Source organism: Barbatula barbatula (genome assembly GCF_947034865.1).
Source record: "Barbatula barbatula genome assembly, chromosome: 18".
Lineage (NCBI taxonomy): Eukaryota > Metazoa > Chordata > Actinopteri > Cypriniformes > Nemacheilidae > Barbatula > Barbatula barbatula.
The window spans coordinates 14,485,272-14,616,708 of record NC_136781.1 but is presented as its reverse complement, the minus strand read 5'-3'; the positions used below and the strand labels follow the sequence as shown (position 1 = coordinate 14,616,708).

At 40.2% G+C, this 131,437-nt stretch overlaps 9 protein-coding genes across 14 annotated transcripts; 3 read left to right on the top strand and 6 right to left on the bottom strand.

The window, feature by feature from the left end:
- Positions 1 to 10,065: 10,065 nt before the first annotated feature.
- Positions 10,066 to 24,618, bottom strand: kctd16a (potassium channel tetramerization domain containing 16a; the record flags this gene model as incomplete). The annotated part of the gene is made up of 2 exons (XM_079480609.1): positions 10,066 to 11,173; positions 23,808 to 24,618. The coding sequence occupies 2 exons, from the start codon at positions 24,616 to 24,618 to the stop codon at positions 10,740 to 10,742; spliced, it is 1,245 nt and encodes a 414-aa protein (XP_079336735.1). The 3' UTR covers positions 10,066 to 10,739.
- A 3,468-nt stretch (positions 24,619 to 28,086) lies between these two features.
- On the top strand, positions 28,087 to 42,298 carry nr3c1 (nuclear receptor subfamily 3, group C, member 1 (glucocorticoid receptor)). Its single transcript, XM_079479964.1, has 9 exons — positions 28,087 to 28,394; positions 29,542 to 30,608; positions 38,225 to 38,379; positions 39,225 to 39,341; positions 39,446 to 39,736; positions 39,897 to 40,041; positions 40,146 to 40,276; positions 40,393 to 40,550; positions 40,712 to 42,298. Exons 2-9 carry the CDS (start codon positions 29,551 to 29,553, stop codon positions 40,862 to 40,864), a joined length of 2,208 nt encoding a protein of 735 aa, XP_079336090.1. The 5' UTR covers positions 28,087 to 28,394; positions 29,542 to 29,550; the 3' UTR covers positions 40,865 to 42,298.
- Positions 42,299 to 43,265: 967 nt separating this feature from the next.
- On the top strand, positions 43,266 to 46,649 carry fgf1a (fibroblast growth factor 1a). The gene is made up of 3 exons (XM_079480129.1): positions 43,266 to 43,576; positions 45,026 to 45,129; positions 45,206 to 46,649. The coding sequence occupies exons 1-3, from the start codon at positions 43,420 to 43,422 to the stop codon at positions 45,401 to 45,403; spliced, it is 459 nt and encodes a 152-aa protein (XP_079336255.1). The 5' UTR covers positions 43,266 to 43,419; the 3' UTR covers positions 45,404 to 46,649.
- A 233-nt stretch (positions 46,650 to 46,882) lies between these two features.
- Positions 46,883 to 50,254, bottom strand: ndfip1 (Nedd4 family interacting protein 1). Its single transcript, XM_079480128.1, has 8 exons — positions 50,004 to 50,254; positions 49,422 to 49,503; positions 48,999 to 49,129; positions 48,838 to 48,925; positions 48,288 to 48,412; positions 48,105 to 48,171; positions 47,892 to 47,998; positions 46,883 to 47,723 (listed from the first exon to the last, which is right to left on the bottom strand). The coding sequence occupies exons 1-7, from the start codon at positions 50,031 to 50,033 to the stop codon at positions 47,892 to 47,894; spliced, it is 630 nt and encodes a 209-aa protein (XP_079336254.1). The 5' UTR covers positions 50,034 to 50,254; the 3' UTR covers positions 46,883 to 47,723.
- A 1,365-nt stretch (positions 50,255 to 51,619) lies between these two features.
- On the bottom strand, positions 51,620 to 54,094 carry gnpda1 (glucosamine-6-phosphate deaminase 1). The gene is made up of 7 exons (XM_079480127.1): positions 53,843 to 54,094; positions 53,351 to 53,506; positions 53,170 to 53,271; positions 52,911 to 53,093; positions 52,601 to 52,785; positions 52,080 to 52,254; positions 51,620 to 51,933 (listed from the first exon to the last, which is right to left on the bottom strand). Exons 2-7 carry the CDS (start codon positions 53,472 to 53,474, stop codon positions 51,893 to 51,895), a joined length of 810 nt encoding a protein of 269 aa, XP_079336253.1. The 5' UTR covers positions 53,475 to 53,506; positions 53,843 to 54,094; the 3' UTR covers positions 51,620 to 51,892.
- Positions 54,095 to 55,055: 961 nt separating this feature from the next.
- On the bottom strand, positions 55,056 to 62,078 carry hspa4b (heat shock protein 4b). Its single transcript, XM_079480126.1, has 19 exons — positions 61,784 to 62,078; positions 60,243 to 60,300; positions 59,995 to 60,135; positions 59,669 to 59,791; positions 59,469 to 59,568; positions 59,258 to 59,391; positions 58,851 to 59,095; positions 58,675 to 58,751; positions 58,376 to 58,527; positions 58,175 to 58,281; positions 57,943 to 58,076; positions 57,539 to 57,723; positions 57,344 to 57,433; positions 57,099 to 57,254; positions 56,884 to 57,009; positions 56,174 to 56,281; positions 55,925 to 56,044; positions 55,681 to 55,842; positions 55,056 to 55,583 (listed from the first exon to the last, which is right to left on the bottom strand). The coding sequence occupies exons 1-19, from the start codon at positions 61,888 to 61,890 to the stop codon at positions 55,398 to 55,400; spliced, it is 2,511 nt and encodes an 836-aa protein (XP_079336252.1). The 5' UTR covers positions 61,891 to 62,078; the 3' UTR covers positions 55,056 to 55,397.
- Positions 62,079 to 62,694: 616 nt separating this feature from the next.
- On the top strand, positions 62,695 to 70,127 carry mars2 (methionyl-tRNA synthetase 2, mitochondrial). Its single transcript, XM_079479937.1, has 3 exons — positions 62,695 to 63,050; positions 63,147 to 63,481; positions 68,516 to 70,127. Exons 1-3 carry the CDS (start codon positions 62,747 to 62,749, stop codon positions 69,695 to 69,697), a joined length of 1,821 nt encoding a protein of 606 aa, XP_079336063.1. The 5' UTR covers positions 62,695 to 62,746; the 3' UTR covers positions 69,698 to 70,127.
- On the bottom strand, positions 70,041 to 93,658 carry med12 (mediator complex subunit 12). 4 transcript variants are annotated; one of them, XM_079479934.1, is made up of 44 exons: positions 93,455 to 93,658; positions 92,589 to 92,693; positions 92,320 to 92,511; positions 91,996 to 92,155; positions 91,677 to 91,852; positions 89,034 to 89,144; positions 88,510 to 88,782; positions 88,273 to 88,419; positions 88,080 to 88,179; positions 87,855 to 87,991; positions 86,691 to 86,822; positions 86,481 to 86,607; positions 86,161 to 86,390; positions 86,013 to 86,072; positions 85,747 to 85,920; positions 84,222 to 84,366; positions 82,800 to 82,918; positions 82,479 to 82,622; positions 81,275 to 81,438; positions 81,049 to 81,180; positions 80,737 to 80,964; positions 80,461 to 80,605; positions 80,210 to 80,330; positions 78,178 to 78,288; positions 77,925 to 78,038; positions 77,543 to 77,706; positions 76,939 to 77,118; positions 76,464 to 76,535; positions 76,210 to 76,388; positions 75,907 to 76,068; positions 75,341 to 75,452; positions 75,091 to 75,180; positions 74,852 to 74,961; positions 74,613 to 74,748; positions 74,391 to 74,540; positions 73,943 to 74,302; positions 73,719 to 73,860; positions 73,406 to 73,626; positions 72,831 to 72,902; positions 72,494 to 72,714; positions 72,212 to 72,398; positions 71,858 to 72,091; positions 70,424 to 70,505; positions 70,041 to 70,342 (listed from the first exon to the last, which is right to left on the bottom strand). In XM_079479934.1, exons 1-44 carry the CDS (start codon positions 93,554 to 93,556, stop codon positions 70,305 to 70,307), a joined length of 6,561 nt encoding a protein of 2,186 aa, XP_079336060.1. In that variant the 5' UTR covers positions 93,557 to 93,658; the 3' UTR covers positions 70,041 to 70,304. The 4 variants fall into 4 exon arrangements, with proteins under 4 accessions (XP_079336060.1, XP_079336059.1, XP_079336061.1 ...); XM_079479933.1 differs by having other exon boundaries at positions 85,747 to 85,923; positions 93,455 to 93,611; XM_079479935.1 differs by having other exon boundaries at positions 70,042 to 70,342; positions 73,415 to 73,626; positions 85,747 to 85,923; positions 93,455 to 93,611.
- Positions 93,659 to 93,970: 312 nt separating this feature from the next.
- On the bottom strand, positions 93,971 to 130,911 carry LOC306907740 (ATP-binding cassette sub-family C member 5). 3 transcript variants are annotated; one of them, XM_079480089.1, is made up of 29 exons: positions 130,616 to 130,911; positions 129,381 to 129,558; positions 126,092 to 126,247; positions 119,340 to 119,487; positions 117,183 to 117,416; positions 116,671 to 116,844; positions 114,286 to 114,433; positions 110,457 to 110,605; positions 110,267 to 110,374; positions 109,394 to 109,747; positions 109,015 to 109,086; positions 108,023 to 108,147; positions 107,843 to 107,915; positions 107,514 to 107,717; positions 106,648 to 106,773; positions 106,258 to 106,369; positions 105,690 to 105,874; positions 105,263 to 105,409; positions 100,665 to 100,794; positions 100,403 to 100,556; positions 99,219 to 99,347; positions 98,851 to 99,037; positions 97,648 to 97,737; positions 97,109 to 97,301; positions 96,853 to 97,012; positions 96,156 to 96,234; positions 95,923 to 96,036; positions 95,267 to 95,431; positions 93,971 to 95,127 (listed from the first exon to the last, which is right to left on the bottom strand). In XM_079480089.1, exons 2-29 carry the CDS (start codon positions 129,548 to 129,550, stop codon positions 95,026 to 95,028), a joined length of 4,188 nt encoding a protein of 1,395 aa, XP_079336215.1. In that variant the 5' UTR covers positions 129,551 to 129,558; positions 130,616 to 130,911; the 3' UTR covers positions 93,971 to 95,025. The 3 variants fall into 3 exon arrangements, with proteins under 3 accessions (XP_079336215.1, XP_079336216.1, XP_079336217.1); XM_079480090.1 differs by lacking the exons at positions 114,286 to 114,433; positions 130,616 to 130,911 and having other exon boundaries at positions 116,751 to 116,844; positions 129,381 to 129,659; XM_079480091.1 differs by lacking the exons at positions 119,340 to 119,487; positions 126,092 to 126,247; positions 129,381 to 129,558; positions 130,616 to 130,911 and having other exon boundaries at positions 116,751 to 116,844; positions 117,183 to 117,324.
- Between the last annotated feature and the right edge of the window lie 526 nt (positions 130,912 to 131,437).

Below are 131,437 nucleotides of genomic sequence, written 5' to 3'. Positions count from 1 at the left end.
TGGCCCGCTTTATGACAAACGATCTCCCTCCGCCCCCCACCACACCATCAGGAAGTAAACATCATCTGTTCTGGGCCTGTTTTCTGATGGGCAGATAATAACTCACATCACAAGACTAAATGAAACTCAATGGGAGAAGGAGGAGCAAATTACTCTGCTTTCAGCCTCTGACACTCATTCCAATAGAGATAAATGCCAGCGTGCTTATGAACCTGAAATATTTTCACCTGCTTACGTGCCACCCACAGCGAATTCCTCACGATAACCCCAAAACATCAGATTTAACAGTTTGCCTTTCTGCCTATATTAATGCATCTGAATGTAAATGATTGTGTTTCTTCACACGTAGGTATGTTAATGTCGAAAGCGACATCAAATGATCGATAAAAACAGTTTGGTCATTTTAGATGACATAAGAATCTTTTCAATCTGAATGTGTTTCATTGTCTGTAAGTCTGAAAGTTTTACAGCAAATAAACAATAACAAATGATTTTTTGTTTGACAAGTTCGCCCAAATAGGGATTTAGGAGCCGCTCAATATTCTCAAGGCCAAATGAAGTGGTCAATATCCAGACATGAAGAACTTTTGTTTCACAGGAGTAGATTTAGGAGTGCTTCAGCTATATCGACAAACCATTGTTTCCTTTAAAAAGCGTGGATAAATTTACCTCCAAACCCAACGTTTATCTTCACACACATTGAAAGGGTGAAATTGGGTAAATTCTCCAGTGCTTAAACAATATGTTCAGCTTTAGAATTGCAACATTAATGTTTTGGCACAGCGGGGGAACCGCTCACATAGTGAAATATCTGATGTCGTAATCTAAAGACGTAATTAAACCAAATAAACAAAACAGATAAATAAACATCCATGAAAATGCATGCCCCATAAGGGGAAGATCACAGATGACAACTCTTTGATTTCTGCATCTCCTATATGGTATTTCTCCAGAGAAAAAGAGCAACACTGAGAAAAAGAGCAACACTGTAGAAATTCAATGCTAAAATATTGTTATTACTTGAATTTGATGCAAAATTGTTTTTGTACATTTGTAGTTAATTTAACAAAAAAGTCAGCCGGGTAACTATAAAACCATTTAACGTAGATATTTAAAAGAACAGATAATAACACGATAAATGAATTAATTCGACTGTGTTCTGCACAGGGACAGTTAGAGAAATGTGTTCTTAAAGCGAGTAAGAGAGCATACGGGTCACATTACAAAAAAACACGTATATATATATACTACTCCAACTCACAATATATAGAACTGTTTTAACGTAGATAGGTAGGTACTCATTTAAATTCAGTATGTACTGTCACAGTATGCTATTTTGGACGCAGCTAAGGCTTTGTTCACATTGCAAAGGGTGGTTGCGATACACAAAATCGTTGGGTGAAGCGGTTATAGCTGTGCTTTATCGTGAATAAATCTAGCACAGCTTGACCAATCTGAATCAATGACTGGAACTAATCGTTTTATAACTAAAAATAAAGGTAACTGTAAATCCAGAGCCATTGACCTGCAGAGTTATGACAATTGATTTTGCAGCCGGGTGGTCACGTGGTCCATGGAGAGCTCAATAGTTCAAAACAAATCCTTGCTGTCAACCTATTTGAATGGATTTTGGCAGGACAGACAACAGCAGCAAACTATATTTGCATGAATTTAGCTAAATGTATTAGCACATTGTGTACAATGATTACTACGTTGAATACATTTATAGCAGCATTTTGTCTGGGAAGTACCCCCTAAAAAATGTTGGGTTATTTAAACCCATCATTGGGTCACAAATGCACAAACTCGACCGTTGAATTTGTGACATTCATTTCACACTTAAAATGTGACAGATTAATCATAGATTAAATGAATAGCGCAACTACCTCACTGGCAGTCTTTAAAGCCAGATGACCGCCTTGATAATGATGCCACCAACACTAGATTGCGAACACTATTTCTGACTCACTGTAGCTACTGATTCATTTGACTGACTCCTGTGTTTACTTAAGCAAACGAAAGGCAATGACGCATTCATTCATTCATTAATTACAAGTAAAGACCACATACAGTACATCAACAAACAGGGAGGCTGATACAGTACACACATCCATCTCCTCCCACATACAGATCATCATCCGAGCAAAGCAGAGAAAAGATCAAAATTGCTATGATTCTTAAATTCAATTCCTGGGTGCTGATACAGGCGAAGATGGCGGGGCACAGATAACGTTCACCTCTATCCATGAAATCAGTCTTTCAGGAGGAAACTGATGAATGTGTCACACATGGGCTGGTCCTGATGAGAGCTTCTGTGCCGCTCCAAGAATACATATTAACCCTCAGAGAGACAGAAAAAGGCAAGGAGATACATTTTAGGCTTCAGGTATCTCAATAAGAGCTCTTTGTCTCCTGAATTTCTGTAATGGGATTTTTGGTATGATTTAGCAGTGCTTGCTAAGGTGTTATCAGTTCAGAGACTGTGACACTATTAATGGCAAGATCATAGGTTTGACCCACCAAATGAAACGTTAAATGCATTCATATAAAAGTGCAAATGTATACTGTACCTCAAAGTCACAAAGTTCGTCTTCCATTGCTCATGTTTTGGGTTAGACATAATCCTGAATATTGCAATGACTTGTTTGAACAATGGATGACTCTTGAGGAAAGGTTATGCGTTATCTTTTCGACAGACTTGACTTTTATATTAAGACAATAAAGCAGGTGACAAAATCTCACAGACCTTTATTATAGATGGGACCAGAGGGACCTACAAATGGGTTGGAGGAAAGAAAGCAACAACCCATAAACGTTTATAATTTTATTAATGTTTTGGTAATATTTTATCCGTTTTCTTAATGTTTTATATTAGCTGGTATTTTTATGTTTAGTTTTAATTTAGTTTGTATTATTTATGTAATTGTATTATTTATTTGTTTATTTGTCATAATCCTGTCCTCCTTGTCGGGTCTTTTTTAGGGTTTGACAGTACCATGTCTTTCTGCTTGCTGTGTGGAAGCACATGGCCTTTGTTTTGTTTGCCTTGCGCCATGTGCTCTCTGGTTGTGAGGACATTCGTCGTAACGCTTATAGTACACCTGTGTGGCTTTATAGGTTGTTTTGTAAAATGGTACAGTTCATTTTTACATTATTTGTCACGTTTATTGTATTCGTTTTTTACAAAGAGAACAAAACAAATGTTTGATACCTTAAGTTGCTATTACATGTATTACCTTTAATAAAACTACTTAATATATTTGAAATAAAACACTGCTATATAACATTCATTTAATCTGTTTATTCTCAAAAAGTAGAAAATAACTGTCAACCAGAAGCTATTAAGTGTTAAGTGTATAAATGTAGATTTGTGGCATAACTGTGCTCCTCCAGCTGATTCTAATCAGATGGTTGATTCGCATTGTATCATGGGAAATAGGAGGAAGCGAGTGTACATATTATGTGTAGATGCAGAATCAGAATGCATTGTGGGTAAAAAGTAGTGAAAAAATGTAGGGAATGAGTTGTTTACTCAGAATTCAGACAACACTACAAAATGGCGGACACCCAGTGCACTGTATAGGACATATACTGGTAGTTGTTGCCCCGTGTCTCAGTCTGCCCTGTTCCTGCCTTGCCAGTTTTGTGGGAAGTGAACTAATTTGGTTGTCTTGTTTTTTTCATGTTTTTTCCACCTCGTGGGAAGTGTTTTGTTTAGAGTCATTTATTATTTGCTGTTTGCCCCCATTGTGGGGCTTTTTTGTTTAATTAAAAGTCTTTGGTTTCTGCTGCTGTCTGGGTTCTCTGTCAATTACATGACAATATTGCTTTATACATTTATAAATGTATTTTTTCAGTTTAATTATTTATATTTATTTTCATTTAATAATTGTAAAGCCTCAGCTGAGACATTTCTAGGTTTAGTTTAGGTTTCCTTAATAATATGAAGTATTCTTTTGCGATTTCAAGTAAATGGAATGTTTGAGGCTCAGTAAACTAGCTTCAGTAAATTATAATAACCTTGCACCCAGAATGCCACAGGCAGGGCTGGCCTGTCATGATTCTGCCACATCATGTCAGATTTCTTTTGGTCTAGTTGCAGGATCATGACAGAACCTCATGTTTAATGTGGATAGAGGCAATTATTGTTGATTTGGCTTGCCATACGCTCTCTCCGGTCTCGTCTCTGTTCCCGCCCTCTCGTCTCCCCGTTATTGATTTCATGCCCAATACCTGTTCCCCTCTTGATTTGATCCCTTATTTAATGCCCTCGTGTCTTCTGTCTTGTGCTGGTTCATTTGTTTGGTGAGTTCCTTTGTCGTGTTAGTTCGTGCTAGTCTTAGTCTCGAAGTTCATGCTAGTCTTAGTATCGAAGTTCATGCTAGTCTTAGTCTCGAAGTTCATGCTAGTCTTAGTCCTGTCCTATTATTTTGCCCTGTTTTGTTGTTACCTCGTGTGTTTTTTGTCTTTTTATTAAAGTCTTGTGTTAACCCCTTACCCGCTGTCTGGTGCGAAATGTAAAGCAGAACCTACCTTTATATTGAGTTTGCTTTTCTTCCATTGAACTTGGCTCCTGAAAAGAACAGTTTTGATGCCATGGTTTGCTTAAGCCAACCACCGGAACCTCACTAAAATAAGTAATTTGTTCTTTATCCTTAATCAATGAATAAGACTTGCATTTATTGATGTAAGGCAAACATGACATTATGAGATACTACATTTCCCATAATCCTAAAAACTCCAAGCATGCGCAATAAGACATCAACTGACGCATCACCGCAATCGCTGCAGGTTAGCCCACTCTACTCCTACTTTTGGTTTTTGTCTTAATTTTTGCAGAGGTTATGGGTTTATTGTCATTTCGCTGTCAATTGCTGTGCAGATAGTTTATTCTGGTATTAAATCTCATTGGGGTTTTCACTGTGCGGTTGGTGTAATGGCAATTTTTACTTTGAGGCCCCCGCGTGCCTGTTGGACGGGCCGGAACCACCAAGAACCACCTTAGCAACCCCCAGAACACCCTAACAACACAACTAAAACACTGCTCACCACCCACAACCTTAGCATTGTGCCATCTACATTTCCCTCAGAAATTTAAAAAACTTATGGTAAAAAAAACATACTACATTCGGTAAAAGTGTTGAATACTGTATTGTGGTGAGGAAGGCGGGACGAGAGCCGTGACGCGGGGCCGGTGGCGTGAGTGATAAGTGGAAGCAGCTGTGCGCGCACTGGTCCCGCATCTTATCACGGAGGAGATTGGGAGCTTAAAAGGATGTTCGGCAGGACTGTTGACGAGAGAGGACCGGGCCCGAAACCGTGTTTAGTTTGTGTATGTTTTATGGCCGGCAGTCTACCGTGAGGTGGCTGTCAGCTACTTCCGTGTTTATTGTTTGTTTATGTTTAATTAAAAGTTTTATTTGAATGTTCGCCGGTTCCCGCCTCCTTCCTTCCCATCTAACGAACTTTATTACACTGGTGCCGAAACCCGGGAGGAAGGAGGGACATGCTGTCAGAGAGCCCTCGCTGCCGAGGGTGATCGCGGTGCTGAGGAGTTCGGGCAGCGCGGACGGGGGAAGTCCGCGAGTGGCTGCCCGAGGCGGTGGTGCTGGATCAAGAAGTCGGATGGGACGAGGACCTCGCTGCCGTGCTCCTGGGTCGAGGTGGGGTGGCTGCCGTCCAGGAGGGAGCCAAGGCCCGTTCGCCGTGGGCCGAGCCTGCTGCCAGCCGCCATGATGGGGAGGAGCAGGGAACGGAGGACCAGCTGCCCTCAGCTGGAGGGCCATCGCCGGCCGCCAGGGGGCGGAGGAGGATCGAGCCGTCCACCGAGCGTCCAGTACCATCGCATGGCACCGCGAGGAAGAGTTTCTCGGCTGGCTGAGGACCGAGCGACAGCTTGTCAGGGAACCGGACAATTTTTTTCTTCTTTTCCTCTCTCCCCTCTCTCGTCCCTGTCGCTCCGGGGGCTCCCGTCTCCGTTCTTTCGTCTCGCCGGTGCATACCCCCAGGGGCCGCGGACTGCCCCCCGGCCTGTAAGTTGTGATGGGGGTATGTGGTGAGGAAGGCGGGACGAGAGCCGTGACGCGGGGCCGGTGGCGTGAGTGATAAGTGGAAGCAGCTGTGCGCGCACCGGTCCCGCATCTTATCACGGAGGAGATTGGGAGCTTAAAAGGATGTTCGGCAGGACTGTTGACGAGAGAGGACCGGGCCCGAAACCGTGTTTAGTTTGTGTATGTTTTATGGCCGGCAGTCTACCGTGAGGTGGCTGTCGGCTACTTCCGTGTTTATTGTTTGTTTATGTTTAATTAAAAGTTTTATTTGAATGTTCGCCGGTTCCCGCCTCCTTCCTTCCCATCTAACGAACTTTATTACATGTATGTTCACCTTTATTGAGCAAATCCATCCATGTCATGTGCTTATATACTTTTTTTCATTAATCCGGACCAAATACACATTTCTCAATGTTTAACCACCTCCCAAAACACAAGCAGGATAATTTGTCAGTTTAGGTGTCATTGTTTGTATTACAAGGCACCAGGGCCTGAGGGATCCCTGGTTATATCCAAACATATGGTGTGTTGTTTCACTGCATCAACATATTTCATTTGTCTTAGTAATGCAACGTAAATTCAGCTGTAGCCTGTACCTATGAGCTGAACGCAGGCTCTGTTTGTCTGAAATGATTAATAGCCACTGGGATCACTGGTCCGAATGGCTTAATTGACTTCCTGTAAATGAGAAGGCAGTCCTTGAGACAGGATTAGGTAATGAGGGGCAAAGTGACGACAGCCTGCAGTAAATCACTCCTACTCCACGGTAACAGCATGGATGAAAGCACTCCTACTCCACGGTAACAGCATGGATGAAAGCACCTTTGTAATCATGTTTGCAAATAGCCACGCTCGCTGACTCCAGGGCGGTCTGTTTTATAGGCATCTTTTCATTTATCTGCCCCTCTCAGCATTAATCTTTAGGTGGAGTCACACAGATGAGCACAGTCCTGCATCCCCCATGTTTTTATAAGAGCCAAAGGCACCTCTCTCATTAGAAGCTGCTCACCTGCAGCGCTGGCTCCTGGCTCTGCTGAGGGCGGGTCTCTGGGGAGGATGCTGACAGTCATGGATAAGAGTCAGAATCGGCACTGCTGAGCACAGAGAAAATTTTAACCACAGAAGAGAGGGGATGCTCACTCAGGGTTGAAAAATAGTCGGAGCTCTGTCCTAACATGAAGGAAGGACATTTTGGCTGTGCCTGAAAATGTATGCAGCTGCCTTGCTGCCCACTCGATCAATGACTTCAGTGGGTTTTGTGTGAAGGTACATCCTAGCATCATGTTTTAGGAGCCCAGTGCAGTGTTGGGTGTAACTAGTTACTAAGTAATTACTTACTGTAATTTAATTACTTTTCCCTTAACAAAAGTAAAGTAAGGGATTACTCATACTTTTTCGGTTATTTAATTAGTTACTTCTGATGTAATTGAACAAATACTGTGTAATGCATGTAATGTCTAACTTTAAAATGCATGCATTAATGTATCTTTCTCACATTTGTAATACTTAAGTCAGTTAACAAGAGTACTTTAGTTTTATATTATTTATTTGAATGAATTAAGAGCCGTTACATGTCTATCCTTAAATCACTTAACTAATACAGAAAGTAATAAGTAATTAAATACTTTTTGGAGAGAGTAATTTGTACAGTAATCTAATTACACTATTGGATATGAAATTTGAAATGAATTACCTTTTCAGAGTAACTTACCTAACACAGAGACCGGCGGATTAAAGAGATTTTGTCTTATGATCTCATTACCAACTCACTCTCGCTCTCACACACATTCCTACGGATAAATGCATGTTCAGGGACATAAGAAACAATTGTAGGTCATGACAGAAACCTTTTAACCTGTTCTTAAAAGCTTTCTCTGTGTTTAAAAATAAGTCCGGAATCCAGTGATTCACTCTTAGCAAAAAAGATACTGTTTTTCAATTGAGACTTGATGGGGAGATCACAATAGCTCCACTCAGATGGAGAAAATATCCCAACCTTGAATCTCAATAGAACCGAGCCCGAAAGACCTCGAAGGGCAATTTTTTTGTACAACATATAATTTATTCCGTTTCTCTGAGAGAGTTGCTGTAAGGCACGATCTTCTTCTGCACTTCAGATCGAGATGGTTCTGCTGCTAAAATAAATGTATTACATAACACACGTTTTTCATGCTAGAATAGAACTTGACATCGTAACTCATCATTCTAGACGGCACATCATTACGGATCCTGAGAAAAAAAATCACACTATAAGAGTATATAAATTGTTCAATATTTTTTTACTTTCAATGGGTAAACGTTCCGTCTTGCTTCTTTTTTACATAAGCACTGCTATATTGCATAAATTGGATGAGCTCCTTCCCTGCCATTGACAAGATTTTTCGTTGTGTACTGTAAAGAAAAATAACAGAAAATGTACCGAGAGTACTTTATCAGAAATTTTCCGTTAATGCGCAAACACAATGCAATCCCTTACAGGGGGTATATAAATATTAACTGCACAGTTAAGGATATACTGTAGAATAACAATAGCTTGCAAGTATTTCACCATAAAACAGTGTGGATTGCATTAAGGCCCAGTCCGCTCATGAAAAGTGATGAAAACCAGTTATGGGTGCTGAATTATATTATCTTATGTGCAGTATTCACACAATATCAACATTTACAACTACTGATATTGCAATTATTATCAATACTGATACTTTGTCCCAGCAGTGTAACTACAGGTAGTTCATTGAAATAAATTTGAAAAGTATTGCTTATAATTATAAACCTATTCCGTAAAATGTTTTTCTTTTTTTTAATATCAAGTAAATAAGAGTCGTGTTTTTTAAGCGTGCCTCAAATGTTGGTAGCAGTGTGATATATATATAATAGTATATTGCTTTATTGCAATAGTTCAAAAAGACTAAATCTGATTACAGAGTAAATGTTTTTGAGCATTTCACCACTTTTGTATGATAAATTCAAATGAGGGTTGATTCAGATTTAGTGTGAGAGCTACTGGTCTTATTCTTACCTGACGATAGCGTACGTTATTCCTTCTGAACTTTCCTTAAGAGCTCCTGCTATTGATTCTCAAAGAGAGTAGTGTGTCAGTACACAGACCAAATTCTGGATCCTTCCCATGCTCTGTATATCGATCTGTTTGAGAGTATATTATAGACACAGGGAATGGATAGAGGGGCCATTTGGTTTGAGGGAATAAAGTACAAGCAGACATAACAGAAGCTGCATCAAAAAGAGGATGATGAAAACAGTGACATTGATGCTGCGTGAAAAATCTTAACGACAAAATCTATTAAAGGCTCTGAAAGTTAGTTAGCATTAATAAGCATGCCGGGCTTGAAACAAGGGTGGATGGACATGAAATTATGCCGAAGGAGAAATGTCCCATTCACATTAGTAAATGACCTGGAGAACATTAAATGAAATAATATTTCAACAAATTTCCTTGTCAGAAGTCAATGTCTAACAGAGCATCACTTTTATAAGTAAAATATCTCCACACAGAGTTGTGATTTTTCTGTACTATCAATATATGCATGTCTATCAAGCTAACTACATCTCAGCGTCTCCTGCATTCCCAAAGCCACTTATGAAACCAAGCAACGCTGCAGAATTTTAAAGCTAAAAATACTCCTTTTAGGAGTACTGCTGATATTCATCGACAATTTCATTCACCGACAAACAAAACTAATGTAATAGAAAGAAGATTAAAACCATCTTGCATCTAAAATCGACCAAAAATTGAAAGCGGTGTGGGAAAGAGATTTGTTTGACGGTTGAGAATTAGATTCAGCAAATCTTATAATCTGTAAAAGAGAAGGTTATGGTCACATGACACATTGTTCATGAGGAGACAATTTATTTTCTCACATCTTCTATCTGATTTGCATACCTATATATTTATACTCATTTGCCACAAGCAAAAAACAACCAGCCTGTTCTAATACGAAAGTGCGCTTTGTGATGTGTCTGGATTATAACCACTCGGATGAACAAATGGTATTTTCAACTCCACTCATTTAATGACGAATTGCACATTCAACAAAAAAATCTCATATGCCCACAATACGCATAACAACAGTCTCAGCACAAAGGATAAACAAAAAAGCGAATATTTCCGATTCGATTCTCTCTGATGTGTTTCAGATTTGTGAATAATGTTTGGTGAATAATGTAGATCACACCATCAATATGAGTTCAAGAACATGCATTTTCGTCTGTTTACCGTCTTTAGTTCTGTAAAGGGTATTTTTGTGTTAATACTGTCCGATACAGACCAATGATGATGCAAAACATGTTTACACAGGAATCTTGTATGTGCAGAGTGTTGCATGCACAGTTTGGATATTATACAAAAGTACTGTGCTTGTGCCAACTCAGGGTAATACGCTATTGTGAATATTTTGCATACAGTATATATACACAATCTAATTGAGAGGTTTGCTTTGTCTAGACACTGTGAAATTGGTTTAGAGCTTGATGCCATTGTGCTTTGTGGCAAAACAGAACGGGTCCCTTCAGGAGTCACTTAAGGTTCACTGAATGATTTGTGCTTCCTGTTGGATGATTACACCCACAACCCAATTAAGCCCGAGAACTAGAAGAATTATAAAGTCATCTTATGCGCCGAGGCTTTGTTGCCTCATCCTAATAGGCTCAGTGAGTCTGCAGGAAATCATTTTAGAGCTGATATTTCTTCAGGAGCTCCGATTGCCACATGTACTTCCTCTCCGGAAAGCGCACAGGAATTTTAATCCGTCTGAATTCCTGGATGCATTTATCAAGCTCCTGCTCCGGAGTGAGCTTCTCTTTGGCCGGTTTCCTCTTCCCCGCCATGACGTCACGTGGTCCGGTGTTTCGGACGCGAAGCAGGTCAGTTCTCCTGGGGATCGGGGTTGGACCCTTTTTCACCGGACGGTCCAAAGTCTGGATGTTGGGTTGGCGGGTGACTGGACGGACGATAACCGTCTCCTGGGGGGAGCTGGCTTCTGATTGGGTTTCGGAACAGGAAGTTGAGAGCTCGTTGAGGGACGTGCCGCTCTCGCCCTCATGTTCACTCTTGTGACTCTTGCAGCAGCAGTCGCAGTGAGAGGAAGACCACACGGACGGACCACCTTTAAACACAAAACCACACATCACATATATCCATACCAAAACTGCTGAGCATCATAGACTGAAAGCAGAAGTTCATTAAAGACAAACTGTAAGTCAGCGTGGAAGTAATTTGCGATTTCGTGGGCTTTCAGATAGCAGTGGAATCAGTATCATCGTGAGAAGCTGAGAAGATGGATGCAACCTGATAACAAAGGTGAACGAGTTGAGTTTAACAAATACATCCTCCATTTCCTCTTATATTACTGTAGCTCAATAATATGTGTGCTTTTCCAATGATATGGGTGTTTCTAATTTTACCCAGTCAATACTTGTGCCACCTTCTAACTAATAAGAAAGAAGAACAGATGAAAGTGTGTCTCCATCGTGGAAACGTTTAAAAAGGTTGCCCCAAGATGTGTGTCGAAATATACCTGTATTGACAATAATCATATTATTAAAAATGATTATTGATATTACGTTAATTCTTCACATATAATAATATTGTAAACAATTTGGGATCAGTATGATAATGCAAAATAGTAGGTTTGCACCTGTTCGCCCAAACATTTACTCACACTCTTGTCATTTCAAACGATGTGAATTATTTTTGCTTTAATAATTATGTAGTGAAAATCTGATGTTGTGACAGTCTTAGTTGCTGGCTGCATCTCAGAACTGCCACATATGTCTCCACTAGAATTTCAGAAGAGATATCACAAACTGCAATCAAGTCAGGATTTCCTCTGAAAGTACCCATTTAACATGCACCATTTATTCAAATGCAAATGAAACTCACAAACTTGGTAAAAGATTTATCATGAACATTGCACAGTAAATCACATTAATATGTTCGACTGCGAGCCGGCAGCTTGACATTGAACATTGTGACCTTATCAATTTGACCTTATCAAAGACATAAAGAATCCACATTTAAATTGCTGTTTGAACCATATGTATTGATCTGTTTTGTGTGTTGAACAAAGAGCTTTGCTAAAACCACAAAGGTCCGAGTCCTTGTCTCAAATAGATATCAGTGCACATCAAGCCCCTTTGTTATCTGATGGACACGTGTACACATCAAAACTATAAGTATGACTACACATAAATTTCCAAGCATCATTGTATTATCAATGGATAACAAAATGTGAGTAAATACTGTATCTTCAAGCACTTTGAAAAGGGTTGACATCCTTTTCACCATCACAGACCACAAACCAACCTCTTGCTAGCACAAGCAGTATCGGCTCACATGCATTACCTGTCCGAGATCCCATGTTTCTCCTTGAGTTCGTAGAAAGAGCTGACCTCCCTTTCTTGGGACACCGAACTTCATAAATATCACTATCACTACTTCAAAGCAGCATCCAGACGAATCCCTTAAAATCTTTTAAGAACATTTCCAAGTCATATTTCACCAAAACATTTTCAAAAGTACATAAAAGCCATTGTATTACAAAATGCACAAAATTATGCATATTTAAGCACCATTATAAGTTAATAAAATTAATTCTTTATACGGTAATGCAAACATATACACTTACCTAAAGAATTATTAGGAACACCTTATCTAATCAACCAATCACATGGCAGTTGCTTCAATGCATTTAGGGGTGTGGTCCTGGTCAAGACAATCTCCTGAACTCCAAACTGAATTTCAGAATGGGAAAGAACGGTGATTTAAGCAATTTTGAGCGTGGCATGGTTGTTGGTGCCAGACGGGCCGGTCTGAGTATTTCACAATCTGCTCAGTTACTGGGATTTTCACGCACAACCATTTCTAGGGTTTACAAAGAATGGTGTGAAAAGGGAAAAACATCCAGTATGTGGCAGTCCTGTGGGCGAAAATGCCTTGTTAATGCTAGAGGTCAGAGGAGAATGGGCCGACTGATTCAAGCTGATAGATGAGCAACTTTGACTGAAATATCCACTCGTTACAACCGAGGTATGCAGCAAAGCATATGTGAAGCCACAACACGCACAACCTTGAGGCGGATGGGCTACAACAGCAGAAGACCCCACCGGGTACCACTCATCTCCACTACAAATAGGAAAAAGAGGCTACAATTTGCACGAGCTCACCAAATTGGACAGTTGAAGACTGGAAAAATGTTGCCTGGTCTGATGAGTCTCGATTTCTGTTGAGACATTCAGATGGTAGAGTCAGAATTTGGCGTAAACAGAATGAGAACATGGATCCATCATGCCTTGTTACCACTGTCCAGGCTGGTGGTGGTGTGATGGTGTGGGGGATGTTTTCTTGGCACACTTTAGGCCCCTTAGTGCCAATTGGGCATCGTTTAAATGCCACAGCCTACCTGAGCATTGTTTCTGATCATGTCTATCCCTTTATGACCACCATGTACCCATCCTCTGATGGCTACTTCCAGCAGGATAATGCACCATGTCACAAAGCTCGAATCATTTCAAATTGGTCACTGTACTAAAATGGCCCCCACAGTCACCAGATCTCAACCCAATAGAGCATCTTTGAGATGTGGTGGAACGGGAGCTTCGTGCCCTGGATTTGCATCCCACAAATCTTCATCAACTGCAAGATGCTATCCTATCAATATGGGCCAACATTTCTAAAGAATGCTTTCAGCACCTTGTTGAATCAATGCCACGTAGAATTAAGGCAGTTCTGAAGGCGACAGGGGGTCAAACACAGTATTAGTATGGTGTTCCTAATAATCCTTTAGGTGAGTGAATGTAATTATAATGTTAAAGAACATGTGTTACTATACTACTTGTTCTGTACAGTCAAGATGATTTTCAGCGCTTTATTAATGAGAAACAAATGAGAATCATCATTTACAATATTGACTCAAATTGGATGAAAAGGGAATTTGGATGTAATGCAGTAAGGGACATTGTTCTTGCTTTAAAGTAATGAGAATTTGTAGGAAACATGTACTTAATTGCTATGTCACGATAGAAAACACAGGTCCCGGTTCTGTTTGAAAACATATTCTGGATTTTCTATTGTGTTAGAATATGACCCAGACATTCATATCAAAGCCAGTGTGAGAGAGAACGAGCACATTTTACAATATATAATCATTTAAATATCTCATTTCAGCCATTATGAATTTCCAATGTGGCTTTAAGAACATAAACATCAGTACCCATAGCTTGACAGAGGTTCGATAAAATAAGTCAGGCTTTTTCTCCACAGGGATCATGATATCTCCATCTTCCTGTTATTGGTGTTCCTTTCTCTCGTGTATTGAATTTCAACTATTTTCCCGACATACTATTCAAGATAATCATCACCTATGAGACATCTGCATTGAGGGATAGTTTTTACGTATGACTATTAGTTAATGAAAACATAGTTGTAACGTTATGATACATGTTCCTCATGCATCCTATTTAAACAGACACATACAGCAAATCATTAAACTGAGCTGCGGCTACTCTCCGCCGAATGTAATAACAACCTTATTGGAGGCAGAGTGGTTGCATTGAGCTGGCAAAACAAAAAAGGTTTAGTGGCTTTCTGATGGGAAACCATGAATCTGACACCAGAGGCAGCAAAACATTTCGCTGTGTGAAAATTCAATCAGGTTCTTCTTTTCCCGTCGTACCCACTTTCCTCTCTGTCCATCTTAATTCCATTCTCCTGATCTCCTTTTCTTTTTGCATAGCATAAAGAGGGTCAAAGGAGAGGCTTTTTATTGAAGGAGAGGCTCAGAGATTAGAAAGCAGGATTCGATCACAGCAGGGCCGGACCAAGCCATTACGTGGCCCTAAGCAGAATTTTATTTGGGGTCCGCCTGTGCCCCCAATACAGTCGACTATTGTCAATGTTTGATTATTTGCATGCACGCTTTAAACCTAACACACCCAATTCTATTAGTTGTAGTTGTGTTTGGAATGTAGAAATGTCATAAAAACAAAAACACATAAACCTTACATTACAAGTGGATTGTGATCGTCAAAACATTTGATTCCAATTTTAGGTGATCTGTCCCTTTAAATTTCGAGCACAGACCTTAAAATCTTGTGGGATTTAATGTTCAATGCATTTAACTATTTGCAAAGATTCTATTTTAAAAATATTTTTAATCTTTATTTTATTTTAACCACAACCCATAAAACGCCCTTTTAAAGCCACACAGCCCTTGATTCATTAAACTAATTTACAATATGCACACAACTATTCTTAACCTTATCCCAAATAAAACGCTGGATAAACTGATATTTATAAAATACACGAATCACGTAAATCACATATTTTCCATCTTAATCAGCATTTTGTCATTTACATCAGTGAATACTGTCAGACTATCAATATTTCTTTCGTTAAATACTAAACAGTTGTCGAATATTGAATGTTTTTTGTCACTTATGTCGTGTGTTTCATAGCACTATCAACTTTAAAACTGAAGCGTGTTGCTGAACAGCTGAAGATGTGACAGTAGCTCCGTCTTCTTTGATTTGATTGGTCACTGCTCGGCTTTGTAACTAGTCACTCCCACTCCTTTCATTTGATTGGGAAGCTCACTTATTTTGATATTGCAATGTTGCATTTAGTCAGTAATTTCACAAATCTTGACACACACCACAGAAAGAATTGTGTGTACGGCCCTACGTGAGAAAATGGATGTGTGTCGTGAATATATCAAAAACTTTATAACTGTTAAGTTTATATCGACTAACAAGTATATTTTAGCTCACGGTATTGTCATTATTACGGTAAGATGAAAATATCAAATGGCCTCGGTCAGCAAGACATTAGGCTAATCGTGTCCTGTTTACCATATTAATCAACAAGCTTATTGCAACATCAGTCAGACAAGAAATTGATTGCATTTGGCTTCATCCAGCCGTTCTCTGTTGTCTTCTGATCTCCAACAGGCTACAGAGCAGCATGGAGCTGCCCGGATCATATTGCAAGCCCATTATGGCCGGGGCTCGTCTGCCGAGCTAAATCAGTTACCGTACGTGAGTGCATCCTCATGAATTACACCAGCTTGAGAGATGCATTTGGCAGCGTGTTCGAGCATAGACGAGCTCATCACGGGGGCAACCACCCACCTAAGCCGTATATACCCACAATGCATTGTGTCGAAATGCTTGGGAGTGCTTCGGATCTGTGTTCTCCTGAACAGTAGGTTTTATGTAATGTGTTTTCCCTCTACAGTAGAGATGGACAGAAGTCCTTTTCAAATCCTAAAAATAGCATGACATTGTTGCGTGCATTTTTAATGTCAGCAGTCAATCTTGAAACGCTCACATTAAGCAATGGATGCTAATGTGAGTGAATCAAATGGGCAGCATGTATAATGTATTTTTGTTTGTGAGCTGCAGAGAGATGGTGCCAATAATGAGTGCTTCCTGTGTATATGGGCATTATAAGTTGGAGAGATGTTCAATTGTTACAAACTAGTGAGAAACAAAAGTCTGCAAACAAAAGTTGGAGCAATGAAACACTTCTCATATTTTTCAAAGACCTAATAAAGCCCTGTTCGCACAAAACCAGCGACATGATCGAATTCATTTCGATAGTATACACTGGAAAAAAAATCTTCGCTGCCAAAGGGGAGGTAACAATCTCATCTTGATCTTGAGTACCAATTGCATACTTCGTATCTTCGAAGAGTATCTAGTTTACGACAGTCGTGCAGGGGCAAGTTAAATCAACTCAACACTGGCAAAACATAAAATAGTAAATTGAAAGGACTTGTAAAGTCAAGTTGATCACACTTAAAAATGTAAGGCAGCAAATAATGTGTAGCTTAGCAAGTTTCAGCGAGATGAGCAATAATGACCGTTGGCAGCAGGAAGTGGGCGTGTCTAGCAACGCGACAAAGTTGAGAATTAATGCAAATAATGAACGACTTTCGGAAGAACCAACCAATGGGACTGAAGCAGTGGAGCCCACATCATCTGTCTCTCATCAGTTACTGCAGTGTTTCATAACTGTTACTACGGAAACCAAAACAAGGGATGCCATCCATCAACCTCATAGCAAGAGACTGGCGACACACAGCTGGCAGTGTGAACGCAAAAGTATGGCTGTCATGCAATCAGATTTTCACAACACAATTGTTGCTGTGTCAATAATGTTATCGGGTTATCAATTGATTTTTATAAAATCAAAAGTCTGTCAAATTAATATTTTGTTTCTTTTGGTCAATGAATCGAAACATTTTATATAATGCTGTGTTCACACCAAATGTGAAAAATTCCATTCCTCGCTCTTTATTACGCGCAGGAAAAGTTCGTTATTTTTGTGTAAGTGGCGCGAAAAACAAAGGACCCATCAAACAGTAGGTGTCAATGACCAAATTTCTTTCTCGAGTTAAAATTTGTGTAAATCACGCTACCGAAATTGAGTCATTTGCATCGCCGTAATGATTTCACATCTATTTGCGTCTTTGCATTGACTTTGTATGTAATTTACATTAAATCGCTTAATTCACGTTTGGTGTAAACACAGGATAACTGTAGGAAGGCAGAAATAGAGAGTTTGTAACCATTGACTCTTAAGGTCAGATGTTAAACAGCTGCTTAATAACTTATGATATTAACACAATATTGATAATAACGGTTTTTAATGACTGTTATTGTCAATTCCTGTATATTGTGACACCCCTAGCTAAACAAAAAAGTTCCTTCAAGCCATACGGCAGAGGATCCCAACTATCCGCCTCCAAATTTAAGGTCTATCTACAAACAGCAAATGGAAAGAATAAATATTCCCCGTTCTTGAAAAATGAGCCAAGCCTTCTATTTTAGCATGCCAGGAAAGTCGACCAATCACACTCACCACAGCCCCGCAGGCATTTCTCGATTGAAGCTATTTTCACCAAGCAGGGTTACACGCACGCATCTGGGTCTCCGCCCTGGTTTGTGCTCTACAATGCCGACCATCAATTTCACTGAGGGACAAAAACAATTCCCTCTGCAGGTATATAGTCACTGTCCGCTTCGAGATGTAAAAAGGATGAATGAATCTCTTAATTTCTAACAGATTCGCAAATTAGGAATCTGTGCACGATAAAGCAGTTAATGTGGGATGACGCTGTGGTCTACGATCTGGCAGTCCGAGCTTTCCCGGTATAAAAACAACAAGGCAACAAGATCAGCATCAAATCAACTCCACATGTTTGCTGTATAAACTGTTCTTGCTCACAGGCTTTGTGATAAAATGTCTGCGTAAAAACGCAGTGTGTCAGTGTGGGATTATGATCTAAATAAAGCCATAAGACGACCAATGACTCCACTATGGCACTGCCTACGGTTTAGTCATGTTTATCTGCTTGTTAATGAGAAAAATAGGCCAGTTTTGTCCTTGCGGGGCAACAGTTATACAGATGAATAAAGCTGGAATTTAAAATACAGTACAAAGAATACATTGCACATAATGTTGAGTTTGCGTAGTGTATGTGATATTTCTACATTTACTTAAAGCGCTCCAGATGCAACCACAGGGGTCTTGGATAAGCCCTGAAAATCCACTGACCCTAGGGTCAATTCACCATACGAGACGTAAGAAACTGTGTCAGACCCTTCAAGCAAAGAGCTGACCAATCACAGACAAGCTGATATGAAATGAGGCGTGATGACAGAAGGGTTTGGACGAGTTTTATATTATAAAGCACTCATTGGCATAATCCAAGAACAAACCAATACAAGTCTCACACCGTTATCCAGATGCTTTCTCCTGGAAGATTATGCTTAACGTGACAATTTCATCCCCTGTCTGATATTGACATGAGCCACAATCTCCTTCCTTTGTTAAAGGCAGCCGTGTGCGTCAATGGCAAAGAAGAGCCCGATGTAGTCATGACCCCTCTTTAACAGCTCATGGGGTGTAATAAAACCACCAGAATAGGATGACAAAGCCCTTGTCATCACTCCAGGGCTCTACGTTCAGATATAGAGAAGATTTTGTGGCATGCTGAAGAAAAGCAGCAGTCTACAGACTGAGTTGTCTTCTAAAAGAGTCTTAAAGTATTCGGACAGCATTTATTTAGTGTCAGATTTAACATCTGTACTGTATATGACTCTGTCATAAGATATTTGCAGAAATGTCTCTGTGGTTTTGCGTCCATACAATGGAAGTCAACGAGGTCCAATGTTGTTTGGTTACCAGTATCTTTTGCCGCAGAAAGAAAATCGTACTGGTTTATAATGACATTATGGTGACTGAAAACATAAACGGCTTCTTTGAGGCCTGAACAGTAGATTATCTACTGGAAATGGAATTCAAGAGTTTATCGGGATGTTTTGCAGGGGAAGGTGAAGCCATCTGTCTACCAATTTAAGCTCAACAGAAGTTGGGTGATGCAACTGAACAGTGACCCAAATCACAGAAGTCAATCCACAGCAGAATGGTCTCGACAGAAGAAAATACGCCTTCAGCAGTGGCCCACTTCTGACCTCAACACAACTGAGATGCTTTGGCATGACCTCAACAGAGAGATGTATTCCAGACAGACCACGAATATTGCTGAATAGTTTTGTAAAAGTAATGCTGCACAATTCCTCCCGATTGATTATAGGAAACCTTTGCTGAAGGTTATTGATGCCAAAGGAGGGTTAACCAATCATTAAATGTAAGATTTCCCATGTTTTTAGACCCTTCCTTGTGCGTTTAATGAAAGCATAAAAAATGCAACTGTGAACATCGTTTAAACAGACTGTATATTTATTATTTGTCGGATCAGATCAAATATCATGATCAATTTGTGCATTTTAATTCGGTCAAACCTGTGTAAAACTTATTATTCAGTCATCATTTACTCTGTATACATTTCTTTGTTCAGGTGAACACAAAGGAAGATATTTGGAAGAATGTCAGATCTCATGCCCCATTGACTCGCAAAGTACTTATTTTCCCTACTAAGGGAGTAAATGGGGGATGAGGTCTGTTTGGTTACAAGCTTTCCTTCAATGAATGAGTAAATGAATATTCATTTTTGGGTCAGCTGTCGCTTTAACTGTAGTGTGTAAAAGTATAGAGTCAAATAAAACCCTAAAGTTATTTTCATATGTAATCCATATCAAAGCACCTGAAAAGAACAACATCTCTTACATAAATAAGAGATAAATAAACAAATTGTTGGGGGCAAATGAAAGTAATTAACCAAAAGATCTTCACAGCATCTCTTGCTGTATGTTTATTTGTAAAAACAATCCCATTAAAAAGCTGAGAAAATAAATGCTTATCACAGCAGGATTTCTGTTACGCAGGCAAAGCAATAAGGCCCTTAAGTTAATGTTTTCTGAAGAGTAGAAACATTAACACCCTGGATAAGAGGAATCACATAGACTGCCTTCCCTGATTTGCTTTGGAAAATATCTGTGTCTGGACTGATTTCGATAATGACTGTAAATCACAAGCATTTGCAGGCATAATAGAAATTGCATACATTACATGGGATTCTAGGAGAGATCTCTCTTTTTCTTAACAAGGGTGTATTTTGACAAGTATAGTTGCAACCTTGGAAACTCAGAGTAGGCCTTAGACACAACATGAACAACACTTCACTCCCTCGCTAACAGCTACACTTTTTCCAGCTGCATTGGACTGTAAACAATGTGACAAGCCATGCCATGATGTTGAGTTAATCGAAACGCTAAATCATATAGCGTGAGACTGAATACAAACAAGAATTTTAAGGTGCTAATGCATGCAACGTCAGCTCCTTTTGATGGTCCTCCTTTCTGACTCAACGCATCATACTTATATTATCAGCATTCTTAGGCAGCACTGAAAGTGACCTTAGACACACTTGATAGGATTTTAATTGGAAAGCCTTCAATTGGGTATATGATGTAAAGGATTAGCTAAATTATTTTGTGCCGTAATGATCAAAAGAATAAGGAAAGATAAGGACGGCGGTTGTTACCCAAACTTTTTCCTCAAAACTTTTCCTCATAAAAATGTATAACATTTACGTTTTGAATGGAATTTACATCTGCCTGCATAAGAAAAGGGCAAGTGTTTTATAGCTTGTTGTGTTAAGAAGTAAAAATGTCATCATTACGTGTCTAGAATTTAAAACGTTGCTTTGCAACGCAGGCATGATTCAGGGTCTCCGTGGATTGCTTGCAATAAATAAAAATAAGGCGAAAAGTCAGTGAATGATCGAATGCAGTGCTGAAATCTGTGTATTTCTGAATCTGAATTCTACTTACCAGAGATCACCGTAGCTGAGATTTTTGGCCATTAATCACAACTATTAATTGACGCAGAGACAGAACTGAGCAGTTGGTACAAATAATAACAAAAATGTCGGGGACAACCTGCAAACACATTTTTCAACTATAAGAATGGGCTGAGCAGGCATGTTGAAGTAAATAAGCACAGAAGGGAGTTGGCGAGAAAGAAAAAGATGTGAGTGAGAGAGACAGAATGAGCGAGAAGCTGCATGAAAGTGTAAAAGAGAGAGAGAGAGAGAGAGAGAGAGAGAGGCCCCTTTGACCACAAATGATATATTACCAATCTCTTGGGCCATCTAAATTGGTAAATGTGTCATGTGGGTGATGGGAGGTAACAACACAAGAGAAAGCAGCGAGGCCTGGAAAAAGCAACTGGTTCAGTTCACCAGGGGATTCAAAAGCTAACAAACTGAAGAAATCAGGAATTTACCTCGTGCTTTAAAGCAGAATGTTCAAGGTAAACGAAAATAATAACTACGCATACATAATGAAATACAAATTGTTACATTGATACGGCGTGTACATTTTATGACAATATCATATCGTGATGATGTTATTTGTGAAGTAGAGGACTAAATAGAACTGGTTAGCCCCCCCCCCCCAAAACAAATGTACGATGCATGTAAATTGTATACTTCCACGGGGATGAATAGCTCTCTTCAGGTATTATTAACCTCCTCAGCACAGACTGTCTTCATGAGAAACTAAGCAGTAGTGCTAAAAGAAATGTTAGGCCAATTTTATATGGAGCGGTTTTAGTCTCATTCCTTATTTACACATAAAACACGATGTACAATGCGAATTGCGTTTGTGAAATGTATTTGATATAATAAAGAATTGTATTGTATTTCACGTGAATTAGGTTTTACGCATGTGAAACTAGCTACGCAAGTGAACATGTTTAATGTGTGAGTAATTCACGAGATCGAAATCGCTCAATAATTTTACGCTTTCAAAGAGATCACCCAAAAATAAAAATTCTGCCATTATTTATGAACCCGTGTTTTGTTCAAAACCAGTATTCTTTCCTCACAAAAATGAGAATTCCTTCCTTTACTCGCCCTCATGAAACTCCAAATCTGTAGGCTATGAGCCTTTCTTCAGCGGAACACAAAAGAAGATATTTTGAGAAATGTCTCAGTTATGTCCATACAGTAGAAGTCAATGGGGTACCGACATTCTTCAAAATATCTTCTTTTGTGTTCCGCTGAAGAAAGGCTCATAGCCTACAGATTTGGAGTTTCATGAGGGCGAGTAAAGGAAAGAATTCTCATTTTTGGTGAACTGTGCCTTTAAGAACATCAATCACTGGTTAAAGATCAATTATAACATAACAAAATGGAATAAGTATAAATTGCTTGCACAGCTCTGTTCTTGTAATCGTATTGTTATAGCATATAACTGGACCATGCAAATTTGCCAAACCAGGATGTCTTTTTACACATCATTATCGTACAAAATACAACGCTAGCTATAAATGCTGTGTGGTTACATTAACAGGCTAGCTTCCTGGATGATGTTACATCTAGTGCTATTGGATTACTACTGTTAGTAGTGATTCTCCTCTATATTTAAATATGAATCGATCTGTGTCAGAAACGGCAGGAAACACTGAAGTCAAATTCCAGTAATATTTGATATGGTGAAAGATACGTTTGTTTGTGAACGTTCTAGGAATACTTTATGATTTCTGAGTTTAATGACAAACGCTTGAGCCTGTCAATCAAATGCTATTAAAATACATTGCAGTATAAGACACTCTTTTTACGTGTCATACGTTTCCACATCATGTGTAGGATATGGGAGGGACCCAAACGCTGCAGTAATTAGACAGTGAACAAATCATTAAGCAGCCATATGTCCTTTAGCCCCAAATCTCCTGCACTCCAGAAGCTATACCTCGTCCCGCCCGCCTAGTCTTTTTAGGTTTTCCAATGGGACACATTTGGGTTTAAGAACAAAGTGATTTTTAATTGGCCATATGCTGTAGCATCTCTCTCATTTAAGACAATGGCGAGTCACATGAACAGGAGGAAAAATATATCCAGAACATGAGGGCGAGGGTGAGAGAGAGAAAGGGAATGACACGGCCATCACTGTGAGAGATTACTGAAATATGCATACCGCGGCGGCTCTGCTCATCTGAGATCTATACTTGAGGGAAATCTCAACATCTGCATTGGCTCAAAAGTCTGGATTCCTCTGAACCCCCTATGGCACAAGGCAAACCCTTATGTTATACTTTATGTACATTTGAGAGCTAGGGAAAGTAGTGCAATTTACTCAGACATACTAGCTTATTTTTGTGAGGGGGTAATTGAGCAATTATAGATTAGTATCGTGTAGAAATTGAGCTGCGCCCCCTGTCGGCACTCATTCGTAACGCGTTAATGACGTTGACAAACATGCCATGAGGATCTTAAATCAATGATAATTATCTAAGATAAAATGACAAATGTGTAAATGAAGTCCACTTACGATAGAAGACATACTCTGTGTTGTTTGACCAGCATCTGTCTTCCGTATTTCTATTATAAGGGGGTGCGGTGAGTGAGGAATTGCACGCGACGATGTGAAATCCGCTCTCCGCCAGCATATCAAACGCTCGCTCCAGGTGGCGAAACTTAAGGTAAAACTGAGACGTGTATCTATCTAGCGGCCTGTTAGGATCCCTACTTTCATTTAACGTGTCGCCGAAAACTTCTTTAGCAAGACCGACCCTTCCGCAGATGAATATTTTGGGAATATACACGGCTCGAGCTTTCGGGTCGTTGTCCCGCCCGAAGGCGCACGAGCTCTTGCATCCCACCGTAATGAATCCATAGCGCCTATCGCGCGCGTCCAGGTAGGATGCCGGGTACAGCCTCTGGTCGCTTCCCTGGGACGCATCGTCAAAATCGCTTTGGGCGATTTCATCTGGTGTCAGGATCTTCACGAGCTCGGGCAGCTGGAAGAACTCGGCTTCCCGTTTGAGACGCGCTTTCTCCGGAAAGTAATCAGGCAGGACGACGCTCTTATCTCGCAGATAGTCCAAGACGTATCGAAAAAGAAACCCGTCTCTGTCGATGAAGTAGCGTCCCTTGATGTCCTGGGCCAAGTCGTTGGAGATGTCATTTTTGTTGGAGAAGATTTTCCCCAGCAGTGAGTTTGGCACGCTGGTCAGGGTGGCATGGCGCGTGTAGTACACCTGTCCACCTACATTAAGCTCAACCACATCGGAAGAGCAACTCTGGGCACATCCAGTGTCCTTGGGCGATTGATAGGTCCTGCAGTTTTCGGTCAGTGCCATTTTTGGTGTCAATGACAAAGTCAATCTATAAAAGTTTTTGATTCAGTAGCCGAAAAGTAAAAAGACATAACCCGCCCGTTCTTTAACACGCCGGCGATGTCGCGCGTGCAATGTATCTAGAAACCTGCTTGGTTTTCGCCACAAAAATGACAAGTCCCATTATGCATCTATTACCACAGCGTGATGATGCGCAAACCAACATCGCATCCCTGTTATGAGAAAATGTCAAACAATTCTCACCCAGAAGTACATTTAAATCGCGTAGCTCATGTACCCTCCACTTTCTCGAAAACCCCAAAATAACCCGGGACAGCTTCAACTTCCGAGGAGTCCCTTTCAGTCTCCGGTAACTTGAAATCTTGTCCAGCAGCGTGAACTGTTTGTCTACATGTGCCTGGCACCCAACCAACACTTAAAAGATCATTTCAGCAAAAGGATCTCTCCAGAAGGAAATGAGTGTGCATTAGGAAGTTTGTGCATCCTGACTCTCCAGAGCATCAGCAGCATAGTGCGAACGAATGCAACGTGCCGAGAGAGGCTTAGACGGGGGAGGGAGACCATTCTTAGGGAGATGAGCCTTACATCATCTTAAAGGAAAATGACAGCTGGAAACGTAGTATGGTACTTCTGGTGGGATGAATGTGCTGGTTGATTAGGTTCAAATTGATTTGTATCTAAAATGTATTCATTGTTATTATTAATACTAGTTATTTTACTAGTCAGAATCCATCATGACTTCCCAGAAATGAGATTTGGTCAGTTTTGGGGACCTCGTGACACATTTCAGCACCATGGACAGATCCTCATGAACTTGGCTCCGGTTAGGATGTAGCGTTCCCATGGATTTCGTTTTCCAATGTTAATATGCGATGATGTTCGAGAATCATATGATATTATATGACTTATTTTCTATTGCTTCTCTGCACAGATTGTAACTTTCCATCACAGATTTTACCGATGCTCACGAAATTGTGTGCACGTAGAGGAATCTCTGAATAAGTACAGAGATTGTGTAACGATTCAATCCTTTAACATTGTGTGCTGATCTTGTTTCAAGGAATTTGTGTGCTCAGCTCCAGCGCTCCAGCGATGGCTTTGAGGCGACGGTCACGCTTACCCTGCTAATTTTGTGTATTCTGCTGTAAAAGTGTTGCTAGGCACCGGCAGGAGAAACTGTGAGTGGGATTCAAACAGCAAATGTTCTGCTGTTTCCATTTCATCTGCAACATTTCATTAAAGGAATCACAATTTGTTGCATTGATAAATTCAATACAAGACGTAATAAAAACATTGTTTGTGTTGCATGCTACCTTGTGAATTCAAGCTGAAGTCTATTCCCTCTCAGGGACAGCTAAAAATACAAAATTCTCTGCAGGTATGAATCATTTGACGATACACTTAGAACACTCCGACTCTCAGAGAAGTGATGCCAACATGGACCTTGTCTATTCTGATTATATGCAGGCTTCATTTTGGAGCAGGACAGACGTCTGAGAAATAGTTTATGACAGGCAAAGCTGGGGTAATGCCTGCAGCCACTGCCATTAAAACGCTTAAATAATGCAGGAGAACTTTATAGGTCCACGTCAACGGCTGTTGCAGTTTCAGCCCAGTGTGCATATGAGTATTTATAATCACTGCAATGCATGCAGAATTGATAAATGTAACATCAATTCACATCATTAAATTCATCCAGATTGAAGTTCAGTGCTTGGGTATCTGGTCAGACTGTGTATTTTATTTCCATCCATTCGCATAGTGCAGACTCTTTAGAGGAGAGAGCCATCATAGCTGTGCAGCAATCCATTGACCTAGATTTTTAATGTTTTCTGGATTTCAGCCACCTCTGCCTACGAGAGGAGCCGTTTATGTGCATTTAGATGTTTCTGTATATGAACAACTATAAGGTTGCATTTCTAAAATGCAATTTAATTTATTCGTCTTCTGCTCTAGAACTGTCTGTTTTTATTTCAGAGGATTTTTATCAAGTTCATGGTAGTAAACATAGGCTACCTAACATTTTCTACCAGTTTCAATTACGATTAATAAAATCAAGCAATTACACGGTAATAGGTTTACATGCATCTGCAACCTTGGGAAAAAAGCAGACCACCTCAAACATTCTTCTCCTCCAGATCATTTGCCTCACGCCAGAGCTATCAGTCTCGCATCTACAAAGCTGAGCCTCAAGAAGGTAAAAAGAAAACCTCAGTAATCTTTCAGATATGTCACCTTGTGGAGAGAAAATATGATTTATTATAATGGCTTCTAATGTTTCTGTTGAGTCGCCTTGGCTTCGTTCAACATCATACAGCATAAAGTATGGTCGGCTGTGTCATTTTTGACACATTAACATTAGTGCACCTGTTGAGTAGATTGCTAAATTTGTAATAGATTCAGAGGCAGATCTGTAAAAAATAACATTGCCATCATATTTTAAATACAAGATCTCACAAGAACAAATGTGGAGATACAGTATATACAACTTGAATGCATTTGGATGGTGCCGGTTTACTAACACTAGACACAAAATACCATAGATCCACTAGGTGGAAGTATTTAGTTGTCACTTTGTTTATAATGTGAGAATAAATTTTAATTCTTCCTGGTGTATCAGCAAGTCAGTTAAAATAAAATGTAGCTGATAAAAGTTCAATATTTTTGGTTTTAATATTCATTTGTTCTAATTAAATTGCAAAACTGTCAAAAACAAAAAAATGAAGTGTTATCTTTAACACATGAAAACAGTCCAGTTTTCTAAAATGTAATGTGTTCCTGTAATCATGTAATCTCTCAATTACAAGCTGAAATGTTCAAAAGGTAAAGTCCATTGCTACAATCTATTAATGTATATTTTTTATACTATATATTATGTTAAACTTCTACTGACCTATCAAACCAATGTCTTTTTTAAGTTACAGTATTTTTCTACACCTTTTTTATGCTATTGCTCAGGATACAAAGGGATTTCTGTTATGTTATTACACTGTACAGTGCATGACAACAAATATCCTAACAAAAGAAATGCTACTGTGGAATAAAAGGTTACACAAAAATAGATCTCACAGTGTTAGGTGTGTTCACGACCTGCCACCCAGTAGGCCCACAAAAGTAATTCACGTGCTAAATTTAGCTACCCGGGACATAAATAAACAGACTTTACATAGTATAGTTATTATTATGCTATGGTTGATAGATTGTAAAGCTTGTAGATTTTAAAGTAAAGTGAAAACAATGAATGAATGAAACGGGAATTTCCTTATAATTCCTCAATGCTTAGAAATATAGTAAATCGACGCTTTAATCGTGCTGCTAAAGAGAAAGGAAAGATACAGAGACAGAAACAGAGCCGTCCTGAAGGTTACTCGGACCCACAACACTGTCACCCACTGGCGAGCTGTAATAACTCTGTACTGCCAACAGGCTGCACTGCATGTTATAAACAGGGTCACCGCGGGTCTTTCTACTGTAATCTCCATTTTGAATGTTTTTATGGTTTCGGATTGTATGGCACGCCTCTTTTCTCATGGCCGAAAGCGAGTGAACTGCCTGGATTATCCATATGGTGTTATGAATTCTACCAAAACGCTGGACGGCATCCAATGCGCCGTATTTTCCACGCGCCTCGCGATTTTTCCTGCATTTCTGAAGCGACCTCGGACTTGTGTCTACGGTGAAGGATTTCATGTTGTTGCTAATCGCTAACGTTAGCAGAACACCGAGGAAACAATGTCAAATGAAGCGACGAATCACAACAGGAACGTAAACACACAACGGTACGTGTTTCACCAGCCTTTGCGCTCATTTTGCCAAAGCTGTGCGCGTGAATACAAATATAGGGTCGTAACGTTGACAGTTACTTGATCTGATAATGTCGTATGTTTCGTCACTCGTGACTGTGCGGTTTTGAGCTTTAGACTGTTGTGGGGAACTATATGTTGTTTGAGGTTTCAGCGTAAACTGTGAAGATGATTTGTTCGTGTGTGCGTGGATTAGCGCGCGACTGTTAGGCCTGTGCCACACTGATCCACGTTCAGCCTGCTCCCGCGAGCGCGCGACTTTGCGCAGGGCAAGAGCGCGAGATCAGTAGGAGTCGCACAGCTAGATTTGTGTGTGTTTGTGCTTTAATAGTTGACAGATGTTTTGCAAACACACGTTTTTTTCTATAAGTTGTGCGTCTTATGTCGGTAATTGTTTAAAAAACGCGAGAAGTTAACGTAAGTTATACATTAGCAAGCACAGTGCTGTTATTGTAGTGTTTTTTTACTTTAAAATACATGTTGTACAACTTTTCTAACGAGTTTAAAACGTGACGTTTGCGATCCACTCCTGAAATCCCTCTGCATTTGCGTCGTTATTAGGCACGGGACGGTATGACAGTTTCACGGTATGATAACCGCAAGCAAAGCGGTTCACGGTATCGCCATTACAACACTAAAATGTGTTATTTTCAAATACACGAACAATATTTCAACTGGACACATTTTATTTTAACCAACATTCATCGAACGTATAAGTCAGGTCAAAATAAAGCCTTCGAATTATAATACTCTTTCAAGAAAAAGTATTTTTGTCATAGCCCGTGTATTAATTTATTTACATGACTTAATTATTAATTTTTGTGTAACACGGCTCATACCTTAGAAACGGTATCACAGAAAATGTTAGTGGTTATGAAATCTTAACTCTTTCAAACCTCGGTATACCTTGAAACCGGTATTCGGCCCATGCCTGTTCGTAATTATTGCCTGTCCCATCATGTCTCGCATCAGTTGTACTTAAATCTTAATATGGAATATAATTGTCTTTTGTAGTAATACAGTTTTGTAACATAATTTTGACCAGGTTTCCTGTTACCGTAAATAAACCGTGTGTTGACATTTTTCAGAAATGCTGAAGTAGTGTTTTTGTGCTTTACCACAGTAATGCAAAATGGATCAAGGAGGTCTAAGGAACGGCGCCAAGAGAGATGAGCGTTTGAATACTTTGGGTTACGATAACAGCGGAATACAAAGCGCCATGTCTGTCGCCCCCGCCTCTGCGGTTCCTCAGGCCAGTCCACTGATGCAGCCTGTTTCTGGGGACCTTCCCAATGGCGTGAGCAGTTCTCCAACTCTGGAGGAACACGGCACCTCTGTATCCTCCACGCTAGGTCTCTTTGCGGAGGATTCAGAGCTCAAAATGCCTGGGAAAGACCAGAGGTCCAATCAACACCAGCCTTTGGGCTCATTTACTCTGGGAGACAACTTCTCATGTCTGGAGGCCAGCATCGCAGACCTCAACAGCACCTCCCTTTCAATGGACTCGCTGATTGGTGGAGTGGATCCCAATCTCTTTCCTTTAAAAACAGAGGACTTTTCTCCCATGGATAAGGGCGATATGGACCTTGACCAAGATTCTTTCGGGGCCATGGGGAAGGACGTTGATGTTGGTAATCATAAGCTATTTAGTGACAACACATTGGACCTTCTTCAGGATTTTGAGTTGGAAGGCTCGCCCTCGGATTTCTACGTGGGAGATGACGCTTTCCTCTCCAACATAGGCGAGGATGCTCTGTTAGACCTGCCGACAAGTTCAGAGAGGGACTTCAAGCCTGCGGTGTCTACGAACAGCACAGTCAACGGTGCGGCCAGTTCAAGTGCCAACACAGTGAACACCACCACCACGGTTACCGTGAAGGTGGAAAAGGACTCCTTAATCCAGCTGTGTACTCCAGGGGTCATCAAACAGGAGAACTCCAGTGGGACAAGCTACTGTCAGGCAAGTCTCCATAGCGCGCCCATTTCCATTTGTGGCGTCACCACTTCAAGTGGACAGAGCTTCCTCTTTGGAACAGGATCTTCTTCCGGGAGAGAGCAGAAGCCTGTCATCAATGTGTACACCCCCCTGTCCTCATCTGAAGGTGGATGGAACAGGGGTCAGGGCTTTGGAAATGCAAGTGGACTACAACAAAGGGCCAGTGAAAGCTTTTCCACAACCACCTATGCCAGGTAAGCCATGGTGAAAACCAATGAGATTTTCACGGACCAGTGTTTCCATGGGTATGAGAAAACTGGGAGTATATATATCATGAAAAATATACGTAATATAAATATATATTAACATTGATTGCGGTTTCTAAGTTAAGTAATACATATTTCCGTAGGTAATACAAATCTGTCTAGTTTGCTTAGCACTGAATGAAATATTTCATATGCTAGAAATAGTATTTTGTAAAAGAGCAGTCTTTATAAAAATAATCTGTAAATTGTTAATTAGGCATTACCTCAAGTATCAATTATCACCATTACCCATATTATGGAATGCAGCACAAGTCTAGTAGCAATGTAATCACTCACTCAAACTTACATTTTCGCAAGCCTTTGAAACCACCAAGCGTACAATTGGTTAAGCTAACATTAAACTAATTTAAGATGCTTTCAAGTCAGTTAAACAAGACAAGGTAATGCCCTGAACCTTCACACAATATCACGCATCATCTATTTTTACACATTCATGTTCAATCTTGTTTTGCTGCTATCTCTCCGCGCCTGTTTGAAATCGCAACTGTGAATTACGTGAAAGTGGAAAACTACAGCGTAAATATGTAGGTCAATATTAGCACAATATCCTGTGCCATTTAATGTGCATCCAGGCGTCTTTTGTTAATACACAACCTTTTTAATGTTTACTGTAAGTCTTACAACAGGGAAGAGCCTTAGGATGCCAGCACTTATGAGGGAGTTATATAACCGACACACATAGCCATATCATCTCACATCGTAGGGCTCTGCAGTTCAGCTCAAAACCTGCTCGAAGACAGCCTGCAGCATTTTGATTGATTGTTAAAGACATGGCGAGCACACAGGCTTTAAGGAAGTGTCTGCTATTTTTTTCATGTGAACGAGCCATTAGCGACACGCCTCCCCGGTCAAACTTTTGCTAGATGCTTAAAATAAACACAACAAGTGTTTTTTCTGTAATGACGAGGGGTTGATTCAGACGCAGTGTCAGTGTCCTCTATACATTCTTGGTGTTATTGACTCAGCTACTATTCATCGGCACACGTTATTCCAAAAAAAGGATTGTCTTTGTTATCCTTTATAAATATGTAGTAACACGCTCCTCCTCTAAAAACAACTTTTGGATGTCACCTAGGTTGTGCAAGCTGGTAAGTGTTAACCAAGAGGAAATGTTAAGCAATCGCTAGGCCTAGATGCAGTCTAAAACTATTTTTGTAGTGATTTGGTTGAGGGAATGGTACACTAAAAAATGTTGGGTTCTTTGAACCCATAACAGTTATATTTGACCATAGGTTGGCTTTGTCCATTTTTGACCCAACACTGGGTTGAAATAACCCAACATTTTTTATGGAGTAAAAACGAGGAAGTAACCTTAAAGGAAAAAAGAGAATTCTTTCATCATTTTCTCATCCTCATGACACTCCAAACCTGTATGACTTTCGTTTTTCTCCAAAACTCAGAAGAAAATATTTAGAAAATGTTGGTAACCAAACAACATTGAATTCCATTGATTCCCATTATATTGACATAAAACCACTTCTCGAAATATCTTCTTTTGTGTTCCCCAGGAGATTTGGGGGAACTGTCCCTTTAAAGTGCACCATACAATTGTCTGAATAGTTGGATATGGGTAGAAAAACAGATCAGTTAGCAGCCCGGTCATAGAGAGGAGTACAGAACAACAGAACCGAAACCAAAACCAAGTTTAATTTTCAATTTAAATGTGGGCTCAGTTATCAGGCTTTTGTGGTCTGCAGGTTGTGGGTGGAAGTATGGTCTGTTTACAAGTTCATCCTAACCTGTGTGACATTTAGCGGCTTGCAGTCAGCTTAGACAGGAGCTGTGTCTCTTGATCACTCTCTCTCGGTCTCTTGTGGGCAAGCTCCATGACGAACACCATTGCCATCAGGGCCGCGGCGCCACTTGTTTCTCACGCAACATGGAATCGGTTCACACCCATTTAATTTTTTTGTGCTCTTCTTCAATACGGCTGTGAATGAAGCCTCTAATTGAACCAAACCCTCTGATTTACACGACTGACTCACACATTCTTCCTGAAAGCTTTGCTGAAATCATTCTTGGCCCTGGTGTGACTCAAGATGGACGGCTCTCGCAGGCAGCTGTGAATAAGTAGCTTGTTTTCTCTTTCTCCCCCTTGTCTCTCTCTCTCTCCGCCCTCCAGCACTCGCCCACTGAGTATTTTTAACTCTGCATAACCAGTCCCACAATGAAGACATTTGGGACGTTTTAAACTATAGGTTTTCTCGAAAAAGAAAAAAATGTAACCCCAACATCTTCTAAATATATGGATACTGCCAGTATTCTGGACACATTGTAATAATTGTAAATAATTTGGACAGATTTTTGCGGTTATTTAGAGGAGTAATTATACTCAGAAATACACTGAAGGAAAGCAGACTTGTATTACTACAGTGCAAACACAAAGCTCATTTCAACTGCGTTGGCCAGATGCTTGCAGTAAAGGATGATGGCCTAGACCATATAACCCATTTACACAAACTGTAAGAGAATATAAACTGGACATGAAATGCCATCTGGCTTTTGTTTTTATTTACTGTATCGCCACAGCTCTGTAGACAGAGCCGAAAGAGGATACAATTATCAGTTTTTGTTATTTGCATTGTAATAAAAAAGGGAAACACACACACACACACACTCACACACAAGGATAACCTTTTCACCAAATAATTGACATCATTAATAGCAGTTCACTCCCACGTTGTGGTACAATTGCGTTCATATCAGCAGCGAAGTGTACTGGAGTTCACATGAACTGCCTTTTAAAGCATACTCGGGTACAGTTCGAGGGTTCGCACCCGGGTTTGGAAGACGGCGTTCACATCATCCAAAAGAACCCGAATTCTGACGTTAATTGAACCTGTGTGCGCACCAAAAGGCATAATGTGAAACCGCCCTTAGAAACTTTAAGGGAGACCTCACATCAGTATTCAAACCAACAAATGTTGACATCTGTGCTTTCAGTATGGTGAAAACCTTTGGTAAAATCTTTTTCATAGACATAGGTTGACAGTTGCCTGGAATTGCCCAGCAACATTTTTTACGGTACCAATACAAGCATTACATTCCAACTGTATTATAAAGCATGTTCGTACTTCTATACTAAAATATTTCAATGTAATATTCAGCTTTTACACGTAACCTAATGTTTATTTATTATATAAATACTATACAAAAGCTTTTGATCTTTTTATATCTATACCTATTGGTTAATTATAGTTGCAAATAACAAAAAATAACACGTACTAAATTGAAAAAACAGATAAGTTTTTACGCAGTAGCTTCACTTTGGGTTTTCCACACCAGGAAGCTTTTTTTTATAGCATCTCTGTATTAGGAATGTCATTCTGGGGTTACTCCTCGCAGTTATATGACACGGCAGCCAACCCAAGTTTAACTACAGTCATTAAAGAGATCTGTTTTATTTTTCTTCTCACTATCACTCGCTTTTTATCTCGCCCTTTTTCTTGCTTACTCAATGTCTCATTTTCTCAGCGCAAAAATCTTGATTTGTTTATTATGGATGTGGATCATGGATGTAAATCACATCTGTGATAAAGGTCCTTCTGCACACACTGAGCGCCATTGGCTTGACCTACTTTAACGTCTGCATCACGGCTGGGCTTCGCAGCGCTATCATATGTGCGTCTATGATTGGTGTTTGAATGACTGCTGATTTACATTAAAGAATGCAGAAAACCAATGTGGATAAACTGGTTGCAGAGTAAATGTGACCTACATTTCAGTCTTGGTACCATGTCCATGAACCATGAGTCATGGAAAGAAAGAGTTTCGATTTTCATGGAACAATTTATCGTGCGCTAGATGTTTATTTTAAGTATCTGTGATTCTGCGTGTTTAAAATGCAAAATGTTTGTCTGGGCAGTCTGATTCGTGAATGCATGTATCTTATCTAAAATGTCTTTGAGGCATTTATAAAGAACATCAGAAGCTGCGATGGCATTGTTAGCTTCCTCTTTCTGTTTTCATGAGTTTCTCTGCAGGGCAAGAGCCATTTCCTTTTTTCAAGTGCTGCTTTTGCATTGATTTTTCTGCACAGATCCTGAGAAACAAAAGACTTCAGCCTTTAGAATGTGCATTTCTGTGATCATATTAAACTTCTGCAAAATGATATTGTGACATTGGCCACAATAGCCCCTAAATCAAATGCCCTGTGAGATTTGTAGCCTTCATTAGGTGTTTTAAAGTCTTTTTTTTTTGGTCAGGCAGTAGGATGAAGTCGGTGAGATTAGAGATCGATACAGATGGTTATTTAATGCGAGAGAATCCATATGGATTTTTAAAAAATTCCTCTATAAAGTCCAAGCCATTAAACCAGCCTACCAGCTGCAAGATGACTACACAACATTTGATATTAAAATAATGATATTAGGGCTGAAACGATTCATCGAGTAACTTTTTTTGATGCCTCGAAGCTTTGTTTAATCTATTTAAATACAGTACACACGGACCACTGCGTTTCCCTTTACTTTCACTCTAGTTTTAGTCTATTTTGCTAGTGAAACTAGATGCAGACTAGTGGATGCCGAATCCTGTTATTACACATGCCATCGGGCTGTTCTGCATGTCTGAGTTTAACGTGCTACACGCGTGATGCTCATGACTTTGTCTGCATCCCATGTATGAGGACATGAACACATGAACTTCATCTCCAGAGTTCCTCTGAGAGTTTATTTCACGAAAATGTATTGTTTGAGTGAAGAAACAGACATACTTAAAAACAGTCATCCGACAAACTGCCAATTTAAAAGTCTGGTTATCTCAGTAATATATTTGTTCACATAAATATACAATTTAATAGTAAAAAAAGTAAGTAAAACTAATTTAGATAAACTAAATGCATCATGCATAAGCTGAAGTTAGTTGTTTACCTTTGAAATTATTCTTCCTATTTTTATTAATGTTTCTTATACATTTGTAGTATATTACATTTTGAATGTCATATGACAATGGAATGTACTAAATGGGTTTAGTTTTCACAGATATTAATGTATGCAAAAATATTTTTTTCGAAAAGGAAACACATTAGTTGTTAATTTTAAGACACCCGTCTTACATTTATTCATTTTGGCGGACGTCTTATTTTCCCTTGTGTATTTAGTATGGCTCTTTAATAAAGGAAAGGACTTATTATCAGAATACCCGATTAATCGATGGAAAATCAGTAGAATACTCGATTACTAAAATAATCGATAGCTGCACCCCTAAAAGAAATATGTCTTTTAAAAGTAAAATACAACAGACATATAGGACACATAGTGTGTACTTACTGACACTGACCTCAGTGTACATTGCATAGAGAAAAACTTGCAATAATACCATGTACCGAATATACTTTTTCCCCTAGTTTTATGTTTGTTAAATATTTTATTATGATGTATGTTAAGCTGCTTTGCAGCATTGAAATTTGTGAAAAGCGCTATATAATTGATTCTTTTTACTCATTCCAAGATTGTTGACGTTTATTGGAAAACCTATAATATATACTTAATGTATATACATTTTTAGTGTGTATATTTAATACATATATAGAATAGATATATAATATTAAATATTTAATATAATAAATATGTAGTAAATATAATATATAGTTTCATTAAAGATTTATCACATACATGTACAATATGAAGGTTGTTTGAGAGTGAAGAATTCCACAGATTTCATTAACATTACTTACATTAGGTATAAAAATATCAACGTAATATTCTTCGATTAACAATGATAACGGAAGGACGATGTCACAACAAGACTTTGTGATGAAGGTTTAATAAAAATGCAAAAAGGTAATATCCACAAGGGTAGGTGATCCACAAGACAAACAGGTAACATGCAGAAAGTAACTATATGAGCAAAAACCAGGAAACCACGGGAGAACAAGGGGGTGGGAACTAGACCGGTAACAAAGTACAACTAGATCTGACAACAAATTAATCACAAGCAAAGGTACGTATGGTGTCCATGGGATGAGTATCAGTTGAGGGTGCAAAGGGTGATGGGAAATGTAGTATGTGAGAGTCAATAGTCCGGGGAAAGTAAACGGGTGAATCTGGGAGAAGGTGCTGATGGAGGGGGTGTGGTTGACCGTTGAGAAGTGCTTGTTACATTTGTATTTTTCCATCTTTCAAGATTAAAGAACCTATATACAGGACATCACATTTATGCATTATGAATATTTAATGATAATTATAAGCTTGATGTGAAATTGTGACTAAATAAATGTAAAAAATTACATCATAATTAACTTAATTTTAATAATGAATATTTGTTTTTTACGAGCTGAAATATTTGAATATGAAATGATTGAAAAATGCCCATCCCTAATAGGGAGACTGACTCGATGATGTCATTGACAATGCTTCGGTGGGGTGGGCAGACACTTTTGAGCTCTTTTAGCATGGTTTCCAAGGACTTTTAACATTGCATTGTGAACAAAGAAAAGGATTCTCTATAGGAATATGGGTAGTGTCGTTTTTCTTGAGGAATACTTTCCCAAAAGTACATTTTGTTCAGTTAAACAGAAAAAGCTGTCACTGACTTGATCCATCCATCAAACAAGGACTCCAAGCAACTCCAGTGGATTAATGTTTTGTTTAATATCAAATGACATGTACAGTATGTTTATCGCTCTGGTTCTGCCGTCATGCTTAAACTGGTACTGGAAACAACTTTTGTGTATCTACTGAACAGACAATATGTGTAACTTCTTTTTTTGGAGACATGCGTAGAGGACCGATTTAAAGGCATCATTTTATAGCATTAAATTCAACAGCATGTATGCACAGGTCGTTTGGATTATAGGTCTCCAGTTTAATAAACTGTCAATAAACTGAGTATGTTCTTTTAAAACAGCAATAAAGTGCATTCCAGAGAACAGTCAAAACAAGGCCTAGTTATGAGGCTCTAACCCTAAGTATTATTTTTGAACTTATTTATTTCCAACACACGTTTTAAACAGTTATCCATTCATCACGACGGTTAAAGTACTTTAGCAGAACTCTGTAGAGCTTTCCATGCGAGCCTGCAGTTAAATATGTGCGCATGAAGTGAATGCGTGTATCATTTTCTCTGCACACTTATTTCGTCTGGTTACTGACAGACAAATGGCATTCATACTCCAGCTGTTTTTTATTGCCGTTGTGTTTGATGATAAAGCCACACTGCTGCTCACGGAGTGATCGTTTGGATTGTAGATCTGATCTGTTTGGTTGGTGTCGTCTAAAGAGGATGTGCAACTGTTCGTTCCTCCTTACTGCTCTGCTCCACTTGATGCATTTGCATGCAAGCCATTGTTTATTTATTCGGTTATGCAGTATAATACAGTACCCACTTACGGCCTCCTCTCTTTCTCTGTCTCTCTCAAGCGTAGTGCACGTGGTGCGATTGTGGCTTTTTGCAGCCAGTGTGGAGGTGGGGTGGTGCTAAACACTATGTCTGCATTCTACAGTCGCCCCCTGGTGGCCAGTCTTGACATCCTTGATTATCTGTAGAAGAGGGTCATTGTTAACGTCTGTTGAACTATAAACCCTCTGTTCTGTGTGTTTTAGACCTGAAGATAGCACTGCCACAACCTCAGCCGTGGGAAAGTCCGGTGCTGCCACACACAAGATCTGTCTGGTGTGTTCAGATGAAGCTTCGGGCTGCCATTATGGTGTCCTCACCTGCGGAAGCTGCAAGGTCTTTTTTAAGAGAGCGGTGGAAGGTGAGTTGTATTATCTTACTGTATGGCCTTTATTTAGTGTGTGCTTCAGCGTCACATTGTAGGCTTATGCCTTGCTTTACCTGGTTGGGTAGAGTTTACTGAACCATCTGACTTTTCACTGCCTGTACTCTCATGACTCGAACTGTGAGTCATTCGTCTGTCAGAACGCCTTTTTTCATGTGTTTGCTGAAATGTGTCCCTGCCTGAAAACGGATTCTGATAATATGACTGTACTTCAGACAGAACAATTGAAAATGATGTTAAAATAACTGCAAACAAGGGCATATTTTTGAATGCCTCCCAGAGAGATATGAAAACGAGAGCTGAAGAATCACCACTGAGCTCCAGAAGATTTCTTGCCGTGGATTACTCAGAGTTAGGTTTATCTACTAGCCTAAGCTGTTTAGGTATAGACAGCCCACTTTTTTAACTCTTGATGACTATAGTAGAACTCCCTCCCCTCCTTCATATTTTTCTCATTGAATAAATATGTACAATTAGGGATGATTCACCCAAAAGGAAAATTCCTTCTTCATTTGCTCCTTCATCTCCTGTATGAACACACAAAGATATTTTGAAGAATGTTGGTAACCAAAGCACATTGGCCCACATTGACTTCCATTTTATGGACACAAAACCATACACTTCTCAAAATATCTTCTTTTGTGTTTGAAATGACATTAGATGACAGAATCTTTATTTTCGGGTTATTCTATCCTTTTAAGGAAGTAAAATGGGTTGCTAATGTAATATCATGTTCAAATGTATAAATCGAAGTAGAACTAGTGCTTGATAGCGCGTGCGGAGCAGTTTTTTCTGATTCCTACTGAACTTTGTTCTCACAGGACAACACAATTACCTTTGTGCCGGACGCAATGATTGCATCATCGACAAAATCCGCCGGAAGAACTGTCCCGCCTGTCGCTTCCGCAAATGTCTCATGGCAGGCATGAACCTGGAGGGTAAGATGCTGCATTTGTTACATAGCTGTGCCAGCGTGCTCTCAAATGTCTCTTCAAATTCGAGAAATGCTAAACTGCTTATTTTAAACTTTCTTCATCTGCAGCTCGTAAGACCAAGAAGCGTCAACCAGTAGCCGGAGGCAGATTAATCCAACAGCAGACGATTCCCGAGCGAAATCTTCCTCCGCTCCCTGAGGCTCGGGCACTGGTGCCTAAACCCATGCCTCAGCTGGTGCCCACCATGTTATCTCTGCTGAAGGCCATTGAGCCTGACACCATCTTTGCTGGCTACGACAGCACCATACCGGACACTTCCACCCGCCTTATGACCACTCTAAACAAACTGGGTGGCCGACAAGTCATCTCTGCGGTCAAGTGGGCCAAAGCCCTTCCAGGTACAACATGAAACGTGGTTTCATAGCATGTTTTCCTCTAGATTAACTGACTGCTGATAAAGAGCTAATATTTGTCAAAAATGTTCTTGTCGGTTCTTGTATTGAGTGATCAGATGAGCTGTTGTGTCATTGCCACATCTCTGTTGTTCTTCACTTCTAGGCTTCCGAAACCTTCACCTTGATGATCAGATGACTCTCCTACAATGTTCCTGGCTCTTCCTCATGTCCTTCGGGCTCGGCTGGAGATCTTACCAGCAGTGTAACGGAAACATGCTGTGCTTCGCACCAGATCTTGTTATTAATGAGTATGTGTCTCTTTTGACAGTCCATCGGTTTTACTTGTAACCTTTAAATAAATGAAAAGAGTTTTAAGGACAACAAATAACAAGCAAACTAAACGTGTGTGCAGAGAGCGGATGAAGTTGCCGTACATGATGGATCAGTGCGAACAGATGCTGAAGATCTCGAATGAGTTTGTGAGGCTGCAAGTGTCGAATGAGGAGTACCTGTGCATGAAAGTTTTGCTGCTGCTGAGCACAGGTGAGCTTCAGGATTTAAAGACAAAATAAATAATAGTGTCAAATAAGTATAGAAACAAAGCAATATAATTGTTTATCTTAAGCAGGGATTACCAAACTATTTTTGTGGTTTCTCAGTGCCTAAGGATGGATTGAAGAGCCAGTCAGTGTTCGACGAGCTGCGGATGTCTTACATTAAGGAATTGGGAAAGGCTATCGTGAAGAGAGAGGAGAATTCCAGCCAAAACTGGCAGAGATTTTATCAGCTCACTAAGCTACTGGACTCCATGCACGATGTAATGAACCTCACGCTTTGAACTTGCATAAATGATTTTATTACAATAGCAAATCAAATCCATCTCCATTATTTCTTTTTGTACATCATTTAATGGATTGCGAAGACTTTATTATTTATTCATTTAATTGTAATATTTTCATTTCATATACTTCTCTTCAGATGGTGGGTGGACTCCTGAACTTCTGTTTCTACACTTTCGTGAATAAAACCCTCAGCGTGGAGTTTCCCGAAATGCTCGCAGAGATCATCAGCAACCAGTTACCCAAATTTAAAGCCGGAAGTGTCAAACCGCTGCTCTTTCACCAGAAGTGAAGCTCCTCCCAGCAGGACACGATGCCTTAATTGCCCGCCCCTTACCCCAAATCCCCTGCACCTGAGACGGGACGGACCGCGTGAGGGGGTGGGATGGGTGGCTGTATGCAACCCAGCACAGATCTCCATTTATGAAACAAAGTGGAGTTAAAGGAAGAGACGGGTAAATTCAAAGTTCTAAAAAGCTAACAAACGGCTAAACTGTTGAAATTATAATACCATGGACAGTCACAGATTATCCCAGATATACGCGGTTCACGTCTTTTATTTGTTGGAGCAGATACAGCAGCACAGCACTTACAGATCAGTATGCGCAGATTCTATATTTACTTTTACGTCAATCAGATTATTGAGTTTTAACATGAACTGATAATGGTTTGAAATAATCATTTGAATAATATGTAGACTACAAACAGCTTCAGGGTAGTTTGGAAAAAAATATGTTTTGTATAGCAACATATCTTTACAGTTTTAAAAGTCGTGTCGATAACTGCTAACATATACAGAAAAAGGGAAAATATGTGCCTTTTTTAAGCTTTTTTCGGTTTTAACCGTTTTCTTTACCTGTCTGCACCATCCGACTTTTTCATAGTTGATTGTACTTATATACCCACCTGCACTTGCGATTTTAGAAATGGCCATGTTTATTTTTGGCAGCAGAGTTGTCTGTAATGTGAACTGAAGTGATGCGGGGATGGACGAGTGTGACGATCGGCATTCTTTTTATGTTCTTCCGGACTTCAGTGGAGGAATGCAATTTGAGCACTTTCACTCCATATAAATGCTTTAAAGAGGCTCGGTCAAGGTCTGTTCGGCATACATATGCGTGTTTGCATCTAAAACAGCCATCTATATTCATTCTTACCTGTTCATTCATGTAGGAATTATGCAATGTGAATGATTCGTCAGAATTTTCATTGTTGTTGTTTTTGTGTTGTATTTGTTCCTTGCATAGTAATGTCACATTACACAACCAAAACAAAGGATGCAGGCTTCATTACCAGTCACAAATGAAAAGAAACATAAGAAAACATAACACAGTCACAGCTACACCAAACATCTTGTGATGTCACAACTCAGGCCCGCTTCAATTGCATTTGTTGGACCTCTCAAACTCTAGTTCCTTGTATGGCAGCGTACATGATTTTTTTGATCAGGGTCAGACTAATCCGTCAGACTAACCTGTGCTTAAGATATTTTTGTTTAATCACTCAAACTGTGGTGCAGGAGCAGGGTTAACTCTGGGAATTTCTACACACCTGTATCGTTGCGGTCTGTTATTTCTGTGCCAAACGTATATTGATTTCAATTTGTACAATCTGAAACTGTGCTCGTCTTAACCGTTGTAAAAGGTATATATTCAAGACGAGGAAAAAGAGATATTTTGGATTTACGTTTGTTTAATACGTAAATAAAAGTCAGACGTTATCTTCAGCTTCATTCTGCTCAGCATCGCATTGTGTGGTACAGATTTAGCCATCGACATTTACTCTCAAATTCTAATGAATATCTGAGCGGCACTTCCAATCCTACAGATATATATGATACAAATAAACAGATGTATTTACATGAACTTTTATAATGTGTCTAATAAAATGATTTCTTATATTCTATAGTGTCAACAGTGGCCTGTCATGAGATGCCGTTATCCGAGTTCACATGAATGGGAATTTGGGTGGCTTTAAACTCGCTGAAGGGGAATTGTAATGCAGTTATTCAGGCTTTCCTATCATCAGCACTTTGAACATATGCTGTTTTGTCATAGACAATCTCAGCTGGGGTGGAGAAAGCAAAGAAATGCTAATCATTTGTTAAAATGCTAGTACATATATGACTAAAACCTGATACAAAGTGAAAGTTGTGCAACTAAGAGGTATTAAGAAGAAATCCTTTTAAAATTTTAAAGGTTTAAAAATCGGTCAAAGGTTAAAATAGTTTAAGCCAGAAAAACATGTCAATCGTTGCGTCGTTTGTACAAATCAAGGGACAGTTCGAGCAAACGTGAAAAGTCTTTCAGCATTTATTCCCCCTCGTGTCAATTTAAACCTGTTTGACTTTCTTCTGCAGAACATGGAACAAGACATTTGAAAGAACATTGGCACCCATTGACTTCCATGGCATGGACACAAAACCACCAAGACATTTCTCAAAATATCTCCTTTTGTGTGGCACATAAGAAAGAGTCATACACACGTTTTGATAAATGATAACAGGATATAAGTTGAACGTTCCCTTTAAGATGAACCTGTATTTGCTACACATTAATATAGAACATCCAAAATAAGAACATTTCTTCCAACGAAGATGTAGTTATCAATAAGCTATACAAAATAAACAACACACACTGTCGTTTTGTACACTTCCTAAACACAATGGCGTATTTATGAAAGTGCGCATCTCAGTCTCGGGTGAGTGAACACAAACACTCGTCATCAAATATCGGCTGCGCTTCAAACCGCAGAAAGCTGACCAGCGCGTCTCGATAGTTCGCTTGCTGGGTCGTGACACGACCGGTCATCTGTTGTCAGATCATTGATTTCGGGCTGCACGGCGGTATGACAGAGGCCGATGATGTTACAGCGTTTTCACCGGAGACATTCGAGCTGCCCGACTACACGAAGCTCAAGCGCCTGTACTGTGTGAATGGAGGCTTTCACCTTCAGATCCTGCGGGACGGGACCGCGTCTGGGACACGAGAGGAAAATATCTACAGTGAGTTCAACATGCTTCATACAGGCCTACGCATTTTCACCTAGAACGTTATGTGGCTTTCAATATGTAACTTATGTACACATGGAGGTCAAATGGTGATGCGGTTGGGGTAGTGAGGGGTGGATGTGATATAGGTTCTCATTATGGAGACACAAGTATGCCAAACACTTGAATATACTGTGCTTTTCAAAAACCATCTTTTTTGCTTTTGCATAAATGTTTAAAATGAGTTATGTAAACAAATTGCATGTGTTTAACAAAAAATACATAGAATTGATAATGTATATCATGAGCAAAATATATTTACTTTTATATATATATATATATATATATATATATATATATGGAGCGAGAGAAAGAGAGAGAGAGAGAGAGAGATACACACATTGGTGAAGACTAAATGTACTTATTTCATGCTAAATATACTGCAAATCCATACACGCTTTATGTACTTTGTAAAATACCATGCGATTGTACTTTTAAACTAAAGTGGTATAAAAGCGTAAAAGTCTGCTAAATTTCAACTCATTTGTACTTATTGGACTATAATTGTGCAGAAGTAGTGCTAAAGTACAACTAAAGATATACTGACGTATATTAGATTGTGCTAAAGTGGAACTTCAGGTACACTTTAAATATATTTTATTGATATTAAAGTGACATAACAACACATTAAGCGTAGTATTAAGAAATGTGCATTGCGTACTCCAAAGTGGTACTCCAAATAATGTTTACTTATAATTTGATATCAGTTAACTCTTAAAGGGATACTCCACCCAAAAATGAAGAAGAAATTCTGTCATGAATTGCTCACTCTCTAGTTGTTTCAAACATGTTTACATTTCTTTGTTCGGTTGAACACAAAGACAGATATTTTGGAATAATGTTAGTAAACAACTGTTCTGAAGCACCACTGCCATAGTAAGAAAACATTTTTAGTCATTTTTTGGTTCTGTTGAACACAAAAGACGATATTTTGAGGAATAGGGGAGACAAACAGTTCTGGGGCACTTTTGACTACCATTTTATTTGGTTCCTACTATGGCAGTCAGTGGTGCTTCAGAACTGTTGGTTGCAAACATTATTCCAAAAAATCTCTCTTGGTGTTCAACCGAACAAAGACATTTATACATGTTTGAAACAACTAGAGGATGAGTAATTCATTACAGAATTTCTTCTTCATTTTTGGGTGGAGTATCCCTTTAAGCGATATGTCGGTAAATAAAATGCAATACATTTGAACTATACCTAGTATGAAAGAAATGTATATTAAATGTATTGCTTTTTTACTAACAATCATGTTAATTGTGAAACTAACCTCTGTAGCTATACATATATGCAGGTATGTATTGGTAATAGAATTTAAAAAAAAATCATTCAGACATAATGTCTGTTGATCACCTTAAAATCAAAAATGTTACAAAGATTTCTTTGTGTCTGATTTTATAGGTATGCTGCGAATTAAAGCCACAAGTCCAGGAGTTGTGGTTATTGAAGGAACGGAGACAGGACAATACCTCGCCATGAATGAAGATGGCAAGCTGTATGGCTCAGTAAGTCTTAAAACTAAAATAACTGTTAGCACACTGCATTAGTTTTACATCTATTACTTGTGTCTTGTCCCCACAGACGTCAGTAACCGATGAAAGTTACTTTTTGGAGAGAATGGAGGAAAACCACTACAATACATATAAGTCTCACACGCGGGGCAGGGACTGGTATGTTGGAATTAAAAAGAATGGCAAAACGAAACTGGGCCCAAGAACACACATCGGACAAAAGGCTGTTCTTTTCCTCCCTCGACAAGTGGAACAGGTACAGGACTGAAGCCCATTACCCGCTACTCAAACCAATGTAAACAAATGTGAATTGACAACCTGCAACCAACTTAAACTTGAAACTAACACTAATATGATATTTCCTTAAAATAATACACACAACGGCCACTTTTTAAGATATAGTTTGCTAGGACAGCCTTCAATTCCCTTTCAAGCCTTCCCAAATTCAATTCCCAAATGCTTTAAGATTAATGAATCGTTCAGAATAGTTCTTTAAGACTGCAGGTTATATATCCTCTGTGGTGCCTTTCTATCAGCTTTAACCAGTCCGGTCATCCTCCTCTGACCTCTGCCATTAACAAGCCATTTTTATCTCAGAATACTGCTGTTCACTGGATATTTTTCCTTTTACGGACCATTCTCTGTAAACCCTAGAGACAGCTGTAAAAAGACCAGTAATGCTGCAGTTTCTGAAATACTAAACCAGCCAGTCTGGTACCCATAAACACGCCATGTTTAAAGTCAACCTGAAGTGATACTTCACACAAAAATGAAAATTCTGTCATCATTTAGACACCCTCTTGTCATTTCTAATCTTTATGACTTTCTTCCGCAGAACACAAAAGAAGATATTTTGAAGAAAGTCGGTAACTGAACAGCACTGGCCCTTATTGACTTTCATTATATGGACACAAACCTATGCAATTGAATCCGGGCCAGTTAACAACGTCCTTCAAAATATCTTCTTTTGCGTTCCGCAGATGACAGACACTCATACAGGTATGAAATGACAAGAGGGTTAGTAAATGATGACAGCATTTTCATTTTTGGGTGAGCCATCACCTTAACTCGCCTTTCCTTTCCATTCTGATGCTTGGATGTAACACATGCTATATACGATGTGCATGTGCCTAAATGCATTGATTAGATTCTGGTGTTAACAAACAATTAAACTAGTGAATGTTGCGAGATCAAAACTTTATTTAAATACACACTGACCAAAAGACGATTATATAATGCACTACTGTGACAGTTAAAGGTTTTGTCGTTTACTTTGTCATACATTTTTCTTAGAGAAAGTTTAGTTTGATTGTAGAATTTTAAATTGTGTAGTTTTACCTGTACTTTATTTTCACCAGCAACACATATATGACGTCAAGTATTACGCCTTGTGACTGTAAGTTTCTAGTTGTATTAGCAGAATCATTTAATCTGAATTGACATGTGTTGAGCTATGTAAAGAGTGTTGAAGAATGATGCATATAAACTGCAAATAAAGCATACAAACAAAACGTATCTACAAGAATAATTTAAGCATACATTTTCAGGTGTATACACCATTTTAATGCAGCTATTCAAATTATAATGATACCAGACATTCCAGATCAAAGCAAATCATTTTACTGCTGCAAATAATCGTACCTGTTTATTAATGTCTGTTTGATTCATCTCTTTAAATGTTTGGCAGTGTAACAAAGGCAATGCATTCAAACGTGAGATACTGACAAATGCACAAAGCAATCTGTGGTGTTGCCATATAGGTTACATTTATTAAACGTTACTTGACAAGTGTAAAACATACAAATCACAAACACAAGAAGCACTATCTCATACCGGACTTTGTCATAAAATTAAAAAGATCAATAATTAATCTACTGCTACATTTGGCATATAAAATATTCTAGATTAAACCCGATCATTGATTGATTAAGCGCGTAATATATTTCAATGTGCTAGAATGCTGAGTCAGCTTTAAAAGAAACCATTATTAATCTAGATTTATTTTGTGTTTAATAACTACCGTTTTGGTCCACTTTCTTGACAGTTATTTGAAATAGGTTGAAGTATTTTTGATGCTTTTATATTCACAAGAACCCAGTTGTTTTATGCCAATATAAATTTGCTTAAATGCGTTCCTAATGTTGAATTCAGATCTCTTCTTGTACACCTTATATACATACTCTATACAAAAGAAAGATCAGTTACTTGATTTACTCACAAAGTAAAATTACAACTTTCCCACAAATTAAGAAAACATTCACAGAAAGAAACTGTGTGTGACTGGGAATTTCACCAAACCAAAGTGGCATCATTGGTTATTGAAACATAAAATGCCAAACACATGCAAATTTAAGTACTAAAAATGAATGCATATGACTGCACTTGGTATGAAGCCCCGAAGGTTGTTGGAGGAATTGAAATCTTTAAGTAAAAACGCAATTGTAATTAGATGTATGATGTAAACAACAGAGAGAGATGCAGGGCTGTAGAAAGCAGATGCTGTCATTTATGTCCAGAAGATTCAGAAAGCTGAAGATGGCTTGCTTTTTCAATGCATTGATCATTTTACAATTATCCTGAGGAAAAATCTATTCACAAACAAACATTTCGTCATTTAAAAATCCACAATTATTTCATACATTAAAAAAATTCTATATAATAATATTTATATATATAATAGTCTCTTAAAATATTTATTTTAAAACTTGAAGCTAATCTTAATTCATAGAACCTGTCGATAAATACTTATAATTTACCTAGTAGATAAAAAGAACTCGGGTTTGAGGAAGCGTAGTCATCGACTGATCTGCCATATTGCGAACTCTGGAGTAGTTCACAAACCCCCGGAAAAACAGCAGGAATCCTAAAATGAATTTGACATAACAATTAAAGCTGTGTAAACAAACTCATTCACCCATTTCCGAAGTCAAAAATAAAAAAATTGTTTGTTTAACAAACAAAACACTCACCTACAACAAGGAAAACCCACCAAAGCCAGTACTGGCCATCAAAATATCCGGGGAAGTATGTAGAAAACTGTTAAAACCAGAGAAAAAAGTATTAAAGTATTATATTTATAAACCACAAATACTTGTGCTGGATATTTCCACAAAGAAATAGTAAGCGCTGATAAACAATGCAACAGGTCTTACCCTGACAATCAGAACCCATTTAACCAGGGACAGTCCAAACCCAGATATTGCCCCATAGCGACCAGCCGCGGAGTTGGTGAGACAGAAGGAGAGGAAAAAGCCGATCCAATTAAACAGGAACGCCACTGATAACGTAAAGAACACAGAGCCATTATCATACTGTATATTGTATGTGCTGCAGTGTTTGTCTTTATGTGTACTATGCATTAATTATTCATCCATCTATAATAAATGACACAATACCGTGTAGAGATTTTTAAGCCTAATGCATAACATACAGACTACAGATCTGTTGAAATGAATGCCATTAAAAACAAAACAATGATTCGTCCTGTATGCAGGGGCGAGTAAACAGAAAGTGGCCACAGCTGGCAAGCAAAACCCCGCAAAACAATTGAAAGCCAAGGAAAGGCGAGATCTCTGATATGCCTCACCCTAACTTTGTTTTGATAGAAAACACAACAGGACAGGCAAGAAAATTGCATTTGTCAACTTGTTTTATGAGCTGTTAAAATGGACAGATGTCAGTGTGAGTTCCGTGCACGCTTACTGAAAAATGTCAGCATAAATATCCCGTCGTTTCTGACCCGCAGTTGGTCTGTATCCTCAAAGCCATCTCTGGCAATAAAGTCTTCATCCTGAAGCGAAAGTACAAGGCGTCACGGCAGTATTCTTTAACCGACAATAATCCCCGATGGTTTACGTACTTACCCTCTCAGTGACCAAGGGAACGGTGGATTCGGCTTTGTTCCTCTCAGCCTCGTCGTATGATGGTAATGTTGTGGCAACATTGTATGAAGGGGGTTTGGGAAAGACGTCGTCCTCTTTGTACTCGAAAAAAGCTACAAAGGCATAAACGGAGTATCGAGTCACTGGGGTTAGAAAAAAGTGCCATTTTGTGATGCTCCTTTTCATTATGAGGACACATGAGCTGAGCTTTTGCTATTGTTGACGTTCACTGTCAGATCACACCTCAAGCATTTCATCATCCCTCCATTTTTAACTCCAACAAAGCTGCAATTTAGCTGAAGGTCACAGCTAACGGCTCGTCTAAGTTATTATGAATGATACACAAATGGTAAATACTTCTACTGTTATATAGACGAATCGGACAGGTGAGAGTGAATCTGTTACCTGCGTTGCTCGCAAGGCTGCAGTAAGGTGGAGGTGCGTCGGTGGCTTGTTGAAAAACCTCCCCCTCTTCCTCATTACTCAACTAAAGTAAGACAATAAACGTCAATATAATGTCATCCAGAAAGACTGAATAGTTATGCTGCATATTAATAATAAATACGAACATTTACACAGAAGTAACGTTTACAAATGAAACGGGTGCGTCTCGGCCTTGGAGAGTAACGTCACATTTTCAATCCTACCACGACTGAAGTGAGACAGAGATCGTCTACAGACTAGTACACTACTGATCGAAGAGTCAACGCGTTTGATTCAATTAATACAATTAATAATCTAACTCGCAACAATCCGCTTTTCCGGTTTGTGGTTCGCGGAGGAAGAAGGCCGCTGCTGAGGTAAGCGGATGAATGCTAACCAGCTAATTAAACTAACCGACTCTGACAGCCTCTGTCTCGACACACACCATAATCCAAACCCACAGAAGCTATTTCTAAAAGAAGGTCGGGTCGATACATTCCTGTAAAACCAGTCATCTGTAAATAAAGCGATCTGATGTTAACAGGCTTGGTAATGTTCGGTTACCTGCTGATATCCGCTCCTTTGCTCTGTCATTCTCGGTTGTGCGCCGATCACTTCGATACTTACTCGTTTACTTTTAGCGTCAGTCGATATGACAAATAAATATGTCTTCGCCGAGTTAAATTAAACTATTCTGGTACGAAGTCGGATAGCCTAGATTGGCAGCACTAGGCTAATCTATGGCCCAAGTAATGGCGACTGCGCATGCTCAGTTGGCTGCAGTAGCGACCTCTGCGGTCGCGCGCTCTCAGGATGGGGAGCTGCCTACCTAGACAACATTATGAGTCAGGTAGGAAAGATTATTCACAAATACTTACTTATAACTACTAACTAGTGTTCACGAAGACGCGAAGATTATGTGAGAAATAAGTAAAGATGACAAACTCGGGGGTTTTGATTAAATGTCTGAGGAGAAAAACAACAACGGACATGTTGCCCAAACTTAACTTCCGGTAGACCTCGGGAAAGATTAAGTTAGTGTGTAGTTTACATTTTATTTAATACAATTAATATATAGTTAAGTATTAATAGATATTTGTATGAATAAAAATATAAAATAAATTGTTGTTCTTTCCAAACACAGACCGGAGGTCAACTTTGGGCCAGGCACGTGCTTCCGGTTACCGTCTATATTAAACTGAGCAGAAATCGTAATTTTTAAAACATTATTAAATAAAAGATTTTGTGAATCTTACTAGCGTAGGCGAAATATTAAAGTACGTACATTGTTTACTAGTTTATCAATTTACTATAGTTGATATAATATAATAGAATTACTATATTCAACCGAATACTATAATTTACTACAGATAACTATAGTTAAAACTAAACTAAAATATTTTCAAACACTGTTTCAGTTCTGTATGTACTGTACATGTGGCAGAATTGACAATAAAGCAGACTTTAATGTGAGAAGCATTACTGCCATTCTTCTTAAAGAGCAGCGTGTGAACTCTGGAGGGAGTTTGAAATACTCTAGGCAAATAGAGCAATAAAAACACATTTTTTTCTCTTTATCTGGAGCGATGTTTTGTCTGGTGTCCTTTCCCGAAGTGCACTTCAAGGTCGCAAACTCTGCGTTTGACATTTGTCACTCACAACATGTGAATTTATATGAGGTCATATTAGTTGCTGTAAGTTTCCTTTATGAATTATCATTGTCGCAGTAGCTGCAATGTGTTAATACATGCCAATAAAAGTAATACATTCTGTAAATTTCTTATATGAATTTTCATTGTCGCAGTAGCTACAATGTGTTAATACATGCCAATAAAAGTAATACATTCTGTAAATTTCCTATATGAATTTTCATTGTCGCAGTAGCTACAATATGTTAATACATGCCAATAAAAGTAATACATTCTGTAAATTTCCTATATGAATTTTCATTGTCGCAGTAGCTACAATGTGTTAATACATGCCAATAAAAGTAATAAATTCTGTACATTTCTTCCTCTGGAGAGTCAGGCTGATTTCACAACACGTGATCATTTGTAAGCTATTTAAACGGGACTTTTACATTTTTTTGTGAGGTACGCTGATGATAGAAAACACCACCTGTCTGTTAAAAATAAATACAGTACAGTACAGTTTACTGTAGAAATGAGACACACAAGTAATTCCCTTCAAACCACACTTTATCAATCTTTATGAATAGTCTGCCACCTATTTGGTCACATCTGAGGCATTGCGATTACGATACACTTTATTATTCCATTGTGACTGCATAATAATTAGCATAATATTAATTATTCAAAATCAGGTATGTTTAATAACAAAGTATAAACCTTACAAAAAATTAAAAAGAACTAAATGTGATCAAAAGCATAACAACATTGCTTAATCAGTTTCACAAAACAAAATCTGAGTAGATTCTTCTCCTGACTATAGATCTATAGCTCATCCACCATCTTATTGTGCACATGCATCATGCCTGAAAAGAAAAACACACCGACAAATGGTTAATTTTCTCGTATTTTATATTCTTGTGTTCACTCCTACATTCTCTCAGCAGACATACTGTAGTTAAAACAGAAAGAGATCCCTAAACCATGTAAAACACTAGAGGGCCTTTATTACCTTTGAAATACTTCACCGTTTTGACCCTCAGCTCCTGTGTGGCATCTTCATCACACACAAATACAGTCTGAGGATGCTGCTGGAAAGCTGATACAGTCCACATGTGATTTACTCCCTCTTCTATGGCTTTATAGAGAGCAAATGCTTTATGAGCACCTGTGATAAGTGTCATGACCTAAAATAGAATACAAAAATGTTGTGTCAGATCTGCGCACAACTAAAATGATTTTTCTTTTTGCTATTTTATTAACCGAATTGTGTTGTAGAAACAGACAGACACTGCTTTTATCTTAAATAAATCAGTATAGGTATACATAATTGTTTACTTAATAATAGTAATAGATTTACATTGGGCATTTCTTTAAAAATAAAATAATGTAGGCCAACCTAGACTTCTATTCCACTAACCCGAACAGGATTACATAAATGTGTAATTACTGTGTCAAACAACATCATTGGTGGTCAGAAGGACATTTTTAGAATAAAGTGTGTGTAACAAAATTATATTAAAATAAGTGTACCTCCCGAGCATCCATGACTGTACCAACACCAACAGTGAGAGCCATGGTGGGGACTTTAGAAAGATCTCCATCAAAGAAACGTGCATTTGCCAGGATCGTGTCCATGGCTAAAGTCTTAACGCGCGTTCGGGACACAAGACTAGAACCGGGCTCATTGAAAGCGATGTGACCGTCAGGTCCAATACCTACAACATTAACACAACACAGAGAACACAATATTTTATGGTAGCTTACCAAAGTGGCACAACATTCATCTACCCGTAGACCTTAATCAAATGACTTCAGGTCAAAGTCTAATCTACTGTCTCACCGCCAACAAAAAGTTCAACTCCTCCAGCAGCTTTGATCTTGGCTTCAAAGTCCTGACATTCTTTCTCTAGATTGGACGCATTGCCATCCAAGATATGAGCGTTCTCTGCTCGGATGTCAATATGCTTGAAGAAGTTGTTCCACATAAATGAGTGATAACTTTCAGGATGGTCTCTAGGAAGTCCTGGAAAAAACATTTCCTTAGTGCAACGTTACGACCAAATATATGACAGCAGCGTCAACCCTTGATCCCCACATACCTACATACTCGTCCATATTAAACGTTTTCACATACTGGAAAGACACTTCTCCCCTCTTGTGATACTCAATAAGTTTCTTGTAGCATCCGAGTGGAGTGCCTCCTGTAGGAAATATAACACAAACACTGATGGATCACAGATGTGGACTTAACACAAAATGTTATTGTTTAATATTCCCTACCCGTGGGAAGTCCAAGAGTGAAGAACCTCTCAGGACCTGGGTTGAATTTTCTAATCCTGTTTCTGATGTATTTGGCAGCCCATTCGCTGACCTGGTCATAGTCGTTGAGTATGATGAGTTTCATGGCGTCAGCGTGGAGCGATCAGGTGAAACGACCTGCAAAGTGTTTGTTACTAGTTTTCATTATACGGCCCTGTGTTATGCAGACTTTAGCCTCATTATCGTTGGAATGGGACGGAAGTGAAGTTATAGTCGAAACTACAAACACAAATGGTCGAGTGTGAAAACTTCCCGACAAAACTTCGACGCGCCCCTGAGCACCGAAGGCGCGCGGTACATTCGCTGATAACGGACGCGTCGCTTGCTTACCATTACATGTTGTAACACGAATATAAATAGTATTACTTTAAGTAAAACTGAAACAATAGGAAACCGTCAACACGTGAGCAAATAAGAGGATATCGTCAAGTCTTATGTGTGTTAAACACTTACCGGATTGTTATGATGCGTGTTGGGTTAATGTAACAGCAACACACTGCAGCAGCGCAGAGGAACACGATCATGTGATTCAGGAAATGTTGCGGAGTTTGCGAATCTAGCAAAAACGTTTGCAAATAATAATGTGATTTACGAAACGAGTCATGCTATTTTAAGCTTCTAGTGGCTGAATCCCTTAAGAAACAAAAATGTGTTGCAAGCATAGGTGCATTGTGGTATTCATCGTGCAACCACAAAGATGAACCTAGTTAAAGTATAACTGGTAACATTGATTTACAGAGGAAAACGTTTTAAATGTAGGCCTACATGTTAGAATATTTTAATAATTCATTAAACATGACTCAAATTGGAAATTTGAAACTTCAATGACTTCCAATATCGTAGTCTTGAGGAGCACGCCAACCTCCTGGAAATTATATAGGACAGTTTACATGTTCAGGTAATTTATTTTATTATTGTAGTACGTTTTGCGCCTAGCCATTTTACCTCAACTCTTTATGTTAATAATAGCAGAGGTTAATGGGTAAAATGTAAATGCGTGGCGCCAAATGAACATTGTATATGTTTTAATTGGTCAGTGCAGCGGATTGGTTGGTGCCACGCTGCCCATCGGTTGGTGATTGGTCTATCACCAGGGAGTCAGTCAAGAGAGAGTGAGTACACTGGTCCACTTGCACATGGCACTTAGTTCTCAGCTTTGTAGGTTTTTGGGGGAATGGAACAGTAGATATGCATATCTACAGGGACCGCAAGGATGGTGTACTGGTTGGTTGTGTCCGACCCATTGTGGTGGGCCGGTCTGAGTAAAAATGCCAGGGCCCTTTTTTTGTCTCAGTCCAGCCCTGTTTATAGGTACGTGTTTAGGTAAAATAATAATTTTGGTTTCATCCTGTGAACTACGTACAATATTTTTTAACCAAATTTCTAACTTTTAAAATTGCATTTCCATTTGCAGAAAATTAAATCTGGAGAAAAAGGTTTAAATACCAGAAACAATGCAATGATATGTATTTTTTTTAGACCTCAAATACAGCTAAGAAAACAAGTTCATATTCCCTTTTAAGCAAAACAACAGTACTATTTGTATATGTATGTAGGAAAAGTTAACAAATTATTTTTTATATGATAACCTTCATTTTTGTAGGGTTTTTTATGAATAAGAGGGTTTTAAGTGAGTGAGTTTGGGTACTTTGTAAAAAAGATCTTTGTACTACAGTACCACCAAACTACCTTTTATATATTATTCAAACAATATAAACATCTACAAATATGTTTCAGTCCGTATTTATTGAAACAACAGTTAACAGAACCAAACAGCATAATCCTGAACAGAACTGCTCTCCGAGGGCTTACAGCATTGTTGAGTTATGATTTCTTTAATATAAAAGGACATGCAAACGTAACCGCCGATCCACTCATTGCCAGAATCAACCTGCTGTGAAGACAGTGATCAAGGCTTTAGCAGTCACTGGAAACATAAAAGTTAACATTAACATGACATTGTTACATTGCATAACGTGTAATGTTAACATAACATTACACAGTGCACTTAGTCAAGGTCCATTTCAGGCTTGGCTTCTGTAGCTTCCGCACTGTCTGCTGCAGCTTGTTCTGTACCACTGGACTGAGCCTCTGCGTTGACTGGTCCGTTTGGCTCTGATGGGTTCTCTTCTTTTGGCAAGTCCACTTTGGGCTTGGGTTTGGACACAACTGGATTGCAGATAGAGAACAGCTCCTGTAAAACAATTGGAATTGATTTGAGCCGAGGGATACTCCACATTCATCCATATAGTTGACGTGCAAAATTTGTTCTTTTTGTAAATATCACTGACCCGTGATTTGGCCTGTATGTCAGAAGTTTTCACCAGGGGCTCCATGGCGAGACTCTGTTTACTCTGCTGGTTCATTTGACTGTTCATCCAGATCATGACATCATTCACCATCCTGTCCACCTTCTGAACTTCAGTCTCATCCAAATGGTCATACTGTTCCTCCTATGATTCACAATTCAAAATGTGAAGCCATCGTACCGGAAGAGTCCTTTCTAACTACTTACACAAAGTAATGAAGTCTCACCTTGGTTTTGTAGGCTTCTACAATCTTCATGTATTGCTGCAACTGTCTGCCCAACTCCTCAAAAGCTTTGGGTCTCTCTTCAGATTCTGTGTATCTGTCTTGAATGGGCTGGCCGAGTTTCTGCAACAATGGTCAGAACAGATTAATAGATAATCTAATTGAATCGTAAAAGAATCATAGTTCGCATATTGGTATAAATATTCACATCAAACTGTATCACAAAGTACAGATATTGAAGGCATTTATTACCTTCAGGTCAGCAATTTTGTCGATGTACACTTGTTTAGGTTGATCCTCACCATCTTCATAGAGCCAGGCCTCAGTGTCCTCTAGTTTTAATAAGAAAGTGTCTCTATCCTGTGATGGTGGATCCAAGAGAAAACATGTAATCATTGTATGTCAAGCACTGCAGTATCATTTTTAATTCTATGGTCCATAAATTATGTTAAACATCAATACAATTCAGAAAAATATTACCATATAATTGTTATGATTACTTGGTAAATAGATTTTTAATAGTGCTGTCAAACCGATTTATCGCGATTAATCAATTCCAAAATAGATGTTTATGTCTAGGTAATTTGTGTGGCATGTATATGATACACAAACATACATGTATACATTTAAGAAATATGTATAATTTATATTTATACATATTGTCAATTATTTTTCAATATACTTTTATATATATTTATGGAAATATTTGCTACATATACACATGGACATGTGTGCATTTATACATATAAATATTCACATCACACACATGTATTATATGAAGACAATCAATTATTAACGATTAAATGGGACATCATTACGTTTTAAAATAATTACAATAAAAAAATCATTTTTACAGAGATTTCCCATGAATATAAACTTTTAAAGATTTGATAACAAGTTTAAATTTCCTTATTTTTTTAAATGTGAAAACAATGCATTTAAGCCGGTGTTTTAATTCTCACACTCTCATTGACGAACTTCTCGAATATCCCGTTCAGTCTGTCCCTCATTTCATACACGTACTCCTCCACGTTGTTCTTGGCATCGTTTCGTTCCTTCTCAAGCTTGTCCTGCATGATCATTTTACCCTGGGAAAAACAAATTCACAGTAGCTTTAATCGACTTACTTCGAAACTTCGTGCCCTTAATACAAATTTCAGCTGGACTGAAAACCTACCTCGCTCTCCACGAACAGATTCAGCATGTCATTAGCTAACTGCCACTGTGGATTGTTTTCAATGGGAAGATCCAAGACCTTTGTTTTCACTTTGGGCTTCTTGGCCTGCGGAGGCTGATCGGATTTCTTCTCCTGTTTGCCTTCCTCTGTGGACGTCTAAACAGCCAATAAGAGAGATATTATGTATGGCTATCATCTGATAATTTAGCAAGTGGTTACACATACAGTTGTAAGATCTTATTTACCTCCATTTCTTCTGTTCCAGCTTTTTTCTCACCAGCTTCTTGTTCATCTCCTGGTGACTTTGGTTCTTCTTGATCAACCTGCATTTTACTCTAACAGAGGAGCAGAATAAAAAAGTTAGCAAAATATGAATCCGTAATGCCACACAGGTCTATATAATGGTGAGAAATTACAGCATTTTATTATCATAGACACACCTCGTTTTCTTTTTCAGAGGTCTGCTCAGTGTCCATTTTCTCTTCTTCCTCCTCAGACTTCTGGATCTCCACCAGTGAAGCGCTGGACACGCTGAAGATCCCATGGATATTGACCCGCACTTTCACCTTCACCTTTGAACTCTCACCTGTGGCCTGAGGTACCACCTTTTGGATTACATATTGGCCTAAACGACAAATGGAAGACCATTTAATACCTGTTTGCATGTGAAATGTATGCATATGAGGTGTACTAAAATGTAATGTAAACATTCACACATATCCTTAGGATGTAGGTCTATCAATAACATTGAGAAAACATTGTGCTATAGTTCCTTGTATTTTTTATGCAGTGCCTTAATGCCAAGCATTTGTGGTTAGCCACAGGTATGGGGTTATAGCCATACCTATTGTGGGATCTGGATAAGGGAGCTCTTTAGGGCAGTTATAGTAAGCATCCAAAGAAAAAGGCTCTCTCCGATAGAAGGTTAACACTTTTGAGTAAGGTGATGCATGGTTCTTCGGAAACACCTCACAGTCGCTGAAATGTAAAAACAGACAATCAAAGATTGGCCACAATCTTCGCAAAACTACTGATATCCAAACCGTTAACGTGGTAAATGTGACAATGCTTTGTACCTGACTCCGTCTTCAGCTGCAGAATTCCATTTCAGAGAGATCGGAAAAGGAACCACATCCGTTATGGAAAACTCACGAACTTTGAAAGCAGGAGAGAGAATAGCGCACTGTGGAAGTAAAAACGGATACGCTATCAATCTGAAGTTCTCTTAAGATGTTAGCATCAACCGAGTGAACAGAGGAAGCAGAATATGGACTGACCTGAAGGGCACATCCTCTGGCCACGGCCTCATCTGCGTTCAGCGTCGTGCTCGTTTCCTTCCCAAAGAATTTGCTGATTCTCTCCTTGATGGCCGGCATTCTAGAGGCTCCTCCCAAGATTTCGACAGCATAAATGTCATCCTTTTTCAGATCTGCAAAAGAAGAAAGGTGGATGACATTTTAAAAAATGTATATGTAATAGAATCAAGAAAATCTTAAACGTATTATATTTTATGCACGTGTGGTTATCACTTCCCAACCTCATACCATTTCTCAACATTAAGAAAAGCTTAACTTACGCGCTTGTTCCATGAGGCTGCGCAGTGGAAGTTCAACCCTTGCTAAGATATCAGCGCACATCTCTTCAAACTGACCCCTGTCACACAAATAAAACAATGTAGGAGATGATTTTAGATGTCAAAACACATCAGGTTGTGATTAAGTAACTGTTGCTCAAATGTAAGACTCTTTTTACCTGTTGAGTTTGCTGGACACATCAATGTCGTTCATGAAACACTCGATGTTAAGAGGCAGATCAGAGGAGTTTGCACTCATCAGTTTCTTCAGCTTTTCACACTCCTGGTAGAGTCGCACCAAAGCTCTGGGCTTGGTCTTTACATCCAGTTTGTACTTCACTGCGAACTCATCACAAAAATGCTTCACCAGCCTCTCATCGAAGTCTTGGCCTCCCATCTCAGAGTCAAAGGCTGTGGCTAGAATCTGCAGGTATAGATAAACTGATTAATCGTAATGTTAATTTCCAAATAGTGTAACACGTTTTTCCGAAAGTTTGACAAAGCTCCACAAAAAAAAGAAATAAAATAAATCAACTGGATGTTGGAATGGTAAACATGATCATGTTTTTGAGTACAAAATGCACACCTTCAGTTTGCCTTTATTGAAGGCACAGACCGAGACCTGGTAGGCTGAATGTCCGAGATCCACAAACACAACATTCCTCGGCTTTTCCTCAGGCGCTGGAAGATCCTGCTTGTAAATCCCATATGCCAAAGCCACTGTGTGAGAAAGAAAATGTGAAAAGGAACGTTCAGGAAAATGGATATGGTTTGCTGTTAACTTTGCATAAACTCACCTGCAGTTGTTTCATTCATAAGTCTCAGGCAGTTGAGTCCTGCAATCTGAGCTGCATCAATGACAGATCTTCTCTCAGAATCAGTGAAAAAGCAGGGGACCTATGAGAGTTCAAACAGCAATCACTTGAGAACCTGATATCAAAATAGACATGAACTGTAAAGTGGACAACAGAAGTCTACAAACAGCCTATAAACTTACAGAGATGACACAATCAGCAACCGGTTTCTTAAGGGCGCTCTCTGCGGTCTCCTTCAGTTTGCTCAGGAGCATCGCTGTGGTCTGCTCAATACTGAAGACCTTCTCCTCCTCCATGTACATCACCTATAAAACATTACAAAATATAACTGCTAAGGCACAAACACAGGCTTACTTTTCCCATTTTCATTCCCTCATAAAACACAGCTTGGGGGTTTTGCAAAAGAGTAGTTTTCTGTCTAAACTAGACCAGTCAGATCAGTCGTGAGTTTGCTTGATCAGGTCTTTTCTTTTGTGCACTTGATAACATCTCACTTTATGGTGTGTACCTTTATGCCTGTTGTTCCTGAAGGCATCTGTGCCAGGTCATACACAATCCTGGACTTCATGTTCTGGACAAATGGATCAGAGAAGGCTCGACCATGGAAAGTTTTGAATCCTTGGACGGTGTTTTTGCAGTTGGTGACCAGCTTGTTTAAAAAATTCGATAAGAAAAGCGTTATGGGTCATCACAAACAGAAATATTAATGCGTGGCTTTAAGGGTTTAAAAATGTTGCAGGCTGGCACATTACATACCTGACTTTTAGCTGCGGCACCAATAGATCGATTTCGGGGTCCAAAGGAAACGCATGCTCTAAAACGATAATAGTACATTTTTAGATCTAAAATGCCTAGACATAACAAACACGTATGTAACAATATTATCTATATCGTGTTTATCGCAATAGCAAAATTGTCTCAATATATTCGTGGTCACATGACTGTATATAAAAAAATATTATTAAATATATTATAATGATTTTATTTTATAAAAGGGATTTTAGGTCATTTGACCCATCTCATACTATAACTCGTACCTCTAAGCAACAGTCATCATGAGAGGATAAAGAAAAGAGGATGCTTATGGCACATTTCCAAGTCATCCTTTGATCATTTTAAATATTTACATTTAGTCATTTTATCCAAAGCGACTTACAGATGAGGAAACATTGGAAGCAATTATAACAACATAGGCAACAAAATACAAAAGTCCATTAAAGCCTAGCACAGTATACAAAGCTAAGAATAGTGAGGTTAGTAAGTGTTTTTTTGTTTTTTAAAGAAGGAAAGGGAAGAGAATTAGGAAAAATCAATCAGCGATGTGTTGACGGAAGAGATGCATTTTTTTAAGATGGCAACCGAGTCTGCTGATCTTGTAGCAGCTGGTAGATCATTCCACCAATGTGGAACAGATCCAGAGAAGGTACGGGAGAGTGACTTTTTTCCTTTTTGGGATGGTACCACTAGTCGTTGTTCCTTTGCAGACCGCAGTGATCTGCCAGGAACATAGATCTGCATTAGCGAGTGGAGATACGATGGTGCGGACCCGGTGTTGGTCTTGTAGGCCAGGAGCATAGCTTTGGACTTTATTGAAATAAATGTGGCACAGTTGACATCACACTGAGGTATTATTGTACAGTGAGATTTTGATATCGTTACATCCCTAACAACAAATACTATTATTATAATGATACCACATGTATACCTAAAGCAAAGCACTTTAATCATTTTTTATTTCCTCCATTTGTATAAGCCTCCCGCTTTTGCAGAACACGAAAGAAGATATCTTGAATAATATATGTAACCAAACAACATCGGCCCCCATTGAATACAGACATTTCTCAAAATATCATCTTTTGTGTTCTACAGTCGTAGTGAATGAAATGAGAGTGAATGAATGAATGATGACCGATTTTCATTTTTGGTAATGACATGATTCCATTAACAAATGCTGAAAATTATTTTTTGTGATTTTTGGGCACCACGTAACGGAACATACAGTGGTCCATGAATTTGTTCAATCAGTGTTATTTGTTCAAATCGTCCATGATCTGATAACATTGCTCGCTGTACCACGAACCAGAAAATGTAGCGAGTTGTCTACCGAGACGACATCCCAAGGTGTGCGTAGTAATAAGCTGTCTAGGTAGGCAGCCCACTAGATTGAGACACATGCTTGTCAAATCCGTGTCTGTCACAAAGCGACCCGATTAACCAATATGCATCGTTACACAACCCACCGAACAATCGAGAAGACATCTGCATTGTCTTTGCAATGTATGAGGTTATTAACTCACGGTGTGCATCGGTCGCTGTATTCATTCGCAATCGTCTCGATTCCTCCAGCTCGAGCTACTGCTACATAGCAATTCAGAAAACCCAGATCAAATCCCACGACAGACATCTTTAAAATCTACGGGATCTATCAAAAAACAGCACGTCCGAAAGCAAATGTGGACAAAACAGTCAATCCGCAAAACGTAGAGAGTAAACAAGATGGTTTTAATTCATTATTTCACTGTCACTACACGGAGGAATGAGGCTTTGGATGATAAACGCCGGTCATGGGCTGAACAAACCGCTTCCGGTTCAAGCGACATATTAAAGGTCCAACCTGAAGTTCGCGATATAATAAAAAGTGAACTTGGTGTTTTTATATACATTTATTTAATATTGTTATTTATCCCTTGTGTGGAGGTTCATTATATTTATTCTTTAATTCGTTTTTCCTGACGTTTCTTTATTATGTAATTATTTATTTTATTTATATTCATATTGACGTTTCTTCATTGTTTGGCCATCCCTGTTGTTTTCTCTCTTTCCTCTGCATTTTGTAATTAATTCTCAATAAAAAGTGCAAATCATTACATAAAAACCAAAAGTCTCACAATACTTTGTAATGTTTTTCCCTTTTATCATCAAAAAGTATAAACCCACGGATAAAAGAGAACAAGATCAAATCTGTCATATAAAAAATAAATGGTTCGGTAAAGTTGTAATTGTAGTTCTTTATTAACTGAACTTACATTAACTTCACATACTTAAGTATGCTTGAATTTGTCTAAACATATAGTATCTAGGTATTCTACGGTATTTCGTAAATACTATAGTATACTATTATATTAGTGTTTTGTCATTGGGATGACGATTCGTTGTTTGGAACGATTGATCGTTGGACCTTTAATTTGGAAGTTTAATTGCACGTGACACGGCAATGACCCGGATGTTGTACCTCGGGTTCCGGTAGACCCAGCTGTGTAATGATGAGGTCTGCGTGCTGCACTCTCACAACAAACAGAGCTGTGATATTAAGGTTATTCAATGATTTATTTCGTGGAAGACTATCACACGTTTATCCCTCAGAGTCCCAGAAGTCTACGTGCTGTCGTCCGCCTTTGCGATGCACGTGCACGGATTCACAGAGCTCTAGACCATTTTACATCACAACTCCCATCTTCTATGTCAATGCATCACCCCACATTGGCCATGTGTATTCAGCAGTGACTGCTGACTGTCTACACAGATATAAACTCTTAAAGGGATATGATTCCAGATTTGCCACAGGTATGTTTTGCACAATTTCTCATGTTAAAGCCATTACTGTAGAAACCTTGCATATTAATGTAGTTTTTATTGAGGTTGTTTGTGTATGCTTTGCAGGTACGGATGAACATGGTCTTAAAATCCAACAGGCAGCCGGCATCGCCGGTAAAGACCCTATGAGTTTCTGCACTGAGGTGTCAGAGAGTTTTAAAGACGTTTTCCAAAGATGTGGCATTTTGTACACCGACTACATTCGAACAACAGAACAAAGACATCACCGGGCCGTTGAACACTTCTGGACGGTTCTCCATAGCAAGGGGTTCATCTACAAAGGCACTTATGAAGGATGGTATTCCACTCCAGATGAAAGCTTTCTTACACCAACTCAAGTGACCGACAGCACAGACTCAACGGGAAGAGAGATCAAAATATCTACAGAGAGCGGCCACAAGGTACATTATGTGTCCAAATATTCTTGCTATTTTGATGGGTTGTACACTTTCTTTATACCTGAGACTAACATAGGGTCATTCTGTGTCAAATCAACCACATTTATGGAGAAATATCATTTAAATGATGAAGAAAATACTGAGTGCCATTGATATTATAGGTTAATATTTACAGAGTAATCCTCTAATTAGAGGTTTTCACCTGGAATGTTGACCCAGATTTGTGAATATAATCTGTTTGATTTGAGTAATTTTAGGTTGCATAAAAATGAGCAAATGCACTTTTTGTGTATTTTTTCCCTTTCAAAGTTTGCAAACAATTAACTAAATTAAATAACTTAATGTCTTCTAGTTCTAAAGAATCTTGTCTTTTGACAAGGAAAACTCACGGTGGCTCTATGTGCAAATTTGGTGATGTACCTATTTTTAAAGATGGAAAATCAAATGGGATTCATTTTGCATACAGTTGATACTTATTGTATTTAAAGTGGAATGTCAGAAGAACACATAATGTTGTATCTAGAAATTGATCTTTTATTCTAATCAAAACTCAGCAACACAGAACAGTAAATCACAATCAATCCCTGAAATGGTTCAATTAAGGCACATTAACTTACTTTCAATAGTTTATTTAACTATATTTGTATCAGTTTCAGGGAAACATGGATAGAGGTTTGATCTATTTTACAAGATGGCAAATTCGTATGAATCTGTACATTGTGAGTCATACAAAACACATACGATAGTAAAAAGATACAAAAATGGAGCCCTAACCATTACTGGTGCAAGCAAATTGTATTTAAACAAATTAATAAAATGTATAAATGTATTGACCTCCTCATAAAATGGATTCAGTGAGATTGTGTTAAAAGACTACATCGTAACTGCTCCGCTAGTTATTATCTATGAAATGAATCACGTTTTTTGAGAACCTAAACATAATTGAAAACTCATAAGAGTTTGCATAACTATCAAAAGTGCTGAAAATGTACATCTGCTTATTATATAATAAAAAAATGTTTTGTTGATAGTTTTAGGTGGGCTGAAATGACAGACAGGTGGTTTAAAGCCCCACTAAAACAGGTCTAGAACCGCCCCTGTTTCTGTGCATATCCAATTGGAATCCGATCAAACTGAGCAACTGTGAACAGCAAAATAATCACATGAAAACCTATAAAAATATTGGTCACTTTAGAATCCTTGAGCCATGCCGAGTTGGTAGGCCATTTTATATTTTATCGTATTTAAATGTATTTGTGTGTTGCTACAAAACTGCACCTTAATACTTCGTTTACCTACAAAGTTTTACGGATATGATATTTAAGGTCAAAATATGTAACAACGTTTATAAAAAAAAGCGCTTTTAATAAATGTCAAAATGTTCTTTTCTATTTATTATATGAAATATTTTCATCTCGTATATGTTCAGTTATCACCCAGTTTGACATTGTCGACAATGCTTCCTGTCAATGCTAACTATTTTGAATTGCTACTTTTCCAAACTCCTCAACTTCATAAAAAAATGATTTGATCCTGTGAGATTGTGGTGTGTACATTGCGAGTTCATATTAAGTTTTGTGTAAATTTGCATACAAAAAGTGCTTATAAAAGGGATAGTTCACAAAGAAAATTCTGTCATGAATTACTCAATCTCACAAAATTGAGCACACTGTGACATCATAATAGTCCATTTAACACTGCAGCCATGTCATAAAAAACATTTTAATCTCGTTCCACACCAAACTTTGATGCCTTCAACCCAGACCGGGACCCCCATGCCAGACACTTCAAATACTAAAACCATTTTGAAGCATTGTATCGTTTAGTAGATTTGACATACTTGTGGCCCTTTACTAATGTTTTTATTGGCCAAGGCCTGCCCAAGAGGTCAGACTGACAGGTAAAGCAACCAATCACATTTCGTTTTGTGCGGAGTCATGTTTAGAGGCGTGGAAACGTCCCCGCACGAATGTGTCAAAAGTGAACAGCAACAACGTTTATGAGTTTGTGCTGTGATCTTCACATCATTTTAAGAATTAAGCGTTTAGTCAATTGTGATGAATTTCTGTAGAGGTTATGCACGTGTCGTCACTCTTCCATGTGAACAGCCCCTGTCCACACGAACACGGTTTTGATGTTCGTCCACACGCAAACGCAGTACTAGGTCACTGAATCCAAACTTTTTTGAGAACCGCCAGGGTTCAGTGTTGTGGTATGGACAGTGAAACGGGAGATTTGTCGTATGAAGTTGGAATGTGTGCCGCCATAGACATAACATAACTAGATGCCGCATTAGCCACTTTGCTCCTCTGCTGTGATTAGTCAACAGCGCAGCCATATTAGTGAGGGACCCAATGGGACAGCTGCGCTTTTTTGGCATTAAAAGCAGAATCACGTTTACATTTCTTCTGATATACGTACAACTTTATCACGTCTCTAATTGCTTCATGTCTCGATTACAGTGTGTAATGGTTGTCATAAGGAAATGTGAAATCCATTATTTGTGCCTGTTATTTGGAAGAATCCATGAGATGGCACCATGTTCAGTGATATGTTATAGACAAGACAAGCAACAGAAAAAAATAACCATGTTGTTGTAGTCAAGAATAAAACACAGACATGTAGATTGTTTCTGAGTTTTATTTCAATCATCGAACAAAGCATCCAAGGTAATATCGTTTAATTTGCGTATTATATAAAACAAATTTTAGACCTTTTCAAAGATAAAATATTTTCATTTATTAATCCTGAAATACCGTACAGCAGTAAAATATGATGTATGTGATGCAGTAAAACAAATAACACTGCTTTTATTTATAAGTATGAAATAGGAGTGTATAGTCATATAGTAAAGACAATGGTTTTGATTTTAATGTGAACGAGCTGTGTTCCGATCATGTGCATTTCATCTACCTTAAATTATTTCACCGTCGAGTCCAACTGCCTTTAATTTCAGCAAATGATTGCCTTTTGTAGTCCCGGTTTCTTTGTTTCTCTCATTGAAGTGTTTCACCACTCAAGGGAGTGTGTCCCGGGCCATGTTCATGTGAGAAAGTGATGTCTACGCATACCCTCTATAGCTACCCATTTAAACACGACAGCTTACTACTTCGATCAGACGGCTTCATGTTGTTTCCAGGTGGGCCGTTGAAGAATGCAACACACACTTCTGGAAATCCTGTCAAATTCGGTTCAGTATTCAGTATTGGCTGTATGTCCACTTTTAGACAAACGCCCCAAACAAAGCTTTAACCTACCATCTCACTATAGTTTTGTTCATATGTTAGAAAATTGTATGAAGATTTAAAAAAAGGAATTGAGGCCATGTTCTCCATTTTCTTCCTCCTCGTAAAATAGCCTGACATAGTAGATCATGTAGTATCTACTGCAAAAATATATTCTCAAATTTAAAAACATTTGTTTTAAACACCTTTTTCCAGATATTGAGATGTGTCAAGGACGTAGTGGTAAAGATTCCCGTCAGCTTCATTCTGTCTTATTATTTACCCCTGCTAGACCGTATTACTTTAAAGAAAACGTTTAATGGATAAACTATGTCTTTCACAGCATTGTAGATGTACATTTATGTAACTGAACCAATAGTAAATAATAGTATTTGCCTTATTTAAGATGAGCTATTTAAAGTAGAGTTGACTGTCAATAACCAGATATTGACATTATTGTTTTTATGTAAATTGGATTTCAATATTATGTGTTGAAATCCAAAGTGACCCATATTTGGTTTTAGACTATTAATGGGTACAATTGTACAATTTGCACATGGAGCCACATTAAGTCATCCCACGGTACATTAACTACATTTTATAATATTATTGCAGATTATACATTTTTGATACATTGTGTTCACATAAAGCATTGTGGCGGCTAAAAGCCTTGAAATTGTCGTCATCAATTCAGCCGTCTTTCTGTTTTGAATCTGATTATAATCTGACAATAGCTTTCTTACAGTATCAATCACATCATATGACAAATAACTTCTTTTTATTTGCTTAAATGAAAAGTTCACCCAAATAATCTGTCTTCATTTAACCACCCGCAAGTTATTAACATAGCTGTATACATGTTTTTGTTCTCCTGAACACAAAGACGACATTTTGAAGAATATACGAAAGCAAACTGTCTGGGGCACTTTTCACTACCATTGTAATTTTTCCTACTATGGTAGTAAATGGTGACCGAGAACGGTTTGGTTACAAGCAATTTCCAAATAACTTTTGGGTGCTCTGAACAACTCGGGGATGAGTAGATGACAGAATTACATTTTTGGGCGGCCCTTTAATAGAACTTTGGTCCAATTACAAACCTAGTTATTTTTAGTTTTATCAATGTAGCCCTTTATCTTCTAGAAACGATGCAGTCATGCCATGTATTCTATGTAAAACGATGATGATAATTCAAGTTTATTAAGAACTAGAATGTACAAATATTAAGACGTCCTTAATACTACTTTAGTTACAGGTATGCTAACTTTGGAACAGAATGTAAGCCCCAGTGGTGAAAATCTTAATTGTTTATTCCTCATTTAAATAGATCTTTCTCTAGAAAATAAATGATCAAAATGTTGAGTTGACATGAAATGTCCCTATAGAAAGATTGGCAATACACGTTAACCGAACCATTTGATTAACACTTATTTTGCACAGCATGTACTTTGGCTGGCGGTAGACTGAACCACTTTGTTTAATTGTTCAAGGGGTCAAAGTTACATATATGATGATACCAGAACTTTATCACACCTATATGAGCCCTCGACAATTTGTGCAGAGTTGCCTTATTACACGGCTTTCTGAAATACTTGCTTCTCATTGGTCAATTGGTTGCAATAAAGGTAGAAAAATCAATTATTTTGTAAGTATCAGTGCTTAAAAAATGTACCACTACCCCCCAGGGTAAGGTCTGGCTATAAACAAAACCATTTTATGTTTCTGGAACTGTTTAATTCCCCAGTATGTGTAAGCACTTTAGTCACAGTAGTATTTCTATGTTCAAAAGATAATCTTTCCGTTTCATTGGCAGGTGGAATGGATGAAGGAGGAGAACTACATGTTCCGTCTCTCAGCATTCCGCAGTGAACTGCTTCAGTGGTTCCGACTGAATCCAAATGTCATCCAGCCTGTGAAGTTTCACCACTTGGTTCTTCAGTGGCTGGAGGACGAGCTACCCGACCTGTCTGTATCCCGTCAGAAAAGCCGTCTTCAGTGGGGTATCTCAGTCCCTGGAGATCCTGAGCAAACCATCTATGTGTGGTTGGACGCTCTGGTGAACTACCTAACAGTTGTTGGCTACCCGCAGAATCACGCGCGGCGGTGGACAGCTGCGCATCACGTCGTCGGGAAAGACATTCTTAAATTTCACGCTATATATTGGCCTGCGTTTCTTTTAGCTGCAGGGTTACCGCTGCCTCAGAAGATATACGTGCACTCTCACTGGACAGTAGAAGGAAAGAAGATGTCCAAGAGCCTCGGCAACGTGGTGGACCCACGAGAAGCCATGAAGAAGTTCACAGTGGATGGCCTGCGCTACTTTCTCCTGAGGCAAGGGGTTCCTGACTCAGACTGTGACTATTATGATGACAAAGTCATTAAGATGTGTAACAGTGAACTAGCGGATGCCCTCGGTGGGCTTCTGAACCGTTGCACTGCTCTCTCACTTAACCCCAAGCAGGTGTATCCACAATTCAGCAACATCTGTTTCCCAAAGGAATCGCCTGAGGGACTTAAAGGAAAAGCGGTCTCGGATGACTACAGAATGCTGGAGTCTGTGTATGCACTTCCTGGTTTCGTAGAGAAACACTTTGAGCATCTACAAGTGTATAAAGCATTGGAGGCCATCACGGCATGCGTCCGTCAGACTAATGGATTTATCCAAAGACATGCACCGTGGAAGCTTGACCAGAATGAAAGTAAAGACAAGCAATGGCTGGATACTATCCTTCATGTGTCACTAGAATGTCTCAAGGTATACGGTACGCTCCTGCAACCTGTGGTGCCTGACCTTGCAGATAAAATTTTGTCTAGGTTGGGGGTAAAGACGGAAGAGAGAAACTGGGATTCTCTTTGCTTCCTGGTGAAATACGAAGGTGGAGACTGTACTTTGGAAGGGCGAGCGTTGGGGCCGGATTTGGGAGTACTGTATAGTCGTCTTGAGAGGAGCAAAGAGATTTCTAAAAAGGCAACACGACAGAAGTCGAAACCTTAATGACCGCTTCTGAGGTGTTGGATAGTTCATCCAAAAAAAGAAGCATTGTCATTTATCCGCCCTCATGTTGTTTAAAGCTGTATGACTTTTTCAGTGGAGCACAAAAGATGATATTTTGAGAAATGTCGCAATACTTTGACTTTTATTGTATGGACACAAATGGAGCAACTGTTGTTTGGTTACCAACACTCTTAAAAGAAACAAACCCAAAGAGGGTGAATAAATGAGAACATTTTCGATACTATACAGGATGCCAACTTACCTTTGAACAGTCATAAACACTTTAAGCCAAAGAAACTGTAGAATGTTTGTGCAAGTACATACAATATAAAACGAGGCGTGAAAATTGACATGATTTTTTTTAATGAGAAATACACGAAACTGAAAAATTGTACAAATCGAAATAAAATAAAAAGTTGCAATATTCTTATAATTTCCTGTACTTTTTTACATAAACTCTTCCATTGCTTCGATCAACAAAACCCTCTATGGGTATCTGAAAAACATTCTACTTCAGATACAAACCCAGTGCGGTTCGTCACATCTCAAAATGTCCTTATATCATCATCTACAATTCCTTCACCACCAATGAAACGCTTTCACACACTCAGTAATATGGGTTGGGGTTCTGTCCGTGTTGAGTGTCTGGAGGGGAAAACAGAATCTATATATTAAATACCATCACAAGCTGCACCACAAAACTTAAACTACTAAACACAAACATACTTGAGAGCTGCTGCTGGAGCTGTCTGACCAGAGCTGCCGTCTGCTGCTGTTGCTGCGTCTGCTGCATGCCTTGCCGTGGAAACTGAGATTAAACCAGAACATCAGAGTTAATAACACTCAAACCATCAATTAATAGTGAAACAATGCTATTTGTGATCCTGTCTTTGAAATCCAACATAAAGTCTCAAATTTTCAGAAGCAGCATCAAGGCCTCAATATGAAAGATAAAATCATATTACGCAATGAAAATTCTGTGACACTATAACTTATGTAGCAAAGGTCGCATTTGTGACAAAAACACAACAGCTAGTCTCAAGACATTTTACATATCAATTGCTAATCGTTTTCTCACAAACATGTCTGGATATTTAACGATAGATGGAAGTGCATTTTGCAGCTGTTATGATGTCTGCCATATGTGACCCTGTCTGCAAAGTCAGTTTTGTACAGTTTTATTTCAATATTTAAGAATAAAATATCCTTGATTGAAAGCTAAGTTTCAGTACGTTTTGTGCGATTGTTTTACTGATTTGCCAATTTTAGTGCTTATAATTAGATGCAACTTTAACCTAGGACAGCGGTCTCCAAACATGGCCCGTCAGCTATAATATCTGACCGGCAGTTTTATTGTTATTATTTTGACCGCAGCTGGTTAGGAAATAGATCAGTCACAATCAGGTCTTTAGTAAATTTGCCTTCAAAATAAAAGTATGTTTTCGCAGCAATGTTTTATTTTGAAAAGTTCTGAAAGATATTCAAAGGAGTCGATCGCTAGACACACTTCTAAAATGCCGTCATGAAATATGGGGTATGAAAAACTAACAGTGAAGCATTGAAATGTTTGCTTATAATGCAGGGCCGCAGCACAAACACGTAAACAATAACAAAGCAAATTCACCTTTATTTTAAGGTGCCATGCTTCGTCTCGTGGCGCCGTCTAATATTATATTCATTGCAAACAGCGACAACTTCCTTGCAGATCAGACACACCGGCTTTGCATTCTCAAAACTAGGTAGGATGAATGCATAGTTGTCTTTCCATTCCTCTTTGTATGCCCTTTGCCCTGTCAACTTTCCTCTTTAGACTCTTTGATAGTGACATTTTCTCTCACCATCTAGCTAGATTAAATGTTAACATCACTCTGCACACGACAGCATTTAAAAAAATTAAGAAACAGGGCAAGTAAACCATGTAAAGACTCTAACAAATAGGCTTTCATGGCTTAGTGCAGGTAATCAACTAAACCAAATTGTTGATACGACTAATTCTAACAAGTTACATTGCATATGTGCATTTTGAGGGTTGTGGCTCATTTGATCAGATTTTAGAACTTAATTTTCATAAAACTACTTAACATTCCTACTGCCTGATGTTTGTGATGCGTTAACATTTGAGAGACACACTCCACATGTGATAATGGGTGGTGGTCTTACCATGGGCTGCTGTGGGGGCAGAGGCTGCATGCCCAGGGCCTGAGTGGGTGTCTGGGCTGTTGGCACCTGTTGCTGTTGAACTTGCTGTTGAACCTGCTGCTGCTGCTGCTGTTGCTGGACCTGCTGCTGCTGGACCTGCTGCTGCTGCTGCTGTTGGACCTGCTGTTGCTGCTGTTGGACCTGCTGTTGCACTTGCTGCTGAACCTGCTGCTGCTGCTGCTGAACCTGCTGCTGCTGTAAATCAAAACAAATGTACGCTTAGATCATTCAGAGATTGTGAGTCACAGACAACATAGAAGACAAATTACATTCGTTTTGAAAAATAAGACGGGTGCGTGTATGGAGTGTACGTACTCTGAGAGTGGGATGCTGTCTTATCATCTGCTGGACTTGCTGCTGCTGCTGCTGTTGTTGTTGTTGCTGCTGCTGCTGCTGTTGTTGTTGTTGTTGTTCCATCATTTGATTGGGTCTCATGTTGGGGTGCATGTGACCTTGAGCCATTTGCATCATAGTTGCCTGCTGCATTGACTGATGGGAAAACCTGGTAGACGAATGGTCCAAGTTAAGTTGCAGCTGTGTGATTTTTTTCAATTACGCGATCTGTGAATTACATTACAAGTTGCGTGTGAGACTCACCTTTGTGTGTTTTGCATTGTGTGTGCGTATGCTGCAGGAGCCTGCTGATGGACGTAGCCGCTGGGTCTCTGCTGCATCTGCCTGAGAGGGTCCACCATGCCTGTGTTGGTACCAGGATGAGCTCCCTGGAAGCCCAGGTTACCGTACGAGTTGGGACCCATTGCGGCCGTCTGCGAGGGGTGCGGCTGCATTCCCATGTGTGGCCCGTAAGACGTGTAGCCCTGGAGAAAAGTCACCACAGCATGATTTCTGTTAATCTAGTTCCTTTTTACATCAATCGATGTGGCAAACAAGATGAAATGATGAAGTCAGTGGTTAAATATGAACAAATACTTGCCTGTGTCGGCTGCATGGAGCCGTACTGCTGATTAGGTGCCACCGGTCTCATCTGCTGTAAATGATTTTGATTCTGAAAATATGAAACAACCCTGAATGCCTCCCTTCTGAATTAAACAGGAACGTAACTCAACAACAAGGACAAGGGTTCTATGGACATACTGTGCCAAACAACACAAGACTGTGACATTAATGGGACAGTTCACACAAAAATAGATATTTGGAAGATATCACAAAACAGTTCTTGGCCGCCATTGTAGGAAACAATGCTTTGTTCTGTTTAAATGTAGGAAAGCAAACCATTCTGTGGCACCATTGACAATGGTATCTGATTTTCCTACTATGGTAGTCAATGGTGCCCCAGAACGATTTGGCTACAAACATTTTTCTAAATATCTCATTTATACAGAGTTGGAACAACAAGTGAGTAAATAATGATATAATAAAATGTTTTGGGTGAACTGTCCCCTTAAAGCATTGCTCCTGATGCCCAAATAGGCACACAAAACCGAGAATAATAAAGAAACAAGGTATGTGTTTTTGGTCTGGGGTCTTGATCAGTAAAACCAGACTCACCAGTCTGACCTGTAGATGGTGACGCAGAATCTGGCCCTGTGGCATGCTAGGTGGGGGTTTATAGCCTGGTACCTGGTATGGCTTCTCCATCGCCATCATGCCGCTCATTGTACCAGGCATATTGGTCATCATATTTGGGTAACTGGGACGTGTCGGCATGATTTTGCTCATATGGCTCATGGGACCCCTGGGACGGATGGGGGGCTCCAAACCGGGGCCTCCTTAGACAAAGCAATAATAAGGACAGGTAAAAAAAAGCCTTGCTTTTATCTTACAATCCTGAAATAAATAAACTGAAGGGATGTGTGCCCACCTGGCGGCAGAGGTTGGTTCTGGGGATACATGTTCATTGAACCCGGGTATCCCATCCTGTAAGTAACCTGGCCCATGTTCATAAAATCATTGCCCATGCCCGGCGGGTACTGCATTACTGCTGGATTATGAGGCTTGTAGTCCTAAAATCAGAAGGAAAGCAAATATTTGCTCAAGTCCATAAACTCATTCATATATACATTATCTAGCCCCAAAAAAAGTTACCTCTTGCTTATTCGACGATGCTGGTTTCTTCTTTTTCTTCTTCTTGTTGGTGTCGGGAGCCACACTGGAAACAGTCTTTTCTGGCTTCCCCGTATCCACCTTCTTGTCCGGTTCAGGTGCCACAGGTGTGGGAGGCTCCTCCTCCTCCGGGGGCAAGGGGAGGGGCTCCAGATAGTAACTGCGTGGTTTGGGCTTTAGGTGGGTGTGGTATAATAGAAGCCGCTGTTGCTCCTCAAACTTTGTGACTTTACGGTCGACCCGCACGGTTCCAAACCAGCCCCAGGAGAGCGGAGCAGAGTGCTTCAGCCCTTCAAACACATCCCATGGAGAAATCTTCTGCTTCGTGGACACCTGAAGACCCTGCGTGTCACATAAAGAACGAAAGGTAAGAAGCTGATTGGACGCCAGGAGGCAGGGCAAACAACAATAACTTGAAAGTGATATTTACCTCTTTTTCAAATCCGGCTATTTTGTTGCCCTTGGTGTCAATGAGCGAGCCCTGGGGCTCACATGTGATGACATCACGCGTCTGCTTGGGAAGAGGCAGCAGCTGTCGCACTTTCTCCAAGCTCTCAGACTGACGGTCGCCGAGTTCCTTCTGCAAGGCCAAACAGAATATGAATGGTTTTATATTCTCCAAAAAAAGCTTTTTTGGTTGCTAGGGTCTCACCCTGAGCTTCTTGACCAGATTCATATAAGCCCTCTTATTCTCCTCCATGCTGCCCTGAGAGATGCTGGACATGTCGGCTGCCAGAGTGCCGTTGATCAGCACACTCAGCATGTCTAAAACTGTCGTGAAGAGCTCACTAATAGGGAAAAGAGAGAGAAGTGAAAAATACAAAAACAAAAATTAAGAATCATCTGGTATGATCTTTCCTAAGATCCACTGAGGGCTGTGTCACATCTCACTTGTTCGACTGCATGTCCACTGTGCCGCTGCTGATGATGTCAAGCAGAAGCACCGCCCACTCTGTCGTCTGCTGCGTGCTGCGCTGCACCGTATCGAACATCCCGCCCACCTAGATCACGTGACAGGAAGTAAAAAAAACATGAGCTAGTTTAACCTTGAGCACAAAGCTCCAAGACATATGAGACACTATAAAAATCATCAGACTCGTAATATCTCATCTTTCTCAAAAGCTACACACCAGATTGAGTCGGAGCTTCAAGGCCTCGTGCATCATCTGCTTGGCCTTGCAGTCGTCCTGGTACTGATCCTCACGCCAGTTCGTCACAATCTGATGAGTGAATACATCATATCAGTTTGTTTACAGTGTTACAGCTCACACTTAAAAAATATACATTGACCATGTGTTAGCAATGATAAGATAACCTGGCCTTAATTGTAACGTCGGGTTAAGTGTAGTGTGTATGTGAAGGCTGGGCTTGGTGTGATACCTGCTGTACTTGACTGTAGAGGGATGTAAGGAGACCTTCTCTCTGCTCATCCTGTCCTTTGAGACACGTCAGAACCAGAGATAAAAAGGGCTGCTGACTCAGGAGAGACATACTGAAGAAATACAGAAGAGGAAGACATTTAGCATAGTGAACACATGCTAAATGGAGCAATGTGGAGATTGTAGCGTCATCTAGTGGGAGGTCGTGTATTGCAACCAACGGCTCTCTCCGCCTCCCCTTTCGAAGCCCTATGGCGGCTGACACAGAACTAAGATGGCGTCACGTTTTTGCCAAAGGAGATAACGTATTTATGAAAAGTTTGTCCGTTTAGGGCTACTGTAGAAACAACAGGGTGAATTCCATGCAAGGGGATCCATGGGGTGTGTAGATAGATTAGCTCACTCTAAATTAATAAGACATAACGCTTCATTGTGTGAGGTTTTTAATACACCTCTGAAGATGGATATTATATAGCATTTCTGTCAATAGACACAGCACCTTTTATCCTAATATCCGCTCACTACAGAAAACACAAGCGCTACAGAACAGAGTAAGAGCTCGAGCACCTTTTCTGTTTCTGCCGATCTCTCTCTTTACGCGAGGACGGTCCGAGATGCTGACCCTTCTCCAGCTCCTCGCCTGCAGCCTTCAGCACATGACCCTGCACCGACGTGTGCAGCTTAGCTATCAGAGGAGCCACTAACCAGACACCTGAACGCTCCGACGAACTGCACACAAAAGATTTCAAAAACACGTGTTGGATTAAGAGGAGAGGAACTGTCATGTCAAAATCACATCTGCTTGATCAAGGAAGGAAAGGAAACAAGAACACAAAGAGTCTGGCAAAGTAAAGACTGGTGTTCACCCACCTGAGCACAGGTTTGAGTTTACTGGCACTGTTGCTATTGGAGACGGAGCTCCCCGAAACCGCAGAGCCATTCCAGGTGGGGTTCGAGTTCATCTCTGCGGACTTTTGGAAAACCTCAATGGTGGCCTTGGCGATGTTCTCCAGTAGAGAATGTGCTTGAGGCGTGTTCAGATAATGATCCTATAATAGATGTGTTCAGTTATAACAGCATAGAAACCTAAAATCCCCAAACCGACCCCTGCGTCAGTGACTTACATTATTTGTGACTTGCTTGATCATGAGTTGGAGCTCAAGAGAGGACTGTCTCATGGTCCACTGATCCATGTTCTGTAAGCAGGAGAACAGACGGCACATTGAGAGAATGCTTTTAATCTTTAGCGCTCCGGAGCGATATGAAATGAACAGGGGTCTTAACAGCCTATGAAGATGAAAACTGTACAAAAATGAGGTGCTGTGAGCCGCACACAAATCATGTATGGCTTAAAGGCGTGAAATAAATCATTAAGTCTGTTCTTCCTCTCCAGCTATATTGTGCTCTTTCATCATTGACTCCAGTGACAAAGCTGTCTGGTGTTTGAAACAAAACTACCCACACTGGTCTATGTGCTATGAGTTATTACCATGAATCCTCACCTCAACCAACAGAATACCACCTGGTCTGCTAACAACCGCTTATATCTACAGGAGAAGCTCAGTGATGATTGAGGCAGATGTTGTGAGTGTGTTTTACCTGTAAGATGCGTTTGATGCGCTGTCTCTGAGGATTCTCGCCCTCTTCACTGTCCAGCTGTCTGTGTGGGTAACAGATGAGCTGCAGCAGCCGCTGGGCCTGTATGTCACCCAGAACCGGATCCTGTAGAGCGCTGCTGTCCTCCGAAAGAGACTTCAGACAACGCTCACCAACCCACTCCTGAAACACACACCTTTGCTTTAGTGATGGTCAAAGGCATTCGGCAGAATGATTCACAGTGAGCCACAGAATCAATTATAATGTGATGATTGGAGTCGGTTGAGATGTTAAATGAATCGCAATGCATGTTTTGAACAGCAGGGGCCGCTGCGTTTACTGCAAACTTTAATATATAAAGTGACTTTTCTAATTTGATTTTGACAAAACATTTTTATTTTATAATGAAATGTGCAGCATTTGAGAAATAATAAAAGGCCAGATGTTCATTTCGAACTCATTTTGTAAAAATAAATTGTGGATCTTTACATCCCTGAGAAATGTGTCATTCTTGGCCGTGTGAGGTCAAAGCCTCAATTTTGGAATACATGAATATGTTGTTTTTCTAAAATGACTACGAGAAAGAGTCTAATGCTTGAATATTTACCTGTTGACAGATGCTCTTCAGCACATACTTGGCATAAACAACTAGACTGGCTGTTTCAATAGACACGTTACGGCCTCCAGATTTTTTGGAGCCCATGTCATCCTCCCCGATGTCGTCCAGGCCGGCAGGGTGGGAGAACCCTGAACCCTTCAGCTCAGCATCTCCTTAAAAAACAAAGAAAGTGCCAATGATGATGTCATATCGTTCAGTTGGTCCCCTTGGTCTCCAAGTCACATTTCTCTGGATTTCTTTTCTGGATCATTCTAGCTAAAAACGAGCACCCTTCTTATCACAAGAAAATACACATGCTTACACATGTTCCGCCACTATGAGTGTGTAATGAAGGAAGTTATTACAGAAATAAAATAACAATCCATCTTACCCAGCATGAAAACAGCTTTCAAAACTGCAAACACTGCTCCCACCACTATGCTGTTCTGAGAGGCGGCCAGCAGGTGGCGATCACAAGATGACCTGATGCCCACTGTGGATTTATCTGCAGACATAGGTACCAATCTCATCTCTGGACATTTATAAAAGCGACGTGAAAGCCTTGAACCGTGTCTTACTCCTGAATTGTGCTTTGGCTGAATGTCTAAATTCATGTAGGTGGGCTGTGTAGGGAAGGGTTTTACCTGATTTGGTGCCATCTTGAGGACACGGGTTTCGCTGTGGGGTTCTGAACAGATGAAGCAGGATCCTACAGGTCAATCTGGCTCCAGGTTCCGAATCCTGTTCGCTACAGGCTGCGCACACACACACAAACGTGTCACAAACCAGCCATATCCATTCTGCCGTTTCATAAAAGGCACAAGCCTGAGAACATGACCCCATCTGGCTCACAGCTGTGTGAACGCAGTATAAGCTAAATGAATCGGAGGCGGACGAAGTACACACAACTTCCTTCCTTGAGTGAAAGTACAGATACTACCGGTCAAATATCACTCCACTACAAGTAAAAGTTGTAAAGTCATATTCTTAAGTAAAAGTACGGAAGTATCAAAAGCACATTTCCTTCATGTCAGTGGTGCATTGTTTTATTGTCGTATACCTTATGCCTCTGAAGCAACATACTGAATACACAGAGTAGCGCACAGCATCAGTGGTATTAAAGGAGTAGTTTGCCCCCATTGACTCTTCATTTTTATTCCTACTATGGAAAGTCAACGGGGCAAATTAAAAGTGAGCAACTCCTTTAAGAGCTTTATATGTTTAGCACATATTTGTTAAGTTTAGATATAATCCAGTATGATAATTTAGCCTCAATATCCTCATAAGCCCCTAGGCCGTGTTCAATGTGTGTTTATGAGCAGTATTTATTCCCCAGTATAGCGTGATTGGTCAAACAAATGGTAATAAATTCAACAAAGTCGAACTACAAACATAAACTATAGCTACTATAATGAAACTATGGTAACTTTTTTCTTACTGTGGTTTGAGTAAAATTAGTTCATTGGAGTATGGTTTAGAAAAAAAGTTAAATTTGTGGATACTGTGGTTTTACTGCAAATACCATCGTAGCGCTCGTTCTAAGCATCACGCATAGTTGAACCCACAGATGTTTACACCACACTTGTCATGTGTCTTTTTCGTCTTTCATTGTTCCATTTGCTTTTTTAGAGCGCTTTCAGCTGTGTAGTAGCGTCGACGCTTAAATTAGTTCAGCAGAAAGATCCAAGGGTTGTCAGATTTGCGTAAAAAATCCAGCCAAATGGCCATTCGAAAGTCGAGACGGAAACCGCGAGTTTAGAAAAACAGAAATACTTGGCAACAGTGAAAGGTCCCGGCAGATCGCAAGCCGGAAAAATTGCTCAAACAGGAAATCCTTTAGTCATTTGAAGGAGTCTAGAAATGGATGGGTTCACCTAAAAATAAAACTTGTGTCACGATTGCTCATTCAGGACGATATCTCATATCTTTGACTTTGCAACATCCAACTCTTTCTGTTTCTCTTTTAAGTAATGTTTTTCATTATAATTATTTATATATGGTTTGTATTATTTATTTATTTTTCATTATTATTATTATTAGTGTTGTAAGCTATAATAGGCAGTATGTTTCGTGTTGTTGGGGAAGGGATAAAAATGTCCATAAAGTCATTATTTCCGCTTAGTCATCTGCTTTTGGTGTTCGGAGCACTCTGGACATACTGTGAGAGGCCTTTATCTTCCCATATCGTCCACAGACATCATGCAGGTTTGAACTGACATGAAGTGACAAATTGTAACTAGTTGTTTAATTATAAATATAACAACATAATGTGGCACTTTCACCAAACAAAATGGTGAATCAATGGCGTCTACATTTACGCAGTGTTCATGCTGTTTATCTTCTTCTCCATTTATGCACACATACTCCTCCGCCGGTCACTTCTGATCATGATCCATCTCTCACCACTGCCCTGAATAGCACCTTGTAGGGCGAGTAAATCAGAGGCGGCGAGTACACACACCCGTGATGCTAAAGATGAAGCAGCTCGGTGCGAGACGTGGACAGACATCAAACACGCGGGCAGCTAATATTGAATCTGAACTGTCTTAGCAAAGTGTGAAAAACCAAACAGCCGTTTCCAAGCAAAACACTGAAGTGGCCGATGACTGGACGCTTTATGGCATGTGTGTGTTGAATGCTGGGACACGAAAGGCGGCGTTGATCAGAGAGTCGTACCTGCGTTCAGAAGGGAGGGGATGGCCACGCAGCGCACCAGATCTTCCAGTAGCAAACACTGGCGAGCTATCAGGATGGCGACAAACGTCGCCAGGGAGTCGTGAAAAGACAGGTCGCTCACCTGTCCAAATAAAACAAGAATGGTCACTTGCTAAGAATATCTGGTGGAGTCCGTCCGGACAGCCAGAATGATGATGCAACGAGTGGCAAAATTCAATTCTAGAAACAACGCATGGAAGGTGTGGACTCACGTCAACATTGCAGAGCAGATCGTTGAAGCCGCAGTTGCCGTTGTTTGAGGAGCAGCAGAGAGCTTTGAGAACGCCCAGCCACTCGGCACTGAGAGACCGACAGTACGCGGTCAACTCGGCACACAGGATACCGATATCATTCACCCTGAAACAAACCACACAGCGCTTACTAAACACACGAGAACAGGTGCATCTTCTAAGATGCTAAAAAATAGCTTATTCCGAGTTTAGCATGTTGATCAAAATATTGACTCGAATCTTGAAATGAAAACAGACCTCTCAGGATCGCGGTGGTCCACGCAGACGTCCATAAGCACATTACAAACAAAGCTGTATCGGTTGGCCGGGCTGTCATTGAGTTTCTTTCCCACCATAGAGTGGTTGAGACTTGGTGCGGTCGGGTTAGCGATGGCATTTATCATAAACGCCTGATCCCACAACATGTTTGAGTCCGACGGGTCGATGTTCCAGTAGATGGAGTTCTTCACCTTTGAGCAGAACTCGCTGCGGGAGTTAACACCAAAATGCCTTATTGACCAGTCGTTATACCAACGTAGAAAGACTAACAGAGATAATCTGTGGCTTCACCTGAAAATCTCTCCAAACTTGCTCTTCAGGTGACTGCAGGATGTATAGAGGTCATACAGATAGGCCAGGATACAGCGTTCAGCCGAAGAACAGTCTGCAGGGTTCACGCCAGACTTCACTACAATCCGCAACCTGCCGGACAAAAGAATGCTTGAACATCACACACCAGACCAGGCAATATGCATCATGACTGTCCCTTATAAAATGTAGGATTTAGGTGGTGCACCCATCAAAGACTTGTGCGGTCTGGTCAGGGTTGAGGATGAGGCAGGAGTGGTATCTCCGTAGTACGGCCACGATGCACAAACAGAGTCCTGTAGTGTAACTGCCCGCCAGGTTAGAAGATTTCAACAAGAGTTCTGCCTCCACCAGACTCAATTCATTCAGCAGCTACATGACAAAACAACTACAGTTATACATCACTGTCCAAACACATTTCACGTTCACATCATTTGCTTATACATTTGAAATAGTATTAAAAAAGACAAACATACAACTACATTAGTATTCTAAATACGGTTGATTAATAGAAGTTTGTGTTTACATAATATGTGTCTGTGTATATTAATTTTGTATTTATAAACACAAAACACATTTAGTAAATATTCACATGGATTTCTTTATATTTATCAATGATTAAAATAGTAGGATGTAAGGATTCACCGTGAGCCGGTTGAAAATCGATTAAAATATGTGACGATTCAAATCGGTTGAGGCGTTAAAAGAATCACAGTTCATGTTTTGAACTTCAGGGGACGCTGTTTTTTTCTGCAAACTTGGAGAATTTGGATATGCTGATATTTCTTAAAGTAAAAGCACAGACAAGTCTTAGTTTGTTTATATTAATGAGACTTTTGTATTATGCTTTTTTAAATGCAATTTAGTAATTAGATAAAAAAATACGACAATTTGCAACATTAGAGAAATAATAAAAGTGCAGTTGTTCATTTTCAATTTGCCTCAACTCATTCTGTAAAAAAAATTGTGAATAAAATCGCATCGAGAGATCAGAATCATGATCTGAGTGAATAGTATCTATTAAATTGTACACAAACGTTTATTAATTTGCATTTTATATTTTTTCTTAATGTATGCTAAATAATAACACTAAAATATCTTTTTCTGGCGACTTTTGATCGAATCAGCTATAGTGTAAAGGCGGATATAACAAACCAATTATTGATCAATTAACTATGTAATAGTTATATAACGTCTATTGCATAATGTTATATTTTTCTCTATTGTAAAATAATTAAATACATAAACAAAAATGAAATCTGTACAATAGTTTGTCAGCAATGAGCTTCAAAAACCTATAGATTACAGTAAACCCTCATGGTTTTTATTTGCAACAGCTACATCCTTAGTATTCTGTATGATTTCATGTATAGAAATTCAAATAGATATCAACAGACAACACTTCGAGATACCTGTATGGCAAAGTCAATTAGGCCACTTATATTGAGAGAGTATTCCATGAGGTCAAAGATAAACTGGATGTGTTGAACCAGTGGGAGGTGATAAGACATCCCTAAGGCAAAGCTGGTGATCTGTTCCAGAACATTCCTGGACACCTGTCACAAGGAAGGATACACAAATATTTACTAACATCAGTCAAGTCTTCTGAAAAAAGACATCTAGGGCAAGAAACATAAAAATGAATTTAGCCATTGCCCCTTTGATGGCAATATACCTCCAAGGTCACATAGTTGACCTAGCACCGGCGGTTGATGAATGTGAGCCGTACTGACCTGAGAGGTGACCTGGTGCTGATCAAAGTGTGAGAGGTGCTGGAATTTAGAGAAAATGTCTTCGGCGGTGGGGAAAGCTTCTGGTTTACTCTTCTTCCTCTTCTGGCCTTCCTCACCTCCTGTGGACAAACAAAACAAAACAACTTGACAAAAAAAAACAATAAATACAAAGCACAACAGGATTTAAGCGAGATGAAACATCATTATTTCTATCCAGGTGCCCTGAAGCCCCGGCCATCAGTCCACCGGTGAAGGTCACTGTCAGTCAAACGACTTTTTAAATGAAAACCGCCCAGACGGGTGACTTATTCACACAGAGAACCGCCACGGGGCGACGGGTCAGCGCTCAGTGCTGTGCTTGAAATCGTAACAACCGTTTAATGTCAAGACAAAGGCAGAGCTCCGTCTAGTGAAATAATGAGACGTCCAATTACACTTCCATTAGAGGTAAAGCAAGCGAGGCTGCTCTTTCTGACCGGGGTCGGCAGCCAAGATGGAATATAATGAGTCAATGATGGTTATTTGCATTGAAATTAGGCTTCGGCGATGAATATTCAATGATGCCAATAGAGGTTCAGCGCCACGAAGTGAAGAGGAGATGAAAAGAGAGAGCGGAAGAGAATAATGAAACGTTAAGGAAAAGTTCATCTCAAAATCAAAAGCGTGTTCTTTTTTACTCACCCACATAACGTTTAACATGTTTTAAGACCTCACAGCGTTTGCCAATGGGGTAAGTAAAATAATCTTGATTTAAGTTTTACCTTTTTCTTAGTCGCTCAATTCAAGATTATTTTACTTACCCAATTGGCAGATTGCTTTGTTTGTATAAAGCACAAATTCACTGAAATTTCATAGTTGTGACTAAAAACAAAACTTATTTTCTCAAGTCAGTTTGCTCATCAAGAAAATACTTCTTGATTCAAGAATGTTTAGACTTTTTTAAAAATGGGAAACAAGAAAAAAAGACTAAGCATGAAAGTTTTTGCATAACCATGATGTCTATAAGGAGGCCTGAAAATCTCTCTGATGTCACCTAAAATATCTTTATTTGTGCTCAGAAGACGCCGGGAGGTCTTAAACATGTGAGAAAAAACATTACACATTAAAGCCATGAGGGTGAAAAGAAATAACACAATTTTGATTTCGAGAGGAACTTTTCCTTTAATGATGAATGGCCTTTTCAAAGAAACAGACAACCAAAAGTCCCTCCAAAAATAACTAAAAGGTGACGCAAAATTGTCTGAGTGATTAAGCCATTGACCACAAACTGATTCATGCTGAATATCACAGCAATGAATGTGAAAACAGTCTCATTTAAACTGTGTTCTCACGCATGGAATGAGTCATACAGCTAGCTAGTCAACTGAATCGGTCCAATGACTAAATGAGGTGATGAAACCCGTGTGGTTCTCATCTGCGCACCTGTCTCTGCTGTACTCTTGCGGTTGAGAACTTTCAGGATGTCTTTGGTGATCTTCTTGATAGTGTGTCTGGCCTCGTCTCGCTGTTTGCCGACTCCATACAGGACCACCAGACGCTGGTTACACTCGTGACTTGCGTTCTCCTCCTAAACAACAGTCAGAGTTTAGCGACAGATTAAGTTTAGCGTACTGAATTCCAAACACCAGATAACTTCAAAATGATTTTCAGTTATTTGTATTCACTGTATATGGTTATGTGTTTAGGTCAAATTAAAATTTTTGTTTCGTTCTGTGAACTACTAACAATATTTCTCCCAAATTTGAAATACAAATAATGTTTCTATCTTAATTTCTTTTCAGAAAATAAAACTGGAGAAACAGGTCAAAATAACATGAAAGATGCTCGTTTTTTTCCGATCTCAAATACTGCAAGGAAAGCACGTTCATATTCACTTAAGCAATACAGCAGTAATATTTGTACATGTATTTAGGAAAAGTTGAAATATAAAATATCATTTTTTTCATGCGTGTTGTCGAGCTGTCAGTCATTCACATTGCTGTTAGATGACTTTGTCACTCCTGAGGTTTGATTTAGTTCAACTTCAACAGACACTGGACTGGAATGACCACAATACATCTGGAAATGCTGATTAAATTAATGTAGCATGGCGCCTCTTAATTTTGTTTATGCAAGTGCATACAGACGGCAATATTGTCAAAATGACGAATCCATTAAAATGATTTTTTAAAAATTGCGATATACTTTGTTACACATCCCAGGCCAGTAGCTGAAGATGTCACTCAGTAAAGAAACATGTACGTGTGACATCATCGTTTTCACAAATACACGTTTTTGCCGTTTACGCCGAGACCACAATATTTGTGCACATTGATTGTTTATCAATTGTTCATCCGTCCTGCCGCTAACACACTTTTGGCTGGACCTGTCAGGTTTTAAATAGTCTCAGCCTCCGACGTGTCACGCCCAGGGACCGTTGGCAAAACGTCGGACTCATAAGACACTCTTTTCTGGAAACACTTCAGCACGTTCGAAGTCGTCGTCTGATTGGTTGAATTTCACAGGATATCCGGGAGACTTGCATGTCGCGTTCTTCAAAGATCCGTCTGGAAACAACACGAAGCCGTCTGATCTAAGAAGCAAAGCTGTCGTGTTTACAACAGTTGCTATAAAAATGTATCTCGGTCGACTAAACGCTTTAAAGTATGGGAGATTCAGGGCATAAACGTATAATCATTTCGTTGCGGTTAACTTTTGACACGTTCACAAATGTACACCTGTCTGTTACTGCAGGGACATTTCCACGCCTCCATACATGACGCAGCACAAAACGAAACGTGAAAGTCGCTTTACCTGTCAGTCATATGGCCTCTTGTGGCGGGCCTCGGCCCAAGAAAGCGGCGTTAAGTTCGCGAGACTAGGTTTTACACTGCCCCACACACAATGCTAGATAGTTTATATTGCTAATGATTAACAAAATTTCCATCCATGCTTTGAAAGACCTCACCTGTGGTATGGGGAAGTGGGTGGCGTACTGTATGTGGCGGGGCTGCTCGTAAACCAGGGGGAAGGCAGGGTCCATGCCCTTATCCTTGGCAGTGTTTTTGCTCTCCTGCTCAGGAACAGTTTTCTCCGGGGAGGGGCTTCCCTTTGACTCACAGTGCATTGGCGGGGAGAACATCTGCTGAAGGTTAAGGTAGAAAACAGTGAGTTTAAACCATCTTTCGTTAGTTAAGATGTCACAGAATTTGAATGTTGAAATGCATCTCCAACCTCATCGAAATTAGCACTGGAGTTGTGATCTATGTCCATTGACTCTGACAGACCAGTATCCTAATAAAAATAAGTACAATGACATAAAAACACACGCAACCAATTAACCACATCCCAGTATGTCACAACAATATAATTAGCCTCGTGCCTCCATCTTGACGCTGCTTCCTGCATCTTGTTCTTTGCGCTCCGATTCGTCAGAAGGCTCTTCGCTGGGGGATCGTGAGCGGGGCAGATGTGAGTCGGAGGAAAGATCGCCGCGGGAGATGAGCGTGCACATGTAGATGTTGTGGGAGAAGACGTCGTGGCGGATGAGCTCGCAGAAGAGCAGCACGAGATTTGAGAATTCCACCCGCTCGCTCTCGTTTCCAGGCTCAGCTTCACAGACACACAGACACGGTTATCTCAACATACATCTGAATGATGATGCATCTACAAACACTTACAGATGATAAAAAATAAACTTACTGAGAACAGGGGCCTGTGTGTCCAGAAACTGCAGCAGGACGTCCTGAAACACAGGCAGAGTGGCTGCGGACAGAGAGCCTGATGATACGGAACCCTTCTCATCCACAACCTCTGACTCTCCACATCTCTACAAACACACACAGACCAACGTCAGACATACAGCAGCTAGCTTTTGAAAATGTGTAAGGTCAAAGAACTTTGGCATTTCACCTCCGCCTCTATTTCAGTCTGTCTCTTCTCCAGGAGTTTGGCCACCACCATGGCTCGATGGGGTCCTGATCTTTTGCAAGAGACAGCCCACTCACACAGCAGCGTCACCACCGCATCATCGTCTGGACTCATCTACACACACAATGATGATTTCATTTTTTAAAGATTTGATTTCTAAAGCGAAGGATCATAAAATGGTTTCTAGCTCAGCTTAAACCCTCAATCCTTTACTTTTGTCTCTCTATATTTCATCAAGACATGACATTGCAGGTTGCTTTAGATACTTATCTTCCTGTCATATTATGCGAACACTTAATGTTTTTCTTTTTCAGAATATTTAAATGTTTCTGTTTAAATGACAACCTATAATGCACTCATCACATCAGGACACGTTACGGTAATGTGAATTTCAGCAGAAAAAGCAATAAAATAAATAATCGATTCCTGTTAAAATGATGCTGTGACAAGCAGAGCCGTGGGGGAACCAGAGCTCCTCGATTCGAGACCGTTGCAACGTGCAGCTGTTAGTCTCATTCGCATCATTGGCCTCACATCTCTCACAGAGGAGCTCCAACAGTGAAGGGCAAGAAAGGACCGAGCAACCAGTACCATCGCATGGCACCGTGCGAAGAGCTTCTCAGCTTTTTATTATGTTTGGGTGGCCGGCAGTCGGCTGTGTTATTAAACACATTAAAGACTGTTATTAAAAGTTGGTTTTACGTTCGCCGGTTCCCGCCTCCTTCCTCCCTTACAATGAACCTTGCGGTTTAAATGTAATTTGTACCACATTTCAATTAGTTTCCATGTGAAAAATACTTCAGTATTTACAACAGTAAACTTAACTAAAATGTGTTTTTGAGACTTACCATAGTAAATGTTAAAATATGCTACAGTATTTGCTACAATTTAACCATTTCAAATAGTTTATACTATAAAATATTGAAGTGTACAGTCGAAAATTCATTTAGATCTGTGTATTAGGGATATTTATATTTATATTTCTGAACATGACACTACTTGGTATCGTGATACTTCCGCTACATTTAGTACCTTACGATATATTGATGGTACTGTGTCAACCCTACTTTTTTCTTGAATTTGGAAACATTGTAGCAGCAAGCTTATTCTCCCATAACCTATTATTAAGTCAAAACAGTTGTGTACCTCATGTCCATCCTTGCTCTGTCCCGATCCAAAGATCCGGTTATAAAGAGAATCCAGTGAATTGCTAAAGTCAGACTTCTCAAAGCTGTGGTTATCCAAAACCTCCAACGTATGAAGAACCCGGCTGATGGTAAAACCTATTGTATGCACACACACCACAGCACAGTTTACAGTCCATTACAACCTATATCAGTTTTGATGATCAAGTCCTTAACATCTGCTCACCAGCTGTTGTTTCCTGACACTTGTCAAATGACCATCTGAACTCCACGGCCTGTCCTCTCTCTTTAATCTGCTCTTCGATCTCTCTCACTTTAGCTCGTACCTGAGACAGAACGCAAAAGGACATACATCACATTCCTTTAAACCAGTAAATCAGACGTGCCGGTTGATCATGTAAAAGAGGGTCGAGATATACCTGCTGGTTGAAGGTGCTGTTGACCCCAGGCATAGGCAGGTTAGAGGGAGCGATGGGAAGGAGATCTAACGGGGAGCCGGTCTTAATCCGACTGTCTGTCAGAGAATAATGCCAAACCAGAGCGCTGGGACAACACAGCACAATACTCTAGAAAGAGAACACAGCAAAACCAACGTCAGGACAACCATGAAACCAAGAAAGCGATTACTTTTTTATTTTGATTTATTTCAATATCACCTGCAGCATGCAGCTGAGCCCAAACACCACTGGCCTGTGCAGAGGACATATGTAAAAATCTGTGAAGGTGGTCTGTGGCTGGTTTCCCCCTGCAGGTTGGGAGGTTGGGGTTGGGGGCAGTGCATTCCCCTGCTGTCCTGAAATGCCGTGGGCTGGGTGCCCGCCTGGACCCGGTCCGAGACTGCCGTCGCTCAGCAGCAAATTAAGTCGGCGTGTGCAGAAATAAGCCAGCCGCCGTGATAAATAGGCTGACTGCACGAACTCCCCAGAGTACTGAAAGACAAAGACGGAGATGAAAATCCAGTCAGAAATTACTATATAATTCTAGACTCAGGCTGACGTGCAGACATCATCTTTTGCATTTTCTGCACACAGTTTAAGGTCAAACATTCCGTATGTCTCCAGGCTTTCTTGACTTCACAGACAGGTTACAAGCAGTCAGGATGCCGAATTTAAAAAGTCATGACTTGACAGCTCTGCTGGGGTGCGAGACGTCATCACAGGGTCACGCTGCATTAACTGACCTGTAACAGGAGCGGCAGAAGCAATCGGAGAAGCTCGTCCTCTCCGGGTCTTATCTTCTCAAAGCACTCCAGGACCCAGGTGAGGAACTCGTGTCGGTCCAACATCCCATCCTGTACACAAGTTAATTCAGTAAATACTAAATAAGAAAAGAAGACTTGACGGATGCAAAAGTTTAAATTGGGAATACTCAAATCATTTTTGGCAATGGGGACATTCATTCACAACTATGAACGATGCAGTTCCACGTTACATTACAGCTAAAAACATTAAAGTCATCTTGATTTGCAGGGGACTAAAGATGTGCCAGTGAGGATTTTGTCCACCGGTATAATTTCACAGGAAATTATATTTGTCAATGGTTTTCAGCATTTGCAGTGCTTTGGTCCTTATTATTGTTTGTCTGACAAGTCTGAAAAAACATGTCTGAAATAATATGAGGGTGAGTAAATGATAAAAGAATTTTTATTTTTGGGTGAACTATCACTATCAATGCAATGCACGACAGACCTATCCAGGTATATCCAGATTGTAAGATAAGACTTCTGATTTCACCACTTATTTTAAAATGAATACTTTGTTTATTATTCATTACTATTTTTAATGAAGACACAACAACAACCTTGTACAATGACAAACTTTCTTATATTAAACAGAATTAATTACAAAATGAATAAGACGGATTACATCGTACCTGTAACACAATAATGCAATAAGTCCCAAGAAGCCATGGTTTAAAGTAGTTTTATACACTGTTTCAACGGACACGCACGCCCGGCCCAAAGTTAACTTCCGATCTGTGTTTGGTTATACCAGGGGTCGCAACACGTGGCTATTAAGCTGCATGTGGCTCTTCTGCCCCCCTGCTGCGGCTCCCTACAGTCTTTATAAGGCCCTCTTCATGCCTGGTATTAAGATGCATTTTGGTGCACAGTACACAGTGGGAGGATGAAGTGGCCTGATACATCATATGAGGATTTATTCAATTACCTCGTATTTTCTCTCGGAGTTGACGGGTCTTCGGTGCGCAACCATAAAATCGCAGACGTACCAGTAACGTTACATGCACATTGGGAAAGTCAGTGGAAATGTATACATGACAGTGAACGAATTCGTGTTTTTAAAACAGATGTGAATACCAGTCAAAGTGGAGCAAACATTCCTGGATCCTTACAACTAATAACGGATGAATCGAGACGGCTGGTTGGTCTTGTACCGCAGGTCTCCACCGAACTTCAGCATCCATCACAACATTCTTAAAACAACTCAAAACATCCAAACCAATCTGCTTTTGTCTATTAAATAAAGACAATATTTCACGTTGTTCATTCTCTCCCTCGCTTGCTTCAACTTTAATCCTCCTAGTAACATGGCCTGGTAAAGGCAAGCAGAAGCCTACCGTATAGTGTGTTGACAAAATGTTAAATGTGCTTTGGATAAAAGCGTCTGCCAAATTATTGAAAATGAAATGACAGGGCAAGTCCTGTTAGTCATGCAGCTGCGACCCTCGGGCAGGTAGGTTTGCATTCGCCTATTAAGTTTTTAACTGCTAAAAACATATAAAATTGCTAACAGATAAATTTTCACTGCTGCTAATATTAATATAACACTATTTGCATACCGTTTTAGTTGTGCAAAATATGTTTTATATTTGATATTTTACTTTTAGTGTCACTCTCCCCGTAAACTCCTGCCTTCGAACGTTTATTAATAAACGTTAGTAATAGTGCATTAGTTATTGTAGTCAAGAAGGTAAATTGTCCAGGAGAAAGGACATCCAGTAGAATAAATAATGAATAATGGATGCAGATCATAGGGTGCGCCACATCCAGATTCAGCTCTGGTGCGTGGATAATGGTCAAAGCAGATGTTTGGTACCGGCTATAATGGCCACCTCAACTGCACACATTACGCTTGTACCTTTGGGTTACATCAAAAATATTAACAAGCAAGTCAGAACAGCTCACTCGTCTCACTTGCAATATGACTGTCATTATCTTTAGTGGCTCTCTGGACGTCTAAACACAAACACCTCAAAGATGGCGGTGCCCACATTTACGCCACAAATAAGGTACAATGTATAATATCAATGTAGTTGCTCAGAAACAGAAACAACACAACGGTCGCCAAGCAACACAGACGCAGCATCATACAATGGCGGTGGTGCAGTGATACTTATGCAATGCTGTCAGCTGTATATTTATCAGACTGCTTATTTCGTGATGTCAAGTAACATAATCGTTTGATAGCCGACCATCCCTACTCAGGACACAAAAAGCTCTGTATGTTATCGCCTTAATAAAATATATTTCAAGGAGTAGTTCACCGTCATCATTTACTCATCCCTTTGTCATTTAAAACCTGTAATACTTTCTACCGCAAAATAAAAAGAAGATATTTTGGAAAATACATTCACTTCTATTGGAGCCAATGGACCTGAAAGGAGGGGATGTTAACAACATTCTTCAAAATATCTTCTTTTGTGTTCTGCGTAGGATTGTCATACAGGTTTGAAATGACAAGAGGGCGAGTAAATGATGATGGATCATTTCATTTTCAAGGTGGACTACTCCTTTAAATCTAACACTGCTTTGGTAGACACAAGAGACAACATAACATGTTTAAACGAAACAAAGGCAACGCACCTGAAACATGAACATGGCCAGTTTCTCATTGTACTCCCACTGTTTCATGGCTGTTTCCACCTCTGCAGGAGGCGCCGGCAGAGGAGATCCACAGCTCTGGTTTGGAGACTGTCTGTAAAACTCCGCCACCTTCTGCAGCTGCTCCCACAGGTATTTGGTAATTATCTGAGTCCATTCTGCAGAATCCAGATAAAACCAGTGAGGCATTGCAGCTAAATTACACAGCACACTTCACTTTATCTTCATTCAGGAATTGAAAAAGCGTTACGTTGCGTTTGAACGAGCCCGATTGTTTGACAGGTGGAGGGATATTACTGACCTATGCATGGGTCAATGACGTGCCTTTTCTTCACCTTGGTTTCAGTTATGGCAGCGTGATACGCACACGTCATTTTAATCATCCAGGCAGATCGCATCACGGGCACGGAGTACTTCGCGAGGTAGCCGAAAACTTCCTCTTTCTTGCTGAAGATGGGGACCTAGTGCACAGGAAGACCAATTAGACTAATGCAAAACCCAAGCTTAACGCTTGGACCGTGAAATGGAGTGACGCTTAAAGGTCTGCGTGGAAATAAGAAAATCTTTTGGATGTCTTCCAAACAACTTGTGATCTATTCACGCTTCCCGAACAGCAGTGTGGTACCTTCTTAGCAAGCTGAGTAAGAGGTTTGGTCCCTGCCAAGTCTGTAAACCAATTATTGATGGAACTCTGGGACCTCGCCGTGACGAGCCAGAAGTTATCCTTCTGATTGACCTGCGGCTTCCTCTTCCCCGTGTCTGGAAACGTGTTGCATCGCAACTTCTCAGCGATGATGCTGCTGAAGTTTGAGCTGATCTGAAGAGCAGAAGGAACGGGTTCGACTAAAACGCCCAAGCAATGCATGCAAATGCGTTATGCGACGGTGAGCGTACCTTCGAAGGGTTGAAATTGACATTTTTAGCGCTGCCATGTTCGTCTCCTGAAACAGCTGGCTGGTTGTTAAATCCTTGCTTGACGTTCAACGCAGTCAACTCATCCTAATCAACAAGATGGCTTTGTTACTACAGGGCTCATGCATGCATATCTTTACTTAACTACACCATAAACCCATATGCACACTACAACTTGCATAATACAATAAAATGCATATTTTTATTTATATTCTTGAGAGGTGCTTTATATGCACGAACCCACTGGCTGTCTCCCCAAACCATTTATGGTCGTTATAAATGCATACTGCGCATTTCATTACTTTACAAAAACGCTGCCTAGGTAGGAAGATCACTAGGTTAGAAGACACGGACATATCACGTAAACATCGACACGCATGCAAATGTCAACAAACATAAACAAACACCATAGCGCCGACACAGTAGTGCGACTGTCTTAAATACACATATACGTCTTTAATATAATGAAAACGCGCCGGGGAACAATACAGACGTTGTATGTTTAATACGAGGCGCTTTAAATTGAACTGCGACCGCTGAAAGCCGCTTGAAATAAAGCCCAGTCGAGAACCATCGATTTCAACGTCATTTCAAAAGGTGTTTTTCGCCATTTAAACGCTCGTTTTATGTTTCTAACTGCGCGCAACACCAAACAAAGGCAAAACGCAAGACGCCTGCGCCACGAACGCCGTTTTTCTGGTTAGCTAGCGAGCCGCTCGGCTTTGGTTCATTGTTATTGCCCGTTAGCTGACGGCAGGGCCTGAGCTCCACATCGCGTTAAAACGCTTTCCTTTCACGCCGATTTCAAACGAAAGCCGCCCGTTGAGAAAGAGGGAACGCCGAGTAACCTCTTTTTGTTTTGGGTCTTGCGGGTAAACGTCCGGAGGACCGAGTCTGGGCCGTTTGAGAGGCCTGTGTTCGTAGCTCAGAATGCCGAAGGCAGCCATCATCCCCGCGGCATGTCAGCCCGGTGTGTGGCCGATCCGGAGCGCTGCTACTGCGGCTACAGCTCCGCCGCTTCACCGCTGCTTCCGCCTCAACAGGATGATGGGAAAACTCGAGGCAAAATAAAAGTCCCTTTGTAGATGAAATTGAACTTTTCGTGGAAGGATATTATTATGTCAAGAGGTTTTGGTGCGTGTCGATTAAACATTTGAATATTATTCTTAGTTTGTAATTAAATAAATTCAATAATAGCCAAATGCTTTATTACTACTCAGGGCATTTCAATGTAATCGTTCACTACCAAAACCATCAAAGCAAATGTTGGATTTTATACTATACTATACTAATTGTTTTGTTTATTTGACTTTTTCTTAAGACAGTATAACATACAATAGAATAATAATAGGAAAACAGGAAATGGTTATATGCATAAATATACTTTATTTTACGTAAGCATTTTTGCAACAGTGATAAAACAAGTAAACAAATGCAAAATCCTAACCCAACCCTAACCAAGGCAACTCTTAATGATGAACTCAATATCTAATTAGGAAAACTCATTTTACTTCTTGATTTTTCCAATAAGCATATCTGAACATATATCGGTGTGGCATACATACAAAAATACATATATATAGATTCCCAAAAGGCTTATTTGAGGTACCTAAACATGTGCAATTTTCAACTTTAAGCTTTTCAACAAAAACTCAACTTAAAGATGAATAAAATATTTTATGGAACTTGTTAGCTCTTTATAAATCAAAGAGTTTAAAAGCGTATGTGTGTGTTTATTACGTGACATTACACAAACATACGCACTTAGATTAAAAGACGCAGTGTATTGATAATGAATTTTTCACGATTGCACATTTTGTTCACAAAAACTAATTGCATAGTTGACAAATAACAGAAGAGGCACAACATTTACGATTGAAAAATACAGCAATACATTTTTTTTTTCTGTTGACATGTCTGGAATGACTGCTTTGCGTTATGTGAATCTTTGGTTGAATTTTCATTCTTGTCCAGTAAGTAGACTTGAGAACTTCAGATACATATAAGGCAAATCACTACCTTACCGTATAGTCACTACATATCTTACATGCATTACAAAATGGAAAAAAATAAATACATATCAGTGTGCAAAAATGACTTTTACCAAATTCAGGTAGAAGAAAGTCTTATATGAGAAATGCACTCAAAACACTGCATCAGTACCAATGTCAGGAGTATAGACACTCCAGTGGCGGTCAGGATTGATCTGCCTCAGCGGGAAAATAAAGTGCACATAATGTGAATATTCCCATCGGAAGACTCTCTTTCACGACGTCATAACGCCTCAAAATCTCGGTTAACTAGAACATTATCATGTTACTAAAGAACAACAATCATCTCCATTTTGCAGTTAGCAGCTTAATCTTTAGTTTGCAATTTATTCTCAGCAGGTTAGAAGAACGTCTTGTCTCTCTTCATTTCAGTGCATGTTCTTCGAAGTTTCTTCGGCTGCCGCCATCATGGTGTGAAAACGAGAGTTTTCATTGGCCAGCAGGTTTGAAGGGGTATCAAACTCCAAAATCTGTTTTGAAAATCACATCTAGAAGTTATACGTATTCAATTGGTGTTACAGTGTAAGCTTTATATGACTTTCTCAAGCTGAATATATGTTCCTGGATTCTTTCTCTTTTGGCCATGCATTTAGAGCTATGGTTACTGACCTGACCCTGGTCCAGAACCATGATTCTGGAACAGTTTAGCACAGTGTTGAGACGATGGGCAATGATCAGAGTGCTACAGCCACTAAATGCTGTTCGAATAGTGTCCTGTATGAGACGGTCTGTCTCTGTGTCAATGGAAGCTGTTGCTTCGTCTAAGAGCAGGATCTTAAACAAACATACAGCACAAAACAGTGATGATCAAATTGTGTTCCACTGCTGCAGAAATGACACACTTTAATATTCATTTTATAAACTTTACATTTGTTCTGCCTATACAGGTGCATTTAAGTAAATTCGAACTAACAAACATGGAGAAAATTTCACTGAACTCCAGATTTGATATCATTAGGTAGTCTATCAGAATTGTACTTTTAGCCATGTGGTGGCAATGTTTCACCATATTATACAAAGGCTGAGACTCAGAAGTTTGAAGCTGTTTATCCATAATGGTTACATTAAACATGCTTTAATATAAGCGACTTATATTGCATCCAGGGCATACATTTGATCAGTAAATATGTTCCCTGGTAAACAAACCCATTACCTTTGCGCCGTTAACGAAATGAGCTACAGAAACCATTAACCGTATTGAAGTTTGATTTTTGTATAAACTATAACATCAATCTTGTAGACATAAAATTAATATGGACACATACCTTGCTGTGTCTGAGAAGTGCTCTGGCCACACACAGCAGTTGTCTCTCTCCCACAGAGAAGTTCTCTCCATTATCTGTCACCTCAGAATGCAGTGAATTAGGCAACTGGATTACCTAAAACAAAAATCAAGACAAAGAATCCTCTAAGGCAAAGTAACTGCGAAGTCATTTGCATTTAGAAAGTCATTTCAAGACCTATTCAAATGATGGAGCGGCTCTCTGTGCTCACTCACCGTGTCCTTAATGTGTGATTTCTCTAGTGCCTCCCAGATCTGTGCATCTGTATATTGACCCCAGGGATCCAGATTTGACCTGTTGATGTGACAATAGAAATTGAAAGTTCAATTGAAAGACAGATCTTCTGATTTAAGATGAATATGAAATCAAAGGGAAAACTTATTTACCTTAGAAGGTATAATTTAAAGACAAGTGTGTATTTACATGTAATGACTGTGCAAAGTAAAGTAAAGTAAAGTAAAGTAAAGTAAAGTAAAGTAAAGTAAAGTAAAGTAAAGTTAAGTTAAGTTAAGTTAAGTGATATGATATGATATGATTGATATGATTGATATAAGATATGATTTATATATGATATGATTGATATATGATTGATATGATATATGATATGATATATGATTGATATGATATGATTGATATAAGATATGATTGATATAAGATATGATTGATATAAGATATGATTTATATATGATATGATTGATATATGATTGATATGATATATGATTGATATGATATGATATTATTTTATTTGACGTTATTTGATATATGATATATGATATATGACATATGACATATGACATATGACATTTGACATTTGACATTTGACATTTGACATATGACATTATATTATAATTGTAGAATTGTAGACTTTTTGCACGCTGTAGGGTGAGCTTGTGAATGTGATATGGACCGCACCTGACAGTACCAATGAACAGAACTGGCTCTTGGGGGATGACTGACAGCTTGCTTCTCAAATCCTCCAGACCAATGTGAGCGATGTTGACACCATCAATGATGATTGATCCCCCGCTGAGCTCCACTAGTCTGAAGAGTGCGACGCCCAGTGAAGATTTCCCTGAAGAAACAGCCATCCTGTGTCACCATCTATTTCTTCCACCAATAATAGGACTGGGCTGAAACAAACCCGGCTAAAAGCATCTGAGAGACGTACCTGACCCTGTTCTGCCAACTATTCCCACCCTCTCCTCTGGTTGGATGCAAAAGGAGAGATTCTTCAAAACCAGAGGAAGATCGTCCCGATACCGCATTTCCACATTCTGGAAGGTCAATCGTCCTTCCTGCAGCCAACAGGACGTAGAGGTGGGCGGCCCTGCAATTTGGCGCGGACCTTCGCTTTCTAGGTTCTGAATAAACAAATGCCACAAAAAATATTTTCACAGATGATGTTTCTGTTAGTAAGGCCATAACAGGCTTCATTAATCTCTCTCAGAAGATCTCTGCCGCTTGGCAGCAGCTTAGAGTTCGGGGCGTCGGGAAACAAACCATGTCATACGCTCTGATGTTCTTTCAGCCAAATATTTAACAAATATTCTGTCTAAAAGCGGGATGAAACAGCGCGTAGACCTCTGCGCTCACAGGCCTGTGCAAAGTGAAGAGTTGATGTCCTATGTGTGCTGTGTCAATTTAATAACAAATGGTCTGTCCCTTTCTATTTGCAGCTAAAGCACGTGTGTCAACAGATGCTTCTACCTTTATGTAATGATTGATCCGCTCCACTGATGTAAAACGAGCTTCGGTTTCAGATAGGAGCCTGACGGTGAACTGAAACAGGCCGGTCAACTAGATCAGATAGGGGAGAGAAACAGACACTTTAGTGGTGGTTGCACAGACAAGCATTGCTGTCGTTCATTCTTAGAGGTTAGGGGCAAAACCCACAAGGGGGTCCCAGCTTACTTCCAAGTATGCCTCAAGATGACTAATATTTTTAAACAAAATGAGCATTAAAATATATAAAAAAATTGTTTCCATTTAATGTCAAGCTATAAAATATTGGTTAGAAATATTTAGTACTGTGAGTGGGAGGGGTTTATTAAATATTGTTGAATACAATGGGGGCCTTGGAGTCAAAAAGCTTGAGAACCTCTGCTCTCGAGTCATTTAGATTTCTTTAACGATGGATAGCATATTAGCATATTGCTAAACTTAAATAACACTGGTCCAAAAGCACTTCCTGTTTCAGGCTTTTTTTCAAAGATGTTCATTTGACATCGTGAGGAAATTTTTTAATGTTCTATTTGTTAAAGTTTTATGTAATGCGTGTATAGTGCTAAAAACTAAAATAGTAAGTGCTTCAAGATAAATGTTGTTAACATTTAGCAAAATGGTCTATAGACCCCTGTAGAAGACGGTTGTTTCCAACCGTAAAAAAACTTACAACCACAGGTGAACATTTGCATCCAAATCCAAATGTAAAACAAATATCCTCAAGATTTTATATATATGAATAAAACCATAATTAAACAGGAATTGGACCTGTGCTTACATCTTATGAAATGGTCTGTGGGTTTTCAGACCATGTTGAGTACCATATAGCTAACATAGGAAATTATTTGTTTGTATTCAGCTGAAGAAAATAATTCACATACATTTGGGATGGAGGGTAAGTATACAGATAAGTGGTAAATGAGACAATCTTAATTTCCTAGTGAACTACACATTTATAACCACAAAGAAACCCCTTGACAACTTCATAGAAATGTCCTTGGACCCCAACCCCTATTATTGTGACTCCAACTTCTGGACAGGCCAACAGCATACTTACAAAATGTCTATTATCCCGTTTGTTTAGTTTGAACTAAATCTGTTAACAGTTGTAGTGATATGAATTACAGAAGAAGAGCTGCTCTGCATTTACTAGCTTTTCAAAACGAACAACCTCCGCAGTGCACATACCTGAACGGCGTAAGAGATGGCGAGGCCGGCGTATGCAGGAGGAATGTGACCGTGCATGAAGACAATGAGGAGGCTTACGGTGGTTATGAGAGAAATACTGATAAGGTCCAACCGGACAGCCAGCCAACGCATGCCGCAGCTGAACAGATATTGACACGCTTGGTTTGTGTCGAGTAGGGTCTGATACCTGATGAAATAAATTTCCGGAAAAACGTTTTTATTTGCTTCAAAAATGTGTGTGTACAGTGTCTTCAAAATAAATGTCTATGCAATGACATTTGTCCAAGTCACAAAGTATTTTTGTTGCTGTCACCAAAATAATTTCAGAGCTTCAGCGAAAGTTACAGAGGGCATTTCTTGGATATTACCTGTGTATGAAGTCTGTCCCCCTGCCGTAAGCATAGATAGTGGACAATCCTTGCAGACTGCTGGTGATATGAGAGGTGAAAGGGGATTGGCTGATATTTTCCAGTCGCTTCAGCTCCCGAATCAAAACCCTTTGAGTAAACAAACAAACGGTAGAGCAAATTTACATATATACGTATATAATAAACCCAAAGTCAAACAGTCACGAAAACAGCAGCGATACAGAGCTGAGTTTTGATCAAAGCTGCGCCTCATCTCATCTGCTTATTTGTGAAGCTCACAGATCAGTCTGTGATGTGACAGGTTAGTGGCTTATGGGCTGGAGACCCACGGGGGACAATAACTGTGAGACTGAAGGGATCTTACAGTCATTTTTGGCTAGTGAACTGATTTATGTGGGGCTTTATGAGGCCTGTCACATGTCAGCAGTAAAGCAGGCGGGACAGCGGCTGTATGCCAGCTGAGGCAGAGGCAGGCCTTTATTGACAAAAACAGAGCTGATTTCTGTTTTAAGATGCACATATAAAATGGGCACTGCCTGTGAATAACGCTCAGCAGTGAATCATGCTTTTCTGAGGCCAAGTGGAAAAACAAAAGAGGACGTAACGGACTATGTGAATCAGATTCTTTATATATACATGTATGAAGAAGGTTGTGTTTTCATATGAAAGCTTTATTACTGTGTTCCTACTGTGGAACACAAAAGGAGATATTTAGAAAAATGTCTCAGTGGTTCTGTGTCCATACAATGGAAGTCAAAGGGGACCGGCGTTGTTAAGTAACCAGCATGCTTTAAAATATCTTCTTCTGTTTCACGGGTTTGGAAAGATGTTAGGGTGAAAAAGGGATGAAAGAACTATTGAAAATAAAAACTCATTTATAAGCAAGGTGGCCATTGTCTGATATAATAACAACATGCACAAAAGTAGGTGGCAAAAACATCTAGTTTTTTCTAATTTTATGATTTTTTTATTAATTATTTGCATAACAATTTGAGTGAAATTACCATTTAGACTAGTTAGAAAACATTTACATTTATGCATTAGGCAGATGCTTCTATTCAAAGCGACGTCTGATGTGCAGTCCCTGGGATCGAACCTATGCTCGCCATGCTCTAACCACTGAGCCGGTGGAAAGCATACAACCCATTTCTACCAGTTAGAATAAATCCTTAAAGATTCCAAACCTGGAGATTCTGTTGACGATGAAGAGGAACACGCCCAAAGGAATGATAGAGACCAGGAACCATGGGAACACCGTACACACCACACCCAGACAGAAGAGGACTAATGTCAGATTCTGGAGCAACATTTCGGCTTGCATTGCCAGACGCACGTCAACTGTGGCATGAGAGAGTAGAGAGGGCGTGCATATGAGAGACATGAAACGTCCCGGTCATCACGCAGCTTAAAGGATCGTGAACGTAGATACAGAGGAAAGCTCCTCACCCTCATCCATGTCTCTGGAGAATCTGTTGAGAATACGTCCCAAGGGTGTTGTGTCGAAAAAGCGCATGGAGCTTTGAAGTAGAGCCTTAAATAGTTTGTCATGCATAACCGAGGCCGCCCGCATGGTGCACTGCAAAAACAACACACACAACAAGAAGAGTGTTAATAATAGATGCACCCAGACACAATAATAATGCTAATGACCAGTCATTTAAAAACTCATCGCTTTCTTTTATTAGGGTTTATAATGAAAGGTCAGGGATGTAAACAAACATTTAAACAGCCATTATACCAGAATTATGTGGTGAAAAAAACCTTGGCAAATGTACAAGAACGAATTGGTCGACCTCTGTGAGTTTACAGGCCCAAAGGCAACATCTCACACCTCATCTACAATCACAACATCTTGACGCTGTCATTTTAAAGCTAGACTTGAGTCACAGTAAAACTCATAAACAATGTGTTTTCTTTATTTTCAGCAGAAACACATTAGTATAACAACTGACATTGTGTGTGCTGTTAAAGGAGAACTCAAATTGTGTCTAGATATGATTAAAAACAAAAGATACTGTAAATTAGCAGGCCAGAGACTAGAAACATAATGAGCTATACCATTAAGGGGAATGCATTTCTCCCCCAACATTGGCTCAAACAATTGCCTTCAGCAAATAAACACACAGTTACATAACCAATAATATTCTCAATTGCATATTGAGGGGCTATTCAAAATATACCAGAAATGTTTTTATTAAAAAATAACTTAAGAGAACATTTTACCATTTAGATTTGATGGTTTTTAGCACAAGAGGCGAAATTATATCCAGTGGTAGAATATGTAGTTTCTGAATCTTCATTTTTTCCTCTAGGTAATAAGAGATTAGCCATCATAGAGGAATTAGTGAATTCAAGTGGCACACAATTATGCAGAAACACAACCTCTGTAACGTGCTGTCGGGTCTGCTTAATGGAGAAGTGGCCACGGAGACCTGAGGGGACATATAAACACAACCCCACAGCTGAATGTCAGCAAAGTCAGGACACCGGACAGATTAATGAATTCAGCCCACAGGCAATTTCAAGTAAATAACAAAAGAAAACCACACAACTAAGGCAAAGGATTCTTATGGCCAGTGACCAAGAGTTTGAATCTGGGATTCGGAGAGGCCTTTTTTTGGCTGGCTCTGATTGCCTATGCGGAAAGACTAGCTGGAGAAATGGTCTGCTGGAAAGCAGTGAAACAGATTTGAGGTGTTTTGGAACCAGAAGCAAGTGGCGGGGCGGTTGTACTCATCTGCAAAGAGCGGGTATGAGGGGAGTTAACCTGTGGGCATCAGAGATGCAAGTAGGCTGAGAGGGTTTGGTATGGTTGGATGGATGGATGGGAGACTGTAGGTTGAAAATGTAGATGTAGTGCCCTCTTTTTGTTTGATCGGTCTTGCTGTGCTTGATAAAATAGGAAATCGTTTCACTGTCTAAAATTGAATGGTCTGAGATGGTTGGGTGGGGTTTTGGGTTGAAGTGGTGGTGAGTTCTGAGCATCGGAGGAAGTCGAAGAAGGCTATAGTGAACATGGCGACGAGCATGCGTGCAGTGTGGATTGAATGGTAACCTTGTCTGGGGTCTGGGCTCTTTTAATGTCTTTGATGAGAATCGATGTCTGCAAGATTGCTATGGCTTGGGAGGGTGGGCCGGAAATGAGCTTGTGAAAAGTTTAATTCCATTTAGGTGCCCTTTAATAGACCTGGCTTGGAGGTTTTTTGGTGGTGCTGAGGAGCTGAGGTCCAGAGCCAGGGCGTTTGGTGGGATGGGCATCGGAAAGGCTGACACCAGTTTGAAGGGAGGGCGGGTCTGAGCAAGAGAGAGAAGGAAGAAAAGTGGCCACCGGAGCCGTGTGCGCAGGCAGCCTCACGTTGGGTCGGCTCCTTGGGCAAAGTAAGAATGGAAAGTGAGAAGAGGAGGCAGCCAGGCATGTGCCGCTAATGGAATCAGCCACACGCCTTGGTCAGCTCCTGGGGCAAAGGTGGAAGAACAGTGAAGATAGGTCTCTAAGCTGCTGAGATTGCTAGTGGCGGTGTGGGCCAGCATGGCGCTGGGAAGGTGCTCGGCTGAGTGGAGAAGCGGTCGGGGGCTATCATCGGTGGAGTCTGGGGGCGCTGCCTGGGCGTTTGCCTTCTACTGCAGCCTGACAACTGTAGGCCCTTCTTTGTGGGGGCAGGTTTTGGAGGGGGTTTGATCAAGATGTGGTTGTGATCAAACGTAGTCTCGTGTAGGTGGACCTCTATACTGAAGAGCTGGGGAAAATGTTTATGAGCGTAGTAATGCCACTGCAATAACAGACCGTTGAGCATTCACTTGAGGTTTCAAAGGTTTACGACAACCATTTTGAGTTTATGTCGATGAATTGTTGTGTAGGTGATACCTGAGCTTTCAGACGGAGTGTAGCCAGCGTGTGCATGATGCCTTGCAGTATGCGCAAGCAGAGAGACGCAGAGAGTGAGCATGTCACCGTCACCCAAACGTTCTCAAGTATGCAATAAATTGCAATAAAATGTCTCACAATTTAGCTTCACAGAGTTAACATTGGACTCATGAGGGGTCATGAGTCCAAGATGCAGTTGTGTTCGGGTTGTGCAGACAAGAGACGAGGGAGATTTTGCGCTTAAAGCACTGGTCAGGTATATGGATACAATCTGCTGTTAACATTCACTTAGATGTAACGGCTGAGTGAGTTATTGGGCAAGATGTGAGAAGGGAACGGCATGCTATGTGGAAAACTTATGCACGCAGGACGATACAGTCAGGTTGGAAGTTTACCGTCGCTCACTGAACAGTCCAAGTGCCGAGAAAAGTGCTGGCAAGCAATATATAATGCTCGAGTGCGGTGGTGGCAACACAAGGTTATGGCTAAAGATATAGTAGAGATCAGCTCCTTGCGTATCGGCGTGCTCGGTTCAAACCGAATAGACGCAGTTTATGGATGACAATTAGTAACAGTATCAGTAATATGGTCATAATTCACATTGATTAAAGCAACTGAATGTTTAAGCTACGAGTGCAAAGTTATAGCGTATTAGCACTGATACGTTTGTCAAATTGGGTTGAAATACAGCGATCTTGTGAGCAGGACCAACCTATTGTTTACAGATGCCAGCATGCTGAAGGTCTGGAACTTATAGCCACTTTCTTTGGCAAAGGCCCGCCCAAGAGGCCATATGACTGACAGGTAAAGCAACCAATCACGTTTCGGTTTATGCTGCGTCATAATTAGAGAAAGTTAACAGAAACAACAATGATTATACGTTTATGCCATGAACCTCGCATACTTTTAAGAATTAAGTGTTTAGTCAATCGTGATGAATTCTTATAGCAACCTTTGTAAACACGACAGCTTGCCTCACGGCTTTGTGTTGTTTCCAGGCGGAACGTTCAAGAACATGACACCCACTTCTCCCGGAAATCCTGTGAAATTCAACCAATCAGATGATGTCTTTGAACATGCTGAAGTGTTTCCAGAAAAGTGTGTCTTATGCATCAGACTTTTAGCCAACGGTCCGTGGGTGTGACATGTCTGAGGCTGAAACTAGCAACAAGGTGAAAAGTGCAAACCCGCAGGTATGCAAAATAACCAAATCTGTGGGGAAGGTAGATGTGAAAATGTGAACTTTTGCGTGACTGCAGCGCCTTAAATCCATTAGAATGCCTTTTAATAACCTTACGTCCGCCCTGTACTGATGAAAACCTTCTTAGAGTTTAGTTTTCCCATTTAGGAATAGTTTTGTCGAAACGAAAAACAACGTGTAAAGCAAACAAGCTGCTGTGTTTGCGTGTGGGTCTCTTATGAGCAGCACTGTTGCGAGACATTTGAGAGAATGGAGGTAAGGTGGCTTGACTATTTATAGGGCTGATAGGTTGATTGCTGTGATTGTTAATGGAAAGCCAGCCGAGTGAATTATCTGCATGTGCTTCTCCCAAACCTTGTTAATAAAACATCATTTCATTGCATGCATAATTACTTAATTTTTTTTTTGCGATTAAATTGTCACATCATTATATAACAGATAATCAAAGTAAGGATATGGTAGGAATCGAAAAATTATTATTTTATTTGTCAGCTGGATAGTTTTGGAGGGGCCCAATACAAATCTGGGGGGAATGTCCCCCTAGCCCCCCATATATATATAAAAACAGAAACTAAGTATGAATGTCTCTGTATGCTGCATGCTTATTTTTTTAAACAGTATGTGAAACAATGGCTTGTTTTCATACAAATCATTTGCATATTCTACAACTGTATCCTAAATACTGGAGCAAAACTAGTATGCATCCAAATCCAAATATAGCCTCAAACTTTGTAAAAGTACATTTTGCCATCAATGCACCCTGTTTGTATCGGTTTCCCGAGAATTCACAGGTGTGGGAAAAAGATTAATCGTGACGCCCCTTGACAGATTAACCCGGTACTCTCAGGTAGATTCAGGCCGTGCTGAATAAAACATGAGCAAGAGGAAATGTATCTGCCCGAGGACGAAGTGTTTGATGAAAAATTCAAGTGTGTGCAATGGAGACGACAGGCCGAAACAGAGGAATCTCAAGATTACCTTAACGAAAACAAGCCCTCGCAAGGTCTTCAGAAACAGCGCCGCCCCCATGGACAGAACGTACACCCTGGAATAGTACTGTACGTGTGGGTTCAGTCGCATGCTATTGCTCTCCGCGGTCCCGTTCCCCTGTACCAGCGAAGAATTCTGCAGAGACAAAGCAACATCACCTTGGCAACGTGATCTGTCTCCAGAGGATCCAAATGTGCCAGCTGAACGGCGTGCGTGAGTCCCAGTCTCAATTATTTTACAGAACGTGAGCTAACAGCAGCATCTGTTGCTGTGATTCTCCCACTGTGTAAATCATGTGCAGTCTGGCACTTCTAATTAGTTTCGGATTGATGTTCATTTCTGCTAGGCATCAAAACCAGTTGCTGGGGGTTTATCGTATAAAGAGACGAAAGCAGCCTTAAGCGACCAGGCTTACCCCGCTGCCCTCTCTGATCCAGTGACTGAGCCACCAGTTGCTGAAGGCGATGCTGCCTGTGGTGAAGAGGAAGAGGAGGATGTTTATGATGAAGGCCAGAGGCCCTCCAGCAGCCTTGATGTAAGAGGCGTACATGTCCCAGGACACGGCCCCGGACCCCTTTTCCTCTGCCTGCATCAGTTGAGCTGTAAAGTGAACATCAAATAGGAAAAGATAAAGATTCATTTCAAACTTGGACCCCATTGTATGGACACAAAACCACATTTCTCAAAATATCTTCTTTTGTGTTCCACGGAAGAAAAAGTCAACTACATGAGGACAAATAAACCATGACAGACATTTTAATTTGGGGGTAACCCATCCCTTAAATGCCAAAAATTATATCATAACTAATCCATCTGTAAATCTACACATTTAGTAAATAAAAATAGCTAAGTAAAGTTTATCTTTAAAAAAGCTTTATTTCTTTAATCACACAATTCATACAATTTCATGTCTTGCGTCACCACATGATATTCAATGTAAAATCTGAGTCGAGAGCCACTATATTAATCTAATCCCACCTCACCTCCTTTCTTGCTCTCAGCAGATGATTTGACCGGGACGTTAGCGTGAAGGCACTGTGTGCTGCTCAGGTCTTCTGGCCTCTGCTTGTTTTTCAGGTTCTTCCTCACCAGGTTCTGAATGAGAGATGGTAAAGAGCAATTCTCTAGTGATTCTCAGGACACAGCAGGCCGGCCGTTAAGTCATTAATACAGAGATCAGTGACAAGGTCCCTCGGCTGTTACTCTCATTGATCAATGTGCTTATAAATTACAAGAGCGCCGCGTGAATTAACATTTAAACTCCGCTGCCCATGGCTCATGAATTTTGCAGCGGGTGATTTCGGATGTTCGGCGTCCGTGTGACCCTGATGTTTTTTCTAGTGTGCACGGCTGCTGTGAGGGGTGTTCTGTACCTCTTGCTGCACGCTGTTGAATAGGGCGGCGTAGTCCCGTTCTTTCTCCATGAGGTACGTGTGTGTGCCATGTTCTGCTATCTTGCAGTCCTTCATTAGCACCACCTTGTCACACTCGGGCAAATACTGTAGAAAAAACACCCTATTACCTTACTGCTTTACACTACACGGGGACAGTTCATTCAAAAAAACTCACCCATTAAATCTATATAAATGTCTTTGTTCTGATGAACACAGAGAAAGCTATTTGTAGAGTTTGGTTGTCAAAAGTGCCCCAAAACTGCTTTCCTACATTCTTCAATGCACATTTTCTTAAATGTTAGTCAATGGGAGGCAAGAACTGTTTGGTTATAAGCATTCTTCCAAATATCTTTCTCTGTGTTCATCAGAACTGTTCCTTTAAAGGAATACTTGGCCCAAAAATTCTGTCTGCGTCACTACTCTTTCAATACTCATTTCTGCCTGCTATATAGTATGGAAGTAGGCGATTTCGGACACAGCCTCTGTCATAATTTACTCACCTTTGAGTAACTATGGGTGTCAATGGAGGACAAGATATGCTTGGTTATAAGCATTCTTCCAAATATCTACTTTTGTGTTCATCAGTACAAAGAAATTGATACAGATTTGGAACAACTCGAAGGTGAGTAAATGATGACAGAATTTTAATTTCTGGGTGAAGACTCCCTTTAACACGTTACAGTATCTGCATTCCCTTTACCCTTTCAAACTGCGTAAACATTCATGCACACATTGTTTTGTTCTGTTTACATTTCACAGCCGATATGTATTGAATGTTGTGGACGAGCACAACATAATCAGTCTGTTTTGCTCGTATGTGATGTTGTGCATTAAGCCTCTCTTGCCTGCAACTGGTGCGTAACAAATATGACAGTCCTGCCCTTTGAAGCGGCGCGGATGGCGCCGTGAAATAACCGAGAGCCCACTCGTGTGTCCACGGCACTGAGTGGGTCATCCAGCAGAAGAATAGGTCTCTCGCTGTACAGAGCCCGGGCCAGACTCACTCTCTGCCGTTGGCCGCCGCTGAGGTTGGCACCTTTCTCTCCTATCTGTAGAAGATAACTCAGTCATTATTACACCGCACATACATCTTGTTCAAGGTTACTTAAGCATTACACAAGGCACAAGTGCGATTTGTTTCTGAGAATGTGTTCGCCAAGGTAAAAAATCATACCTCGGTCATGTCTCCATATGGTAGCTCGGTTATATCAGGAACTAAACAGCATGCGTCCAGTACAGCATTGTACCTAGAAAGTTCGACAGGTGGTCAGCACAAAATTTAATGGAATTTCACATATGAAAAGGTCAAACTAATTTCTTGAGTCATTTGAAACTCCGTCAATACACTTCATACTTTTCCTCGATATATTCTTTTCCAAACAGTATGTTCTCTCTCAGGGAATCATTGAGGATCCAGGACTGTTGAGCGACATACGCCAAACCACCATTGACAGCCACCGAGCCTCCAAGCAGGGTCAACTGTAAAGAAGAATCCAAAGTATGTGTGCTTACTTTGCTTATATGACTAACAGGTTTAATGCTGCTTTGAAGTGCACCCGGGAAACTCATAGATCCGATTTGGGCATTCATTATTTATGACATTTAACACATCCCAGTCAGAAAAAAGGGAAAAGTAACCAATCAAAAGAACAAAAAGATTTGATAACATTTATTTATCCCACCTCATTATATATATATATATATATATATATATATATATATATATATATATATATATCTATGCCAGACAGGCAGCCCATTCCAAAATCATGGGAATCCTAATACAGTTTTAATCTTTATTTGATTTTTCAGAAAGACATCACCGATATGTAGTTTTCTATAAGTTGCATGTATGAAATGATTTAAATATAGCATGTGATTATTATTATTATGTAATTGAAATAACTTAGAAAAATACTGTTGCTAACAGACTTGTTTTACATCATGTTGGAAATCGACGCCCCATTCAACATTACAACTTAGCAACTCGAGTATGGACTCAAGTTTGAACTCAAGTCATTTTAAATATGACTTTACGAGTTCTGAGCACATGGATGACCAAGCGATTACAATATTAGCGACTAATATGTTCAGGCTGCTTCATCCTGATAAACTATATGAAATAATTCATATAAAAATATTGATTCATAGTGAATGGAATGGAATTCTGAAGAATATACATGTTTCTCAAGTAGTGACCAATAGATGTTTTTTGTCGTACTGTTCCTTCAATGCTGGTTTTGTGCAGGTCTACAAAATTGACCCATAACTTTCCAGTAAAGGTTTATAACTTGTTGTTTAAGTTAAGTAATGTGATCTTTTAAAAGCATGTCGGTGACCTCTCACCTGTCCCAGCAGAGCGGAGAGCAGCGAGCTCTTCCCACTTCCAACTCCACCACAAACGCCGACCAGTGAACCCTGTGTGCACACAGCAGTGAAGATTAAGCTGGAGAGAGAAATATTTACACAAGCAGATCGAGTTTAATCCTTGTCATGAAAAGCTCTGTATATAACAGCTCTATTCACAGTGTGTATTCCTTCAGGCAACGCTTACTGCCACCCATGGAAACCACTTTTCGTCTGAACTGAAATGTTTTTTTTGTAAAAAATAAAAACCTTAACACCCTCAACATGCTGAACGTATTTAAATGCTCCACAAAAAAGTATTGAAATATTGATTATGGAAATAATTTAGGCAGTCTGACAATGTGAAGGGGTGGAGTACCTTCTGGACACACAGGTCTACGCGTTGAAGGGCTTTGTGCAGCGGAGGTCTCATGCTCTGTGTGGAGGAGATGGTGCTCTGCGGGCTCTCCTGCTCCATGTGTTTAAGGAGGTGTTCTGCATTGGGTTCCTCGCTGTTTCCTTTGTTTTCCTCTGTGGTGATGTACAAGCTCAGTTTCTCTCTCCTCAGAACCCTCTTCATGCCTCCTCTTTTTTGCTGGCCTCTGCTGCTCTTCTTCTCCTGTGAGCTGCAGGTCTTCTCCCAGGCTAGCGTGGCATCTTTAAACTCCACCACATTATCAGGATCTTCTGTTTTACATGAGATCATCTCTCTGTCCTCCATCATGAAGAGCTTCTGTGGGTGGAAGTTGAGCCATTGAGCTCCTTTTGTATTCATTCGAAAGATTTTTAAAGGAACGGTCCACCAAGAATGAAAATGTTGCCCTTATTCCAACTTTATTTTGTGGAACAGAGGATATTTGGAAAGTGCTCTTTTCGTATAACGCAACTCAACTCAAATCAACTTTTGAATTCAATTCAATTAAAAAAGTCCTGATCATATATTTCACTTAATTATATAAATTTCATATAATTGTTTATTTTTCGTTTAGTTTAGTTTTGTTTAAGTTAATGTTTAATTAGATTTTTTATTAAAAAATGATGATATCTTCATTAAATGTTATTAACAAAAACAAAATTTTTTAATTAACTCATTTTTATTCCATTTTGCTTTGTTTTTTATTTCATTGGAACTTGTGCCTTTTTGCGTGTTGTATGAAATAAAGCAAACTACACATTCTGCTTAACATAGAAGTAAATGATGAGAGAATTTTGGTGAACGACCCCTTGGATGTTGGTGTAAAATATCAGATACCTGAAATCTTTTCACAGCCACAGATCCGTCTGATAAGGAGCGCACCACCATGGGTGTGACCTTTAGAGAAAAGGTCATGGAGTTAAAAACAGCAACGACTGTGAAGGCCTGCGGGTTGTGACAAAAAGGACACTGTCAGCGACTTCACAGCTTACGAGTTTAAAACTTAGTGCAAAGAAGTTCGCTGCACCTGTGCAGCGGTGAGATCGTTGCCGAGGGCCATGTGAAGCGTAAAGGTGCACACGCTAGCTATCACGACAATGACTGGAGCCACGCCCACTGTCAGACTCTGAACACATCCGGCCCACTCCAGTATTCTTCTCTCTTCTGATCGAACCTCTGGATAAACAAACAGGGTGTCAGAGACTCGGTACACAAAACTGTCGTTCTGCTTCACCTCGGTAATACAATGCCGTTGTCGCTCTTTTTCACAACCGAGTAATCATATTTAGCACTCATAAAAGAACTGCATCTATCCTGCAATACGGTTTGTAGTTAGGATAAAAAGGGCTAAACTGTGTTTAATTCGGCAACAATATGTGAAACACAAGACGGATGGTAATCATAAACAGTAGATGCTATAGTAGACGAGAAAGCTAAGGTTTTGGCTGAGGTTCAAGTGCCTCGTTTCACCCTCCTTCTGCTGCAGCAATATTTGTCTCCCGGCTGCCCGCGGGCTGGCACGTTCACTCAGTGCCGCTCTCTGGCTCGCGGCCAAAGTGTTTAGCTACCGATCTCAACAAACGAAAGCACTGGACATAATCTCTGAAAACAATCCCAAATCTCCATAATTCAGACATAACAGATGTTAATCTATGCAAGGCGTGATATTTTATTCATAAGTGCATGCACAGAAAGTAAAATGGAAACGGAAGCAGTACATACAAATTAAAAAAATAATTCATCCAACAATATAAATTCTCTCATGTACGCCATCACAGATGTGTATGACACAAAATACACACATACTAAACTATATTCTTATATTCTACTCTTGGAATCCAAATGACTCCAGGGAGATATATGGAAGCGTGTAAAACTTTCAATCTCACTGAGCGAGCGCCTCGTGACAAAAACGCACGTGACCATGAATCTCAAGAGCCAATGATATTTGAAGCTACGTGACGCCATATTTAAACGTATTAAGCCGCGGTCACACTTGACTTTTTGCTCCATTGACTTCCATTCATATATCCATGCGAATGCGACAGACTGGTGTAGTATCAAAGTCTGACTCCCCTGTGAGATTATGACACCCCTGTTTTCCCCTTCGAAAACTGCGTGGTGTGTTTTCTTTATATGTAGCACATTAAGTTGTTGTGGGAGATTTTGTCTCTTAGTTCAATCTCCACCTATATGTATACATTACATCTCAGTTGTCATGAAATCCTCGAGAGACAACAAAAACACAACTCTGATCAAGGCGTATTTAAGTTGTTTTATGTTTTTTAAATGTTGCTCGACAGCCATCACTTTTAGTTCCTAATGCCGGTGCGAATGAAACCAGAAACAGGGAAAAAAAAGTTTCCAAAAAACTAGTTTCAGTACTTAATTCCCTAAATGATCTGTTGCAAAAGCGGCTTATGAGAGAATTTTCATATTTGGTTAAACTATCCACATTAAAAAGGTTAAATGACAATCTTACATATACAAAAGCTACTCTCAATGCTGCGTTTCAAACACTATGAGAGAACATTCTTTGTTTGACCGGTTGTGAAGCACGTGTGTCAAACACACCAAGAATTGGATTTAAACGTGGCTAATTACCCTCGCACCTGCAAGGTTATAAATACACATGACACGAATGCGTCTTCAGGTTTCTTTGTCTTCAAGGATCGCTTTGTCTGTACATCGCTGTGTGTCTTGCGTTTGTGCAAACTATATATAGCTAAAGAGTTAACCAAAGAGTATAAATAAAGAGTTTAACTAAGAGTTTAACTAAATAGTTCAAATAAGTCATGTGTAGTTCAGAGCGGAGATCTCTGAACTGGACAAAAATGAATTCCCTCTGCATCCGGGTTCTCCGTGCTCGGCTTTCTTTCTTTAAAAAGGGCTGAGCCGCCTCTCCCCCGGGGTTCACGGTTTGATTTAGCCGAGGCAGGGTAGACGGATCCGTCTGGTTCCCCTGTGCACTCGCACTACGACGATGTCAATGGCTGCATTGGTCAACACGGAGAGACACCTGTGGCTAAAGCTCACGGGCATCAAAGACAGGGACCGGGCATTCCTCTTTGAGGTCCCAATCTCGCCTTCCAGACTGTTTGCAGTCAACACTGTCCTCAGGGAGAGTGTGGCGAGTCGCGCCCCCCCCCCCTCGCTGAGGCAGGGGAGTGGACCACCGCATTTTTGACAGATGGTGCATGGCACACCATGCAGATCCAATTCACTGACAAATTGTTTCAGTGTTGAGGTTTCTGTGAGAGAACCTGGCCTCAGGGACGAGCCCCGGTACTCAAATGGTTTTTGTGGCCTGCCACACCCTGATTGATGGGGTTTCTGTGGGAAAACACCCGCTTCATTCGTGGAGCGAGGTGGCTTAGGACTCCTTCTAGAGAGTCTGTCCAGTCATGGGACTTAGCGATAGTGCTTGAGGGTCTAGTTAGGTTACCCCTGGGATGGTCAAAGCTATTCTGCATCCTCACCCAAGTAATCTTCCTAAAGTGCCGTTCTCCACCGTGCATCCAGTTGTTCTTGAGGCCTTCTGTCCTCCACCATTCACAACACTGGAGCAGGAAAGATTACACCTACTGTGTCCAGTACGTGCTCTTCAGAATAACATCCACAGCACCAGCCAATGGCGTGTATCTGAGCCGCTTTTCATATGCTACGGGAGCCGCAATTGGGGGGCGAAGCAAACGATGTTGCATTGGGTAAGGGATGCTATTGCTCTGGCCTGTGAGGCGCGCTGTCAAGCTTCACCTCTAGGAGTCAGAGCTCATTCAACAAGGGTGGTTTAATCTTCAACTGCCTTAGCAACAGGTGTCCCCTTGCAGCAAGTGTGTGATGCGGTGGGCTGGTCCTCTCCGCACACATTTGTCAGATTTTATTGTCTGGATGTCCATGCTACTCCAGGCTCACGCGTCATGGAGTCTACATCCCCGAATCACGTCTGATGCCTAATCTTGGCTTGTTCACAAACAATGTCGCACTGCAGGCATGCTGGATATCCTCTCAGACAAAGTTGCAAGACGTGTCCTTCCTCTAGTCAAATGACCCACAGTGTGCGTGCAGCACTCTGTAAAGTTGAACTATTTCCATCTCGATGCAGGGCCGATGCCCCTAGAAAATGTGCATGACATACAGTATGCGTGTCGTGACTGCGTCCCTCCCTATTTGCGTGCAGCTGCCATGTGTCTGTATTTGAAATAATGAACTTGTGAGTGCAAAAGACGCAAAATGTGAATCGTCCCTTACTGTAAAAAAAGAAGATGGAAGAATTACACTTTCTCTCATTGAAATGTTATTAAAACATATCCAGGGTTCATTTGATGAACTACTTCTGTGATTACTGCGTAAACTGACCTCATACATCCACTAAATTTGACTGGAAACAGTTGGTGAAAGGAGAAGTTAGTTCTGAGAAAGCTCTAACTTTTTTCTATCATTTGTTTGTCAGATGCCTTTTAGTTTGACATTATGGCCTCTATAATGCAATAAAAGTAAAAATGACTTAAGTGTCCAAATTCTTTTGGTGTCACTGTTAATCTACCTTATCCAATTATTTTCCAAATCATAATGCATCAAAGAGTGTTTAATGCTTTGTAAATTAATCTCAAAGCTAGGGACTCTCGGGACATTTAGATGCTGGAGCACCAAGGAAGGACAGAGCCAAGCCAGTGGATTATAAAACTGGAGATTGTTCCAGTGAGAGTGATGCAAAGCCACAGAGATCAATCCCCCGATTTCCATGGAGTCTTTGAGATGTGCGAGTTCAGACAACAGGAAGTGAGTATATAATGATGGTGACCGACCACTCTGTGCTAGTGTTTGTGTGTGCGTGTAGCTGAGCAGAGACTCACTCTGGAGGTTGTTTGCAAATACACTTTCCCAGCAGTACATCTTAATGAACTTTATAGAGCCCAGGATTTCGTTCATCAGCCGGATGCGCCGGTCCGTAACCACCACACACCTCTTACGAAAATACGCTGTCAGGCGGGAGGCCAGCATCTGTGGGAAATAATTAAAATGTGAGGAACGACCTGTACAGCAGAGATGAGATGACTCCACTATTCCCTGACTCAGGGGATTTTGCCTAAGGAAAAGTCATTAGGCTTGAATGTATTGGGTGAATGAATGAACTGTATGAAAGGGATTTGTTCAGGTTTCTCAGAGGACTCTTGAATTACCATGGGCATAATATCTAGCGTTGCGTACGCACAAAATGGGCACTGAAATGTGTTCATATCATTTTCCATGCATATATTGGGATTGGGATTTGTGAGCCAAATGTTAACTTTGGAAACATCGCTAATTTTCGCCTCATATCCAATCTCCCATTTCTTTCAAAGATTTTGGAGCGGTTGTCGCCTCCCAGTTTTCTCATTTAACTGAGAACAATCTTTTTGAGCCTTTGCAATCGGGCTTCTGTAAATTCCATAGTGCTGAAACAGCATTGGTTAAGGTCACTAATGACTTCTTAATTGCTTCTGATAGTGGCTGCCTTTCAGTTTTGATACTGCTTGACCTCATTTCAGCTTTTGATACGGTAGATCACGCTGTTTTAATTACTCGTCTAGAAAATGTCTGTGGGGTCTCTGGTATTGCTCTTAATTGGTTTAAATCTTATCTCACCGATCGTACACAGTTTGTTGCAATATGTGGTGTTAGGTCTGAGCTCGGTGTTGTGAAATCGGGAGTCCCTCAGGGATAAATTTTGGGACCGTTACTTTTTTAAATCTTTATTTTTCTACTTGGTTAGCTTTTGAAGTCTCTTGGTCTAAAATGTCATTTTAGACATAAATAAATGATGATAGAATTAAGGGGTGAACTATACATTTAAGGATGAAATCTATGTAAAGTTATATACTACATAGGCCCTGAATTTTGCAGATTGTAAATGGACTACTTGCATGTAGCCTTTTGCGTTCTCCTCGACGCTGCTCAGTCATTTTCGGTAACAGTGTTAAACGTATCTACATGCAGAGATCATGGTAGATTATTTATATTTTTAAGGCGGTCACTTAATAATAAAAAATAAAAATCCAGTTTGTAATGTTAACATGCTTTAATGTGGGTTTTTATGACATACTGTATTTATATTAGCAGACGTTTATAAGCAAATACTCATTTACTTAATAAAAAAGGCGTTGTATGCACACTTTCAGCAGGTTTCCGCTTTCCTAAATTGTCTCATCGCTTTCTTAAACAGTCTCATTGATAGATAGATCATTCTTTTTAACTACAATAAGATTACACCATACAATTATTTTTTAAAGTTCAATGTTGATTTTAAATTAATTAGACGTTCATTCACATTGCATAGTATTTAAAAATAAAAATGCCAAATATAGCTTTCCTGTGGCTCAGTGGTACGAGCATGGCCCTTACAAGGTCAAGGTCATGACTTCGATCTCAGGGGATTGCACAGTCAGAAACAAATGTATAATAAAATGCATTTTTTAAGTTGATAAAAAGTGTCTGCCAAATGCAATATAAAATGTTAAATGTAAATAAAAACATTAACAGCGTACATTTTTGTGGCATTTATCCTTAAACGTTATAACCACACTTTTGAGCTATTGACAAAAAATGCATTTACTTATGGATAGCATTACGTTTGTCAATAAAAAAACTACACAACATAGTGATCCAAACATTTCATAAAAACATGTTGCGTGTGCTTGTCAGCTCCGTGCTTTCTCACACATGAAGCACTTCAGGATTTTATGCTATGATTCCCTGTTAGTCTCCTTCAGCCTTCTGCGATGTGTGTTCAGTGGTTAAATGTCTTTGTGTGAGGAGAAAAAGTGCAACGCTATATTTACTTTTTCATATCATTTGAAGATTATGTACCTAGTGATGTTTATAACATTTCTTCTTATGTTGCTGATAATGCACGTACGTAAACATTTTACGTTAAGGTTTCACAGGGAGCAACAGCCCATAGTAAATAGTAAATAAATATAACCGGAACCTACTGAGCCATACGATTTAAAGTCGGAAGTACGCCACTCTGCAAAGTGCAAGTAGTCCATTCTGGAATTCGACTTTTAACACAAATTGTCATGCAATATGATAATATAAATTATAAGTCGTTGCTGGAAATAGATTTGCTGTGATTCTTACTGTTCACTCTGTCATCCACACCAGATTTATGTCACAACCTACTGAAAGAAATCTGATTTGGGCCACATTGGTGTGAATTGACTTTGTGAGGATGCCTGGAAATACTGTGTTTATCTCACCATGGTGGGATAGAAAATTACAAATATGGCCGATCCGACAAGCGCTGTGGGTCCCAAAAAGTAAGTGGTGTATGACAGACCCAGAATTCCAACCAGAGGCCCCCCAACCAGCAGACAGCCCACCGAGACGGCTTCATACAGCCGCTGTCCATCACTCGAACAAATGTTCACCAGCTGAAAGTAAAACAGCATACAGTTACCCTCAACTGCAAACAGCATGGCCATTTAAGCAATGCATTAGCCATAATATAGAACACTCAGACCTCCAAAACACAATCACAATTCTGTTTTCATGGGCCAGGAGGACACAAGAATGAGCTATGAGAGGCCGACTGAAACTATTACAAGAAACTGAACCCTCTCCTGAACCCCTTTCACATGTTATTTTTCTTTAAGTTTTAGAAAATAAGGCTCGACCCGAGGAGCCGTTCTCTCAATATTGAAATTCTTATCAGCACGCTGTTGAAACCAAACGTAGCGTTGGTAATAAATAGTTTATACACGCATCTCACCTCTCCGGTGCTGATGTCTTTAGTGTTGCGCAGTCGCAGGATTTTCTGGAAGGCGAAAGTGAGTGCGGCTCCCCTGAGGCGTGTGGCCGTGCGGTAGTTGACAGCCCACACGAGAGCCAAAGACCAGGAGCGTGTCAGCTCCATGAGAAAGATCCCGCCGACCAGAGCCAGGCCGTACATCAGCTTCACCTCAGAGCATTGAGAATACTCCAGCAGGGCTCGGATCAGCAGAGCCTGAGAAAAACACAGCACAACAAGAATGTGAGGATTTCTGAGGGAGAGACAGGTGTACAACAGGTTATTTTTAGCTTTTTGAATAGTATAAAAAACACATGAGGAGGGATTAAAAGCTTGAGCTTTGAGGTTGTCTGATATCAGAACATCTGCTTAATCTCAGTCAAAGGATCAAGTGTTGCTCGTGAGACAATACGAGAGAAACTCTCTTTTATACAGTGTCGCATTGTAAAATACATAGTTCTGGTTCTGGATTTTGATATGTCAAATACACAATTGCTAAATTATATGATTGGTCTTTTCTTTAAACCTATAGCGAGCTTCATCCCTGCATGTAAATAAACTTAAAAGTCCTCAATAAGATATATCATGTAAAATAATAACACTGATAATGTGAATCTTATGGTCATGTAATTATGTAACGTAAGAGATAAGTAAGATATACAATTTAATTGATGTTATACATTTTTGCACATAAATAATTAGTAAAGTCCTTGCAGTCCTCAGATGAGGCTGTGTTATTCGTTTTAGGCGGTTGTTATCTGGGAATAACGTATGGTAATAACCTTAAAAAGCTGTGACTGACCAATCAGAATCAAGTATTCCAGAATGCTGTGTAATAAAGGTAATTGTTTAATGTAATTGAACATGTTGGCTCAAATAATGAATTATTAATGAATTTGCATACCCAAAAGGGCATCACATTTGTGTAAAATGCTATTTTTATTATATTACATTATTATATTTTTGTTTTCTTCATTATAAAATGGATTTTTGTGTGTCTTTGTGGTGTGCATGTAAGTTGTCGTCTATGTTTTGTAGGGGTTCGAATGCTGCTTATGTGGGGCTAAAACAACTTTGTTGTATTATTAACCTTGTGTCCATATTATACAGTAATCTTTTAACCTTGTGTCCATATTATACAGTAATCTTTTAATCTTGTGTCCATATTATACAGTAATCTTTTAACCTTGTGTTCATATTATACAGTCATTTTTTAACCTTGTGTCCATATTATACAGTAATCTTTTATCTAAACAAACTATATTGGCATGCAAATGTTTTATCTAATGCACATTTCGCAAGTAATAAACAAAGATCCCTAATTATTACTTATAAAGTGCTCTTGTGACCTCAGCCAGCTAAACAAATGAGTATTACCTTTAACAAATGTTTAATGTTTAACAATATAAAGAGGACCAAAATTGACTGTGAGTAAACGTGCCTGTTGCAGAGACGAGGGCTGACCCGTGCAACACTAAACAGATCAACAGAAGGCAATAAGTGTGCTAGTTTGTAACATGTAATCCCTGATAATGCTATTAAGCGGGTGCTGTCAGGGCCTTCTGTGAGGAAATAAAATGAACAGGCGTGCTTCCTAACAGCGCCGCAGTAAGAAAGTCCGAAATAAATCCTCTCGCAGTGAAACTAATAAGATCAAAACTGTTTTTTTAATCCTATCTAAAGAACAACACTCTTTGGGAATGTAGCTCTCAGCTCATTTGGCAACCGATATAAAACAGCAGGGAAAAATGTAAATAATGAGGGGATAACGTTTCCCTGCAGGCATTGAATATCTGGCACAGTGAACACTCGACAATCCTGTAACTGAATTTCAGCTTAAAGACGTATAAGTACGTAAAAGCTTTTTCCCTTATAAATGTTATTTAGAGTCTGCATGATTCCAAATAATAATCTAGAGATTGATCTCTTGAATATAAAACTATACTCATCAGTGAAGCCGGAAAATGCTTCAAACAGCGTGATGCTTTTCTATCAATTTCTATTTTCCTGCCGTGTAACATTCTTCCAATGATTTCTTACGATGAACAGTTGAGCTTTTGGTTTGGATAGAGAAATCAGGTCAAAGGTCAGCATAAATCCAAGCCGGATCAGTTATTTGAGAAGTAAATTGATACTCACAGGTCCAGCAAATCCGGCCACCATAGTGATGAGAAGAGAGAAGATAGCCACCAGCATACGGGTCTGACAAAACCTCCAGAAGACCCGAGAAAGAGATGCCCCGTCCTTCCCTCGTCTCTTGAGCTCCTCGTGCCACAGCCACTCCAGTCTGAGAGAGCATCAAACACACTATGTATAAAACATCTCCACTGTATGATAACAGGATTCAACATTTCTGCATTTAATGCAGCATGAGGAAGAACTTGGTATGCAATACTTTTACCCAATAGTTCAGTTTTAATGAATGGGTGTATTTAAATTATTAGATTTATTTGGGTAACACTTTACAATAGTGTTACACTTATTAACATAAGTAAATTAATTGGCTAAAGGGACATTATATTGAGTTTTTCAGTGTTTATTTCACCATTCAGAATCTTTTTGGTTTAATGGCAACTAGTAAATGCTAAAATTAACATGAACTAATATGGATAAATGCTGTAGGATTTTTTATTGTTAGTTCGAGTTAAAGCATTAACCAATTTTGACCAATACAGCCTTATTATAAAGTCTTGCAATTTTTTTAAATCAGTTTAAACACACTAAGTTGAACAAAAACTGAAAACTTTTGATCAATTGACATTAAATGGCAGAAATACGTGTTTTTTTGTGTCTTTGGTTTGTTATGAAAATTATATTTTTTTAATCGGCCAACGACCGGCCCATAAAGCAGGGACAGCGGCCCATTGGTTCATTTTCCATACTGACACTGGGCTGGCCCAATCCTCTCTTGGCGTTCGGCGCCATGTCTGGGTCCATCAAATCCTTCAGAGCATAGTTGCCATGTCCGCTTATAATACGCGACTTTGGGCTTGTATTTACGAGAAGTCGCTTGGAAAAATGTGGAGTCGCGGGTTGCGTTTTTTTGAAACTTGGTTGCTTAATGCCAAAAATAATACGCCACTCTGTGCTTCACGTTTTTGTAGGCTGGTCAACAGTAGGCATTTTATTAAGTTAAGATTTAATCCCTTGGCGATCAATAAAGTAGCCTATCTATTTATCTATCTATCTATCTGTTTGTCCAATCAGTTCTTCTCATTCGCGCACTAGGCCTACTGCGCACGCAAGCTCATTCATGCATCATACCTCTAACGTCACGCGGGTAAATCTCAACAACAAAGTCGATCTGGCTAGTGCAAGTTACGGAGTTTTTGCGATAGTAGTAGGCCTACTGGTTCGTAGTGAGAGTTGGCATAATGTCCACAAAGTGGTCGAAGTATGGGAAAAAATACAATCCTGACTGGGAGAGGCAGAAAGAGCTCAAGGATTGGATTCGTCCCGTTACAGGGGATAACAGTAAGGCTCTTTGCAGGTTCTGTAAGGCAGAAATAAGAGCACACCATGCAGACCTTATGCAGCATGCTTGCACAGAAAAGCATAGAAGGAATGCTAACCATTCTCATCATCAAGATTATATTTTATTTGTATATGTTATTTATTTTATTTATAAAAACCTCTCTCTTTATTATTATTAAAATATGCTTTATTTTTATATTTTATTTTTATATTTTATCTTTAAAAACCTCTGTCTCTCTCTGCCCCCCCCACACACATACCTCTCTCTCTCTCTCTCTCTCTCTCTCTCTCTCTCTCTCTCTCTCTCTCTCTCTCTCTGTCTCTCTCTACACACACACACACACACACACACACACACACACACACAAATGTGTGTCTTGTACAATGATTTTTAGATTTCTGTTTTGTAAAACTTGAAAAATAAAGTACGTTTTGGCTTTGGAAAAGTAATTGTTTCACTCATTATACAAATAGTCTATGCTGTTTAGGCTGTGGCAGGTTACAGCGACTTTGGGGCACCTTTTAGGCATTGGGCTTCTTTTGGGCTTCTTTTTGAGGTGAGAGTTGCTTATTTGTCTCGCGAGAGTTGGCAACACTGCTTCAGAGGCTCAGTCCTTCATTGTTGTTTCGGATTCCTGCCTCCGCTCGCTATGTCATAATCACGTCCCTACTAGAGCAAGCTCCTGGTTCGTAAACGCGGCGCGAATTTTCGCCAAAATTCAGATTTTTTAACTCGCACGAACTATGGGAAGCCAAATAATCCAAAAGTTGGACAAGACAGCGGGTATTACAGAGCTTGCGCCGCGCTGACATGTCATCTGCGTGATTCAATCGCCCAGCCAGCCGACTCCTCGTCAGCGCACACGTTATTTAAACAGCGCAAACCGTACACTCAAATGTACAATAAAGAAACCCATGATTCCTTAAAAACATTTACATTTGTTTACATTTACACATTATTATTGTAACACTCCCGTCCGTTTCCCTGCCTGTTTTTCCCCATGGACTCATTTGCTATCCCGCACCTGTCTGTCATTTGTATCACGCCGTTTCCCGCACCTGCCAGCGATCATTGTCATCATTTAAGACTATTTATACCCTGTGTTTCCTTTGTTCCCCTGTCGGTTATTGATTGTCTTGCGTTTTGTGTACCAGTCTGTGTTAGTGATTAAAAGTTTCCCGTGTTTTGTATGCCTGCATTCTCGTCTGTCTCGATCCGGCACGACACCGTGACAGAATAACCGACCACCCAATGGATCACATCTACATCTCTCCAGTGGACGAGCTGGTGGGTCTTCGGCAAGAAGGACGGCCACTGGAGAGGTACGTGGAGGAGTTTTTTGAGGTGTGTTACCGGGTGGGTTGGGACGATCCCACACTTAACCGTGTGTTTTTGACCGGTCTGGACGACGACATGCTCGCCGCCGTTCTGCTCTCGTACGCGGACGATCTTCCCCTGGAGGAGATGATCAGTCAGGTTCTCCCGGGGGAGGAATCCGTGAACCGCGTTGGGGAGCTGGACGGTGGCTTGAGCGGTTCGCGTCCGGTCATCCGCGCGGGGGTCGTTCTGACTCACTCCGGAAGCGCGCTCCACTCCTCCACGAAGTCCCGTCGGCGCCATCCACGTCGGCGGGCACTACAGCGCAAGCAGCGCGAGTGCGCTCCTGAGATTCCGCAGCAGCGGAATATGGAAGGCCGTGAGGGTCAAAATCCCCGGCCTTCCCAGGCACAGCTACCGGTCCTGATCGCACCAGAGGCACTCCGGGAGTTGGATTCCCTCTGGTGTTCCGAGCCAGCGCCCCGATGCACCCCCGTGCCAGCGCCCCGATGCACCCCCGTGCCAGCGCCCCGATGCACCCCCGTGCCAGCGCCCCGAAGCACTCCCGTGCCAGCGCCCCGAAGCACTCCCGTGCCAGCGCCCCGATGCACTCCCGTGCCAGCGCCCCGAAGCACTCCCGTGCCAGCGCCCCGATGCACTCCCGTGCCAGCGCCCCGATGCACTCCCGTGCCAGCGCCCCGATGCACTCCCGTGCCAGCGCCCCGATGCACTCCCGTGCCAGCGCCCCGATGCACTCCCGTGCCAGCGCCCCGATGCACTCCCGTGCCAGCGCCCGAGCCTCACCAGGCCTCCGTACCCGTGCCCGAGCCTCACCAGGCCTCCGAACCCGTGCCCGAGCCTCAACAGGCCTCCGAACCCGTGCCCGAGCCTCACCAGGCCTCCGAACCCGTGCCCGAGCCTCACCAGGCCTCCGAACCCGTGCCCGAGCCTCACCAGGCCTCCGAACCCGTGCCCGAGCCTCACCAGGCCTCCGTACCCGTGCCCGAGCCTCACCAGGCCTCCGTACCCGTGCCCGAGCCTCACCAGGCCTCCGTACCCGTGCCCGAGCCTCACCAGGCCTCCGTACCCGTGCCCGAGCCTCACCAGGCCTCCGTACCCGTGCCCGAGCCTCACCAGGCCTCCCAACCTGTGCCCGAGCCCTCTCCAGAGCCCAAGGAACCCCAGGGGCCAACCCAAATGTTTTTTGGGGGGGTGCACATTGCCTATCCGGGGAGCCCGGCACCCACCAGTCGTTCCATGGCCCCGGATAGCCCAGAGTCCAAGCCGCCGGACCCTCAGCCCGAGTCCAAGCCGCCGGACCCTCAGCCCGAGTCCAAGCCGCCGGACCCTCAGCCCGAGTCCAAGCCGCCGGACCCTCAGCCCGAGCCGCCGGACCCTCAGCCCGAACCCAAGCCTCCGGACCCTCAGCCCGAGCCCAAGCCTCCGGACCCTCAGCCCGAACCCAAGCCTCCGGACCCTCAGCCCGAACCCAAGCCTCCGGACCCTCAGCCCGAACCCAAGCCTCCGGACCCTCAGCCCGAGCCCAAGCCTCCGGACCCTCAGCCCGAGCCCAAGCCTCCGGACCCTCAGCCCGAACCCAAGCCCCCGGACCCTCAGCCCGAGCCCAAGCCTTGTATCACGCCGTTTCCCGCACCTGCCAGCGATCATTGTCATCATTTAAGACTATTTATACCCTGTGTTTCCTTTGTTCCCCTGTCGGTTATTGATTGTCTTGCGTTTTGTGTACCAGTCTGTGTTAGTGATTAAAAGTTTCCCGTGTTTTGTATGCCTGCATTCTCGTCTGTCTCGATCCGGCACGACACCGTGACAATTATCTTTAATAGTGTACAAGTAAACGGTAGTGTTTTGCATCGATACTTTGAAGAACTGCACATATGTATAGACTCTATACTATAGAGGCTACGGAAAGACCTGTACAAAGCAGAAACTTCCAATATCGTAGTCTTGAGGAGCACGCCAACCTCCTGGAAATTATATAGGACAGTTTACATGTTCAGGTAATTTATTTTATTATTGTAGTACGTTTTGCGCCTAGCCATTTTACCTTAACTATTTATGTTAATAATAGCAGAGGTTTATGGGTAAAATGTAAATGAGTGGCGCCAAATGAACATTGTATATGTTTTAAGTGGTCAGTGCAGCGGATTGGTTGGTGCCACGCTGCCCATCGGTTGGCGATAGGAAATTGAATCGCGCAGATGACATGTCAGCGCGGCGCAAGCTCTGTAATACCCCGCTGTCTCATCCCACTATTGGATTGTTTGGCTTCCCTTACTAACGCTCAATTTGCGCGAATCACACCACAAGTAGGTATAGGTCTATCTCCAGGGAGTCAGTCAAGAGAGAGTGAGTACACTGGTCCACTTGCACTGGTACACTGGTCCATGGCACTTAGTTCTCAGCTTTGTAGGTTTTTGGGGGAATGGAACAGTAGATATGCATATCTACAGGGACCGCAAGGATGGTGTACTGGTTGGTTGTGTCCGACCCATTGTGGTGGGCCGGTCTGAGTAAAAATGCCAGGGCCCTTTTTTTGTCTCAGTCCAGCCCTGGAGATGAGTGGTACCCGGTGGTGTCTTCTGCTGTTGTAGCCCATCCGCCTCAAGGTTATGCTTTGCTGCATACCTCGGTTGTAACGAGTGGATATTTCAGTCAAAGTTGCTCATCTATCAGCTTGAATCAGTTGGCCCGTTCTCCTCTGACCTCTAGCATGAACAAGGCATTTTCGCCCACAGGACTGCCACATACTGGATGTTTTTCTCTTTTCACAACATTTTTTTGTAAACCCTAGAAATGGTTGTGCGTGAAAATCCCAGTAATTGAGCAGATTGTGAAATACTCAGACCGGCCCGTCTGGCACCAACAACCATGCCACGCTCAAAATTGCTTAAATCAACTTTCTTTCCCATTCTGACATTCAGTTTGGAGTTCAGGAGATTGTCTTGACCAGGACCACACCCCTAAATGCATTGAAGCAATTGCCATGTGATTGGTTGATTAGATAATTGCATTAATAAGAAACAGGTGTTTCCTAATAATCCTTTAGGTGAGTGTATACTGTATATACACCAAAGTTTCATATTTGCTGTTATGGGTTTTGCAAAACTGAAGAAAAGCTCCTTTACAACATTTCTGATTCACCCTTAGAATGAATAATGCACCTTGCTGTAAGACGTACGGTTAAGAGACACATATTCCCATATGCCAAAGACCTACAGCTGCCTTTCAAAGACTGCTTGTAAAATTCCACTCACACGTTTTGTATATCTCTCAAGAACGACCTACCTTTTTTCTTTTCTCATTACATCAGACCTCAAACCTGTCTGTTTTGTAAATGCGTTACATAAAAAATCCCTCTGCATAAACAAACACATGTACACAAGCCTCAGAACTATGTCCCGGCTATCAATGACAAGAATCCAGTAACCTGAGAGGAAGACCCTGAAGCGAATCACAGAAAGCCGACACGACTTCTTACAGAACTGCTGAGCCATAGCTGCCAAGCCATTTGGGTGTCAAAACCAGAAGCCTGCATTTAACATACGACAACAGATCAGCCACGTGCTACCCAAGTCTTATCACATTCGTATACGAAACGTGGGTTAATCTCAGATCTGTCAAGGATGGCACTGAGAGAGGCCAATTACAGATTACTGGCGATTTTTCTGTGTTGCTACTGTCCTCGAGAAACCCATCTGAGCTTAACGGAAAAGCACAAGAGGTTATAGATCTGTCGTGTTAATGACATAACCGTCCGACTCTCTCTCTCTCTGATGTCTAATCCCTACTATTAATAACACCCACCTGCCATAACTCTCTCGCCCGTGTGAGAGGTGTGCATTTGTCATTTCCCACCGGCACTCGAGGGATTCCCACATCAACAAACCGCCCCTCGCCTTACGTTATCTACTATTGAACTGTACAAGACCTTGGCCCAGGTGATGTTTTCTGGTGGCTCCATTTGTTCATTTCAACATTGGCAAACACATCGAGATTCCTGACTTGGGCTTGGCTCCGGCGTGATTCATTTTGCACAAAACAAAACTAGACAGTACAATTAACTTTAGGATCAGCTTACCTCTGGTAGTTTGTTTCTGAAGCCTCGTGGCAAGACACACCCCAGACGTCTTCCATCCTGAGACAGGACGCTTTGTGGGCCCTCCAGGCCAAGCGTGAGAGCCATTGCAGGGTCATGAAAGAGAAAAATCCAGCATTGTCCACAGGGTGTTGATGTCTGGGAAAAAATGAAGAGTTTGGCTCATGTCAGTCATGTAGGTGCTATATGTGCAATGTCTGAGAACAGTGTGATCTTGAAGTAAGGAGGAGAAACTGTACACGGCGAGGCCAAACGGGAGATGAATCACGCATTTGTGTTTGAGGAGCAGTTTGCACTGTCCTCTCAAAACTCTTATGGAGCAGCGAAAACACAGTGGTGGTTTTATCAGATAACATGTTAAAAACAGAGACGTCTGTGAGAAATGGATAAGAGTGCTAAGACCTTCGTCACTGGTGTTTGGATCCAAAAGCTAACATAGCTCTCTCTTAACACATAAGAGAAACACGTTTTGTGTCCTCCAAGAGGCAGATTTTTTGAGAAATAATTTAACTTCAATACAATTTTATTACTTAAAGTGTAAAAAATGTATATTCTGTCATCATTTATTTATCCTCTTGACTAGGTGTAAAGATTAGTCTCAGACGTGCGCTACGCCTTTGGTGGTGCAACAGGTATAATTTATACGCAGGTCCTTAAGACACATTTTTTTGCATTCTACAGACTAGTCTTATGACCAGGCGCCGGTTGCACCAACTGGACAGCATTGAGAGTGACATTCTTACTGCCTCTAATGAGTGAAAATGTTAAATTATTAGATAAAAGAAAAGAAAGATGCGGATTCTCGCCCCATTCCTGTCCTTTAGTATAACTGTGGTGATAATTCTTATTTCTAAAAATTCAGCACTGCTAAAATGAAACATTCCTATTATCGCCAGGGCAGAATGGTTTTAAATGTGTTAAATAGGACCGAGTGTAGGCTATTGAAACTGAAAAACATTACAAACATATTCTAAAACATCACTTTCAAACCTTTCTTTAAGGTGTACATTATGATATAAAATATATTTAATGTAAAGATATATTTTAGTTAATTTCTAATTAGAAAATACAGTTCTAGCTCGTCGAATAGAAAGAAAAACTTTAACCACATCCTATTCTCCAGTATTTACTCCATCCCCAAGACCATTATTTCCCATTAGCCTATATTATATTTGACCATAAATAACAGCCCTTAAAATTATGCCTGTTGACAGCAGATTTGGTTCTGTTCATGTAATGTAAATATAAATTAAAATAAAACTTAACAAGAGCATTAGCCTTTCATTCGTTCTTGTAAATTAATTTGAGCGCTGTCTTATGTATTTGATGGATAAATTACGTTTCCAGCTCCTCCGTAGATATCTCAAATATATGATCGTTCGTGCTTTCTTCCATTTCGTCCACTACTGCTCACAAATCTCGCTCGTGGTGATATGTTCACCATGATCTTTTTCACCTACACTTTAAAATACATTTTCTCCTGTAGATTTTCTGAATTCAGTCTGTATTAGACGCAACATTGTTTCATTTCCAATTGATACTGTCTTATTTTGTTTCTCCATGGATAAACATCAAGATGTTTTACTTACGCCTACCTTTGACTAGGCGTAAAATTAAGGCTCGGTTTCAGACAAGGCTTAAGGCTAGTCCAAGACTAAAATGAATGTGTCACCTGTCTTCACTGAATATAACTTGTCTCAAAATGCACACCAGTAATTTATAATTTTAAAGCATTTCGATTAAAGCGACATAAATATCTTAATTCAACTAAGGAATAGTCCTGGCTTAAGCTAAATTGTGACTGTTTAACCCGGCCTTTGTATCAGACGTGCGCTAGGCCTTGGTGGTGCAACAGGATACAATTCCACGCAGGACTTTAGGCACATTTTAGATCCAGACTAGTAGGGCTGAACGATACATAGAATTTTCATCATCATCGCGATATGAACTTGCGCAATGAACACATCGCAACAGACAGCCTGACACGATGAATAAGAGAAACTGTTTATTACATGCAATAAGCGCATGTAATAAACGTCTGACCTATCACGTTTAGCCCTGAAGACATGGTTGGCGCGTTCAAAGCGAGAACAAACGATATGCAAATTGTCTTGTTTAGTTTTATTTGAAGTTATCTTTACATTGTGTTGTGAACATTCATGTCATTATTACAAACTAAAATCAACAGTGTATTAACACAACCCCTTTCTTTTTGCTTTAAACTCTATAAGCAATCAAATGTTTACATATAGTATATATCATATATTAATATGGTCTTGACATGCACAATTTCTCTTTTGGTTACAAAAGTAGTCTCGTGTTTTCAGAGTTTAAACAGCATCAGTCAATAAAAAAGCTTCTCTGTCTCTTTTTAAAAAAGTAGAACCAAATCTGCTATAAACTGCATTAAAGTATACAGTATAGACAGGCAGCGTTTTAAGACTATTTGAACGCATTTACACACAATTACATTTGTGGACAAATGTAAACACATTTGATACTATTTCTCAGAATTTTCCCAAATTTTTGTGCAGAATTAACCTGAAGAGTCTACAGATTCCGTATGTACTCGCTTATGAGGAAAAACAACAAACTTTATGTGAGCAGAATCTATGTGGGAGAAGATGTACATACAATAGGATAACTAAAAGTAGTTTCAAGTTCATGTTATGAAAAAACTATTTGGCGCCTGTTTTTTTCTCCATAGTAGCCTATGGCTCCTTAATTGATTTTTTTGTCTGGAGCCCTCGTGCATCTCTAAGTAATATTTTTGTCTACATAAAAATACTGTAGTATAATATATACTTTATTCAGTGGGAATAGGCTATTCAATGTTTAGGTCCGCAAAGAACCTATTAAAGCACTAAGACATGGGAACAGTATAGCTAACGCTCACATTTGAATATTTTTCGCAAGTCATATCGTCATCGCAATATTAAACAATGTTATCGCACATCTCAGCTTTTCCTCATATCGTGCAGCCCTACAGACTAGATACGACCGGGTGTACGTAACCAACAACATTTACCTCCATTAACTTCCATTATGGACACAAAACAACAGAGACAATTCTCCAATCTTGAATCTTCTTTTGTGTTCCACATAATACAGTCATGTACAGGAATGTTGTTTTTCTACAGGTGAACTACAGGTAAACCTTTATTTGAAATACTATGGCAGCATTATACTTCCAAAAACCATTTACAGCATCTTAAATATTCTCCTTTTCTTTTCAAATATAACAATTTCAACCTAAACCCACATAACTTACTTGTGTGTGATCCTAAAAGGCTTCAATATTTGCAAGCTATGGCGATATCTGCCCCTTCTTTTTGTTTCATGGCTCAGTTCTGCTTCATCGTCTGGGTCCGGGAGAGTCTGGGGAGGGGACAAATTCAAACCCTCTACCCGTCCTGCAGCCTCCAAGGCATCTGGGAACATACCTACCTCTAGCAAACACAAACAAAAAATACCTTTCAAGACATTTTTATTCTGTTTCCATCACTGGGTGGGGGAAAGCCTGCGTGCATGTGCTGACAAACCGCAGTCAACGCTGTTGAAAAGGACCATGGGTAAATATAAAGTGCTTATCTATTTAGAGGTGGCTGTCGGAGGCCTCAAGGGTTGTGGATACTGAGAAGGCAGATATTCGAGCTGACCCTGCCACTGATCCATCTGTGACGTATAAGCCATGATAAGGTCAATCCAAGCACTTTGATTCTGTGTATCTGCTTAGTGTACGTCACCGGTGGCCGCAGATAATGAAGGACAACCAAATGTTCACTTCATACAAGCAACGGTCGCGTTAGTTTGCACTTTTATATTTAAATAGGAAATCAAATCAGGGAATTAAACTCATTATAGGCAATTTCACACGCAATGCAAATAATCAGCTTTAAGTAATACATTAACATTTGATTAAAACTTTATAAACACACTGGAGCTTCGTGTTTGTCAACATCTGCACATATTACATATAACATGAACAAATAGCCAGTTTTTTATCATCTTGAGCTTGAATGACACAACAGACACTCTTTCAAACTTACTATGTTTTTATATAGTGAAAGTGTAGTTACCATTTGTATAATAACAGTTTTACAACAAATACCACGTTGTAGGTGTAGTGAGATCTTGGTTATCTTTTGCAAGTGTTAACTTGAATCAAACAGTTAGTTTAATTCTGCCTAAAAGTTCAGTTTGCTTTAAAAGTGTTGAGCAGCAGTTTTAGTCATCACACCTTGTAGCACAATTGTAACTTTTCTCATCTTGTCCCCCGAGCAGCAAGAACTTTTTCTCACAATTTCAGGACACGCAGCCCCCGCTGAGACCCTCATAAAAACACCGGATGTCCCATCATAACCCCTTTAACCTCCAAGAAACATCCCGGTTCGCTCAAATCAAATCGGCAACGCGAGCAATGACGTGCGGTGCAGTTAAAACGTGACGAAACTGCCGCTAAGAAAGTTCCTAAAGAAAGTTAGTGAGCGAAAAGGGGTCACTTACATTTCAAACAGATAAAACGTCGGGATTTCACCCTCTCTCCCTTCAGCTTCAAAGTGCGCGGATGTTCCCGGAGGATCTATATGATTTATTTAAAAAGAGGGATCCCTTTTGGCACAGGACTCATCTTCTTCGTGAGAAATAACTTGACATGTAGCACTCGGTGCAAAAACGTCACTTTGAAAAGAAAATGTGAAGTGTTCAAGTGTTTAATACTCTACTCGCTTCTTCGTGAACACTACGAGACTTCATAAGCGCTCGAGCCGGAGCGACGCTTTAAACGCGCCCACAGCACAACTGACGGAATTCCCTACATGCACCGCACGTCACGCTGAGCAGCCAATCGCGGCATTGCTACACTCGTATCCACGGTAACCGGACGTGAAGGGGAAGAGAAGGGAACGTGGGGGTAGTCAGATTAACTGACTATTTTGGGCCGTCTGAAGAGCACATGTTACGCACATAGGGTGCTGTGTTGTCTCTTCCCTATGCCAAGGAGCTGGAACGAACCCATGATCATATTATATGACGCATTTCTTCAGGCACAACATTCATATATAACCGTGACATCTTTGTTTGATAGAGAGTGTTTAACAGTCTCAATCATTGCATAAAATAGACAGTTTGGGCAGCTTCCATTTGTGTTGTCGTGTCTGGCTTGTCTTTGGGCCACCTAGTGGTTCCTGGCATAAAAAAAGACCATTAAACTGACAGAAAGAATGAATAACCACACGCACACATATGTTGGGTTTTCATGTTTTATTGGGACTTGGACATAATTACTTTTATATTGTCCGTATCCTTATAAACCATCACACAAGTCTT

What these genes read in the sequence shown, in the direction of transcription:
- med12 (XM_079479933.1), bottom strand. Translation starts at nt 93,556, where the DNA reads ATGATGGCTGCCTTCGGCATTCTGAGCTACGAACACAGGCCTCTCAAA. An exon ending in GAAGCAGCGTCAAGATGGAG is followed by an intron (nt 86,073 to 86,160) that starts GCACGAGGCTAA and finishes TATTTTTATTAG; the next exon opens with GATACTGGTCTGTCAGAGTC. An exon ending in ACCATCTACAGGTCAGACTG is followed by an intron (nt 72,903 to 73,405) that starts GTGAGTCTGGTT and finishes TCATATTTTCAG; the next exon opens with AATCAAAATCATTTACAGCA.
- hspa4b (XM_079480126.1), bottom strand. Translation starts at nt 61,890, where the DNA reads ATGTCTGTCGTGGGATTTGATCTGGGTTTTCTGAATTGCTATGTAGCA. An exon ending in GTGCCGCAGCTAAAAGTCAG is followed by an intron (nt 60,136 to 60,242) that starts GTATGTAATGTG and finishes TTTTTAAACAAG; the next exon opens with CTGGTCACCAACTGCAAAAA. An exon ending in CCTCTGAAAAAGAAAACGAG is followed by an intron (nt 57,434 to 57,538) that starts GTGTGTCTATGA and finishes CTCCTCTGTTAG; the next exon opens with AGTAAAATGCAGGTTGATCA.
- LOC306907740 (XM_079480089.1), bottom strand. Translation starts at nt 129,550, where the DNA reads ATGTTCCCAGATGCCTTGGAGGCTGCAGGACGGGTAGAGGGTTTGAAT. An exon ending in CTCCAGAGACATGGATGAGG is followed by an intron (nt 100,557 to 100,664) that starts GTGAGGAGCTTT and finishes CTCATGCCACAG; the next exon opens with TTGACGTGCGTCTGGCAATG. An exon ending in CACTTCTCAGACACAGCAAG is followed by an intron (nt 95,432 to 95,922) that starts GTATGTGTCCAT and finishes TGTTTGTTTAAG; the next exon opens with ATCCTGCTCTTAGACGAAGC.
- ndfip1 (XM_079480128.1), bottom strand. Translation starts at nt 50,033, where the DNA reads ATGACAGAGCAAAGGAGCGGATATCAGCAG. An exon ending in AAAGGAGCGGATATCAGCAG is followed by an intron (nt 49,504 to 50,003) that starts GTAACCGAACAT and finishes GTCTTACTTTAG; the next exon opens with TTGAGTAATGAGGAAGAGGG. An exon ending in ATTTATGCTGACATTTTTCA is followed by an intron (nt 48,413 to 48,837) that starts GTAAGCGTGCAC and finishes TTACGTTATCAG; the next exon opens with TGGCGTTCCTGTTTAATTGG.
- mars2 (XM_079479937.1), top strand. Translation starts at nt 62,747, where the DNA reads ATGATGAGGTCTGCGTGCTGCACTCTCACAACAAACAGAGCTGTGATA. An exon ending in TGATTCCAGATTTGCCACAG is followed by an intron (nt 63,051 to 63,146) that starts GTATGTTTTGCA and finishes TATGCTTTGCAG; the next exon opens with GTACGGATGAACATGGTCTT. An exon ending in CTACAGAGAGCGGCCACAAG is followed by an intron (nt 63,482 to 68,515) that starts GTACATTATGTG and finishes TTTCATTGGCAG; the next exon opens with GTGGAATGGATGAAGGAGGA.
- nr3c1 (XM_079479964.1), top strand. Translation starts at nt 29,551, where the DNA reads ATGGATCAAGGAGGTCTAAGGAACGGCGCCAAGAGAGATGAGCGTTTG. An exon ending in TTTTAAGAGAGCGGTGGAAG is followed by an intron (nt 38,380 to 39,224) that starts GTGAGTTGTATT and finishes TTGTTCTCACAG; the next exon opens with GACAACACAATTACCTTTGT. An exon ending in GGCAGGCATGAACCTGGAGG is followed by an intron (nt 39,342 to 39,445) that starts GTAAGATGCTGC and finishes CTTCATCTGCAG; the next exon opens with CTCGTAAGACCAAGAAGCGT.
- gnpda1 (XM_079480127.1), bottom strand. Translation starts at nt 53,474, where the DNA reads ATGAAACTCATCATACTCAACGACTATGACCAGGTCAGCGAATGGGCT. An exon ending in TAATATGGACGAGTATGTAG is followed by an intron (nt 53,094 to 53,169) that starts GTATGTGGGGAT and finishes TGTTTTTTCCAG; the next exon opens with GACTTCCTAGAGACCATCCT. An exon ending in AGTTGAACTTTTTGTTGGCG is followed by an intron (nt 52,786 to 52,910) that starts GTGAGACAGTAG and finishes TTAATGTTGTAG; the next exon opens with GTATTGGACCTGACGGTCAC.
- fgf1a (XM_079480129.1), top strand. Translation starts at nt 43,420, where the DNA reads ATGACAGAGGCCGATGATGTTACAGCGTTTTCACCGGAGACATTCGAG. An exon ending in ACGAGAGGAAAATATCTACA is followed by an intron (nt 43,577 to 45,025) that starts GTGAGTTCAACA and finishes CTGATTTTATAG; the next exon opens with GTATGCTGCGAATTAAAGCC. An exon ending in ATGGCAAGCTGTATGGCTCA is followed by an intron (nt 45,130 to 45,205) that starts GTAAGTCTTAAA and finishes TTGTCCCCACAG; the next exon opens with ACGTCAGTAACCGATGAAAG.